The following is a 144,179-nucleotide window of genomic DNA, read 5'->3' on the forward strand; positions in this document are numbered from 1 at the left end:
ATTCCCTGTGAGACCAGTGTTAGTTTCCGATACACCACTGCAGGCTCAATGAATTCCTTGGACCTTCACATTGACGAAGAAACACAGAAATCGCATCGGAGTTAAATACAAAAGGCACAATGCCGTCTTAAGTACAAGAATAGAGCCTCTTCTTACAGTCGGTGTTTTGAGCATTCCCTGTGAGACCAGTTTTAGTTTCCGATACACCACTGCCGGTTCATTGTATTCCTTGGACCTTCACATTGACGATGAAACACAGAAATCGCATCGGAATTAAATACAAAAGGCGCAATGCTGCCTTATGTACAAGAATAGAGACTCCTCTTACAGTCGGTGTTTTGAGCATTCGCTGTGAGATCAGTATTAGTTTCTGATACACCACTGCAGGTTCAATGTATTCCTTGGACCGTCACATTGACGATGAAACACAGAAATCGCATCGGGATTAAATACAAAAGACGCAATGCCGCCTTAAGTATAAGAATAGAGACTCTTCTTACAGTCGGTGCTTTGAGCATTCCCTGTGAGACCAGTATTAGTTTCTGATATACCACTGCAGGTTCAATATATTCCTTGGACCTTCACATTGACGATGAAACACAGAAATCGCATCGGAATTAAATACAAAAGGCGCAATGCTGCCTTATGTACAAGAATAGAGACTCTTCTTACAGTCGGTGTTTTGAGCATTCGCTGTGAGATCAGTATTAGTTTCTGATACACCACTGCAGGTTCAATGTATTCCTTGGACCGTCACATTGACGATGAAACACAGAAATCGCATCGGAATTAAATACAAAAGGCACAATGCCGCCTTCGGTACAAGAATAGAAACTCTTCTTACAGTCGGTGTTTTGAGCATTCCCTGTGAGACCAGTGTTAGTTTCCGATACACCACTGCAGGTTCAATGTAGTCCTTGGACCTTCACATTGACGATGAAAAACAGAAATCGCATCGGAATTAAATACAAAAGACGCAATGCCGCCTTAAGTATAAGAATAGAGACCCTTCTTACAGTAGGTGCTTTGAGCATTCCCTGTGAGACCAGTATTAGTTTCTGATATACCACAGCAGGTTCAATATATTCCTTGGACCTTCACATTGACGATGAAACACAGAAATCGCATCGGAATTAAATACAAAATGCTCAATGCCGCCTTCAGTACAAGAATAGAGACTCTTTTTACAGTCGGTGCTTTGAGCATTCCGTGTGAGACCAGAATTATTTTCCGATACACCACTGCAGGTTCAAAGTATTCCTTGGACATACACATTGACGATGAAACACAGAAATCGCAACGGAATTAAATACAAAAGGCACAATGCCGTCTTAAGTACAGGAATAGAGACTCTTCTTACAGTCGGTGCTTTGAGCATTACCTGTGAGACCAGTATTAGTTTCCGATACACCACTGCAGGTTCAATGTATCCCTAGGACCTTCACATTGACGAAGAAACACAGAAATCGCATCGGAGTTAAATACAAAAGGCACAATGCCGTCTTAAGTACAAGAATACAGACTCTTCTTACAGTCGGTGTTTTGAGAATTTCCTGTGAGACCAGTGTTAGTTTCCGGTACACCACTGCAGGTTCAATGTATTCCTTGGACCTTCACATTAACGATGAAACACAGAAATCGCATCGGAATTAAATTCAAAAGGCACTATGCCATCTTAAGTACAAGAATAGAGACTCTACTTACAGTCGGTGCTTTGAGCATTCCCTGTGAGACCAGTATTAGTTTCCGTTACACCACTGAAGGTTCAATGTATTCCTTGGAGCTTGACATTGACGATGAAACGCAGAAATCGCATCGGAATTAAATACAAAAGGCACAATGCCGCCTTAAGTACAAGAACAGAGACTCTTCTTACAGTCGGTGCTTTGAGCATACCCTGTGAGACCAGTATTAGTTTCCGATACACCACTGCAGGTTCAATGTATTCCTTGGACCCTCACATTGACGATGAAACGCAGAAATCGCATGGGAATTAATTACAAAAGGCGCAATGCCGCCATAAGTACAAGAATAGAGACTCTTCTTACAGTCGGTGCTTTAAACATTCCCTGTGAGGCCAATATTAGTTTCTGATACACCACTGCATGTTCAATGTATTCCTTGGACCTTTACATTGACGATGAAACACAGAAATCGCATCGGAGTTAAATACAGAATGCACAATGCCGCCTTAAGTACAAGAATAGAGACTCTTCTTACTGTCGGTGCCTTAAGCATTCCCTATGAGACCAGTATTAGTTTCCGATACACCACTGCAGGTTCAATGTATTCCTTGGACCTTCACATTGACGATGAAACACAGAAATCGCATCGGAATTAAATACAAAAGGCCAATGCCGCCTTAAGTACAAGAATAGACACTCTTCTTACAGTCGGTGCTTTGAGCATTCCCTGTGAGACCAGTATTAGTTTCCGATACACCACTGCAGGTTCAATGTATTCCTTGGACCTTCATATTGACGATGAAACATAGAAATCGCATCGGAATTAAATTGAAAAGGCGCAATGCCGGCTTAATCACAAGAATAGAGACTCTTCTTACAGTCGGTGCTTTGAGCATTCCCTGTGAGACCAGTATTAGTTTCTGATACACCACTGCAGGCTCAATGTATTCCTTGAACCGTCACATTGGCGATGAAACACAGAAATCGCATCGGAATTAAATACAAAAGGCACAATGCCGCCTTAGGTACAAGAATAGAAACTCTTCTTACAGTCGGTGTTTTGAGCATTCCCTGTGAGACCAGTGTTAGTTTCCGATATACCACTGCAGGTTCAATATATTCCTTGGACCTTCACATTGACGATGAAACACAGAAATCGCATCGGAGTTAAATACAAAAGACGTAATGCCGCCTTAAGTACAAGAATACAGACTCTTCTTACAGTCGGTGCTTTGAGCATTCCCTGTGAGACCAGTATTAGTTTCTGATACACCACTGCAGGTTCAATATATTCCTTGGACCTTCACATAGACGATGAAACACAGAAATCGCATCGGAATTAAATACAAATGGCAAAATGCCGCCTTAAGTACAAGAATGCAGACTCTTCTTGCAGTCGGTGCCTTGCGCATTCCCAGTGAGACCAGTATTAGTTTCCGATACACCACTGCAGGTTTAAAGTATTCCTTGGACATACACATTGACGATGAAACACTGAAATTACATCGTAATTAAATACAAAAGACTCAATGCCGCCTTAAGTACAGGAAGAGTGGGAGTTCTTAGAGTCTGTGTTTTTATCCATTCCTGTGAGACCAGTATTAGTTTCCGCTACATCACTCCAGGTTCAATGTATTCCTTGGTCCTTCATATTAACGATTAAATACAGAAATCGAATCGGAATTAAATACAAAATGCACAATGCCGCCTTAAGTACAAGAATAAGGACTCTTCTTACAATCGGTGATTTGAGCATACCGTGTGAGACCAGTATTAGTTTCCGATACACCACTGCAGGTTCAATGTATTCCTTGGACAAACACATTGACGATGAAACACCGAAATTACATCGGAATTAAATACAAAAGGCACAATGCCGCCTTAAGTGCAAGAAGAGTGAGAGTTCTTAGAGTCTGTGATTTGATCCTTTCGTGTGAGACCAGTTTTAGTTTCCGATACACCACTGCAGGTGCAATGTATTCCTTGGACCTTCACATTGACGATGAAACACAGAAATCGCATCGCAATTAAACACAAAATGCTCAATGCCGCCTTCATTACAAGAATAGAGACTCTCCTTACAGTCGGTGCTTTGAGCATTCCGAGTGAGACCAGAATTATTTTCCGATACACCACTGCAGGTTCAAAGTATTACTTGGACATACACATTGACGATGAATTACAGAAATCGCATCGGAATTAAATACAAAAGGCACAATGCCGCCTTAGGTACAAGAATAGAAACTCTTCTTACAGTCGGTGTTTTGAGCATTCCCTGTGAGACCAGTGTTAGTTTCCGATACACCACTGCAGGTTCAATGTATTCCTTGGACCTTCACATTGATGATGAAACACAGAAATCGCATCGGAATTAAAAACAAAAGGCACAATTCCGCCTTAAGTACAAGAATAGAAACTCTTCTTACAGTCGGTGTTTTGAGCATTCCCTGTGAGACCAGTGTTAGTTTCCGCTACACCACTGCAGGCTCAATGAATTCCTTGGACCTTCACATTGACGAAGAAACACAGAAATCGCATCGGAGTTAAATACAAAAGGCACAATGCCGTCTTAAGTACAAGAATAGAGCCTCTTCTTACAGTCGGTGTTTTGAGCATTCCCTGTGAGACCAGTTTTAGTTTTCGATACACCACTGCCGGTTCATTGTATTCCTTGGACCTTCACATTGACGATGAAACACAGAAATCGCATCGGAATTAAATACAAAAGGCGCAATGCTGCCTTATGTACAAGAATAGAGACTCTTCTTACAGTCGGTGTTTTGAGCATTCGCTGTGAGATCAGTATTAGTTTCTGATACACCACTGCAGGTTCAATGTATTCCTTGGACCGTCACATTGACGATGAAACACAGAAATCGCATCGGGATTAAATACAAAAGACGCAATGCCGCCTTAAGTATAAGAATAGAGACTCTTCTTACAGTCGGTGCTTTGAGCATTCCCTGTGAGACCAGTATTAGTTTCTGATATACCACTGCAGGTTCAATATATTCCTTGGACCTTCACATTGACGATGAAACACAGAAATCGCGTCGGAATTAAATACAAAATGCTCAATGCCGCCTTCGGTACAAGAATAGAGACTCTTTTTACAGTCGGTGCTTTGAGCATTCCGTGTGAGACCAGAATTATTTTCCGATACACCACTGCAGGTTCAAAGTATTCCTTGGACATACACATTGACGATGAAACACAGAAATCGCATCGGAATTAAATACAAAAGGCGCAATGCCGTATTAAGTACAGGAATAGAGACTCTTCTTACAGTCCGCGCTTTGAGCAATACCTGTGAGACCAGTATTAGTTTCCGATACACCACTGCAGGTTCAATGTATCCCTAGGACCTGCACATTGACGAAGAAACACATAAATCGAATCGGAGTTAAATACAAAAGGCACAATGCCGTCTTAAGTACAAGAATACAGACTCTTCTTACAGTCGGTGTTTTGAGCATTTCCTGTGAGACCAGTGTTAGTTTCCGGTACACCACTGCAGGTTCAATGTATTCCTTGGACCTTCACATTAACGATGAAACACAGAAATCGCATCGGAATTAAATTCAAAAGGCACTATGAAATCTTAAGTACAAGAATAGAGACTCTACTTACAGTCGGGGCTTTGAGCATTCCCTGTGAGACCAGTATTAGTTTCCGATACACCACTGAAGGTTCAATGTATTCCTTGGAGCTTGACATTGACGATGAAACGCAGAAATCGCATCGGAATTAAATACAAAAGGCACAATGCCGCCTTAAGTACAAGAACAGAGACTCTTCTTACAGTCGGTGCTTTGAGCATTCCCTGTGAGACCAGTATTAGTATCCGATACACCACTGCAGGTTCAATGTATTCCTTGGACCTTCACATTGATGATGAAACACAGAAATCGCATCGGAATTAAATACAAAAGGCACAATGCCGCCTTAGGTACAAGAATAGAAACTCTTCTTACAGTCGGTGTTTTGAGCATTCCCTGTGAGACCAGTGTTAGTTTCCGATACACCACTGCAGGTTCAATGTATTCCTTGGACCTTCACATTGACGATGAAAAACAGAAATCGCATCGGAATTAAATACAAAAGACGCAATGCCGCCTTAAGTATAAGAATAGAGACCCTTCTTACAGTCGGTGCTTTGAGCATTCCCTGTGAGACCAGTATTAGTTTCTGATATACCACTGCAGGTTCAATATATTCCTTGGACCTTCACATTGACGATGAAACACAGAAATCGCATCGGAATTAAATACAAAATGCTCAATGCCGCCTTCAGTACAAGAATAGAGACACTTTTTACAGTCGGTGCTTTGAGCATTCCGTGTGAGACCAGAATTATTTTCCGATACACCACTGCAGGTTCAAAGTATTCCTTGGACATACACATTGACGATGAAACACAGAAATCGCAACGGAATTAAATACAAAAGGCACAATGCCGTCTTAAGTACAGGAATAGAGACTCTTCTTACAGTCGGTGCTTTGAGCATTACCTGTGAGACCAGTATTAGTTTCCGATACACCACTGCAGGTTCAATGTATCCCTAGGACCTTCACATTGACGAAGAAACACAGAAATCGCATCGGAGTTAAATACAAAAGGCACAATGCCGTCTTAAGTACAAGAATACAGACTCTTCTTACAGTCGGTGTTTTGAGAATTTCCTGTGAGACCAGTGGTAGTTTCCGGTACACCACTGCAGGTTCAATGTATTCCTTGGACCTTCACATTAACGATGAAACACAGAAATCGCATCGGAATTAAATTCAAAAGGCACTATGCCATCTTAAGTACAAGACTAGAGACTCTACTTACAGTCGGTGCTTTGAGCATTCCCTGTGAGGCCAGTATTAGTTTCCGTTACACCACTGAAGGTTCAATGTATTCCTTGGAGCTTGACATTGACGATGAAACGCAGAAATCGCATCGGAATTAAATACAAAAGGCACAATGCCGCCTTAAGTACAAGAACAGAGACTCTTCTTACAGTCGGTGCTTTGAGCATTCCCTGTGAGACCAGTATTAGTTTCCGATGCACCACTGCAGGTTCAATGTATTCCTTGGACCCTCACATTGACGATTAAAACGCAGAAATCGCATGGGAATTAATTACAAAAGGCGCAATGCCGCCATAAGTACAAGAATAGAGACTCTTCTTACAGTCGGTGCTTTAAACATTCCCTGTGAGGCCAATATTAGTTTCTGATACACCACTGCAGGTTCAATGTATTCCTTGGACCTTTACATTGACGATGAAACACAGAAATCGCATCGGAGTTAAATACAGAATGCACAATGCCGCCTTAAGTACAAGAATAGAGACTCTTCTTACTGTCGGTGCCTTAAGCATTCCCTATGAGACCAGTATTAGTTTCCGATACACCACTGCAGGTTCAATGTATTCCTTGGACCTTCACATTGACGATGAGACACAGAAATCGCATCGGAATTAAATACAAAAGGCCAATGCCGCCTTAAGTACAAGAATAGAGACTCTTCTTATAGTCGGTGCTTTGAGCATTCCCTGTGAGACCAGTATTAGTTTCCGATACACCACTGCAGGTTCAATGTATTCCATGGACCTTCATATTGACGATGAAACATAGAAATCGCATCGGAATTAAATTGAAAAGGCGCAATGCCGGCTTAAGCACAAGAATAGAGACTCTTCTTACAGTCGGTGCTTAGAGCATTCCCTGTGAGACCAATATTAGCTTCTGATACACCACTGCAGGTTCAATGTATTCCTTGGACCTTCACATTGACGATGAAACACAGAAATCGCATCGGAATTAAATACAAAAGGCACAATGCCGCCTTAAGTACAAGAATAGAAACTCTTCTTACAGTCGGTGTTTTGAGCATTCCCTGTGAGACCAGTTTTAGTTTCCGATACACCACTGCCGGTTCATTGTATTCCTTGGACCTTCACATTGACGATGAAACACAGAAATCGCATCGGAATTGAATACAAAAGGCGCAATGCTGCCTTATGTACAAAAATAGAGACTCTTCTTACAGTCGGTGCTTTGAGCATTCCCTGTGAGACCAGTATTAGTTTCTGATACACCACTGCAGGCTCAATGTATTCCTTGAACCGTCACATTGGCGATGAAACACAGAAATCGCATCGGAATTAAATACAAAAGGCCAAATGCCGCCTTAAGTACAAGAATGCAGACTCTTCTTGCAGTCGGTGCCTTGCGCATTCCCAGTGAGACCAGTATTAGTTTCCGATACACCACTGCAGGTTTATAGTATTCCTTGGACATACACATTGACGATGAAACACTGAAATTACATCGTAATTAAATACAAAAGACTCAATGCCGCCTTAAGTACAGGAAGAGTGAGAGTTCTTAGAGTCTGTGTTTTTATCCATTCCTGTGAGACCAGTATTAGTTTCCGCTACATCACTCCAGGTTCAATGTATTCCTTGGTCCTTCATATTAACGATTAAATACAGAAATCGAATCGGAATTAAATACAAAAGGCACAATGCCGCCTTAAGTACAAGAATAAGGACTCTTCTTACAATCGGTGATTTGAGCATACCGTGTGAGACCAGTATTAGTTTCCGATACACCACTGCAGGTTCAATGTATTCCTTGGACATACACATTGACGATGAAACACCGAAATTACATCGGAATTAAATACAAAAGGCACAATGCCGCCTTAAGTGCAAGAAGAGTGAGAGTTCTTATAGTCTGTGATTTGATCCTTTCGTGTGAGACCAGTTTTAGTTTCCGATACACCACTGCAGGTGCAATGTATTCCTTGGACCTTCACATTGACGATGAAACACAGAAATCGCATCGGAATTAAATACAAAAGGCGCAATGCTGCCTTATGTACAAGAATAGAGACTCTTCTTACAGTCGGTGTTTTGAGCATTCGCTGTGAGATCAGTATTAGTTTCTGATACACCACTGCAGGTTCAATGTATTCCTTGGACCGTCACATTGACGATGAAACACAGAAATCGCATCGGGATTAAATACAAAAGACGCAATGCCACCTTCGGTACAAGAATAGAGCCTCTTTTTACAGTCGGTGCTTTGAGCATTCCCTGTGAGACCATTATTATTTTCTGATATACCACTGCAGGTTCAATATATTCCTTGGACCTTCACATTGACGATGAAACACAGAAATCGCATCGAAATTAAAAACAAATGGCACAATGCCGTCTTAAGTACAGGAATAGAGACTCTTCTTACAGTCCGTGCTTTGAGCAATACCTGTGAGACCAGTATTAGTTTCCGATACACCACTGCAGGTTCAATGTATCCCTAGGACCTTCACATTGACGAAGAAACACATAAATCGCATCGGAGTTAAATACAAAAGGCACAATGCCGTCTTAAGTACAAGAATACAGACTCTTCTTACAGTCGGTGTTTTGAGCATTTCCTGTGAGACCAGTGTTAGTTTCCGGTACACCACTGCATGTTCAATGTATTCCTTGGACCTTCACATTAACGATGAAACACAGAAATCGCATCGGAATTAAATTCAAAATTCACTATGCCATCTTAAGTACAAGAATAGAGACTCTACTTACAGTCGGTGCTTTGAGCATTCCCTGAGAGACCAGTATTACTTTCCGACACACCACTGCAGGTTCAATGTATTCCTTGGACCTTCACATTGACGATGAAACACAGAAATCGCATCGAAATTAAAAACAAATGGCACAATGCCGCCTTAAGTACAAGAATAGTGACTCTTCTTACAGTCGGTGCCATGAGCATTCCCTGTGAGAGCAGTATTAGTTTCCGATACACCACTGCAGATTCAATGTATTCCTTGGACCTTCACATTGACGTTGAAACACAGAAATCGCATCGGAATTAAATACAAAAGGCGCAATGCCGCCTTAAGTACAAGAATAGAGACTCTTCTCACAGTCGGTGCTTTGAGCATTCCCTGTGAGACCAGTATTAGTTTCTGATACGAAACTGCAGATTCAATGTATTCCTTGGACCTTCACATTGACGTTGAAACACAGAAATCGCATGGGAATTAAATACAAAAGGCGCAAGGCCGCCTTAAGTACAAGAATAGAGACTCTTCTCACAGTCGGTGCTTTGAGAATTCCCTGTGAGACCAGTATTAGTTTCTGATACGAAACTGCAGGTTCAATGTATTCCTTGGACCTTCACATTGACGATGAAAAACAGAAATCGCATCGGAATTAATTACAAAAGGCAAATGCCGTCATAAGTACAAGAAGAGAGACTCTTCTTACAGTCGGTGCTTTGAGCATTCCCTGTGAGACCAGTATTAGTTTCCGATACACCACTGCAGGTTCATTGTATTCCTTGGACCATCACATTGACGATGAAACACAGAAATTGCATCGGAATTTAATACAAAAGGTGCAATGCCGCTTAAGTACAAGAATAGAGACTCTTCTTACAGTCGGTGCTTTCAGCATTCCCTGTGAGACCAGTATTAGTTTCCGATACACCTCAGCAGGTTCAATGTATTCCTAGGACATTCACATTGACGATGAAAGACAGAAATCGCATCGGAATTAAATACAAAAGGCACAATGTCGCCTTAAGTACAAGAAAAGAGACTCTTCTTACAGTCGGTGCTTTGAGCATTCCCTGTGAGACCAGTATTAGTTTCCGATACACCACTGCAGGTTCAATGTATTCCTTGGACCTTCACATTGACGATGAAACACAGAAATCGCATCGGAATTAAATACAACAGGCACAATGCCGCTTTAAGTACAAGAATAGAGACTCTTCTTACAGTCGGTGCTTTGAGCATTCCCTGTGAGACCAGAATTAGTTTCCGATACACCACTCCAGGTTCAATGTATTCCTTGGACCTTCACATTGACGATGAAACACAGAAATAGCATCGGAATGAAATACAAAAGGCAAACTGCCGTGTAAGTACAAGAATAGAGACTCTTCCTGCAGTCGGTGTTTTCAGCATTCCTTGTGAGACCAGTATTAGTTTCCGATACACCTCAGCAGGTTCAATGTATTCCTAGGAACTTCACATTGACGATGAAACACAGAAATCGCATCGGAATTAAAAACAAAAGGCACAATGTCGCCTTTAGTACAAGAATACAGACTCTTCTTACACTAGGTGCTTTGAGCATTCCCTGTCAGACCAGTATTAGTTTCCGATACACCTCAGCAGGTTCAATGTATTCCTAGGACCTTCACATTGACGATGAAACACAGAAATCGCATCGGAATGAAATACAAAAAGCAAACTGCCGCGTAAGTACAAGAATAGAGACTCTTTTTACAGTCGGTGCTTTCAGCATTCCCTGTGAGACCAGTATTAGTTTCCGTTACACCTCAGCAGGTTCAATGTATTCCTAGGACCTTCACATTGACGATGAAACACAGAAATCGCATCGGAATTAAATACAAAAGGCGCAATGCCGCCTTAACTACAAGAATAGAGACTCTTCTTACAGTCGGTGATTTCAGTATTCTGTGTGAGACCAGAATTATTTTCCGATACACCACTGCAGGTTCAAAGTATTATTTGGACATACACATTGACGATGAAACACAGAAATCGCATCGGAATTAAATACAAAAGGCACAATGCCGTCTTAAGTACAGGAATAGAGACTCTTCTTACAGTCGGTGCTTTGAGCATTACCTGTGAGACCAGTATTAGTTTCTGATACACCTCAGCAGGTTCAATGTATTCCTAGGACCTTCACAATGACGAAGAAACACAGAAATCGCATCGGAGTGAAATACAAAAGGCACAATGCCGTCTTAAGTACAAGAATAGAGACTCTTCTTACAGTCGGTGTTTTGAGCATTTCCTGTGAGACCAGTGTTAGTTTCCGATACACCACTGCAGGTTCAATGTATTCCTTGCACCTTCACATTGACGATGAAACACAGAAATCGCGTCGGAGGTAAATACAAAAGGCACAATGCCGCCTTAAGTACAAGAATAGAGACTCCTCTTACTGTCGGTGCTCTGAGCATTCCCTGTGAGACCAGTATTAGTTTCCGATACACCACTGCAGATTCAATGTATTCCTTGGACCTTCACATTGACGTTGAACACAGAAATCGCATCGGAATTAAATACAAAAGACGCAATGCCGCCTTAAGTACAAGAATAGAGACTCTTCTCACAGTCGGTGCTTTGAGCATTCCCTGTGAGACCAGTATTAGTTTCTGATTCAAAACTGCAAGTTCAATGTATTCCTTGGACCTTCACATTGACGATGAATCGCAGAAATCGCATCGGAATTAATTACAAAAGGCAAATGCCGTCATAAGTACAAGAATAGAGACTCTTCTTACAGTCGGTGTTTGAGCATTCCCTGTGAGACCAGTATTAGTTTCCGATACACCACTGCAGGTTCAGTGTATTCCTTGGACCATCACATTGACGATGAAACACAGAAATCGCATCGGAATTTAATACAAAAGGTGCAATGCCGCCTTAAGTACAAGAATAGAGACTCTTCTTACAGTCGGTGCTTTCAGCATTCCCTGTGAGACCAGTATTAGTTTCCGATACACCTCAGCAGGTTCATTGTATTCCTAGGACCTTCACATTGACGAAGAAACACAGAAATCGCATCGGAATGAAATACAAAAGGCAAACTGCCGCGTAAGTACAAGAATAGAGACCCTTCTTACAGTCGGTGCTTTCAGCATTCCCTGTAAGACCAGTATTAGTTTCCGATACACCACTGCAGGTTCAATGTATTCCTAGGACCTTCACATTGACGAAGAAACACAGAAATCGCATCGGAGTTAAATCCAAAAGGCACAATGCCGTCTTAAGTACAAGAATAGAGACTCTTCTTATAGTCGGTGCCATGAACATTCCCTGTGAGTCCAGTATTAGTTTCCGATACACCTCAGCAGGTTCAATGTATTCCTTGGACCTTCACATTGACGATGAAACACAGAAAACGCATCGGAACTAAATACAGAAGGCCCAATGCCGCCATAAGTACAAGAATCGAGACTCTTCTTACAGTCGGGGTTTTGAGCATTTCCTGTGAGACCAGTGTTAGTTTCCGATACACCACTGCAGGTTCAATGTATTCCTTGGACCTTCACATTGACGATGAAACACAGAAATCGAATCGGAATTAAATACAAAAGGCGCAATGCCGCCATAAGTACAAGAATAGAGACTCTTCTTACAGTCGGTGCTTTGAGCATTCCCTGTGAGACCAGTATTAGTTTCCGATACACCACTGCAGGTTCAATGTATTCCTTGGACCTTCATATTGACGATGAAACATAGAAATCGCATCGGAATTAAATTGAAAAGGCGCAATGCCGCCTTAAGCACAAGAATAGAGACTCTTCTTACAGTCGGTGCTTTGAGCATTCCCTGTGAGACCAGTATTACTTTCTGATACACCACTGCAGGTTCAATGTATTCCTTGGACCTTGACATTGACGATGAAACACAGAAATCGCATCGGAATTATGTACAAAAGGCACAATGCCGTCATCAGTACAAGAATAGAGACTCTTCTTACAGTCGGTGCTTTGAGCATTCCCTGTGAGACCAGTATTAGTTTCCGACACACCACTGCAGGTTCAATGTATTCCTTGGACATACACATTGACGATGAAACCCAGATATCGCATCGGAATTAAATACAAAAGGCGAACTGCCGCGTAAGTACAAGAATAGAGACTCATCTTACAGTCGGTGCTTACAGCATTCCCTGTGAGACCAGTATTAGTTTCCGATACACCACTCCAGGTTCAATGTATTCCTTGGACATACACATTGACGATGAAACACAGAAATCGCATCGGAATGAAATACAAAAGGCAAACTGCCGCGTAAGTACAAGAATAGAGACTCTTCTCACAGTCGGTGCTTTCAGCATTACCTGTGAGACCAGTATTAGTTTCCGATACACCTCAGCAGGTTCAATGTATTCCTAGGACCTTCACATTGACGATGAACCACAGAAATCGCATCGGAATTAAATACAAAAGGCACAATGACGGCTTAAGTACAAGAATAGAGACTCTTCTTACAGTCGGTGCTTTGAGCATTCCCTGTGAGACCAGTATTAGTTTCCGATACACCACTCCAGGTTCAATGTAATCCGTGGACATTCACATTGACGATGAAACACAGAAATCGCATCGGAATGAAATACAAAAGGCGAACTGCCGCGTAAGTACAAGAATAGAGACTCTTCTTACAGTCGGTGCTTTCAGTATTCCCTGTGAGACTAGTATTAGTTTCCGATACACCTCAGCAGGTTCAATGTAATCCTAGGACCTTCACATTGACGATGAAACACAGAATTCGCATCGGAATTAAATACAAAAGGCACAATGTCGCCCTAAGTACAAGAATAGAAACTCTTCTCACAGTCGGTGCTTTGAGCATTCCCTGTGAGACCAGAATTAGTTTCCGATACACCACTCCAGGTTCAATGTATTCCTTGGACCTTCACATTGACGATGAAACACTGAAATCGCATCGGAATGAAATACAAAAGGCAAACTGCCGCGTAAGAAAAGAATAGAGACTCTTCTTACAGTCGGTGCTTTCAGCATTCCCTGTGAGACCAGTATTAGTTTCCGATACACCTCAGCAGGTTCAATGTATTCCTAGGACCTTCACATTGACGATGAAACACAGAAATCGCATCGGAATTAAATACAAAAGTCACAATGTCGCCTTAAGTACAAGAATAGAGACTCTTCTTACAGTCGGTGCTTTGAGCATTCCCTGTGAGACCAGAATTAGTTTCCGATACACCACTGCAGGTTCAATGTATTCCTTGGACCTTCACATTGACGATGAAACACAGAAATCGCATCGGAATGAAATACAAAAGGCAAACTGCCGCGTAAGTACAAGAATAGAGACTCTTTTTACAGTCGGTTCTTTCAGCATTCACTGTGAGACCTGTATTAGTTTCCGATACATCTCAGCATGTTCAATGTATTCCTAGGACCTTCACATTGACGATGAAACACAGAAATCGCATCGGAATGAAATACAAAAGGCAAACTGCCGCGTAAGTACATGAATAGAGACTCTTCTTACAGTCGGTGCTTTCAGCATTCCCTTTGAGACCAGTATTAGAGTCCAATACACCTCGGCAGTTTCAATGTATTCCTAGGACCATCACATTGACGATGAAACACAGAAATCGAATCGGAATTAAATACAAAAGGCACAATGCCGTCTCAAGAAAAGAATAGAGACTCTTCTTACAGTCGGTGCTTTGAGCATTCCCTGTGAGACCAGAATGTGTTTCCGATACACCACTCCAGGTTCAATGTATTTCTTGGACATTCACATTGACGATGAAACACAGAATTCGCATCGGAATGAAATACAAAAGGCAAACTGCCGCGTAAGTACAAGAATAGAGACACTTCTTACAGTTGGTGCTTTCAGCATTCCCTGTGAGAGCAGTATTAGTTTCCGATACACCTCAGCAGGTTCAATGTATTCCTAGGTCCTTCAGATTGACGTTGAAACACAGAAATCGCATCGGAATTAAATACTAAAGGAACAATGTCGCCTTAAGTACAAGAATAGAGACTGCTCTTACAGTCGGTGCTTTGAGCATTCCCTGTGAGACCAGTATTAGTGTCCGATACACCACTGCAGGTTCAATGTAATCCTAGGACCTTCACATTGTCGATGAAACACAGAAATCGCACCGGAATTAAATACAAAAGGCACACTGTCGCCTTAAGTACAAGAATAGAGACTCTTCTTACAGTCGTTGCTTTGAGCATTCCCTGTGAGACCAGTATTAGTATCCGATACACCACTCCAGGTTCAATGTATTCCTTGGACATTCACATTGACGATGAAACACAGAAATCGCATCGGAATGAAATACAAAAGGCAATCTGCCGCGTAAGTACAAGAATAGAGACTCTTCTCGCAGTCGGTGCTTTCAGCATTTCCAGGGAGACCAGTATTAGTTTCCGATACACCTCAGCAGGTTCAATGTATTCCTGGGACCTTCACATTCACGAAGAAACACAGAAATGGCATCGGAATTAAATACAAAAGGCACAATGTCGCCTTAAGTACAAGAATAGAGACACTTCCTACACTCGGTGCTTTGAGCATTCCCTGTGAGACCAGTATTAAATTCCGATACACAACTGCAGGTTCAATGTATTCCTTGGACCTACACATTGACGATGAAACACGGAAATCGCATCGGAATGAAATACAAAAGGCAAACAGCCGCGTAAGTACAAGAATAGAGACTCTTCTTACAGTCGGTGCATTCAGCATTCCCTGTGAGACCAGTATTAGTTTCCGATACACCTCAGCAGGTTCAATGTAGTCCTAGGACCTTCACATTGACGATGAAACACAGAATTCGCTTTGGAATTAAATACAAAAGGCACAATGTCGCCTTAAGTACAAGAATACAGACTCTTCTTACAGTCGGGGCTTTGAGCATTCCCTGTGTGACCAGAATTAGTTTCCGATACACCACTCCAGGTTCAATGTATTCCTTGGACCTTCACATTGACGATGAAACACAGAAATCGCATCGGAATGAAATACAAAAGGCAAACTGCCACGTAAGTACAAGAATAGAGACTCTTCTTACAGTCGGTGCATTCAGCATTCCCTGTGAGACCAGTATTAGTTTCCGATACGCCTCAGCAGGTTCAATGTATTCCTAGGACCTTCACATTGACGATGAAACACAGAAATCGCACCGGAATTAAATACAAAAGGCGCAATGCTGCCTTAAGTACAAGAATAGAGACTCTTCTTACAGTCGGCGCTTTGAGCATTCCCTGTGAGACCAGAATTAGTTTCCGATACACCAGTCCAGGTTCAATGTATTCCTTGGACATTCACATTGACGATGAAACACAGAAATCGCGTCGGAATGAAATACAAAAGGCAAACCGACGCGTAAGTACAAGAATTGAGACTCTTCTTACAGTTGGTGCTTTCAGCACTCCCTGTGAGACCAGTATTAGTTTCCGATACACCTCAGCAGGTTCAATGTAGTCCTAGGACCTTCACATTGACGATGAAACACAGAAATCGCTTCGGAATTAAATACAAAAGGCACAATGTCGCCTTAAGTACAAGAATACAGACTCTTCTTACAGTCGGGGCTTTGAGCATTCCCTGTGTGACCAGAATTAGTTTCCGATACACCACTCCAGGTTCAATGTATTCCTTGGACCTTCACATTGACGATGAAACACAGAAATCGCATCGGAATGAAATACAAAAGGCAAACTGCCACGTAAGTACAAGAATAGAGACTCTTCTTACAGTCGGTGCTTTCAGCATTCCCTGTGAGACATGTATTAGTTTCCGATACATCTCAGCAGATTCAATGTATTCCTAGGACCTTCACATTGACGATGAAACACAGAAATCGCGTTGGAATTAAATACAAAAAGCGCAATGCCACCTTAAGTACAAGAATAGAGACTCTTCTTACAGTCGGTGCTTTCAGCATTCCCTTTGAGACCAGTATTAGTTTCCGATACACCACAGCAGTTTCAATGTATTCCTAGGACCTTCACATTGACGATGAAACACAGAAATCGCATCGGAATTAAATATAAAATGTACAATGCCGCCTTAAGTAAAAGAATACAGACTCTTCTTACAGTCGGTGCTTTGAGCATTCCAAGTGAGACCAGAATTAGTTTCCGATACACCACTCCAGGTTCAATGTATTCCTTGGACATTCACATTGACGATGAAACACAGAATTCGCATCGGAATGAAATACAAAAGGCAAACTGCCGCGTAAGTACAAGAATAGAGACTCTTCTTACAGTCGGTGCTTTCAGCATTCCCTGTGAGACCAGTATTAGTTTCCGATACACCTCAGCAGGTTCAATGTATTCCTAGGAACATCAGATTGACGTTGAAACACAGAAATCGCATCGGAATTAAATAAAAAAGGCACAATGTCGCCTTAAGTACAAGAATAGGGACTCTTCTTACAGACGGTGCTTTGAGCATTCCCTGTGAGACCAGTATTAGTTTCCGATACACCACTGCAGGTCCAATGTAATCCTAGGACCTCCACATTGACGATGAAACACAGAAATCTCATCGGAATTAAATACAAAAGGCACAATGTCGCCTTAACTACAAGAATAGAGTCTCTTCTTACAGTCGGTGCTTTGAGCATTCTCTGTGAGACCAGTATTAGTTTCCGATACACCACTCCAGGTTCAATGTATTCCTTGGACATTCACATTGACGATGAAACACAGAAATCGCATCGGAATGAAATACAAATGTCAAACTGCCGCGTTAGTACAAGAATAGAGACTCTTCTTACAGTCGGTGCTTTCAGCATTCCCTGTGAGACCAGTATTAGTTTCCGATACACCTCAGCGGGTTCAATGTATTCCTAGGACCTTCACATTGACGATGAAACACAGAAATCGCATCGGAATTAAATACAAAAGGCACAATGTCGCCTTAAGTACAAGAATAGTGACTCTTCTTACACTCGGTGCTTTGAGGATTCCCTGTGAGACTAGTATTAGTTTCCGATACACAACTGCAGGTTCAATGTATTCCTTGGACATTCACATTGACGATGAAACACAGAAATCGCATCGGAATGAAATACAAACGGCAAGCTGCCGCGTAAGTACAAGAATAGAGACTCTTCTTACAGTCGGTGCTTTGAGCATTCCCTGTGTGACCAGTATTAGTTTCCGATTCACCACTGCATGTTCAATGTATTCCTTCGACCTTCACATTGACGATGAAACACAGAAATCGCATTGGAATTAAATACAAAGGCACAATGCAGCATTAAGTACAAGAATAGAGACTCTTCTTACAGTCGGTGCTTTGAGCATTCCCTGTGAGACCAGTATTAGTTTCCGATACACCACTGCAGGTTCAATGTATTCCTTGCACCTTCACATTGACGATGAAACACAGAAATCGCATCGGAATTAAATACAAGAGGCGCAATGCCGCCTGAAGTACAAGAATAGAGACTCTTCTTACAGTCGGTGCTTTGAGCATTCCCTTTGAGACCAGTATTAGTTTCTGATACACCACTGCAATTTTTGAATGTATTCCTTGGACCTTCACATTGACGATGGAACTTAGAAATCGCATCGGAATTAATTACAAAAGGCACAATGCCGTCATAAGTACTAGAATAGAGACTCTTCTTACAGTCGGTGCTTTGAGCAATCCCTGTGAGACCAGTATTAGTTTCCGATACACCACTGCATGTTCAATGTATTCCTTGGACCTTCACATTGACGATGAAACACAGAAATCGCATCGGAATTAAATACAAAAGGCACAATGCAGCATTAAGTACAAGAATATAGATTCTTCTTACAGTCGGTGCTTTGAGCATTCCCTGTGAGACCAGTATTAGTTTCCGATACACCACTGCAGGTTCAATGTATTCCTTGGACCTTCACATTGACGTTGAAACACAGAAATCGCATCGGAATTAAATACAAATGGCGCATGGCCGCCTTAAGTACAAGAATAGAGACTTTTCTTACAATCGGGTCTTTGAGCATTCCCTGTGAGACCAGTAGTAGTTTCCGATATACCACTGCAGGTTCAATGTACTCCTTGCACCTTCACACTGACGATGAAACACAGAAATCGCATCGGAATTAAATACAAAAGGCTCAATGCCGTCTTAAGTACAATAATAGAGACTCTTCTTACAGTCGGTGCTATGAGCATTCCCTGTGAGACCAGTATTATTTTCCGATACACCACTGCAGGTTCAATGTATTCTTTGGACCTTCACATTGACCATGAAACACAGAAATCGCATCGGAATTAAATACAAAAGGCGCAATGCCGCCTTAAGTACAAGAATAGAGACTCCTCTTACAGTCGGTGCTTTCAGCATTCCCTGTGAGACCAGTATTAGTTTCCGATACACCTCAGCAGGTTCAATGTATTCCTAGGACTTACATATTGACGATGAAACACAGAAATCACATCGGAATTAAATAGAAAAGGCACAATGCCGTCTTAAGTACAAGAATAGAGACTCTTCTTACAGTCGGTGCTTTCAGCATTCCCTTTGAGACCAGTATTAGTTTCCGATACACCTCAGCAGTTTCAATGTATTCCTAGGACCTTCACATTGACGATGAAACACAGAAATCGCATCGGAATGAAATACAAAAGGCAAACTGCCGCGTAAGTACAAGAATAGAGACTCTTCTTACAGTCGGTGCTTTCAGCATTCCCTGTGAGACCAGTATTAGTTTCCGATACACCTCAGATTGTTCAATGTATTCCTAGGACCTTCACATTGACGAAGAAACACAGAAATCGCATCTGAAATAAATACAAAAGGCACAATGTCGCCTTAAGTACAAGAATAGAGACTCTTCTTACAGTCGGTGCTTTGAGCATTCCCTGTGAGACCAGTATTAGTTTCCGATACACCACTGCAGGTTCAATGTATTCCTTGGACCTTCACATTGACGTTGAAACACAGAAATCGCATCGGAATTAAATACAATTGGCGCAATGCCGCCTTAAGTACAAGAATAGAGACTCTTCTTACAGTCGGTGCTTTGGGCATTCCCTGTGAGACCAGTATTAGTTTCTGATACACCACTGCAGGTTCAATGCATTCCTTGGACCTTCACATTGACGATGAAACACAGAAATCGCATCGGAATTAATTACAAAAGGCACAATGCCGTCATAAATACAAGAATAGAGACTCTTCTTACAGTCGGTGCTTTGAGCATTCCCTGTGAGACCAGTATTAGTTTCCGATACACCACTGTAGGTTCAATGTATTCCTTGGACCTTCACATTGACGATGAAACACATAAATCGCATCGGAATTAAATACAAAAGGTGCAATGCCGCCTTAAGTACAAGAATAGAGACCCTTCTTACAGTCGGTGCTATGAGCATTCCCTGTGAGACCAGTATCAGTTTCCGATACACCACTGCAGGTTCAATGTATTCCTTGGACCTTCACATTGACGATGAAACACAGAAATCGCATCGGAATTAAATACAAAATGCGCAATGCCGCCTTTAGAATAAGAATAGAGACTCTTCTTACAGTCGGTGCTTTGATCATTCCCTTTGAGACCAGTATTAGTTTCTGATACACCACTGCAGGTTCAATGTATTCCTTGGCCCTTCACATTGACGATGAAACGTAGAAATCGCATCGGAATTAATTACAAAAGGCACAATGCCGTCATAAGTACTAGAATAGAGACTCTTCTTACAGTCGGTGCTTTGAGCATTCCCTGTGAGACCTGTATTAGTTTCCGATACACCACTGCAGGTTCAATGTATTCCTTGGACCTTCACATTGACGATGAAACACAGAAATCGCATCGGAATTAAATACAAAAGGTGCCATGCCGCCTTAAGTACAAGAATAGAGACTCATCTTACAGTCGGTGCTTTGAGCATTCCCTGTGAGACCAGTATTAGTTTCCGATATACCACTGCAGTTTCAATGTATTCCTTGCACCTTCACATAGACGATGAAACACAGAAATCGCATAGGAATTAAATACAAACGGCTCAATGCCGTCTTAAGTACAATAATAGAGACTCTTCTAACAGTCGGTGTTATGAGCATTCCCTGTGAGACCAGTATTAGTTTCCGATACTCCACTGCAGGTTCAATGTATTCTTTGGACCTTCACATTGACCATGAAACACAGAAATCGCATCGGAATTAAATACAAAAGGCGCAATGCCGAATTAAGTACAAGAATAGAGACTCTTCTTACAGTCGGAACTTTCAGCATTCCCTGTGAGACCAGTATTAGTTTCCGATACACCTCAGCAGGTTCAATGTATTCCTAGGACCTTCCCATTGACGATGAAACACAGAAATCAAATCGGAATTAAATAGAAAAGGCACAATGCCGTCTTACGTACAAGAATAGAGACTCTTCTTACAGTCGGTGCTTTCAGCATTCCCTGTGAGTCAGTATTAGTTTCCGATACACCTCAGCAGGTTCAATGTATTCCTAGGACCTGCACTTTGACGATGAAACACAGAAATCGCATCTGAAATAAATACAAAAGGCACAATGTCGCCTTAAGTACAAGAATAGAGACTCTTCTAACAGTCGGTGCTATGAGCATTCCCTGTGAGACCAGTATTAGTTTCCGATACACCACTGCAGGTTCAATGTATTTCTTGGACCTTCACATTGACGATGAAACACAGAAATCGCATCGGAATTAAATACAAATGGCACAATGCAGCATTAAGTACAAGAAAAGAGACTCTTCTTACAGTCGGTGCTTTGAGCATTCCCTGTGAGACCAGTATTAGTTTCCGATACACCACTGCAGGTTCAATGTACTCCTTGGACCTTCACATTGACGTTGAAACACAGAAATCGCATCGGAATTAAATACAAAAGGCGCAATGCCGCCTTAAGTACAAGAATAGAGACTCTTCTTACAGTCGGTGCTTTGGGCATTCCCTGTGAGACCAGTATTAGTTTACGATACACCTCAGCAGGTTCAATGTATCCCTAGGACCTTCACATTGACGATGAAACACAGAAATTGCATCTGAATTAAATACAAAAGGCACAATGTCGCCTTAAGTACAAGAATAGAGACTCTTCTTACAGTCGGTGCTTTGAGCATTCCCTGTGAGACCAGTATTAGTTTCCGATACACCACTCCAGGCTCAATGTATTCCTTGGACATTCACATTGACGTTGAATCACAGAAATCGCATCGGAATGAAATACAGAAGGCAAACTGCCGCGTAAGTACAAGAATAGAGACTCTTCTCGCAGTCGGTGCTTTCAGCATTCCCTGTGAGACCTGTATTAGTTTCCGATACACCACTGCAGGTTCAATGTATTCCTTGGACCTTCACATTGACGATGAAACACAGAAATCGCATCGGAATTAAATACAAAAGGTGCCATGCCGCCTTAAGTACAAGAATAGAGACTTATCTTACAGTCGGTGCTTTGAGCATTCCCTGTGAGACCAGTATTAGTTTCCGATATACCACTGCAGGTTCAATGTATTCCTTGCACCTTCACATTGACGATGAAACACAGAAATCGCATAGGAATTAAATACAAACGGCTCAATGCCGTCTTAAGTACAATAATAGAGACTCTTCTAACAGTCGATGCTATGAGCATTCCCTGTGAGACCAGTATTAGTTTCCGATACACCACTGCAGGTTCAATGTATTCTTTGGACCTTCACATTGACCATGAAACACAGAAATCGCATCGGAATTAAATACAAAAGGCGCAATGCCGAATTAAGTACAAGAATAGAGACTCTTCTTACAGTCGGAACTTTCAGCACTCCCTGTGAGACCAGTATCAGTTTCCGATACACCTCAGCAGGTTCAATGTATTCCTAGGACCTTCCCATTGACGATGAAACACAGAAATCAAATCGTAATTAAATAGAAAAGGCACAATGCCGTCTTACGTGCAAGAATAGAGACTCTTCTTACAGTCGGTGCTTTCAGCATTCCCTGTGAGTCAGTATTAGTTTCCGATACACCTCAGCAGGTTAAATGTATTCCTAGGACCTTCACTTTGACGATGAAACACAGAAATCGCATCTGAAATAAATACAAAAGGCACAATGTCGCCTTAAGTACAAGAATAGAGACTCTTCTAACAGTCGGTGCTATGAGCATTCCCTGTGAGACCAGTATTAGTTTCCGATACACCACTGCAGGTTCAATGTATTTCTTGGACCTTCACATTGACGATGAAACACAGAAATCGCATCGGAATTCAATACAAAAGGCACAATGCAGCATTAAGTACAAGAAAAGAGATTCTTCTTACAGTCGGTGCTTTGAGCATTCCCTGTGAGACCAGTATTAGTTTCCGATACACCACTGCAGGTTCAATGTACTCCTTGGACCTTCACATTGACGTTGAAACACAGAAATCGCATCGGAATTAAATACAAAAGGCGCAATGCCGCCTTAAGTACAAGAATAGAGACTCTTCTTACAGTCGGTGCTTTGGGCATTCCCTGTGAGACCAGTATTAGTTTACGATAGACCTCAGCAGGTTCAATGTATTCCTAGGACCTTCACATTGACGATGAAACACAGAAATTGCATCTGAATTAAATACAAAAGGCACAATGTCGCCTTAAGTACAAGAATAGAGACTCTTCTTACAGTCGGTGCTTTGAGCATTCCCTGTGAGACCAGTATTAGTTTCCGATACACCACTCCAGGCTCAATGCATTCCTTGGACATTCACATTGACGTTGAATCACAGAAATCGCATCGGAATGAAATACAGAAGGCAAACTGCCGCGTAAGTACAAGAATAGAGACTCTTCTCGCAGTCGGTGTTTTCAGCATTCCCTGTGAGACCAGTATTAGTTTCTGATACACCTCAGCAGATTCAATGTATTCTTGGGACCTTCACATTGACGAAGAAATACAGAAATGACATCGGAATTAAATACAAAAGGCACAATGTCGCCTTAAGTACAAGAATAGAGACTCTTCTTACACTCGGTGCTTTGAGCATTCCCTGTGAGACCAGTATTAGTTTCCCATACACAACTGCAGGTTCAATGTATTCCTTGGACCTTCACATTGACGATGAAACACAGAAATCGCATCGGAAATAAATACAAAAGGCGCAATGCCGCCTTAAGTGCAAGAATAAAGACTCTTCTTACAGTCGGTGCTTCGAGCATTCCCTGTGAGACCAGAATTAGTTTCCGATACACCACTCCAGGTTCAATGTATTCCTTGGACATTCACATTGACGACGAAACACAGAAATCGCATCGGAATGAAATACAAAAGGCAAACTGCCGCGTAAGTACAAGAATAGAGACTCTTCTTACAGTCGGTGCTTTCAGCATTCCTGTGAGACCAGTATTAGTTTCCAATACACCTCAGCAGGGTCAATGTATTCCTAGGACCTTCACATTGACGATGAAACACAGAAATCGCATCGGAATGAAATACAAAGGCACAACGCCGTCTTAAGTACAAGAATAGAGACTCTTCTAACAGTCGGTGCTATGAGCATTCCCTGTGAGACCAGTATTAGTTTCAGATACACCACTGCAGGTTCAATGTATTTCTTGGACCTTCACATTGACGACGAAACACAGAAATCGCATCGGAATTAAATACAAAAGGCACAATGCAGCATTAAGTACAAGAAAAGAGACTCTTCTTACAGTCGGTGCTTTGAGCATTCCCTGTGAGACCAGTATTAGTTTCCGATACACCACTGCAGGTTCAATGTACTCCTTGGACCTTCACATTGACGTTGAAACACAGAAATCGCATCGGAATTAAATACAAAAGGCGCAATGCCGCCTTAAGTACAAGAATAGAGACTCTTCTTACTGTCGGTGCTTTGGGCATTCCCTGTGAGACCAGTATTAGTTTACGATACACCTCAGCAGGTTCAATGTATCCCTAGGACCTTCACATTGACGATGAAACACAGAAATTGCATCTGAATTAAATACAAAAGGCACAATGTCGCCTTAAGTACAAGAATAGAGACTCTTCTTACAGTCGGTGCTTTGAGCATTCCCTGTGAGACCAGTATTAGTTTCCGATACACCACTCCAGGCTCAATGCATTCCTTGGACATTCACATTGACGTTGAATCACAGAAATCGCATCGGAATGAAATACAGAAGGCAAACTGCCGCGTAAGTACAACAATAGAGACTCTTCTCGCAGTCGGTGCTTTCAGCATTCCCTGTGAGACCAGTATTAGTTTCTGATACACCTCAGCAGATTCAATGTATTCTTGGGACCTTCACATTGACGAAGAAATACAGAAATGACATCGGAATTAAATACAAAAGGCACAATGTCGCCTTAAGTACAAGAATAGAGACTCTTCTTACACTCGGTGCTTTGAGCATTCCCTGTGAGACCAGTATTAGTTTCCCATACACAACTGCAGGTTCAATGTATTCCTTGGACCTTCACATTGACGATGAAACACAGAAATCGCATCGGAAATAAATACAAAAGGCGCAATGCCGCCTTAAGTGCAAGAATAGAGACTCTTCTTACAGTCGGTGCTTCGAGCATTCCCTGTGAGACCCGAATTAGTTTACGATACACCACTCCAGGTTCAATGTATTCCTTGGACATTCACATTGACGACGAAACACAGAAATCGCATCGGAATGAAATACAAAAGGCCAACTGCCGCGTAAGTACAAGAATAGAGACTCTTCTTACAGTCGGTGCTTTCAGCATTCCTGTGAGACCAGTATTAGTTTCCAATACACCTCAGCAGGGTCAATGTATTCCTAGGACCTTCACATTGACGATGAAACACAGAAATCGCATCGGAATGAAATAAAAAGGCACAACGCCGTCTGAAGTACAAGAATAGAGACTCTTCTTACAGTCGGTGCTTTCAGCATTCTCTGTGAGACCAGTATTAGTTTCCGATACACCACAGCAAGTTCAATGTAATCCTAGGACCTTCACATTGACGATGAAACACAGAAATCGCATCGGAATTAAATACAAAAGGTGCCATGCCGCCTTATGTACAAGAAAAGAGACTTTTCTTACAGTCGGTGTTTTGAGCATTCCCTGTGAGACCAGTATTAGTTTCCGATATACCACTGCAGGTTCAATGTATTCCTTGCACCTTCACATTGACGATGAAACACAGAAATCGCATCGGAATTAAATACAAAAGGCACAATGCCGTCTTAAGTACAAGAATAGAGACTCTTCCTACAGTCGGTGCTTTCAGCATTCCCTGTGAGACCAGTATTAGTTTCCGATACACCTCAGCAGGCTCAATGTATTCCTTGGACCTTCACATTGACGATGAAACACAGAAATGGCATCGGAATTAAATACAAAAGGCACAATGTCGCCTTAAGTACAAGAATAGAGACTCTTCTTACACTCGGTGATTTGAGCATTCCCTGTGAGACCAGTATTAGTTTCCCATACACAACTGCAGGTTCAATGTAATCCTTGGACCTTCACATTGACGATGAAACACAGAGATCGCATCGGAATGAAATACAAAATGCGCAATGCCGCCTTAAGTACAAGAATAGAGACTCTTCTTACAGTCGGTGCTTTGAGCATTCCCTGTGAGACCAGAATTAGTTTCCGATACACCTCAGCAGGTTCAATGTATTCCTTTGACCTTCACATTGACGATGAAACACAGAAGTCGCATCGGAATGAAATAAAAAAAGGCAAATTGCCGCGTAAGTACAAGATTAGAGACTCTTCTTACAGTCGGTACTTTCAGCATTCCCTGTGAGACCAGTATTAGTTGCCGATACACCTCAGCAGGTTCAATGTATTCCTAGGACCTTCACATTGACGATGAATCACAGAAATCGCATCGGAATTAAATACAAAATGCGCAATGCCGCCTTCAGTACAAGAATAGCGACTCTTCTTACAGTCGGTGCTTTGAGCATTCCCTGTGAGACCAGAATTAGTTTCCGAGACACCACTCCAGGTTCAATGTATTCCTTGGACCTTCACATTGACGATGAAACACAGAAATCGCATCGGAATGAAATACAAAAGGCAAACTGTCGCGTAAGTACAAGAATAGAGACTCTTCTCACAGTCGGTGCTTTCAGCATTCCCTGTGAGACCAGTAATAGTTTCCGATACACCTCAGCAGGTTCAATGTATTCCTGGGACCTTCACATTGACGAAGAAATACAGAAACGGCATCGGAATTAAATACAAAAGGCACAATGTCGCCTTAAGTACAAGAATAGAGACACTTCTTACACTCGGTGCTTTGAGCATTCCCTGTGAGACCAGTATTAGTTTCCCATACACAACTGCTGGTTCAATGTATTCCTTGGACCTTAACATTGACGATGAAACACAGAAATCGCATCGGAATGAAATACAAAATGCAAACTGCCGCGTAAGTACAAGAATAGAGACTCTTCTTACAGTCGGTGCTTTCAGCATTCCCTGTGAGACCGGTATTAGTTTCCGATACACCACTGCAGGTTCAATGTATTCCTTGGACCTTCACATTGACGATGAAACACAGATATCGCATCGGAATTATATACAAAAGGCACAGTGCTGCATTAAGTACAAGAATAGAGACTCTTCTCACAGTCGGTGCTTTGAGCATTCCCTGTGAGACCAGTATTAGTTTCCGATACACCACTGCAGGTTCAATGTACTCCTTAGACCTTCACATTGACGTTGAAACACAGAAATCGCATCGGAATTAAATACAAAATGCGCAATGCCGCCTTAAGTACAAGAATAGAGACTCTTCTTACAGTCGGTGCTTTGAGCATTCCCTGTGAGACCAGTATTAGTTTCCGATACACAACTGCGGGTTCAATGTATTCCTTGCACCTTCACATTGACGATGAAACACAGAAATCGCATCGGAATTAAATACAAAAGGCGCAATGCCGCCTTAAGTACAAGAATAGAGACTCTTCTTACAGTCGGTGCTTTGGGCATTCCCTGTGAGACCAGTATTAGTTTCCGATACACCTCAGCAGGTTCAATGTATTCCTAGGACCTTCACATTGACGATGAAACACAGAAATCGCATCTGAATTAAATACAAAAGGCACAATGTCGCCTTAAGTACAAGAATAGAGACTCTTCTTACAGTCAGTGCTTAGAGCATTCCCTGTGAGACAAGTATTGGTTTCCGATACACCACTCCAGGTTCAATGTATTCCTTGGACCTTCACATAGACGATGAAACACAGAAATCGCATCGCAATGAAATACAAAAGGCAAACTGCCGCGTAAGTACAAGAATAGGGACTCTTCTCGCAGTCGGTGCTTTCAGCATTCCCTGTGAGACCAGTATTAGTTTCCGATACACCTCAGCAGGTTCAATGTATTCCTGGGACCTTCACATTGACGAAGAAATACAGAAATGGCATCGGAATTAAATACAAAAGGCACAATGTCGCCTTAAGTACAAGAATAGAGACTCTTCTTACACTCGGTGCTTTGAGCATTCCCTGTGAGACCAGTATTAGTTTCCCATACACAACTGCAGGTTCAATGTATTCCTTGGACCTTCACATTGACGATGAAACACAGATATCGCATCGGAATTAAATACAAATGACGCAATGCCGCCTTAAGTACAAGAATAGAGACTCTTCTTACAGTCGGTGCTTTGAGGATTCCCTGTGAGACCAGGATTAGTTTCCGATACACCATTTCAGGTTCAATGTATTCCTTGGACATTCACATTGACGATGATACACAGATATCGCATCGGAATGAAATACAAAAGGCACAACGCCGTCTTAAGTACATGAATAGAGACTCTTATTACAGTCGGTGCTTTCAGCATTCTCTGTGAGACCAGTATTAGTTTCCGATACACCATTGCAGGCTCAATGTGTTCCTTGGACCTTCACATTGTCATTGAGGCACAGATATCGCATCGGAATTATATACAAAAGGCACAATGCAGCATTAAGTACATGAATAGAGACTCTTCTTACAGTCGGTGCTTTGAGCATTCCCTGTGACACCAGTATTAGTTTCCGATACACCACTGCAGGTTCAATGTACTCCTTGGACCTTCACATTGACGTTGAAACACAGAAATCGCATCGGAATTAAATACAAAAGGCGCAATGCCGCCTTAAGTACAAGAATAGAGACTCTTCTTACAGTCGGTGCTTTGGGCATTCCCTGTGAGACCAGTATTAGCTTCTGATACACCACTGCAGGTTCAATGTATTCCTTGGACCTTCACATTGACGATGAAACACAGAAATCGAATCGGAATTATATACAAAAGGCACAATGCGGCATTAAGTACAAGAATAGAGACTCTTCTTACAGTCGGTGCTTTGAGCATTCCCTGTGAGACCAGTATTAGTTTCCGATACACCACTGCAGGTTCAATGTATTCCTTGGACCTTCACACTGACGATGAAACCCAGAAATCGCATCGGAATTAAATACAAAAGGTGCAATGCCGCCTTAATTACAAGAATAGAGACTCTTCTTACAGTCGGTGCTTTGAGCATTCCCTGTGAGACCAGGATTAGTTTCCGATACACCACTGCAGGTTCAATGTATACCTTGCACCTTCACATTGACGATGAAACACATAAATCGCATCGGAAATAAATACAAAAGGCGCAATGCCGCCTTAAGTACAAGAAAAGAGACTCATCTTACAGTCGGTGCTTTGAGCATTCCCTTTGAGACCAGTATTAGTTTCTGATATACCACTGCAGGTTCAATGTATTCCTTGGACCTTCACATTGACGATGAAACATAGAAATCGCATCGGAATTAATTACAAAAGGCACAATGCCGTCATAAGTACAAGAATAGAGACTCTTCTTACAGTCGGTGCTTTGAGCATTCCCTGTGAGACCAGTATTAGTTTCCGATACACCACTGCAGGTTCAATGTATTCCTTGGACCTTCACATTGACGATGAAACACAGAAATCGCATCGGAATTAAATACAAATGATGCCATGCTGCCTTAAGTACAAGAATAGAGACTTTTCATACAGTCGGTGCTTTGAGCATTCCCTGTGAGACCAGTATTAGTTTCCGATATACCACTGCAGGTTCAATGTATACCTTGCACCTTCACATTGACGATGAAACATAGAAATCGCATTGGAATTAAATACAAAAGGCTCAAAGCCGTCTTAAGTACAATAATAGAGACTCTTCTTACAGTCGGTGCTATGAGCATTCCCTGTGAGACCAGTATTAGTTTCCGATACACCACTGCAGGTTCAATGTATTCGTTGGACCTTCACATTGACAATGAAACACAGAAATCGCATCGGAATTAAATACAAAAGGCACAATGCCGTCTTAAGTACAAGAATAGAGACTCTTCCTACAGTCGGTGCTTTCAGCATTCCCTGTGAGACCAGTATCAGTTTCCGATACACCTCAGCAGGTTCAATGTATTCCTTGGACCTTCACATTGACGATGAAACACAGAAATCGCAACGGAATGAAATACAAAAGGCAAACTGCCGCGTAAGTACAAGGTTAGAGACTCTTCTTACAGTCGGTGCTATCAGCATTCCCTGTGAGACCAGTATTAGTTTCCGATAAACCTCAGCAGGGTCAATGTATTCCTAGGACCTTCACATTGACGATGAAAAACAGAAATCGCATCGGAATTAAATACAAAATGCGCAATGCCGCCTTAAGTACAAGAATAGAGACTCTTCTTACAGTCGGTGCTTTGAGCATTCCATGTGAGACCAGAATTAGTTACCGATACACCACTCTAGGTTCAATGTATTCCTTGGACATTCACATTGACGATGAAACACAGAAATCGCATCGGAATGAAATACAAAAGGCAAACTGCCGCGTAAGTACAAGAATAGAGACTCTTCTTACAGTCGGTGCTTCCACCATTCCCTGTGAGACCAGTATTTGTTTCCGATACTCCTCAGCAGGTTCAATGTATTCCTAGGACCTTCATATTGACGATGAAACACAGAAATCGCATCGGAATTAAATACAAAAGGCTCAATGTTGCCTTAAGTACATGAATAAAGACTCTACTTACAGTCGGTGCTTTGAGCATTCCCTATGAGACCAATATTAGTTTCCGATACACCACTGCAGGTTCAATGTATTCCTAGGACCTTCACATTGACGATGAAACACAGAAATCGCATCGGAATTAAATACAAAATGTACAATGTCGCCTTAAGTACAAGAATAGAGACTCTTCTTAAAGTCGGTGCTTTGAGCATTCCCTGTGAGGCCAGTATTAGCTTCCGATACACCACTCTAGGTTCAATGTATTCCTTGGACATTCACATTTACCATGAAACACAGAAATCGCATCGGAATGAAATACAAAAGGCAAACTGCCGCGTAAGTACAAGAATAGAGACTCTTCTTACAGTCGGTGCTTTCACCATTCCCTGTGAGACCAGTATTAGTGTCCGAAACACCTCAGCAAGTTCAATGTATTCCTAGGACCTTCACATTGATGATGAAACACAGAAATCGGCTAGGAATTAAATACAAAGGGCACAATGTCGCCTTAAGTACAAGAATAGAAACTCTTCTTACAGTCGGTGCTTTGAGCATTCCCTATGAGACCAGTATTAGCTTCCGATACACCACTCCAGGTTCAATGTATTCCTTGGACATTCACATTGACGATGAAACACAGAAATCGCATCGGAATGAAATACAAAAGGTAAACTGCCGCATAAGTACAAGAATAGAGACACTTCTTACAGTCGGTGCCTTCAGCTTTCCCTGTGAGACCAGTATTAGTTTCCGATACACCTCAGCAGGTTCAATGTATTCCTAGGACCTTCACATTGACGATGAAACACAGAAATCGCGTCGGAATTAAATACAAAAAGCACAATGTCGCCATAAGTACAAGAATAGAGACTCTTCTTACTGTCGGTGCTTTGAGCATTCCCTGTGACACCAAAATTAGTTTCCGATACACCACTCCAGGTTCAATGTATTCCTTGGCCCTTCACATTGACAATGATACACAGAAATCTCATCGAAATGAAATACAAAAGGCAAACTGCCGCGTAAGTACAAGAATAGAGACTCTTCTTACAGTCGGTGATTTGAGCATTCCCTGTGAGACCAGTATTAGTTTCCGATACAACACTGCAGGTTCAATGTATTCCTTGCACCTTCACATTGACGATGAAACACAGAAATCGCATCGGAATTAAATACAAAAGGCGCAATGCCGCCTAAAGTACAAGAATAGAGACCATTCTTACAGTCGGTGCTTTCAGCATTCCCTGTGAGACCAGTATTAGTTTCCGATACACCTCAGCAGGTTCAATGTATTCCTAGGACCTTCACATTGATGATGAAACACAGAAATCGCATCGGAATTAAATACAAAGGGCACAATGTCGCCTTAAGTACAAGAATAGAGACTCTTCTTACAGTCGGTGCTTTGAGCATTCCCTATGAGACCAGTATTAGTTTCCGATACACCACTCCAGGTTCAATGTATTCCTTGGACATTCACATTGACGATGAAACACAGAAATCACATCGGAATGAACTACAAACGGCAAACTGCCGCGTAATTACAAGAATAGGGACTCTTCTTACAGTCGGTGCTTTCAGCTTTCCCTGTGAGACCAGTATTAGTTTCCGATACACCTCAGCAGGTTCAATGTATTCCTAGGACCTTCACATTGACGATAAAACACAGAAATCGCATCGGAATTAAATACAAAAAGCACAATGTCGCCTTAAGTACAAGAATAGAGACTCTTCTTACTGTCGGTGCTTTGAGCATTCCCTGTGAGACGAGAATTAGTTTCCGATACACCACTTCAGGTTCAATGTATTCCTTGGCCCTTCACATTGACGATGATACACAGAAATCGCATCGAAATGAAATACAAAAGGCAAACTGCCGCGTAAGTACAAGAATAGAGACTCTTCTTACAGTCGGTGCTTTCAGCATTCCCTGTGAGACCAGTATTTGTTTCCGATACAACTCATCAGGTTCAATGTATTCCTAGGACCTTCACATTGACGATGAAACACAGAAATCGCATCGGAATTTAATACAAAAGGCACAATGTCGCCTTAAGTACTTGAATAGAGACTGTTCTTACAGTCGGTGCTTTGAGCATTCCCTGTGAGACCAGTATTAGTTTCCGATACACCACTGTAGGTTCAATGTATTCCATGGACCTTCACATTGACGATGAAACACAGAAATCGCATCGGAATTAAATAGAAAATGCGCAATGCCGCATGAAGTACAAGAATAGAGACTCTTCTTACAGTCGGTGCTTTGAGCATTCCCTGTGAGACCAGAATTAGTTGCCGATACACCACTCCAGGTTCAATGTATTCCTTGGACATTCACATTGACGATGAAACACAGATATCGCATCGGAATGAAATACAAAAGGCAAACTGCCGTGTAAGTACAAGAATAGAGACTCTTCTTACAGTCGGTACTTTCAGCATTACCTGTGAGACCAGTATTAGCTTCCGATACACCTCTGCAGGTTCAATGTATTCCTAGGACATTCACATTGACGATGAAACACAGAAATCGCATCGGAATTTAATACAAATGGCACAATGTCGCCTTAAGTACAAGAACAGAGACTCTTCTTACAGTCGGTGCTTTCAGCATTCCCTGTGAGACCAGTATTAGTTTCCGATACACCACTACAGGTTCAATGTATTCCTTGGACCTTCACAGTGACGATGAAACACAGAAATCGCATCGGAATTAAATACAAAAAGCACAATGTCGCCATAAGTACAAGAATAGAGACTCTTCTTACTGTCGGTGCTTTGAGCATTCCCTGTGACACCAAAATTAGTTTCCGATACACCACTCCAGGTTCAATGTATTCCTTGGCCCTTCACATTGACAATGATACACAGAAATCTCATCGAAATGAAATACAAAAGGCAAACTGCCGCGTAAGTACAAGAATAGAAACTCTTCTTACAGTCGGTGATTTGAGCATTCCCTGTGAGACCAGTATTAGTTTCCGATACAACACTGCAGGTTCAATGTATTCCTTGCACCTTCACATTGACGATGAAACACAGAAATCGCATCGGAATTAAATACAAAAGGCGCAATGCCGCCTAAAGTACAAGAATAGAGACCATTCTTACAGTCGGTGCTTTCAGCATTCCCTGTGAGACCAGTATTAGTTTCCGATACACCTCAGCAGGTTCAATGTATTCCTAGGACCTTCACATTGATGATGAAACACAGAAATCGCATCGGAATTAAATACAAAGGGCACAATGTCGCCTTAAGTACAAGAATAGAGACTCTTCTTACAGTCGGTGCTTTGAGCATTCCCTATGAGACCAGTATTAGTTTCCGATACACCACTCCAGGTTCAATGTATTCCTTGGACATTCACATTGACGATGAAACACAGAAATCACATCGGAATGAACTACAAACGGCAAACTGCCGCGTAATTACAAGAATAGGGACTCTTCTTACAGTCGGTGCTTTCAGCTTTCCCTGTGAGACCAGTATTAGTTTCCGATACACCTCAGCAGGTTCAATGTATTCCTAGGACCTTCACATTGACGATAAAACACAGAAATCGCATCGGAATTAAATACAAAAAGCACAATGTCGCCTTAAGTACAAGAATAGAGACTCTTCTTACTGTCGGTGCTTTGAGCATTCCCTGTGAGACGAGAATTAGTTTCCGATACACCACTTCAGGTTCAATGTATTCCTTGGCCCTTCACATTGACGATGATACACAGAAATCGCATCGAAATGAAATACAAAAGGCAAACTGCCGCGTAAGTACAAGAATAGAGACTCTTCTTACAGTCGGTGCTTTCAGCATTCCCTGTGAGACCAGTATTAGTTTCCGATACAACTCATCAGGTTCAATGTATTCCTAGGACCTTCACATTGACGATGAAACACAGAAATCGCATCGGAATTTAATACAAAAGGCACAATGTCGCCTTAAGTACTTGAATAGAGACTGTTCTTACAGTCGGTGCTTTGAGCATTCCCTGTGAGACCAGTATTAGTTTCCGATACACCACTGTAGGTTCAATGTATTCCATGGACCTTCACATTGACGATGAAACACAGAAATCGCATCGGAATTAAATAGAAAATGCGCAATGCCGCATGAAGTACAAGAATAGAGACTCTTCTTACAGTCGGTGCTTTGAGCATTCCCTGTGAGACCAGAATTAGTTGCCGACACACCACTCCAGGTTCAATGTATTCCTTGGACATTCACATTGACGATGAAACACAGATATCGCATCGGAATGAAATACAAAAGGCAAACTGCCGTGTAAGTACAAGAATAGAGACTCTTCTTACAGTCGGTACTTTCAGCATTACCTGTGAGACCAGTATTAGCTTCCGATACACCTCTGCAGGTTCAATGTATTCCTAGGACCTTCACATTGACGATGAAACACAGAAATCGCATCGGAATTTAATACAAATGGCACAATGTCGCCTTAAGTACAAGAACAGAGACTCTTCTTACAGTCGGTGCTTTCAGCATTCCCTGTGAGACCAGTATTAGTTTCCGATACACCACTACAGGTTCAATGTATTCCTTGGACCTTCACAGTGACGATGAAACACAGAAATCGCATCGGAATTAAATACTAAGCACAATGCCGTCTTAAGTACAAGAATAGAGACTCTTCTTACAGTCGGTGCTTTCAGCATTCCCTGTGAGACCAGTATTAGTTTCCGATACACCTCAGCAGATTCAATGTATTCCTAGGACCTTCACATTGACGATGAAACACAGAAATCGCATCGGAAATAAATACAAAAGGCACAATGCCGCCTTAAGTACAAGAGTAGAGACTCTTCTTACAGTAGGTGCTTTGAGCATATCCTGTGAGACCAGTATTAGTTTCCGATACACAACTGCAGGCACAATGTATTCCTTGGACCTTCACATTGACGATGAAACACAGAAATCGCATCGGAATTAAATTCAAAAGGCACAATGGCGCCTTAAGTACAAGAATAGAGACCCTTCTTATAGTCGGTGCCTTGAGCATTCCCTGTGAGACCAGTATTAGTTTCCGATACACCACTGCAGGTTAAATGTATCCCTTGGACCTTCACATTGACGATGAAACACAGATATCGCATTGGAATTAAATTCAAAAGGCACAATGCCGCCTTAAGTACAAGAATAGAGACCATTCTTACAGTCGATGCTTTGTGCATTCCCTGTGAGACCAGTATTAGTTTCCGATACACCACTGCAGTTTCAATGTATTCCTTGGACCTTCACATTGACGATGAAACACAGAAATCGCATCGGAATTAAATACAAAAAGCACAATGTCGCCTTAAGTACAAGAATAGAGACTCTTCAAACTGTCGGTGCTTTGAGCATTCCCTGTGAGACCAGAATTAGTTTCCGATACACCACTCCAGGTTCAATGTATTCCTTGGCCCTTCACATTGACGATGATACACAGAAATCGCATCGAAATGAAATACAAAAGGCAAACTGCCGCGTAAGTACAAGAATAGAGACTCTTCTTACAGTTGGTGCTTTCAGCAATCCCTGTGAGACCAGTATTAGTTTCCGATACAGCTCAGCAGGTTCAATGTATTCCTAGGACCTTCCCATTGACGATTAAACACAGAAATCGCATCGGAATTAAATACAAAAGGCACAATGTCGCCTTAAGTACAAGAATAGAGACTCTTCTTACAGTCGGTGCTTTGAGCATTCCCTGTGAGACCAGTATTAGTTTCCGATACACCACTGCAGGTTCAATGTATTCCTTGGACCTTCACATTGAGGATGAAACACAGAAATCGCATCGGAATTAAATACAAAAAGCACAATGTCGCCTTAAGTACAAGAATAGAGACTCTTCAAACTGTCGGTGCTTTGAGCATTCCCTGTGAGACCAGTATTAGTTGCCGATACACCACTCCAGGTTCAATGTATTCCTTGGACATTCACATTGACGATGAAACACAGATATCGCATCGGAATGAAATACAAAAGGCAAACTGCCGTGTAAGTACAAGAATAGAGACTCTTCTTACAGTCGGTACTTTCAGCATTACCTGTGAGACCAGTATTAGCTTCCGATACACCTCTGCAGGTTCAATGTATTCCTAGGACCTTCACATTGACGTTGAAACACAGAAATCGCATCGGAATTTAATACAAATGGCACAATGTCGCCTTAAGTACAAGAACAGAGACTCTCCATACAGTCGGTGCTTTCAGCATTCCCTGTGAGACCAGTATTAGTTTCCGATACACCACTACAGGTTCAATGTATTCCTTGGACCTTCACAGTGACGATGAAACACAGAAATCGCATCGGAATTAAATACAAAAGCACAATGCCGTCTTAAGTACAAGAATAGAGACTCTTCTTACAGTCGGTGCTTTCAGCATTCCCTGTGAGACCAGTATTAGTTTCCGATACACCTCAGCAGATTCAATGTATTCCTAGGACCTTCACATTGACGATGAAACACAGAAATCGCATCGGAAATAAATACAAAAGGCACAATGCCGCCTTAAGTACAAGAGTAGAGACTCTTCTTACAGTAGGTGCTTTGAGCATATCCTGTGAGACCAGTATTAGTTTCCGATACACAACTGCAGGCACAATGTATTCCTTGGACCTTCACATTGACGATGAAACACAGAAATCGCATCGGAATTAAATTCAAAAGGCACAATGGCGCCTTAAGTACAAGAATAGAGACCCTTCTTACAGTCGGTACCTTGAGCATTCCCTGTGAGACCAGTATTAGTTTCCGATACACCACTGCAGGTTAAATGTATCCCTTGGACCTTCACATTGACGATGAAACACAGATATCGCATTGGAATTAAATTCAAAAGGCACAATGCCGCCTTAAGTACAAGAATAGAGACCATTCTTACAGTCGATGCTTTGTGCATTCCCTGTGAGACCAGTATTAGTTTCCGATACACCACTGCAGTTTCAATGTATTCCTTAGACCTTCACATTGACGATGAAACACAGAAATCGCATCGGAATTAAATACAAAAAGCACAATGTCGCCTTAAGTACAAGAATAGAGACTCTTCAAACTGTCGGTGCTTTGAGCATTCCCTGTGAGACCAGAACTAGTTTCCGATACACCACTCCAGGTTCAATGTATTCCTTGGCCCTTCACATTGACGATGATACACAGAAATCGCATCGAAATGAAATACAAAAGGCAAACTGCCGCGTAAGTACAAGAATAGAGACTCTTCTTACAGTTGGTGCTTTCAGCATTCCCTGTGAGACCAGTATTAGTTTCCGATACAACTCAGCAGGTTCAATGTATTCCTAGGACCTTCCCATTGACGATTAAACACAGAAATCGCATCGGAATTAAATACAAAAGGCACAATGTCGCCTTAAGTACAAGAATAGAGACTCTTCTTACAGTCGGTGCTTTGAGCATTCCCTGTGAGACCAGTATTAGTTTCCGATACACCACTGCAGGTTCAATGTATTCCTTGGACCTTCACATTGAGGATGAAACACAGAAATCGCATCGGAATTAAATACAAAAAGCACAATGTCGCCTTAAGTACAAGAGTAGAGACTCTTCAAACTGTCGGTGCTTTGAGCATTCCCTGTGAGACCAGAATTAGTTTCCGATACACCACTCCAGGTTCAATGTATTCCTTGGCCCTTCACATTGACGATGATACACAGAAATCGCATCGAAATGAAATACAAAAAGCAAACTGCCGCGTAAGTACAAGAATAGAGACTCTTCTTACAGTTGGTGCTTTCAGCATTCCCTGTGAGACCAGTATTAGTTACCGATACAACTCAGCAGGTTCAATGTATTCCTAGGACCTTCCCATTGACGATGAAACACAGAAATCGCATCGGAATTAAATACAAAAGGCACAATGTCGCCTTAAGTACAAGAATAGAGACTATTCTTACAGTCGATGCTTTGTGCATTCCCTGTGAGACCAGTATTAGTTTCCGATACACCTCAGCAGGTTCAATGTATTCCTAGGACCTTCACATTGATGATGAAACACAGAAATCGCATCGGAATTAAATACAAAGGGGACAATGTCGCCTTAAGTACAAGAATAGAGACTCTTCTTACAGTCGGTGCTTTGAGCATTCCCTATGAGACAAGTATTAGTTTCCGATACACCACTCCAGGTTCAATGTATTCCTTGGACATTCACATTGACGATGAAACACAGAAATCACATCGGAATGAACTACAAAAGGCAAACTGCCGCGTAATTACAAGAATAGAGACTCTTCTTACAGTCGGTGCTTTCAGCTTTCCCTGTGAGACCAGTATTAGTTTCCGATACACCTCAGCAGGTTCAATGTATTCCTAGGACCTTCACATTGACGATAAAACACAGAAATCGCATCGGAATTAAATACAAAAAGCACAATGTCGCCTTAAGTACAAGAATAGAGACTCTTCTTACCGTCGGTGCTTTGAGCATTCCCTGTGAGACGAGAATTAGTTTCCGATACACCACTTCAGGTTCAATGTATTCCTTGGCCCTTCACACTGACGATGATACACAGAAATCGCATCGAAATGAAATACAAAAGGCAAACTGCCGCGTAAGTACAAGAATAAAGACTCTTCTTACAGTCGGTGCTTTCAGCATTCCCTGTGAGACCAGTATTAGTTTCCGATAAAACTCATCAGGTTCAATGTCTTCCTAGGACCTTCACATTGACGATGAAACACAGAAATCGCATCGGAATTAAATACAAAAGGCACAATGTCGCCTTAAGTACAAGAATAGAGACTGTTCTTACAGTCGGTGCTTTGAGCATTCCCTGTGAGACCAGTATTAGTTTCCGATACACCACTGTAGGTTCAATGTATTCCTTGGACCTTCACATTGACGATGAAACACAGAAATCGCATCGGAATTAAATACAAAATGCGCAATGCCGCATTAAGTACAAGAATAGTGACTCTTCTCACAGTCGGTACTTTGAGCATTCCCTGTGAGACCAGAATTAGTTTCCGATACACCACTCCAGGTTCAATGTATTCCTTGGACATTCACATTGACGATGAAACACAGATATCGCATCGGAATGAAATACAAAAGGCAAACTGCCGCGTAAGTACAAGAATAGAGACTCTTCTTACAGTCGGTGCTTTCAGCATTACCTGTGAGACCAGTATTAGCATCCGATACACCTCTGCAGGTTCAATGTATTCCTAGGACCTTCACATTGACGATGAAACACAGAAATCGCATCGGAATTTAATACAAATGGCACAGTGTCGTATTAAGTACAAGAACAGAGACTCTTCTTACAGTCGGTGCTTTGAGCATTCCCTGTGAGACCAGTGTTTGTTTCCGATACACCACTGCAGGTTCAATGTATTCCTTGGACCTTCACAGTGACGATGAAACACAGAAATCGCATCGAAATTAAATACAAAAGCACAATGCCGTCTTAAGTACAAGAATAGAGACTCTTCTTACAGTCGGTGCTTTCAGTATTCCCTGTGAGACCAGTATTAGTTTCCGATACACCTCAGCAGATTCAATGTATTCCTAGGACCTTCACATTGACGATGAAACACAGAAATCGCATCGGAAATAAATACAAAAGGCACAATGCCGCCTTAAGTACAAGAATAGAGACTCTTCTTACCGTAGGTGCTTTGAGCATATCCTGTGAGACCAGTATTAGTTTCCGATACACCACTGCAGGCACAATGTATTCCTTGGACCTTCACACTGATGATGAAACACAGAAATTGCATCGGAATTAAATTCAAAAGGAACAATGGCGCCTTAAGTACAAGAATAGAGACCCTTCTTATAGTCGGTGCTATGAGCATTCCCTGTGAGACCAGTATTAGTTTCCGATACACCACTGCAGGTTAAATGTATCCCTTGGACCTTCACATTGACGATGAAACACAGATATCGCGTTGGAATTAAATTCAAAAGGCACAATGCCGCCTTAAGTACAAGAATAGAGACCATTCTTACAGTCGATGCTTTGTGCATTCCCTGTGAGACCAGTATTAGTTTCCGATACACCACTGCAGGTTCAATGTATTCCTTGGACCTTCACATTGACGATGAAACACAGAAATCGCATCGGAATTAAATACAAAAAGCACAATGTCGCCTTAAGTACAAGAATAGAGACTCTTCAAACTGTCGGTGCTTTGAGCATTCCCTGTGAGACCAGAATTAGTTTCCGATACACCACTCCAGGTTCAATGTATTCCTTGGCCCTTCACATTGACGATGATACACAGAAATCGCATCGAAATGAAATACAAAAGGCAAACTGCCGCGTAAGTACAAGAATAGAGACTCTTCTTACAGTTTTTGCTTTCAGCATTCCCTGTGAGACCAGTATTAGTTTCCGATACAACTCAGCAGGTTCAATGTATTCCTAGGACCTTCCCATTGACGATGAAACACAGAAATCGCATCGGAATTAAATACAAAAGGCAAAATGTCGCCTTAAGTACAAGAATAGAGACTCTTCTTACAGTCGGTGCTTTGAGCATTCCCTGTGAGACCAGTATTAGTTTCCGATACACCACTGCAGGTTCAATGTATTCCTTGGACCTTCACATTGAGGATGAAACACAGAAATCGCATCGGAATTAAATACAAAAAGCACAATGTCGCCTTAAGTACAAGAATAGAGACTCTTCAAACTGTCGGTGCTTTGAGCATTCCCTGTGAGACCAGAATTAGTTTCCGATACACCACTTCAGGTTCAATGTATTCCTTGGCCCTTCACATTGACGATGATACACAGAAATCGCATCGAAATGAAATACAAAAGGCAAACTGTTGCGTAAGTACAAGAATAGAGACTCTTCTTACAGTCGGTGCTTTCAGCATTCCCTGTGAGACCAGTATTAGTTTCCGATACAACTCATCAGGTTCAATGTATTCCTAGGACCTTCACATTGACGATGAAACACAGAAATCGCATCGGAATTAAATACAAAAGGCACAATGTCGCCTTAAGTACTTGAATAGAGACTGTTCTTACAGTCGGTGCTTTGAGCATTCCCTGTGAGACCAGTATTAGTTTCCGATACACCACTGTAGGTTCAATGTATTATTTGGACCTTCACATTGACGATGAAACACAGAAATCGCATCGGAATTAAATAGAAAATGCGCAATGCCGCATAAAGTACAAGAATAGAGACTCTTCTTACAGTCGGTGCTTTGAGCATTCCCTGTGAGACCAGAATTAGTTGCCGATACACCACTCCAGGTTAAATGTATTCCTTGGACATTCACATTGACGATGAAACACAGATATCGCATCGGAATGAAATACAAAAGGCAAACTGCCGTGTAAGTACAAGAATAGAGACCCTTCTTACAGTCGGTACTTTCAGCATTACCTGTGAGACCAGTATTAGCTTCCGATACACCTCTGCAGGTTCAATGTATTCCTAGGACCTTCACATTGACGATGAAACACAGAAATCGCATCGGAATTTAATACAAATGGCACAATGTCGCCTTAAGTACAAGAATAGAGACTCTTCTTACAGTCGGTGCTTTCAGCATTCCCTGTGAGACCAGTATTAGTTTCCGATACACCTCAGCAGATTCAATGTATTCCTAGGACCTTCACATTGACGATGAAACACAGAAATCGCATCGGAAATAAATACAAAAGGCACAATGCCGCCTTAAGTACAAGAGTAGAGACTCTTATTACAGTAGGTGCTTTGAGCATATCCTGTGAGACCAGTATTAGTTTCCGATACACAACTGCAGGCACAATGTATTCCTTGGACCTTCACATTGACGATGAAACACAGAAATCGCATCGGAATTAAATTCAAAAGGCACAATGGCGCCTTAAGTACAAGAATAGAGACCCTTCTTATAGTCGGTGCCTTGAGCATTCCCTGTGAGACCAGTATTAGTTTCCGATACACCACTGCAGGTTAAATGTATCCCTTGGACCTTCACATTGACGATGAAACACAGATATCGCATTGGAATTAAATTCAAAAGGCACAATGCCGCCTTAAGTACAAGAATAGAGACCATTCTTACAGTCGATGCTTTGTGCATTCCCTGTGAGACCAGTATTAGTTTCCGATACACCACTGCAGTTTCAATGTATTCCTTGGACCTTCACATTGACGATGAAACAAAGAAATCGCATCGGAATTAAATACAAAAAGCACAATGTCGCCTTAAGTACAAGAATAGAGACTCTTCAAACTGTCGGTGCTTTGAGCATTCCCTGTGAGACCAGAATTAGTTTCCGATACACCACTCCAGGTTCAATGTATTCCTTGGCCCTTCACATTGACGATGATACACAGAAATCGCATCGAAATGAAATACAAAAGGCAAACTGCCGCGTAAGTACAAGAATAGAGACTCTTCTTACAGTTGGTGCTTTCAGCGTTCCCTGTGAGACCAGTATTAGTTTCCGATACAACTCAGCAGGTTCAATGTATTCCTAGGACCTTCCCATTGACGATTAAACACAGAAATCGCATCGGAATTAAATACAAAAGGCACAATGTCGCCTTAAGTACAAGAATAGAGACTCTTCTTACAGTCGGTGCTATGAGCAATCCCTGTGAGACCACTATTAGTTTCCGACACACCACTGCAGGTTCAATGTATTCCTTGGACCTTCACATTGAGGATGAAACACAGAAATCGCATCGGAATTAAATACAAAAAGCACAATGTCGCCTTAAGTACAAGAATAGAGACTCTTCTTACTGTCGGTGCTTTGAGCATTCCCTGTGAGACCAGAATTAGTTTCCGATACACCACTCCAGGTTCAATGTATTCCTTGGCCCTTCACATTGACGATGATACACAGAAATCGCATCGAAATGAAATACAAAAGGCAAACTGCCGCGTATGTACAAGAATAGAGACTCTTCTTACAGTTGGTGCTTTCAGCATTCCCTGTGAGACCAGTATTAGTTTCCGATACAACTCAGCAGGTTCATTGTATTCCTAGGACCTTCACATTGACGATGAAACACAGAAATCGCATCGGAATTAAATACAAAAGGCACAATGTCGCCTTAAGTACAAGAATAGAGACACTTCTTACAGTCGGTGCTTTGAGCATTCCCTGTGAGACCAGTATTAGTTTCCGATACACCACTGCAGGTTCAATGTATCCCTTGGACCTTCACATTGACGATGAAACACAGATATCGCATTGGAATTAAATTCAAAAGGCACAATGCCGCCTTAAGTACAAGAATAGAGACTATTCTTACAGTCGATGCTTTGTGCATTCCCTGTGAGACCAGTATTAGTTTCCAATACACCACTGCAGGTTCAATGTATACCTTAGACCTTCACATTGACGATGAAACACAGAAATCGCATCGGAATTAAATACAAAAAGCACAATGTCGCCTTAAGTACAAGAGTAGAGACTCTTCAAACTGTCGGTGCTTTGAGCATTCCCTGTGAGACCAGAATTAGTTTCCGATACACCACTCCAGGTTCAATGTATTCCTTGGCCCTTCACATTGACGATGATACACAGAAATCGCATCGAAATGAAATACAAAAGGCAAACTGCCGCGTAAGTACAAGAATAGAGACTCTTCTTACAGTTGGTGCTTTCAGCATTCCCTGTGAGACCAGTATTAGTTTCCGATACAACTCAGCAGGTTCAATGTATTCCTAGGACCTTCCCATTGACGATGAAACACAGAAATCGCATCGGAATTAAATACAAAAGGCACAATGTCGCCTTAAGTACAAGAATAGAGACCATTCTTACAGTCAATGCTTTGTGCATTCCCTGTGAGACCAGTATTAGTTTCCGATACACCTCAGCAGGTTCAATGTATTCCTAGGACCTTCACATTGATGATGAAACACAGAAATCGCATCGGAATTAAATACAAAGGGCACAATGTCGCATTAAGTACAAGAATAGAGACTCTTCTTACAGTCGGTGCTTTGAGCATTCCCTATGAGACAAGTATTAGTTTCCGATACACCACTCCAGGTTCAATGTATTCCTTGGACATTCACATTGACGATGAAACACAGAAATCACATCGGAATGAACTACAAAAGGCAAACTGCCGCGTAATTACAAGAATAGAGACTCTTCTTACAGTCGGTGCTTTCAGCTTTCCCTGTGAGACCAGTATTAGTTTCCGATACACCTCAACAGGTTCAATGTATTCCTAGGACCTTCACATTGACGATAAAACACAGAAATCGCATCGGAATTAAATACAAAAAGCACAATGTCGCCTTAAGTACAAGAATAGAGACTCTTCTTACTGTCGGTGCTTTGAGCATTCCCTGTGAGACGAGATTTAGTTTCCGATACACCACTTCAGGTTCAATGTATGCCTTGGCCCTTCACATTGACGATGATACACAGAAATCGCATCGAAATGAAATACAAAAGGCAAACTGCCGCGTAAGTACAAGAATAAAGACTCTTCTCACAGTCGGTGCTTTCAGCATTCCCTGTGAGACCAGTATTAGTTTCCGATAAAACTCATCAGGTTCAATGTCTTCCTAGGACCTTCACATTGACGATGAAACACAGAAATCGCATCGGAATTAAATACAAAAGGCACAATGTCGCCTTAAGTACAAGAATAGAGACTGTTCTTACAGTCGGTGCTTTGAGCATTCCCTGTGAGACCAGTATTAGTTTCCGATACACCACTGTAGGTTCAATGTATTCCTTGGACCTTCACATTGACGATGAAACACAGAAATCGCATCGGAATTAAATACAAAATGCGCAATGCCGCATTAAGTACAAGAATAGTGACTCTTCTTACAGTCGGTGCTTTGAGCATTCCCTGTGAGACCAGAATTAGTTTCCGATACACCACTCCAGGTTCAATGTATTCCTTGGACATTCACATTGACGATGAAACACAGATATCGCATCGGAATGAAATACAAAAGGCAAACTGCCGCGTAAGTACAAGAATAGAGACTCTTCTTACAGTCGGTGCTTTCAGCATTACCTGTGAGACCAGTATTAGCATCCGATACACCTCTGCAGGTTCAATGTATTCCTAGGACCTTCACATTGACGATGAAACACAGAAATCGCATCGGAATTTAATACAAATGGCACAATGTCGCCTTAAGTACAAGAACAGAGACTCTTCTTACAGTCGGTGCTTTGAGCATTCCCTGTGAGACCAGTGTTTGTTTCCGATACACCACTGCAGGTTCAATGTATTCCTTGGACCTTCACAGTGACGATGAAACACAGAAATCGCATCGAAATTAAATACAAAAGCACAATGCCGTCTTAAGTACAAGAATAGAGACTCTTCTTACAGTCGGTGCTTTCAGTATTCCCTGTGAGACCAGTATTAGTTTCCGATACACCTCAGCAGATTCAATGTATTCCTATGACCTTCACATTGACGATGAAACACAGAAATCGCATCGGAAATAAATACAAAAGGCACAATGCCGCCTTAAGTACAAGAATAGAGACTCTTCTTACCGTAGGTGCTTTGAGCATATCCTGTGAGACCAGTATTAGTTTCCGATACACCACTGCAGGCACAATGTATTCCTCGGACCTTCACACTGATGATGAAACACAGAAATCGCATCGGAATTAAATTCAAAAGGAACAATGGCGCCTTAAGTACAAGAATAGAGACCCTTCTTATAGTCGGTGCTATGAGCATTCCCTGTGAGACCAGTATTAGTTTCCGATACACCACTGCAGGTTAAATGTATCCCTTGGACCTTCACATTGACGATGAAACACAGATATCGCATTGGAATTAAATTCAAAAGGCAAAATGCCGCCTTAAGTACAAGAATAGAGACCATTCTTACAGTCGATGCTTTGTGCATTCCCTGTGACCCCAGTATTAGTTTCCGATACACCACTGCAGGTTCAATGTATTCCTTGGACCTTCACATTGACGATGAAACACAGTTATCGCATCGGAATTAAATACAAAAAGCACAATGTCGCCTTAAGTACAAGAATAGAGACTCTTCAAACTGTCGGTGCTTTGAGCATTCCCTGTGAGACCAGAATTAGTTTCCGATACACCACTCCAGGTTCAATGTATTCCTTGGCCCTTCACATTGACGATGATACACAGAAATCGCATCGAAATGAAATACAAAAGGCAAACTGCCGCGTAAGTACAAGAATAGAGACTCTTCTTACAGTTTTTGCTTTCAGCATTCCCTGTGAGACCAGTATTAGTTTCCGATACAACTCAGCAGGTTCAATGTATTCCTAGGACCTTCCCATTGACGATGAAACACAGAAATCGCATCGGAATTAAATACAAAAGGCAAAATGTCGCCTTAAGTACAAGAATAGAGACTCTTCTTACAGTCGGTGCTTTGAGCATTCCCTGTGAGACCACTATTAGTTTCCGATACACCACTGCAGGTTCAATGTATTCCTTGGACCTTCACATTGAGGATGAAACACAGAAATCGCATCGGAATTAAATACAAAAAGCACAATGTCGTCTTAAGTACAAGAATAGAGACTCTTCAAACTGTCGGTGCTTTGAGCATTCCCTGTGAGACCAGAATTAGTTTCCGATACACCACTCCAGGTTCAATGTATTCCTTGGCCCTTCACATTGACGATGATACACAGAAATCGCATCGAAATGAAATACAAAAGGCAAACTGCCGCGTAAGTACAAGAATAGAGACTCTTCTTACAGTTGGTGCTTTCAGCATTCCCTGTGAGACCAGTATTAGTTTCCGATACAACTCAGCAGGTTCATTGTATTCCTAGGACCTTCACATTGACGATGAAACACAGAAATCGCATCGGAATTAAATACAAAAGGCACAATGTCGCCTTAAGTACAAGAATAGAGACTCTTCTTACAGTCGGTGCTTTGAGCATTCCCTGTGAGACCAGTATTAGTTTCCGATACACCACTGCAGGTTCAATGTATTCCTTGGACCTTCACATTGAGGATGAAACACAGAAATCGCATCGGAATTAAATACAAAAAGCACAATGTCGCCTTAAGTACAAGAATAGAGACTCTTCTTACTGTCGGTGCTTTAAGCATTCCCTGTGAGACCAGAATTAGTTTCCGATACACCACTCCAGGTTCAATGTATTCCTTGGCCCTTGACATTGACGATGATACACAGAAATCGCATCGAAATGAAATACAAAAGGCAAACTGCCGCGTAAGTACAAGAATAGAGACTCTTCTTACAGTTGGTGCTTTCAGCATTCCCTGTGAGACCAGTATTAGTTTCCGATACAACTCAGCAGGTTCATTGTATTCCTAGGACCTTCACATTGACGATGAAACACAGAAATCGCATCGGAATTAAATAAAAAAGGCACAATGTCGCCTTTAGTACAAGAATAGAGACTCTTCTTACAGTCGGTGCTTTGAGCATTCCCTGTTAGACCAGTATTAGTTTCCGATACACCACTGCAGGTTCAATGTATTCCTTTGACCTTCACATTGACGATGAAACACAGAAATCGCATCGGAATGAAATACAAAATTCAGACTGCCGCGTAAGTACAAGAATAGAGACTCTTCTTACAGTCGGTGCGTTCAGCATTCCCTGTGAGACCAGTATTAGTTTCCGATACACCGCAGCAGGTTCAATGTATTCCTAGGACCTTCACATTGACGATGAAACACAGAAATCGCATTGGAATTAAATACAAAAGGCGCAATGCCGCATTAAGTACAAGAATAGAGACTCTTCTTACAGTCGGTGTTTTGAGCATTCCCTGTGAGACCAGAATTAGTTTCCGATTCACCACTCCAGGTTCAAAGTATTCCTTGGACATTCACATTGACGATGAAACACAGATATCGCATCGGAATAAAATACAAAAGCAAACTGCCGCGTAAGTACAAGAATAGACACTCTTCTTACAGTAGGTGCTTTCAGTATTCCCTGTGAGACCAGTATTAGCTTCCGATACACCCCTGCAGGTTCAATGTATTCCTAGGACCTTCACATTGACGATGAAACACAGAAATCGCATCTGAATTAAATACAAAAGGCACCATGCCGTCTTAAGTACAAGAATAGAGACTCTTCTTACAGTCGGTGCTTTCAGCATTCCCTGTGAGACTAGTGTTAGTTTCCGATACACCACTGCAGGCACAATGTATTCCTTGGACCTTCACATTGACGATGAAACACAGAAATCGCATCGGAATTAAATTCAAAAGGCACAATGGCGCCTTAAGTACAAGAATAGAGACCCTTCTTATAGTCGGTGCTATGAGCATTCCCTGTGAGACCAGTAGTAGTTTCTGATACACCACTGCAGGTTCAATGTATTCCTTGGACCTTCACATTGACGATGAAACACAGAAATCGCATCGGAATTAAATACAAAAGGCTCAATGCCGTCTGAAGTACAAGTATAGAGACTCTTCTTACAGTCGGTGCTATGAGCATTCCCTGTGAGACCAGTATTAGTTTCCGATTCACCACTGCAGGTTCAATGTTTTCCTTGGACCTTCACATTGACGATGAAACACAGAAATCGCATGGGAATTAAATACAAAAGGCGCAATGCCACCTTAAGTACAAGAATAGAGACTCTTCTTAGGGTCGGTGGTTTGAGCATTCCCTGTGAGACCAGTATTAGTGTCCGATACACCACTGCAGGTTCAATGTATTCCTTGGACCTTCACATTGACGATGAAACACAGAAATCGCATCGGAATTAAATACAATAGGCACAAAGCCGTCTTAAGTACAAGAATAGAGACTCTTCCTACGGTCGGTGCTTTCAGCATGCCCTGTGAGACCAGTATTAGTTTCCGATACACCTCAGCAGGTACAATGTATTCCTAGGACCTTCACATTGACGATGAAACACAGAAATCGCATCGGAATTAAATACAAAAGGCACAATGTCGCCTTATGTACAAGGATAGAGACTCTTCTTACAGTCGGTGCTTTGAGCATTCCCTGTGAGACCAGTATTATTTTCCGATACACCACTGCAGGTTCAATGTATTCTTTGGACCTTCACATTGACGATGTAGCACAGAAATCGCATCGCAATTAAATACAAAAGGCAAACTGCCGCGTAAGTACAAGAGTAGAGACTCTTCTTACAGTCGGTGCTTTCAGCATTCCCTGTGAGACCAGTATTAGTTTCCGATACACCTCAGCATGTTCAATGTATTCCTAGGACATTCACATTGACGATAAAACACAGAAATCGCATCGGAATTAAATACAAAAGGCGCAATTCCGCCTTAAGTACGAGAATAGAGACTCTTCTTACAGTCGGTGCTTTGAGCATTCCCTGTCAGACCAAAATTAGTTTCCGATACAACACCCCAGGTTCAATGTATTCCTTAGACATTCACATTGACGATGAAACACAGAAATCGCATCGGAATGAAATACAAAAGGCAAACTGCCGCGTAAGTACAAGAATAGAGACTCTTCTTACAGTCGGTGCTTTCAGCAGTCCCTGTGAGACCAGTATTAAATTCCGATACTCCTCAGCAGGTTCAATGTATTTCTAGGACCTTCATATTGACGATGAAGCACAGAAATCGCATCGGAATTAAATAGAAAAGGCACAATGTCGCCTTAAGTACAAGAATAGAGACTCTTCTTACTGTCGGTGATTTGAGTATTCCCTGTGAGACCAGTATTAGTTTCCGATACAACACTGCAGGTTCAATGTATTCCTAGGACCTTCACATTGATGATGAAACACAGAAATCGCATCGGAATTAAATACAAAAGGCACAATGTCGCCTAAAGTACAAGAATAGAGACTCTTCTTACAGTCGGTGCTTTGAGCATTCCCTGTGAGACCAGTATTAGTTTCCGATACACCACTCCAGGTTCAATGTATTCCTTGGACATTCACATTGACGATGAAACACAGAAATCGCATCGGAATGAAATACAAAAGCCAATCTGCCGCGTAAGTACAAGAGTAGAGACTCTTCTTACAGTCGGTGTTTTCAGCATTCCCTGTGATACCAGTATTAATTTCCGATACACCTCAGCAGGTTCAATGTATTCCTAGGACCTTCACATTGACGATGAAACACAGATATCGCATCGCAATTAAATACATAGGGCACAATGTCACCTTAAGTACAAGAATAGAGACTCTTCTTACAGTCTGTGTTTTGAACATTCCCTGTGAGACCAGTATTAGATTCCGATACACCACTCCAGGTTCAATGTATTCCTTGGACATTCACATTGACGATGAAGCACAGAAATCGCATCGGAATGAAATACAAAAGGCAAACTGCCGCGTAAGTACAAGAATAGAGACTCTTCTTACAGTCGGTGCTTTCAGCTTTCCCTGTGAGACCAGTATTACTTTCCGATACACCTCAGCAGGTTCAATGTATTCGTACGACCTTCACATTGACGATGAAACACAGAAATCGCATCGGAATAAAGTACAAAAGGCACAATGTCGCCTTAAGTACAAGAATAGTGACTCTTCTTACAGTCGGTGCTTTGCGCATTCCTTGTGAGACCAGTAATAGTTTCCGATACACCACTGCAGTTTCAATGAAATCCTTGGACCTTGACAATGACGATGAAACACAGAAATCGCATCGGAATGAAATACAAAAGGCAAACTGCCGCATAAGTACAAGAATAGAGTCTCTTCTTACAGTCGGTGCTTTCAGCATTCCCTGTGAGACCAGTTTTAGTTTCCGATACACCTCAGCAGGTTCAATGTATTCCTAGGACATTCACATTGACGATGAAAGACAGAAATCGCATCGGAATTAAATACAAAAGGCGCAATGCCACCTTAACTACAAGAATAGAGACTCTTCTTACAGTCGGTGCTTTGAGCATTCCCTGTGAGACCAGAATTAGTTTCCGATACACCACTCCAGGTTCAATGTATTCCTTGGACATTCACATTGAAGATGAAACACAGATATCACATCGGAATGAAATACAAAAGGCAAACTGACGCGTAAGTACAAGAATAGAGACTCTTCTTACAGTCGGTGCTTTCAGCATTCCCAGTGAGACCAGTATTAGTTTCCGATACACCTCAGCAGGTTCAATGTATTCCTAGGACCTTCACATTGACGATGAAACACAGAAATCGCATCGGAATGAAATACAAAAGACACAATGTCACCATAAGTACAAGAATATAGACTCTTCTTACAGTCGGTGCTTTGAGCATTCCCTGTGAGACCAGAATTAGTTACCGATACGCCACTCCAGGTTCAATGTATTCCTTGGACATTCACATTGACAATGAAACACAGATATCGCATCGGAATGAAATATAAAAGGCAAACTGCCGCGTAAGTACAAGAATAGAGACTCTTCTTACAGTCGGTGCTTTCAGCATTCCCTGTGAGACCAGTATTAGCTTCCGATACACCTCTGCAGGTTAAATGAATTCCTAGCACCTTCACATTGACGATGAAACACAGAAATCGCATCGGAATTAAATACAAATGGCACAATGTCGCCTTAAGTACAAGAACAGAGACTCTTCTTTCAGTCGGTGCTTTGAGCATTCCCTGTGAGACCAGTATTAGTTTCCGATACACCACTGCAGGTTCAATGTATTCCTTGGACCTTCACATTGACGATGAAACACAGAAATCGCATCTGAATTAAATACAAAAGGCACAATGCCGTCTTAAGTACAAGAATAGGGACTCTTCTTACAGTCGGTGCTTTAAGCATTCCCTGTGAGACTAGTATTAGTTTCCGATACACCACTGCAGGCACAATGTATTCCTTGGACCTTCACATTGACGATGAAACACAGAAATCGCATCGGAATTAAATTCAAAAGGCACAATGGCGCCTTAAGTACAAGAATAGAGACCCTTCTTATAGTCGGTGCTATGAGCATTCCCTGTGAGACCAGTAGTAGTTTCTGATACACCACTGCAGGTTCAATGTATTCCTTGGACCTTCACATTGACGATGAAACACAGAAATCGCATCGGAATTAAATACAAAAGGCTCAATGCCGTCTGAAGTACAAGAATAGAGACTCTTCTTACAGTCGGTGCTATGAGCATTCCCTGTGAGACCAGTAATAGTTTCCGATTCACCACTGCAGGTTCAATGTTTTCCTTGGACCTTCACATTGACGATGAATCACAGAAATCGCATGGGAATTAAATACAAAAGGCGCAATGCCACCTTAAGTACAAGAATAGAGACTCTTCTTAGAGTCGGTGCTTTGAGCATTCCCTGTGAGACCAGTATTAGTGTCCGATACACCACTGCAGGTTCAATGTATTCCTTGGACCTTCACATTGACGATGAAACACAGAAATCGCATCGGAATTAAATACAATAGGCACAAAGCCGTCTTAAGTACAAGAATAGAGACTCTTCCCACAGTCGGTGCTTTCAGCATGCCCTGTGAGACCAGTATTAGTTTCCGATACACCTCAGCAGGTTCAATGTATTCCTAGGACCTTCACATTGACGATGAAACACAGAAATCGCATCGGAATTAAATACAAAAGGCACAATGTCGCCTTATGTACAAGGATAGAGACTCTTCTTACAGTCGGTGCTTTGAACATTCCCTGTGAGACCAGTATTATTTTCCGATACACCACTGCAGGTTCAATGTATTCTTTGGACCTTCACATTGACGATGTAGCACAGATATCGCATCGGAATTAAATACAAAAGGCAAACTGCCGCGTAAGTACAAGAGTAGAGACTCTTCTTACAGTCGGTGCTTTCAGCATTCCCTGTGAGACCAGTATTAGTTTCCGATACACCTCAGCATGTTCAATGTATTCCTAGGACATTCACATTGACGATGAAACACAGAAATCGCATCGGAATTAAATACAAAAGGCGCAATTCCGCCTTAAGTACAAGAATAGAGACTCTTCTTACAGTCGGTGCTTTGAGCATTCCCTGTCAGACCAAAATTAGTTTCCGATACAACACTCCAGGTTCAATGTATTCCTTAGACATTCACATTGACGATGAAACACAGAAATCGCATCGGAATGAAATACAAAAGGCAAACTGCCGTGTAAGTACAAGAATAGAGACTCTTCTTACAGTCGGTGCTTTCAGCAGTCCCTGTGAGACCAGTATTAAATTCCGATACTCCTCAGCAGGTTCAATGTATTTCTAGGACCTTCATATTGACGATGAAGCACAGAAATCGCATCGGAATTAAATACAAAAGGCACAATGTCGCCTTAAGTACAAGAATAGAGACTCTTCTTACTGTCGGTGATTTGAGTATTCCCTGTGAGACCAGTATTAGTTTCCGCTACAACACTGCAGGTTCAATGTATTCCTAGGACCTTCACATTGATGATGAAAAACAGAAATCGCATCGGAATTAAATACAAAAGGCACAATGTCGCCTAAGGTACAAGAATAGAGACTCTTCTTACAGTCGGTGCTTTGAGCATTCCCTGTGAGACCAGTATTAGATTCAGATACACCACTCCAGGTTAAATGTATTCCTTGGACATTCACATTGACGATGAAACACAGAAATCGCATCGGAATTAAATAGAAAAGGCTCAATGCCGTCTGAAGTACAAGAATAGAGACTCTTCTTACAGTCGGTGCTATGAGCATTCCCTGTGAGACCAGTATTAGTTTCCGATTCACCACTGTAGGTTCAATGTTTTCCTTGGACCTTCACATTGACGATGAATCACAGAAATCGCATGGGAATTAAATACAAAAGGCGCAATGCCACCTTAAGTACAAGAATAGAGACTCTTCTTAGAGTCGGTGCTTTGAGCATTCCCTGTGAGACCAGTATTAGTGTCCGATACACCACTGCAGGTTCAATGTATTCCTTGGACCTTCACATTGACGATGAAACACAGAAATCGCATCGGAATTAAATGCAATAGGCACAAAGCCCTCTTAAGTACAAGAATAGAGACTCTTCCCACAGTCGGTGCTTTCAGCATGCCCTGTGAGACCAGTATTAGTTTCCGATACACCTCAGCAGGTTCAATGTATTCCTAGGACCTTCACATTGACGATGAAACACAGAAATCGCATCGGAATTAAATACAAAAGGCACAATGTCGCCTTATGTACAAGGATAGAGACTCTTCTTACAGTCGGTGCTTTGAACATTCCCTGTGAGACCAGTATTATTTTCCGATACACCACTGCAGGTTGAATGTATTCTTTGAACCTTCACATTGACGATGTAGCACAGATATCGCATCGGAATTAAATACAAAAGGCAAACTGCCGCGTAAGTACAAGAGTAGAGACTCTTCTTACAGTCGGTGCTTTCAGCATTCCCTGTGAGACCAGTATTAGTTTCCGATACACCTCAGCATGTTCAATGTATTCCTAGGACATTCACATTGACGATGAAACACAGAAATCGCATCGGAATTAAATACAAAAGGCGCAATTCCGCCTTAAGTACAAGAATAGAGACTCTTCTTACAGTCGGTGCTTTGAGCATTCCCTGTCAGACCAAAATTAGTTTCCGATACAACACTCCAGGTTCAATGTATTCCTTAGACATTCACATTGACGATGAAACACAGAAATCGCATCGGAATGAAATACAAAAGGCAAACTGCCGTGTAAGTACAAGAATAGAGACTCTTCTTACAGTCGGTGCTTTCAGCAGTCCCTGTGAGACCAGTATTAAATTCCGATACTCCTCAGCAGGTTCAATGTATTTCTAGGACCTTCATATTGACGATGAAGCACAGAAATCGCATCGGAATTAAATACAAAAGGCACAATGTCGCCTTAAGTACAAGAATAGAGACTCTTATTACTGTCGGTGATTTGAGTATTCCCTGTGAGACCAGTATTAGTTTCCGCTACAACACTGCAGGTTCAATGTATTCCTAGGACCTTCACATTGATGATGAAAAACAGAAATCGCATCGGAATTAAATACAAAAGGCACAATGTCGCCTAAAGTACAAGAATAGAGACTCTTCTTACAGTCGGTGCTTTGAGCATTCCCTGTGAGACCAGTATTAGTTTCCGATAAACCACTCCAGGTTCAATGTATTCCTTGGACATTCACATTGACGATGAAACACAGAAATCGCATCGGAATGAAATACAAAAGCCAATCTGCCACGTAAGTACAAGAGTAGAGACTCTTCCTACAGTCGGTGCTTTCAGCATTCCCTGTGATACCAGTATTAATTTCCGTTACACCTCAGCAGGTTCAATGTATTCCTAGGACCTTCACATTGACGATGAAACACAGATATCGCATCGGAATTAAATACAAAGGGCACAATGTCGCCTTAAGTACAAGAATAGAGACTCTTCGAACAGTCTGTGTTTTGAGCATTCCCTGTGAGACCAGTATTAGATTCAGATACACCACTCCAGGTTAAATGTATTCCTTGGACATTCACATTGACGATGAAACACAGAAATCGCATCGGAATTAAATACAAAAGGCTCAATGCCGTCTGAAGTACAAGAATAGAGACTCTTCTTATAGTCGGTGCTATGAGCATTCCCTGTGAGACCAGTATTAGTTTCCGATTCACCACTGCAGGTTCAATGTTTTCCTTGGACCTTCACATTGACGATGAAACACAGAAATCGCATGGGAATTAAATACAAAAGGCGCAATGCCACCTTAAGTACAAGAATAGAGACTCTTCTTAGAGTCGGTGCTTTGAGCATTCCCTGTGAGACCAGTATTAGTGTCCGATACACCACTGCAGGTTCAATGTATTCCTTGGACCTTCACATTGACGATGAAACACAGAAATCGCATCGGAATTAAATACAATAGGCACAAAGCCGTCTTAAGTACAAGAATAGAGACTCTTCCTACAGTCGGTGCTTTCAGCATGCCCTACGAGACCAGTATTAGTTTCCGATACACCTCAGCAGGTTCAATGTATTCCTAGGACCTTCACATTGACGATGAAACACAGAAATCGCATCGGAATTAAATACAAAAGGCACAATGTCGCCTTATGTACAAGGATAGAGACTCTTCTTACAGTCGGTGCTTTGAACATTCCCTGTGAGACCAGTATTATTTTCCGATACACCACTGCAGGTTCAATGTATTCTTTGGACCTTCACATTGACGATGTAGCACAGAAATCGCATCGGAATTAAATACAAAAGGCAAACTGCCGCGTAAGTACAAGAGTAGAGACTCTTCTTACAGTCGGTGCTTTCAGCATTCCCTGTGAGACCAGTATTAGTTTCCGATACACCTCAGCATGTTCAATGTATTCCTAGGACATTCACATTGACGATGAAACACAGAAATCGCATCGGAATTAAATACAAAAGGCGCAATTCCGCCTTAAGTACAAGAATAGAGACTCTTCTTACTGTCGGTGCTTTGACCATTCCCTGTCAGACCAAAATTAGTTTCCGATACAACACTCCAGGTTCAATGTATTCCCTAGACATTCACATTGACGATGAAACACAGAAATCGCATCGGAATGAAATACAAATGGCAAACTGCCGCGTAAGTACAAGAATAGAGACTCTTCTTACAGTCGGTGCTTTCAGCAGTCCCTGTGAGACCAGTATTAAATTCCGATACTCCTCAGCAGGTTCAATGTATTCCTAGGACCTTCACATTGACGATGAAACACAGATATCGAATCGGAATTAAATACAGAGGGCACAATGTCGCCTTAAGTACAAGAATAGAGACTCTTCTTACAGTCTGTGTTTTGAGCATTCCCTGTGAGACCAGTATTAGATTCCGATACACCACTCCAGGTTAAATGAATTCCTTGGACATTCACATTGACGATGAAACACAGAAATCGCATCGGAATGAAATACAAAAGGCAAACTGCCGCATAAGTACAAGAATAGAGACTCTTCTTACAGTCGGTGCTTTCAGCTTTCCCTGTGAGACCAGTATTACTTTCCGATACACCTCAGCAGGTTCAATGTATTCGTACGACCTTCACATTGACGATGAAACACAGAAATCGCATCGGAATTAAATACAAAAGGCACAATGTCGCCTTAAGTACAAGAATAGTGACCCTTCTTACAGTCGGTGCTTTGCGCATTCCCTGTGAGACCAGTAATAGTTTCCGATACACCACTGCAGTTTCAATGAAATCCTTGGACCTTGACAATGACGATGAAACACAGAAATCGCATCGGAATTAAATACAAAAGGCAAACTGCCGCATAAGTACAAGAATAGAGACTCTTCTTACAGTCGGTGCTTTCAGCATTCCCTGTGAGACCAGTATTAGTTTCCGATACACCTCAGCAGGTTCAATGTATTCCTAGGACCTTCACATTGACGATGAAACACAGAAATCGCATCGGAATTAAATACAAAAGACACAATGTCGCCTTAAGTACAAGAATAGTGACCCTTCTTACAGTCGGTGCTTTGCGCATTCCCTGTGAGACCAGTAATAGTTTCCGATACACCACTGCAGATTCAATGAAATCCTTGGACCTTGACAATGACGATGAAACACAGAAATCGCATCGGAATGAAATACAAAAGGCAAACTGCCGCATAAGTACAAGAATAGAGACTCTTCTTACAGTCGGTGCTTTCAGCATTCCCTGTGAGACCAGTATTAGTTTCCGATACACCTCAGCAGGTTCAATGTATTCCTAGGACATTCACATTGACGATGAAAGACAGAAATCGCATCGGAATTAAATACAAAAGGCGCAATGCCAACTTAACTACAAGAATAGAGACTCTTCTTACAGTCGGTGCTTTGAGCATTCCCTGTGAGACCAGAATTAGTTTCCGATACACCACTCCAGGTTCAATGTATTCCTTGGACATTCACATTGACGATGAAACACAGATATCACATCGGAATGAAATACAAAAGGCAAACTGACACGTAAGTACAAGAATAGAGACTCTTCTTACAGTCGGTGCTTTCAGCATTCCCAGTGAGACCAGTATTAGTTTCCGATACACCTCAGCAGGTTCAATGTATTCCTAGGACCTTCACATTGACGATGAAACACAGAAATCGCATCGGAATGAAATACAAAAGACACAATGTCACCTTAAGTACAAGAATAGAGACTCTTCTTACAGTCGGTGCTTTGAGCATTCCCTGTGAGACCAGTATTAGTTTCCGATACACCACTTCAGGTTCAATGTATTCCTTGGACCTTCACATTGACGATGAAACACAGAAATCGCTTCGGAATGAAATACAATAGGCAAACTGCCGCGTAAGTACAAGAAAAGAGACTCTTCTTACAGTCGGTGCTTTCAGCATTTCCTGTGAGACCAGTATTAGTTTCTGATACACCTCAGCAGGTTCAATGTATTCCTAGGACCTTCACATTGACGATGAAACACAGAAATCGCATCGGAATTAAATACAAAAGGCGCAATGCCACCTTAAGTACAAGAATAGAGATTCCTTACAGTCGGTGCTTTGAGCATTCCCTGTGAGACCAAAATTATTTTCCGATACACCACTCCAGGTTCAATGTATTCCTTAGACATTCACATTGACGATGAAACACAGAAATCGCATCGGAATGAAATACAAAAGGCAAACTGCCGCGTAAGTACAAGAATAGAGACTCTTCTTACAGTCGGTGCTTTCAGCAGTCCCTGTGAGACCAGTATTAGTTTCCGATACTCCCCAGCAGGTTCAATGTATTCCTAGGACCTTCATATTGACGATGAAACACAGAAATCGCATCGGAATTAAATACAAAAGGCACAATGTCGCCTTAAGTACAAGAATAGAGACTGTTCTTACTGTCGGTGATTTGAGCATTTCCTGTGAGACCAGTAATAGTTTCCGATACAACACTGCAGGTTCAATGTATTCCTAGGACCTTCACATTGACGATGAAACACAGAAATCGCACCGGAATTAAATACAAAAGGCACAATGACGCCTTAAGTTCAAGAACAGAGACTCATCTTACAGCTGGTGCTTTGAGCATTCCCTGTGAGACCAGTATTAGTTTCCGATACACCGCCCCAGGTTCAATGTATTCCTTGGAGCTTCACGTTGACGATGAAACACTGAAATTATATCGGAATTAAATACAAAGGGAATAATGCCGCCTTAAGTGCAAGAAGAGTGAGACTTCTTAGAGTCTGTGCTTTGATCCTTCCCTGTGAGACCAGTATTAGTTTCCGATACATCACTGCAGGTTCAATGTGTTCCTTGACCCTTCACATTGACAACGAAACACAGAAATCGCATCGGAATTAAATACAAAGGGCACAATGTCGCCTTAAGTACAAGAATAGAGACTCTTCTTACAGTCTGTGTTTTGAGCATTCCCTATGAGACCAGTATTAGTTTCCGATACACCACTCCAGGTTCAATGTATTCCTTGGACATTCACATTGACGATGAAACAGGGAAATCGCATCGGAATGAAATACAAAAGGCAAACAGCCGCGTAAGTACAAGAATAGAGACTCTTCTACAGTCGGTGCTTTCAGCTATCCCTGTGAGGCCAGTATTAGTTTCCGATACACCTCAGCAGGTTCAATGTATTCCTAGGTCCTTCACATTGACGATGAAACACAAAAATCGCATCGGAATTAAATACAAAAAGCACAATGTCGAATTAAGTACAAGAATAGAGACTCTTCTTACAGTCGGTGCTTTGGGCAGTCCCTGTGAGACCAGTATTAGTTTCCGATACACCACTGCAGGTTCAATGTAATCCTTGGACCTTCACATTGACGATGAAACACAGAAATCGCATCGGAATTAAATACAAAAGGCAAACTGCCGCATAAGTACAAGAATCGAGACTCTTCCTACAGTCGGTGCTTTCAGCATTCCCTGTGAGACCAGTATTAGTTTCCGATTCACCTCAGCAAGTTCAGTGTATTCCTAGGACCTTCACAATGACGATGAAACACAGAAATCGCATCGGAATTAAATACAAAAGGCACAATGTCGCCTTAACTACAAGAATAAAGACTCTTCTTACAGTCGGTGCTTTGAGCATTCCCTGTGAGACCAGAATTAGTTTCCGATACACCACTCCAGGTTCAATGTATTCCTTGGACATTCACATTGACGATGAAACACAGAAATCGCATCCGAATGAAATACAAAAGGCAAACTGCCGCGTAAGTACAAGAACAGAGACTCTTCTTACAGTCGGTGCTTTCAGCATTCCCTGTGAGACCAGTATTAGTTTCTGATACACCTCAGCAGGGTCAATGTATTCCTAGGACCTTCACATTGACGATGAAACACAGAAATCGCATCGGAATTAAATACAAAAGGCGCAATGCCGCCTTAAGTACAAGAATAGAGACTCCTTACAGTCGGTGCTTTGAGAATTCCCTGTGAGACCAAAATTAGTTTCCGATACACCACTCCAGGTTCAATCTATTCCTTAGTCATCCACATTGACGATGAAACACAGAAATCGCATCGGAATGAAATACAAAAGGCAAACTGCCGCATAAGTACAAGAATAGAGACTCTTCATACAGTCGGTGCTTTCAGCAGTCCCTGTGAGACCAGTATTAGTTATCGATACTCCTCAGCAGGTTCAATGTTATCCTAGGACCTTCATATTGACAATGAAACACAGAAATCGCATCGGAATTAAATACAAAAAGCACAATGTCGCCTTAAGTACAAAAATAGAGACTCTTCCTACAGTCGGTGATTTGAGCATTCCCTGTGAGACCAGTATTAGTGTCCGATACAACACTGCAGGTTCAATGTATTCCTAGAACCTTCACATTGACGATGAAACACAGAAATCGCATCGGAATTAAATACAAAAGGCACAATGTCGCTTTAAGTTCAAGAATAGAGACTCTTCTTACAGTCGGTGTTTTGAGCACTCCCTGTGAGACCAGTATTAGTTTCCGATACACCACTCCAGGTTCAATGTATTCCTTGGACCTTCACATTGACGATGAAACACTGAAATTACATCGGAATTAAATACAAAAGGAACAATGCCGCCTTAAGTGCAAGAAGAGTGAGACTTCTTAGAGTCTGTGCTTTGATTCTTTCCTGTGAGACCAGTATTAGTTTCCGATACATCACTGCAGGTTCAATGTGTTCCTTGGACCTTCACATTGACAATGAAACACAGAAATCGCATCGGAATTAAATACAAAGGGCACAATGTCGCCTTAAGTACAAGAATAGAGACTCTTCTTACAGTCTGTGCTTTGAGCATTCCCGGTGAGACCAGTATTAATTTCCGATACACCACTCCAGGTTCAATGTATTCCTTGGACATTCACATTGACGATGAAACACAGAAATCGCATCGGAATGAAATACAAAAGGCAAACAGCCTCGTAAGTACAAGAATAGAGACTCTTCTTACAGTCGGTGCTTTCAGCTTTCCCTGTGAGACCAGTATTAGTTTCCGATACACCTCAGCAGGCTCAATGTATTCCTAGGACCTTCACATTGACGATGAAACACAGAAATCGCATCGGAATTAAATACAAAAAGCACAATGTCGCCTTAAGTACAAGAATAGAAACTCTTCTTACAGTCGGTGCTTTGAGCATTCCCTGTGAGACCAGAATTAGTTTCCGAAACACCACTCCAGGTTCAATGTATTCCTTGTACCTTCACATTGACGATGAAACACAGAAATCGCATCGGAATGAAATACAAAGGGCAAACTGCCGCGTAAGTACAAGAATAGAGACTCTTCTTACAGTCGGTGCTTTCAGCATTCCCTGTGAGACCAGTATTAGTTTCCGATACACCTCAGCAGGTTCAATGTATTCGTAGGACCTTCACGTTGACGATGAAACACAGAAATCGCATCGGAATTAAATACAAAAGGCACAATGTCGCCTTAAGTACAAAAATAGTGACTCTTCTTACAGTCGGTGCTTTGGGCATTCCCTGTGAGACCAGTATTAGTTTCCGATACACCACTGCAGGTTCAATGTAATCCTTGGACCTTCACATTGACGATGATACACAGAAATCGCATCGGAATGAAATACAAAAGGCAAAATGCCGCGTAAGTACAAGAATAGAGACTCTTCTTACAGTCGGTGCTTTCGGCATTCCCTGTGAGACCAGTATTAGCTTCCGATACACCTCAGCAGTTTCAATGTCTTCCTAAGACCTTCACAATGACGATGAAACACAGAAATCGCATCGGAATTAATTACAAAAGGCACAATTTCGCCTTAAGTACAAGAATAAAGACTCTTCTTACAGTCGGTGCTTTCGGCATTCCCTGTGAGACCAGTATTAGCTTCCGATACACCTCAGCAGGTTCAATGTATTCCTAAGACCTTCACAATGACGATGAAACACAGATATCGCATCGGAATGAAATACAAAAGGCAAAATGCCGCGTAAGTACAAGAATAGAGACTCTTCTTACAGTCGGTGCTTTCGGCATTCCCTGTGAGACCAGTATTAGCTTCCGATACACCTCAGCAGGTTCAATGTATTCCTAAGACCTTCACATTGACGATGAAACACAGAAATCGCATCGGAATGAAATACAAAAGGCAAACTGCCGCATAAGTACAAGAATAGAGACTCTTCATACAGTCGGTGCTTTCAGCAGTCCCTGTGAGACCAGTATTAGTTTTCGATACTCCTCAGCAGGTTCAATGTTATCCTAGGACCTTCATATTGACGATGAAACACAGAAATCGCATCGGAATTAAATACAAAAAGCACAATGTCGCCTTAAGTACAAAAATAGAGACTCTTCCTACAGTCGGTGATTTGAGCATTCCCTGTGAGACCAGTATTAGTTTCCGATACAACACTGCACGTTCAATGTATTCCTAGAACCTTCACATTGACGATGAAACACAGAAATCGCATCGGAATTAAATACAAAAGGCACAATGTCGCTTTAAGTTCATGAATAGAGACTCTTCTTACAGTCGGTGTTTTGAGCACTCCCTGTGAGACCAGTATTAGTTTCCGATACACCACTCCAGGTTCAATGTATTCCTTGGACCTTCACATTGACGATGAAACACTGAAATTACATCGGAATTAAATACAAAAGGAACAATGCCGCCTTAAGTGCAAGAAGAGTGAGACTTCTTAGAGTCTGTGCTTTGATTCTTTCCTGTGAGACCAGTATTAGTTTCCGATACATCACTGCAGGTTCAATGTGTTCCTTGGACCTTCACATTGACAATGAAACACAGAAATCGCATCGGAATTAAATACAAAGGGCACAATCTCGCCTTAAGTACAAGAATAGAGACTCTTCTTACAGTCTGTGCTTTGAGCATTCCCGGTGAGACCAGTATTAATTTCCGATACACCACTCCAGGTTCAATGTATTCCTTGGACATTCACATTGACGATGAAACACAGAAATCGCATCGGAATGAAATACAAAAGGCAAACAGCCTCGTAAGTACAAGAATAGAGACTCTTCTTACAGTCGGTGCTTTCAGCTTTCCCTGTGAGACCAGTATTAGTTTCCGATACACCTCAGCAGGCTCAATGTATTCCTAGGACCTTCACATTGACGATGAAACACAGAAATCGCATCGGAATTAAATACAAAAAGCACAATGTCGCCTTAAGTACAAGAATAGAAACTCTTCTTACAGTCGGTGCTTTGAGCATTCCCTGTGAGACCAGAATTAGTTTCCGAAACACCACTCCAGGTTCAATGTATTCCTTGTACCTTCACATTGACGATGAAACACAGAAATCGCATCGGAATGAAATACAAAGGGCAAACTGCCGCGTAAGTGCAAGAATAGAGACTCTTCTTACAGTCGGTGCTTTCAGCATTCCCTGTGAGACCAGTATTAGTTTCCGATACACCTCAGCAGGTTCAATGTATTCGTAGGACCTTCACGTTGACGATGAAACACAGAAATCGCATCGGAATTAAATACAAAAGGCACAATGTCGCCTTAAGTACAAAAATAGTGACTCTTCTTACAGTCGGTGCTTTGGGCATTCCCTGTGAGACCAGTATTAGTTTCCGATACACCACTGCAGGTTCAATGTAATCCTTGGACCTTCACATTGACGATGGAACACAGAAATCGCATCGGAATGAAATACAAAAGGCAAAATGCCGCGTAAGTACAAGAATAGCGACTCTTCTTACAGTCGGTGCTTTCGGCATTCCCTGTGAGACCAGTATTAGCTTCCGATACACCTCAGCAGGTTCAATGTCTTCCTAAGACCTTCACAAAGACGATGAAACACAGAAATCGCATCGGAATTAAATACAAAAGGCACAATTTCGCCTTAAGTAGAAGAATAAAGACTCTTCTTACAGTCGGTGCTTTGAGAATTCCCTGTGAGACCAAAATTAGTTTCCGATACACCACTCCAGGTTCAATCTATTCCTTAGACATTCACATTGACGGTGAAACACAGAAATCGCATCGGAATGAAATACAAAAGGCAAACTGCCGCGTAAGTACAAGAATAGAGACTCTTCTTACAGTCGGTGCTTTCAGCAGTCCCTGTGAGACCAGTATTAATTTCCGATACCCCTCAGCAGGTTCAATGTTATCCTAGGACCTTCATATTGCCGATGAAACACAGAAATCGCATCGGAATTAAATACAAAAAGCACAATGTCGCCTTAAGTACAAAAATAGAGACTCTTCTTACAGTCGGTGATTTGAGCATTCCCTGTGAGACCAGTATTAGTTTCCGATACAACACTGCAGGTTCAATGTCTTCCTAGAACCTTCACATTGACGATGAAACACAGAAATCGCATCGGAATTAAATATAAAAGGCACAATGTCGCTTTAAGTTCAAGAATAGGACTCTTCTTACAGTCGGTGCTTTGAGCACTCCCTGTGAGACCAGTATTAGTTTCCGATACACCACTCCAGGTTCAATGTATTCCTTGGACCTTCACATTGACGATGAAACACTGAAATTACATCGGAATTAAATACAAAAGGAACAATGCCGCCTTAAGTGCAGGAAGGGTGAGACCTCTTAGAGTCTGTGCTTTTATTCTTTCCTGTGAGACCAGTATTAGTTTCCGATACATCACTGCAGGTTCAATGTGTTCCTTGGACCTTAATATTGACAATGAAACACAGAAATCGCATCGGAATTAAATACAAAGGGCACAATGTCGCCTTAAGTACAAGAATAGAGACTCTTCTTACAGTCTGTGCTTTGAGCATTCCCGGTGAGACCAGTATTAATTTCCGATACACCACTCCAGGTTCAATGTATTCCTTGGACATTCACATTGACGATGAAACACAGAAATCACATCGGAATGAAATACAAATTGCAAACAGCCGCGTAAGTACCAGAATAGAGACTCTTCTTACAGTCGGTGCTTTCAGCTTTCCCTGTGAGACCAGTATTAGTTTCCGATACACCTCAGCAAGTTCAATGTATTCCTAGGACCTTCACATTGACGATGAAACACAGAAATCGCATCGGAATTAAATACAAAAAGCACAATGTCGCCTTAAGTACAAGAATAGAAACTCTTCTTACAGTCGGTGCTCTGAGCATTCCCTGTGAGACCAGAATTAGTTTCCGATACACCACTCCAGGTTCAATGTATTCCTTGTACTTTCACATTGACGATGAAACACAGAAATCGCATCGGTATGAAATAAAAAGGGCAAACTGCGGCGTAAGTACAAGAATAGAGACTCTTCTTACAGTCGGTGTTTTCAGCATTCCCTGTGAGACCAGTATTAGTTTCCGATACACCTCAGCAAGTTCAGTGTATTCCTAGGACCTTCACATTGACGATGAAACACAGAAATCGCATCGGAATTAAATACAAAAGGCGCAATGCCGCCTTAACTACAAGAATAGAGACTCTTCTTACAGTCGGTGCTTTGAGCATTCCCTGTGAGACCAGAATTAGTTTCCGATACTCCACTCCAGGTTCAATGTATTCCTTGGACATTCACATTGACGACGAAACACAGATATCGCATCGGAATGAAATACAAAAGGCAAAATGCCGCGTAAGTACAAGAATAGAGACTCTTCTTACAGTCGGTGCTTTCGGCATTCCCTGTGAGACCAGTATTAGCTTCCGATACACCTCAGCAGGTTCAATGTATTCCTAAGACCTTCACAATGACGATGAAACACAGAAATCGCATCGGAATTAAATACAAAAGGCACAATTTCGCCTTAAGTACAAGAATAAAGACTCTTCTTACAGTCGGTGCTTTGAGCATTCCCTGTGAGACCAGTATTAGTTTCCGATACACCACTGCAGGTTCAATATATTCCTTGGACCTTCACATTGACGATGAAACACAGAAATCGCATCCGAATGAAATACAAAAGGCAAACTGCCGCGTAAGTACAAGAACAGAGACTCTTCTTACAGTCGGTGCTTTCAGCATTCCCTGTGAGACCAGTATTAGTTTCTGATACACCTCAGCAGGGTCAATGTATTCCTAGGACCTTCACATTGACGATGAAACACAGAAATCGCATCGTAATTAAATACAAAAGGCGCAATGCCGCCTTAAGTACAAGAATAGAGACTCCTTACAGTCGGTGCTTTGAGAATTCCCTGTGAGACCAAAATTAGTTTCCGATACACCACTCCAGGTTCAATCTATTCCTTAGACATTCACATTGACGATGAAACACAGAAATCGCATCGGAATGAAATACAAAAGGCAAACTGCCGCGTAAGTACAAGAACAGAGACTCTTCATACAGTCGGTGCTTTCAGCAGTCCCTGTGAGACCAGTATTAGTTTCCGATACTCCTCAGCAGGTTCAATGTTATCCTAGGACCTTCATATTGACGATGAAACACTGAAATCGCATCGGAATTAAATATAAAAAGGACAATGTCGCCTTAAGTACAAAAATAGAGACTCTTCCTACAGTCGGTGATTTGAGCATTCCCTGTGAGACCAGTATTAGTTTCCGATACAACACTGCAGGTTCAATGTATTCCTAGAACCTTCACATTGACGATGAAACACAGAAATCGCATCGGAATTAAATACAAAAGGCACAATGTCGCTTTAAGTTCAAGAATAGAGACTCTTCTTACAGTCGGTGTTTTGAGCACTCCCTGTGAGACCAGTATTAGTTTCCGATACACCACTCCAGGTTCAATGTATTGCTTGGACCTTCACATTGACGATGAAACACTGAAATTACATCGGAATTAAATACAAAAGGAACAATGCCGCCTTAAGTGCAAGAAGAGTGAGACTTCTTAGAGTCTGTGCTTTGATTCTTTCCTGTGAGACCAGTATTAGTTTCCGATACATCACTGCAGGTTCAATGTGTTCCTTGGACCTTCACATTGACAATGAAACACAGAAATCTCATTGGAATTAAATACAAAGGGCACAATGTCGCCTTAAGTACAAGAATAGAGACTCTTCTTACAGTCTGTGCTTTGAGCATTCCCGGTGAGACCAGTATAAATTTCCGATACACCACTCCAGGTTCAATGTATTCCTTGGACATTCACATTGACGATGAAACACAGAAATCGCATCGGAATGAAATACAAAAGGCAAACAGCCTCGTAAGTACAAGAGTAGAGACTCTTCATACAGTCGGTGCTTTCAGCTTTCCCTGTGAGACCAGTATTAGTTTCCCATACACCTCAGCAGGCTCAATGTATTCCTAGGACCTTCACATTGACGATGAAACACAGAAATCGCATCGGAATTAAATACAAAAAGCACAATGTCGCCTTAAGTACAAGAATAGAAACTCTTCTTACAGTCGGTGCTTTGAGCATTCCCTGTGAGACCAGAATTAGTTTCCGAAACACCACTCCAGGTTCAATGCATTCCTTGTACCTTCACATTGACGATGAAACACAGAAATCGCATCGGAATGAAATACAAAGGGCAAACTGCCGCATAAGTACAAGAATAGAGACTCTTCTTACAGTCGGTGCTTTCAGCATTCCCTGTGAGACCAGTATTAGTTTCCGATACACCTCTCCAGGTTCAATGTATTCCTAGGACCTTCACATTGACGATGAAACACAGAAATAGCATCGGAATTAAATACAAAAGGCGCAATGCCGCCTTAACTACAAGAATAGAGACTCTTCTTACAGTCGGTGATTTGAGCATTCCCTGTGAGACCAGAATTAGTTTCCGATACACCACTCTAGGTTCAATGTATTCTTTGGACATTCACATTGACGATGAAACACAGATATCGCATCGGCATGAAATACAAAAGGCAAAATGTCGCGTATGTACAAGAATAGAGACTCTTCTTACAGTCGGTGCTTTCAGCATCCCCTGTGAGACCAGCATTAGTTTCCGATACACCTCAGCAGGTTCAATGCATTCGTAGGACCTTCACGTTGACGATGAAACACAGAAATCGCATCGGAATTAAATACAAAAGGCACAATGTCGCCTTAAGTACAAAAATAGTGACTCTTCTTACAGTCGGTGCTTTGGGCATTCCCTGTGAGACCAGTATTAGTTTCCGATACACCACTGCAGGTTCAATGTAATCCTTGGACCTTCACATTGACGATGAAACACAGAAATCGCATCGGAATGAAACACAAAAGTCAAACTGCCGCATAAGTACAAGAATAGAGACTCTTCTTACAGTCGGTACTTTCAGCATTCCCTGTGACACCAGTATTAGCTTTCGATACACCTCAGCAGGTTCCATGTATTCCTAGGACCTTCACATTGACGATGAAACACAGAAATCGCCTCGGAATTAAATACAAAAGGCACAATGTCGCCTTAAGTACAAGAATAGAGACTCTTCTTACAGTCGATGCTTTGAGCATTCCCTGAGAGACCAGTATTAGTTTCCGATACACCACTGCAGGTTCAATGTATTCCTTGGACCTTCACATTGACGATGAAACACAGAAATCGCATCGGAATTAAATACAAAAGCACAATGCCGTCTTAAATACAAGAATAGAGACTCTTCTTACAGTCGGTGCTTTCAGCATTCCATGTGAGACCAGTATTAGTTTCCGATACACCTATGCAGGTTCAATGTATTCCTAGGACCTTCACATTGACGATGAAACACAGAAATCGCTTCGGAATTAAATATAAATGGCACAATGCCGCCTTAAGTACAAGAATAGAGACTCTTCTTACAGTCGGTGCTTTGAGCATTCCCTGTGAGACCAGTATTATTTTCCGATACACCTCTGCAGGCACAATGTATTCCTTGGACCTTCACATTGACGATTAAACACAGAAATCGCATCGGAATTAAATTCAAAAGGCACAATGCCGCCTTAAGTACAAGAATAGAGACCCTTCTTACAGTCGGTGCTATGAGCATTCCCTCTGAGACCAGTATTAGTTTCCGATACACCACTGCAGGTTCAATGTATTCCTTGGACCTTCACATCGACGATGAAACACAGAGATCGCATCGGAATTAAATGCAAAAGCTCAATGCCGTCTTAAATTCAAGAATAGAGACTCTTCTTACAGTCGGTGCTTTCAGCATTCCATGTGAGAGCAGTATTAGTTTCCGATCCACCTCTGCAGGTACAATGTATTCCTTGGACCTTCACATTGACAATGAAACAAAGAAATCGCATCGGAATTAAATACAAATGCACAATGCCGCCTTATGTACAAGAATAGAGACTCTTCTAACGGTCGGTGCTTTGAGCATTCCCTGTGAGGCCAGTATTAGTTTCCGATACACCACTGCAGGTACAATATATTCCTTGGACCTTCACATTGACGATGAAACACAGAAATCGCATCGGAATGAAATACAAAAGGCAAGCTGCCGCGTAATTACAAGAATAGAGACTTGTCTTACAGTCAGTGTTTTGAGCATTCCCTGTGAGACCAGTATTAGCTCCCGATACACCCTTGCAGGTTCAATGTATTCCTTGGACCTTCACATTGACGATGAAACACAGAAATGGAATCGGAATTAAATACATAAGCACAATGCCGCCTTGAGTACAAGAATAGAGACTCTTCTTACGGTCGGTGCTTTGACCATTCCCTGTGAGACCAGTATTAGTTTCCGATACACCACTGCAGGTTCAATGTATTCCTCGGACCTTCACATTGACGATGAAACACAGAAATTACATTGGAATTAAATACAAAAGGCACAATGCCGCCTTAAGTACAAGAATAGAGACTCTTCTTACAGTCGGTGCTTTGAGCATTTCCTGTGAGACCAAAATTAAATTCCGATACACCTCAGCAGGTTCAATGTATTCCTTGGACGTACACATTGACGATGAAACACTGAAATTACATCGGAATTAAATATAAAAGACTCAATGCCGCCTTAAGTACAAGAAGAGTGAGACTTCTTAAAGTCTGTGTTTTTATCCTTTCCTGTGAGACCAGTATTAGTTTCCGATACACCTCTGCAAGTTCAATGTATTCCTTGGTCCTTCACATTGACGATGAAATACAGAAATTGCATCGGAATTAAATACAAAAGGCACAATGCCGCCTTATGTACAAGAATATAGACTCTTCTGACAGTCGGTGCTTTGAGCATTCCCTGTGAGACCAGTATTAGTTCCGATACACCACTGCAGGTTCAATGTATTCCTTGGATCTTCACATTGACGATGAAACACAAAAATTGCATCGGAATTAAATACAAAAGGCACAATGTCGCCTCAAGTACAAGAATAGTGACTCTTCGTACAGTCGGTGCCTTGAGCATTCCCTGTGAGACCAGTATTAGTTTCCGATACACCACTGCTGGTTCAAAGTATTGACTGGACATACACATTGACGATGAAACACTGAATTTACATCGGAATTAAATACAAAAGGCACAATGCCGCCTTATGTACAAGAATATAGACTCTTCTTACAGTCGGTGCTTTGAGCATTCCCTGTGAGACCAGTATTAGTTCCGATACACCACTGCAGGTTCAATGTATTCCTTGGATCTTCACATTGACGATGAAACACAGAAATTGCATCGGAATTAAATACAAAAGGCACAATGCCGCCTTATGTACAGAATATAGACTCTTCTTACAGTCGGTGCTTTGAGCATTCCCTGTGAGACCAGTATTAGTTCCGATACACCACTGCAGGTTCAATGTAGTCCTTGGATCTTCACATTGACGATGAAACACAGAAATTGCATCGGAATTAAATACAAAACGCACAATGTCGCCTCAAGTACAAGAATAGTGACTCTTCGTACAGTCGGTGCCTTGAGCATTCCCTGTGAGACCAGTATTAGTTTCCGATACACCCCTGCAGGTTCAATGTATTGACTGGACATACACATTGACGATGAAACACTGAAATTACATCGGAATTAAATATAAAAGACTCAATGAAGCCTTAAGTACAAGAAGAGTGAGACTTCTTAAAGTCTGTGTTTTTATCCTTTCCTGTGAGACCAGTATTAGTTTCCTATACACCTCTGCAAGTTCAATGTATTCCTTGATCCTTCACATTGACGATGAAATACAGAAATTACAATGGAATTAAATACAAAAGGCACAATGCCGCCTTAAGTACAAGAATAGAGACTCTTCTTACAGTCGGTGCTTTGGGCATTTCCTGTGACACCAGTATTAGTTTCCAATACACCACTGCAGGTTCAATGTATTCCTTGGACCTACACATTGCCGATGAAAAACAGAAATTATATCGGAATTACATACAAAAGTCACAATGCCGCCTTAAGTACAAGAATAGAGACTCTTCTTACAGTCGGTGCTTTGAGCATTCCCTGTGAGACCAAAATTAGTTTCCGATACACCACTGCAGGTTCAATGTATTCCTTGGACCATCACATTGACGATGAAACACAGAAATAGCATCGGAATTAAATACAAAAGGCACAATGTCGCCTTAAGTACAAGAATAGAGACTCTTCTTACGGTCGGTGTTTTGAGCATTCCCTGTGAGACCAGTATTAATTCCAATACACCACTGCAGGTTCAATGTATTCCTCGGACATACACATTGACGATGAAACACTGAAATTGCATCGGATTTAAATACAAAAGACTCAATGCCGCCTTAAGTACAAGAGGAGTGAGACTTCTTAGAGTCTGTGTTTTTATCCTTTCCTATGAGACCAGTATTAGTTTCCGATACACCACCGCAAGTTCAATGTATTCCTTGGTCCTTCAGATTGACGATGAAATACAGAAATCGAATCGGAATTAAATACAAAAGGCACAATGCCGCCTTAGGTACAAGAATATAGACTCTTCTTACAGTCGGTGCATTGAGCAATCCCTGTGGGACCAGTATTAGTTTCTGATACACCACTGCAGGTTAAATGTATACCTTGGATCTTCACATTGACGATGAAAAAGAGAAATCGCATCGGAATTAAATACAAAAGGCACAATGCCGCCTCAAGTACAACAATAGTGACTCTTCGTACAGTCGGTGCTTTGAGCATTCCCTGTGAGACCAGTATTAGTTTCCGATACACCACTGCAGGTTCAATGAATTGACTGGACATACACATTTACTATGAAACACTGAAATTACATCGGAATTAAATACAAAAGGCACAATGCCGCCTTAAGTACAAGAATAGAGACTCTTCTTACAGTTGGTGCTTTGAGCATTGCATGTGAGACCAGTATTAGTTTCCAATACACCACTGCAGGTTCAATGTATTCCTTGGACATACACATTGCCGATGAAAAACAGAAATTTAATGGGAATTAAATACAAAAGGCACAATGCCGCCTTAAGTGCAAGAATAGAGACCCTTCTTACAGTCGGTGCTCTGAGCATTCCCTGTGAGACCAGTATTAGTTTCTGATAGACCACTGCAGGTTCAATGTATTCCTAGGACCTTCACATTGACGAAGAAACACAGAAATCGCATCGGAATTAAATACAAAAGGCAAAATGCCGCCTTAAGTACAAGAATACAGACTCTTCTTACAGTCGGGGTTTTGCGCATTCCCTGTGTGACCAGTATTAGTTTCCGATACACCACTGCAGGTTTCATGTATTCCTTGGACCTTCACATTGACGATGAAACAAAGATATCGCATCGGAATTAAATACAAAAGACACAAAGCCGCCTTAAGTTCAAGATTAGAAACTTTTCTTACAGTCGGTGCTTTGAGCATTCCCTGTGAGACCAGTATTAGTTTCCGATACACCACTGCAGGTTCAGTGTATTCCTTGGACCTTCACATTGACGATGAAACACAGAAACCGCATCGGAATTAAATACAAATGGCACAATGCCACCATAAGTACAAGAATAGATACTCTTCCTTCAGTCGGTGCTTTGAGCATTCCCTGTGAGACCAGTGTTAGTTTCCGATACACCACTGCAGGTTCAATGTATTCCTTGGACATACACATTGACGACGAAACACTGGAATTACATCGGTATTAAATACAAAAGTCTCAATGCCGCCTTAAGTACAAGAAGAGTGAGACTTCTTAGAGTCTGTGTTTTTATCCTTTCCTGTGAGACCAGTATTAGTTTCCGATACACCTCTGCAAGTTCAAGGTATTCCTTGGTCCTTCTCATTGACGATGAAATACAGAAATTGCATCGGAATTAAATACAAAAGGCACAATGTTGACTCAAGTACAAGAATAGTGACTCTTCGTACAGTCGGTGCCTTGAGCATTCCCTGTGAGACCAGTATTAGTTTCCGATACACCACTGCTGGTTCAATGTATTGACTGGACATACACACTGACGATGAAACACTGAATTTACATCGGAATTAAATACAAAAGGCACAATGCCGCCATAAGTACAAGAATAGAGACTCTTCTTACAGTCGGTGATTTGAGCATTCCCTGTGAGACCAGTATTAGTTTCCAATACACCACTGCAGGTTCAATGTATTCCTTGGACATACACATTGCCGATGAAAAACAGAAATTATATCGGAATTAAATACAAGAGGCTCAATGCCGCCTTAAGTGCAAGAATAGAGACTCTTCTTACAGTCGGTGCTTTGAACTTTCCCTGTGAGACCAGTATTAGTTTCCGATAGACCACTGCAGGTTCAATGTGTTCCTATGACCTTCACATTGACGAAGAAACACAGAAATCGCATCGGAATTAAATACAAAAGGCAAAATGCCGCCTTAAAAACAAGAATACAGACTCTTTATACAGTCGGTGCCTTGCGCATTCCCTGTGAGACCAGTATTAGTTTCCGATACACCACTGCAGGTTTAATGTATTCCTTGGACCTTCACATTGACGATGAAACACAGAAATCGCATCGGAATTAAATACAAAAGGCACAAAGCAGCATCAAGTACAAGATTAGAAACTTTTCTTACAGTCGGAGCTTTGAGCATTAACTGTGTGACCAGTATTAGTTTCCGATACACCACTGCAGTTTCAGTGTATTCCTTGGACCTTCACATTGACGATGAAACACAGAAATCGCATCGGAATTAAGTACAAAATGCTCAATGCCGCCTTTAGTACAAGAATAGAGACTCTTCTTACAGTCGGTGCTTTCAGCATTCCGTGTGAGACCAGAATTAGTTTCCGATACACCACTGCAGGTGCAATGTATTCCTTGGACCTTCACATTGACGATGAGACGTAGAAATCGCATCGGAATTAAATACATAATGCTCAAAGCCGCCTTCAGTACAAGAATAGAGACTCTTCTTACAAATGGTGCTTTGAGCATTCCATGTGAGACCAGTATTAGTTTCCGATACACCACTGCAGGTTCAATGTATTCCTTGGATCTTCACAATGACGATGAAACACAGAAATTGCATCGGAAATAAATACAAAAGGCACAATGTCGCCTCAAGTACAAGAATAGTGTCTCTTCGTACAGTCGGTGCCTTGAGCATTCCCTGTGAGACCAGTATTAGTTTCCGATACACCACTGCAGGTTCAATGTATTGACTGGACATACACATTGACGATGAAACACTGAATTTACATCGGAATTTAATACAAAAGGCACAATGCCGCCTTAAGTACAAGATTAGAGACTCTCCTTACAGTCGGTGCTTTGAGCATTCCCTGTGAGACCAGTATTAGTTTGCAATACACCACTGCAGGTTCATTGTATTCCTTGGACATACACATTGCCGATGAAGAACAGAAATTATATCGGAATTAAATACAAGAGGCACAATGCCGCCTTAAGTGCAAGAATAGAGACTCTTCTTACAGTCGGTGCTTTGAGCATTCCCTGTGAGACCAGTATTAGTTTCCGATAGAATACTGCAGGTTCAATGTATTCCTAGGACCTTCACATTGACGAAGAAACATAGAAATCGCATCGGAATTAAATACAAAGGACTCAATGCCACCATAAGTACAAGAAGAATGAGACTTCTTAGAGTCTGTGCTTTTATCCTTTCCTGGGAGACCAGTATTAGTTTCCGATACACCACTGCAGGTTCAATGTATTCCTTGGCCCTTCATATTGACGATGAAATACAGAAATCGAATCGGTATTAAATACAAAAGCACAATGCTGCCTTAAGTACAAGAATAGAGACTCTTCTAACAGTCGGTGCTTTGAGCATTCCTTGTGAGACCAGTATTAGTTTCCGATACACCACTGCAGGTTCAACGTATTCCTTGGACATACACATTGACGATGGAACACTGAAATTACATCGGAATTAAATACAAAAGGCACAATGCCGCCTTGAGTGCAAGAATAGAGACTCTTCTTACAGTCGGTGCTTTGAGCATTCCCTGTGAGACCAGAATTAGTTTCCGATACATCACTCCAGGTTCAATGTATTCCTTGGAAATTCACATTGACGATGAAATACAGAAATTGCAAAGGTATTAAATACAAAAGGCACAATGCCGCCTTAGGTACAAGAATATAGACTCTTCTTACAGACGGTGCTTTGAGCATTCCCTGTGAGACCAGTATTAGTTCCGATACACCACTGCAGGTTCAATGTATTCCTTGGATCTTCACATTGACGATGAAACACAGAAATTGCATCGGAATTAAATACAAAAAGCACAATGTTGACTCAAGTACAAGAATAGTGACTCTTCGTACAGTCGGTGCCTTGAGCATTCCCTGTGAGACCAGTATTAGTCTCCGATACACCACTGCTGGTTCAATGTATTGACTGGACACACACATTGACGATGAAACACTGAATTTACATCGGAATTAAATACAAAAGGCACAATGCCGCCATAAGTACAAGCATAGAGACTCTTCTTACAGTCGGTGCTTTGAGCATTCCCTGTGAGACCAGTATTAGTTTCCAATACACCACTGCAGGTATAATGTATTCCTTGGACATACACATCGCCGATGAAAAACAGATATTATATCGGAATTAAATACAAGAGGCACAATGCCGCCTTAAGTGCAAGAATAGAGACTCTTCTTGATGTCGGTGCTTTGAGCATTCCCTGTGAGACCAGTATTAGTTTCCGATAGACCACTGCAGGTTCAATGTATTCCTATGACCTTCACATTGACGAAGAAGCATAGAAATCGCATCGGAATTAAATACAAAAGGCACAATGCCGCCTTGAAAACAAGAATACAGACTCTTCTTACTGTCGGTGCCTTGCGCATTCCCTGTGAGACCAGTATTAGTTTCCGATACACCACTGCAGGTTTAATGTATCCCTTGGACCTTCACATTGACGATGAAACACAGAAATCGCATCGAAATTAAATACAAAAGGCACAAAGCCGCCTCAAGTACAAGATTAGAAACTTTTCTTACAGTCGGTGCTTTGTGCATTAATTGTGTGACCAGTATTAGTTTCAGATAGACCACTGCAGTTTCAGTGTATTCCTTGGACCTTCACATTGACGATGAAACACAGAAATCGCATCGGAATTAAATACAAAAGGCACAATGCCACCATAAGTACAAGAATAGAGACACTTCTTACAGTCGATGCTTTGACATTCCCTGTGAGGCCAGTATTAGTTTAATATACACCACTGCAGGTGCTATGTATTCCTTGGACCTTCACATTGACGATGAAACACAGAAATCGCATCGGAATTAAATACAAAAGGAACAAAGCCGACTCAAGTACAAGATTAGAAACTTTTCTTACAGTCGGTGCTTTGAGCATTCCCTGTGTGACCAGTATTAGTTTCCGATACACCACTGCAGGTTCAGTGTATTCTTTGGTCCTTCACATTAACGGTGAAACACAGAAATCGCATCGCAATTAAATACAAAAGGCACAATGCCACCATAAGTACAATAACAGAGACACTTCTTACAGTCGGTGCTTTGAGCATTCCCGGTGAGACCAGTATTAGTTTCCGATACACCATTGCATGTGCAATGTATTCCTTGGACCTTCACATTGACGATGAAACACAGAAATCGCATCGGAATTAAATACAAAATGCTCAATGCCGCTTTCAGTACAAGAATAGAGACTCTTCTTACAGTCGGTGCTTTCAGCATTCCGTGTGAGACCAGAATTAGTTTCCGATACACCACTGCAGGTGCTATGTATCCCTTGGACCTTCACATTGACGATGAAACATAGAAATCGCATCCGAATTAAATACATAATGCTAAATGCCGCCTTCAGTACAAGAATAGAGACTCTTCTTACAATCGGTGCTTTGAGCAGTCCTTGTGAAACCAGTATTAGTTTCCGATACACCACTGCAGGTTCAATGTATTCCTTCGACCTTCACATTGACGATGAAACACAGAAATCGCATCTGAATTAAATACAAAATGCACAATGCCGCCTTAAGTAAAAGTATAGAAACTCTTCTTACAGTCGGTGCTTTGAGCATTATCTGTGAGACCAGTATTAGGTTCCGATACAGCACTGCAGGTTCAATGTATTCCTAGGACCTTCACGTTGACAATGAAACACAGAAATCGCATCGAACTTACAAAATGCACAATGCCACCATAAGTACAAGAATAGGGACTGTTCTTACAGTCCGTGCTTTGAGCATTCCCTGTGAGACCAGTATTAGTTTCCGATACACCACTGCAGGTTCAATGTGTTCCTTGGACATACACATTGACGATGAAACACTGAAATTACATCGGAATTAAAGACAAAAGACTCAATGCCGCCTTAAGTACAAGAAGAATGAGACTTCTTAGAGTCTGTGCTTTTATCTTTTCCTGCGAGACCAGTATTAGTTTCCGATACACCACTGCAGGTTCAGTGTATTCCTTGGCCCTTCATATTGACGATGAAATACAGAAATCGAATCGGAATTAAATACAAAAGGCACAATGCCGCCTTAAGTACAAGAATAGATACTCTTCTTACAGTCGGTGCTTTGAGCATTCCCTGTGAGACCAGTATTAGTTTCCGATACGCCACTGCAGGTTCAGTGTATTCCTTGGACATACACATTGACGATGGAACACTGAAATTACATCGGAATTAAATACAAAAGGCACAATGCCGCCTTGAGTGCAAGAATAGAGATTCTTCTTACAGTCGGTGCTTTGAGCTTTCCCTGTGAGACCAGAATTAGTTTCCGATACACCACTTTAGGTTCAATGTATTCCTTGGAAATTCACATTGACGATGAAAAACAGAAATCGCATCGGAATGAAATACAAAAGGCAAACTGCCGCGTAAGTACAGGAATAGAGACTCTTTTTAGAGTAGGTGCTTTGAGCATTCCCTGTGAGACCAGTATTAGTTTCCGATACACAACTGCAGGTTCAATGTATTCCTTGGACCTTCACATTGACGATGAAGCACAGAAATCGCATCGGGATTAAATACAAAAGGCACAATGCCGCCTTAAGTACAAGAATAGAGACTCTTCTTACAGTCGGTGCTTTAAGCATTTTCTGTGAGACCAGTATTAGTTTCCGATAGACCACTGCAGGTTCAATGTATTCCTATGACCTTCACATTGACGAAGAAACACAGAAATCGCATCGGAATTAAATACAAAACGAACAATTCCGCCATAAGTGCAAGAAGAGTGAGACTTCTTAGAGTCTGTGTTTAATCCTTTCCTGTGTGACCAGTATTAGTTTCCGATACACCACTGCAGGTTCAATGTATTCCTTGGACCTTCACATTGACGATGAAACACAGAAATCGCATCGTAATTAAATACATAATGCTCAATGCCACTTTCAGTACAAGAATAGAGACTCTTCTTACAGTCGGAGCTTTCAGCATTCCGTGTGAGACCAGAATTAGTTTCCGATACACCACTGCAGGTGCTATGTATTCCTTGGACCTTCACATTGACGATGAAACATAGAAATCGCATCGGAATTAAATACATAATGCTAAATGCCGCCTTCAGTACAATAATAGAGACTCTTCTTACAATCGGTGCTTTGAGCATTCCCTGTGAGACCAGTATTAGTTTCCTATACACCACTGCAGGTTCAATGTATTCCTTCGACCTTCACATTGACGATGAAACACAGAAATCGCATGTGAATTAAATACAAAAGGCACAATGCCTCCTTAAGTACAAGTATAGAAACTCTTCTTACAGTCGGTGCTTTGAGCATTCCCTGTGGGACCAGTATTAGTTCCCGAAACACCACTATAGGTTCAATGTATTCCTTGTACCTTCACATTGACGAAAAAAACATAGAAATCGCATCGGAATTAAATAGAAAAGGCAAAATGCCGCCTTAAGTACAACAATACAGACTCTTCTTACAGTCGGAGCTTTGCGCATTGACTGTGAGACCAGTATTAGTTTCCGATACACCACTGCAGGTTCAATGTATTTCTTGGACATTCAGATTGACGATGAAAAACAGAAATCGCATTAGAATTAAATACAAAAGGCACAAAGCCGCCCTAAGTACAATATTAGAAACTTTTTATACAGTGGGTGCTTTGAGCATTCCCTGTGAGACCAGTATTAGTTCCGATACACCACTGCAGGTTCAGTGTATTCCTCGGACCTTCACATTGACGATGAAACACAGAAATCGCATCGAAATTAAATATAAAATGCACAATGCCACCATAAGTACAAGAATAGGGACTGTTCTTACAGTCGGTGCTTTGAGCATTCCCTGTGAGACCAGTATTAGTTTCCGATACACCACTGCAGGTTCAATCTGTTCCTTGGACATACACATTGACGATGAAACACTGATATTACATCGGAATTAAATACAAAAGACTCAATGCCGCCTTAAGTACAAGAAGAATGAGACTTCTTAGAGTCTGTGCTTTTATCCTTTCCTGGGAGACGAGTATTAGTTTCCGATACACCACTGCAGGTTCAATGTATTCCTTGGCCCTTCATATTGACGATGAAATACAGAATTCGAATCGGAATTAAATACAAAAGGCATAATGCCGCCTTAAGTACAAGAATAGAGACTCTTCTTACAGTCGGTGCTTTGAGCATACCATGTGAGACCAGTATTAGTTTCCGATACACCATTGCAGGTTCAATGTATTCCTTGGATCTTCACATTGACTATGAAACACAGAAATCGCATCGGAATTAAATACATAAGGCACAATGCCGACTTAAGTACAAGAATAGAGACTCTTCTTACAGTCGGTGCTTTGAGCATTCCCTGTGAGACCAGTATTAGATTCCGATACACCACTGCAGGTTCAATGTATTCCGTGGACATACACATTGACGATGAAACACAGAAATCGCATCGAAATTGAATACAAAATGCACAATGCCACCATAAGTACAAGAATAGGGACTGTTCTTACAATCCTTGCTTTGAGCATTCCCTGTGGGACCAGTATTAGTTTCCGATACACCACTGCAGGTTCAATGTGTTCCTTGGACATACACATTGACGATGGGACACTGAATTTACATCGAAATTAAATACAAAAGGCACAATACCGCCATAAGGGCAAGAAGAGTGTCACTTCTTGGAGTCTGTGAATTGATCCTTTCCTGTGAAACCTGTATTAGTTTCCGATACACCACTGCAGGTTCAATGTGTTCCTAGGACCTTCACATTGACGATGATACACAGAAATCGCATCGGAACTAAATACAATATGCTCAATGCCGCCTTCAGTACAAGAATAGGGTCTCTTCTTACAGTCGGTGCTTTGAGCATTCCGTGTGAGACCAGAATTAGTTTCCGATACAACACTGCAGGTTCAATGTATTCCTTGGACATACACATTGACGATGAAACACAGAAATCGCAACGGAATAAATACAAAAGGCACAATGCCGCCTTAAGTACAGAAATAGAGACTGTTCTTACAGTCGGTGCTTTGAGCATTCCCTGTGAGACCAGTATTAGTTTCCGATACACCACTGCAGGTTCAATGTATTCCTTGGACATACACATTGACGATGAAACACTGAAATTACATCGGAATTAAATACAAAAGACTCAATGCCGCCTTAAGTACAAGAAGAATGAGACTTCTTAGAGTCTGTGATTTTATCCTTTCCTGTGAGACCAGTATTAGTTTCCGATACACCACTGCAAGTTCAATGTATTCCTTGGCCCTTCATATTGACAATGAAATACAGAAATCGAATCGGAATTAAATACAAAAGGCACAATGCTGCCTTAAGTACAAGAATATAGACTCTTCTTACAGTCGGTGTTTTGAGCATTGCCTGTGAGACCAGTATTAGTTTCCCATACACCACAGCAGGTTCAATGTATTCCTTGGACATACACATTGACGATGAAACACCGAAATTACACCGGAATTAAATATAAAAGGCACAATGCCGCCTTAAGTGCAAGAAGAGTGAGACTTCTTAGAGTATGTGCTTTGATCCTTTCCTGTGAGACCAGTATTAGTTTCCGATACAGCACTGCAGGTTCAATGTATTCCTCGGACTTACACATTGACGATGAAACACTGAAATCGCATCGGAATTAAATACAAAATTCACAATGCCGCCTTAAGTGCAAGAAGAGTGACACTTCTTGGAGTCTGTGCCTTGATCCTTTCCTGTGAGACCATAATTAGTTTCCGATACACCACTGCAGGTTCAATGTATTCCTAGGACCATCACATTGACGATGAAACTCAGAAATCGCATCGGAATAAAATACAAAAGGCACTATGCCGCCTTAAGTACAAGAATAGAGGCTCTTCTTACAGTCGGTGCTTTGAGCATTCCCTGTGAGACCAGTATTAGTTTCCGATATACCGCTCCTGGTTCAATGTATTCCTTGGACCTTGACATTGACGAAGAAACACAGATATCGCATCCGAATTAAATACAAAAGGCACAATGACGCCTTAAGAACAAGAATATTGATTCAGCTTACAGTCGGTGCTTTGAGCTTTCCCTTTGAGACCAGTATTAGTTTCCGATACACCACTGCAGGTTCAATGTATTCCTTGGACCTTCACATTGACGATGAAACACAGAAATCGCATCGGAATTAAATACAAAATGCACAAAGCCGCGTTAAGTACAACATTGGAAACTTTTCTTACATTGGGTGCTTTGAGCAATCCCTGTGAGACCAGTATTAGTTTCCGATACACCACTGCAGGTTCAGTGTATTCCGCGGACATTCACATTGACGATTATTCACAGAAATCGCATCGGACTTAAATACAAATGGCACAATGCCACCATAACTACAAGAATAGAGACTGTTCTTACAGTCGGTGCTTTGAGCATTCCCTGTCAGACCAGTATTAGTTTCCGATACACCACTGCAGGTTCAATGTATTCCTTGGACGTACACATTGACGATGAAACACTGAAATTACATCAGAATTAAATACAAAAGACTCAATGCCACCTTAAGTACAAGAAGAATGAGACTTCCTAGAGTCTGTGTTTTTATCCTTTCCTGTGAGACCAGTATTAGTTTCCCATACACCACTGCCGGTTCAATGTATTCCTTGGCCCTTCATATTGACGATGAAATACAGAAATCGAATCGTAATTAAATACATAAGGCACAATGCCGCCTTAAGTACAAGTATATAGACTCTTCTCACTTTCGGTGATTTGAGCATTCCCTGTGAGACCAATATTAGTTTCCGATACACCACAGCAGGTTCAATGTATTTCTTGGACATACACATTGACGATGAAACACCGAAATTACATCGGAATTAAATACAAAAGGCACAGTGCCGACTTAAGTACAAGAATAGAGACTCTTCATACAGTCGGTGATTTGAGAATTCCGTGTGAGACCAGAATTAGTTTCCGATACACCACTGCAGGTTAAATGTATTCCTTGGACATACACATTGACGATGAAACACAGAAATCGCATCGGAATTAAATACAAAAGGCACAATGCCGCCTTAAGTACAGGAATAGAGACTCTTGTTACAGTCGGTGCTTTGCGCATTCCCTGTGAGACCAGTATTAGTATCCGATACACCACTGCAGGTTCAATGTATTCCTTGGACCTTCACATTGGCGACGACACACAGAAATCGCGTCGGAATTAAATAGAAAAGGCATCAAGCCGCCTTAAGTATAAGATTAGAAAATTTTCTCACAGTGGGTGCTTTGAGCATTCCCTGTGAGACCAGTATTAGTTTCCGATACACCATAGTAGGTTCAGTGTATTCTCAGGACCTTCTCATTGACGATGAATCACAGAGATCGAATCGGAATTAAATACAAAAGACTCAATGCCGCCTTAAGTACAAGAAGAATGAGACTTCTCAGAGTCTTTGCTATTATCCTTTCCTGTGAGACCAGTATTAGTTTCCGATACAGCACTGCAGGTTCAATGTATTCCTCGGACTTACACATTGATGATGAAACACTGAAATCGCATCGGAATTAAATACAAAAGTAACAATGCCGCCTTAAGTGCAAGAAGAGTGACACTTCTTGGAGTCTGTGCCTCGATCCTTTCCTGTGAGACCATAATTAGTTTCCGATACACCACTGCAGGTTCAATGTATTCCTAGGACCATCACATTGACGAAGAAACACAGAAATCGCATCGGAATAAAATACAAAAGGCACTATGACGCCTTAAGTACAAGAATAGAGGCTCTTCTTGCAGTCGGTGCTTTGAGCATTCCCTGTGAGACCAGTATTAAATTCCGATACACCACTGCAGGTTCAGTGTATTCTTTGGACATACACATTGGCAATGAAACACTGAAATTACATCGGAATTAAATACAAAACGAACAATTCCGCCATAAGTGCAAGATGAGTGGGACTTCTTAGTGTCCGTGCTTTGATTCTTTCCTGTGAGACCAGTATTAGTTTCCGATACACCACTGCAGGTTCAATGTATTCCTTGGTCCTTCACATTGACGATGAAACACAGAAATCGCATCGGAATTAAATACAAAAGGCACAATGCCGCCTTATGTACAAGAATAGAGACTCTTCTTACAGTCGGTGCTTTGCGCATTCCATGTGAGACCAGTATTAGTTTCTGATACACCACTGCAGGTTCAATGTATTCCTTGGACCTTCACATTGACGATGAAACACAGAAATCGCATCGTAATTAAATACAAAAGGCACAAAACCGCCTTAAGTACATGATTAGAAACTCTTCTTACAGTGGGCGCTTTGAGCATTCCCTGTGAGACCAGTATTAGTTTCCGATACACCACTGCAGGTTCAATGTATTCCTTGGACATACACATTGACGATGAAACTCTGAAATTACATCGGAATTAAATACAAAAGACTCAGTGCCGCCTTAAGTACAAGAAGAATGAGACTTCTTAGAGTCTGTGCTTTATCCTTTCCTGTGAGACCAGTATTAGTTTCCGATACAGCACTGCAGGTTCAATGTATTCCTCGGACTTACACATTGACGATGAAACACTGAAATCGCATCGGAATTAAATACAAAAGGCACAATGCCGCCATAAGTGCAAGAAGAGTGACACTTCTTGGAGTCTGTGCCTTGATCCTTTCCTGTGAGACCATAATGAGTTTCCGAACCACCACTGCTGGTTCAATGTATTCCTAGGACCTTCACATTGACGATGAAACACAGAAATCGCATCGGAATAAAATACAAAAGGCACTATGCCGCCTTAAGTACAAGAATAGAGGCTCTTCTTACAGTCGGTGCTTTGAGCATTCCCTGTGAGACCAGTATTAGTTTCCGATACACCACTCCTGGTTCAATGTATTCCTTGGACCTTGACATTGACGATGAAACACAGAAATCGCATCCGAATTAAATACAAAAGGCACAATGACGCCTTAAGAACAAGAATATTGATTCAGCTTACAGTCGGTGCTTTGAGCTTTCCCTGTGACACCAGTATTAGTTTCCGTTACACAACTGCTGGTTCAATGTATTCCTTGAACCTTCACATTGACGATGAAACACAGAAATCGCATCGGAATTAAATACAAAATGCACAAAGCCGTGTTAAGTACAACATTAGAAACTTTTCTTACATTGGGTGCTTTGAGCAATCCCTGTGAGACCAGTATTAGTTTCCGATACACCACTGCTGGTTCAGTGTATTCCGCAGACCTTCACATTGACGATGAAACACAGAAATCGCATCGGAATTAAATACAAAAGGCACAATGCCGCCATAACTACAAGAATAGAGACTGTTCTACAGTCGGTGCTTTGAGCATTCCCTGTCAGACCAGTGTTAGTTTGCGATACACCACTGCAGGTTCAATGTATTCCTTGGACATACACATTGACGATAAAACACTGAAATTACATCGGAATTAAATACAAAAGACTCAATGCCGCCTTAAGTACAAGAAGAATGAGACTTCTTAGAGTCTGTGTTTTTATCCTTTCCTGTGAGACCAGTAATAGTTTCCGATACACCACTGCAGGTTCAATGTATTCCTTGGACCTTCACATTGACAATGAAGCACAGAAATCGAATCGGAATTAAATACATAAGGCATAATGCCGCCTTAAGTACAAGAATATAGACTCATCTTACTGTCGGTGATTTGAGCATTCCCTGTGAGACCAGTATTAGTTTCTGATACACCACTGCAGGTTCAATGTATTCCTTGGATCTTCACATTGACGATGAAACAGGGAAATCGCATCGGAATTAAATACAAAAGGTACAATGCCGCCACAAGTACAAGAATAGTGACTCTTCGTACAGTCGGTGCTTTGAGCAGTCCCTGTGAGGCCAGTATTATTTTCCGATACACCACTCCAGGTTCAATGTATTAACTGGACATACACATTGACGATGAAACACTGAAATCGCATCGGAATTAAATACAAAATGCACAATGCCCCTTAAGTACAAGAATAGAGGCTCTTCTTACAGTCGGTGCTTTTGAGCATACACTGTGAGACCAGAATTAGTTTCCGATACACCACTGCAGGTTAAATGTATTCCTTGCTCCATCTCATTGATGATGAAACACAGAAATCGCATCGGAATAAAATACAAAAGGCACATTGCCGACTTAAGTACAATAATATAGACTCTTCTAACAGTCGGTGCTTTGAGCATTCCCTGTGAGAGCAGTATTAGTTTCCGATACACCACTGCAGGTTCAATGTATTCCTTGGACGTACACATTGACGATGGAACACTGAAATTACATCGGAATTAAATACAAAAGGCACAATGCCGCCATAAGTGCAAGAAGAGTGGGACTTCTTAGAGTCGGTGCTTTGATCCTTTCCTGTGAGACCAGTATTAGTTTCCGATACAGCATTGCAGGTTCAATGTATTCCTCGGACTTACACCTTGACGATGAAACACTGAAATCGCATCGGAATTAAATACAAAAGGCACAATGACGCCTTAAGAACAAGAATAGAGATTCTGCTTACAGTCGGTGCTTTGAGCATTCCCTGTGAGACCAATATTTGTTTCCGATACACCACAGAAGGTTCAATGTATTCCTTGGACATACACATTGACGATGAAACACCGAAATTATATCGGAATTAAATATAAAAGGCACAATGCCGCCTTAAGTGCCAGAAGAGTGAGACTTCTTAGAGTCTGTGCTTTGATCCTTTCCTGTGAGACCAGTATTAGTTTCCGATTCTCCAGTGCAGGTTCAATGTATTCCTCGGACTTACACATTGACGATGAAACACTGAAATAGCATCGGAATTAAATACAAAAGGCACAGTGCCGCCTTAAGTACAAGAATAGAGACTCTTCTTGCAGTCGGTGATTTGAGAATTCCGTGTGAGACCAGAATTAGTTTCCGATACACCACGGCAGGTTCAATGTATTCCTTGGACATACACATTGACGATGAAACACAGAAATCGCATCGGAATTAAATACAAAAAGGCACAATGCCGCCTTAAGTACAGGAATAGAGACTCTTCTTACAGTCGGTGCATTGAGCATTTCCTGAGAGACCAGTATTAGTTTCCGATACACCACTGCAGGTTCAGTATATTCTTTGGACATACACATTAACAATGAAACACTGAAATTACATCGGAATTAAATACAATACGAACAATTCCGCCGTAAGAGCAAGAAGGGTGAGACTTCTTAGAGTCTGTGCTTTGATCCTTTCCTGTGAGACCATTATTAGTTTCCGATACACCACTGCAGGTTCAATGTATTCCTAGGACCTTCACATTGACGAAGAAACATAGAAATCGCATCGGAATTAAATAGAAAAGGCAAAATGCCGCCTTAAGTACAACAATACAGACTCTTCTTACAGTCGGTGCTTTGCGCATTCCCTGTGAGACCAGTATTAGTATCCGATACACCACTGCAGGTTCAATGTATTCTTTGGACCTTCACATTGGCGGCGAAACACGGAAATCGCATCGGAATTAAATACAAAAGGCATAAAGCCGCCTTAAGTACAAGATTAGAAACTTTTCTCACAATGGGTGCTTTGAGCATTCCCTGTGAGACCAGTATTAGTTTCCGATACACCATTGTAGGTTCAGTGTATTACCCGGACCTTCACATTGACGATGAAACACAGAAATCGCATCGGAATAAAATACAAAAGGCACTATGCCGCCTTAAGTACAAGAATAGAGGCTCTTCTTACAGTCGGTGCTTTGAGCATTCCCTGTGAGACCAGTATTAGTTTCCGATACACCACTCCTGGTTCAATGTATTCCTTGGACCTTGACATTGACGATGAAACACAGAAATCGCATCCGAATTAAATACAAAAGGCACAATGACGCCTTAAGAACAAGAATATTGATTCAGCTTACAGTCGGTGCTTTGAGCTTTCCCTGTGACACCAGTATTAGTTTCCGTTACACAACTGCTGGTTCAATGTATTCCTTGAACCTTCACATTGACGATGAAACACAGAAATCGCATCGGAATTAAATACAAAATGCACAAAGCCGTGTTAAGTACAACATTAGAAACTTTTCTTACATTGGGTGCTTTGAGCAATCCCTGTGAGACCAGTATTAGTTTCCGATACACCACTGCTGGTTCAGTGTATTCCGCAGACCTTCACATTGACGATGAAACACAGAAATCGCATCGGAATTAAATACAAAAGGCACAATGCCGCCATAACTACAAGAATAGAGACTGTTCTACAGTCGGTGCTTTGAGCATTCCCTGTCAGACCAGTGTTAGTTTGCGATACACCACTGCAGGTTCAATGTATTCCTTGGACATACACATTGACGATAAAACACTGAAATTACATCGGAATTAAATACAAAAGACTCAATGCCGCCTTAAGTACAAGAAGAATGAGACTTCTTAGAGTCTGTGTTTTTATCCTTTCCTGTGAGACCAGTAATAGTTTCCGATACACCACTGCAGGTTCAATGTATTCCTTGGACCTTCACATTGACAATGAAGCACAGAAATCGAATCGGAATTAAATACATAAGGCATAATGCCGCCTTAAGTACAAGAATATAGACTCATCTTACTGTCGGTGATTTGAGCATTCCCTGTGAGACCAGTATTAGTTTCTGATACACCACTGCAGGTTCAATGTATTCCTTGGATCTTCACATTGACGATGAAACAGGGAAATCGCATCGGAATTAAATACAAAAGGTACAATGCCGCCACAAGTACAAGAATAGTGACTCTTCGTACAGTCGGTGCTTTGAGCAGTCCCTGTGAGGCCAGTATTATTTTCCGATACACCACTCCAGGTTCAATGTATTAACTGGACATACACATTGACGATGAAACACTGAAATCGCATCGGAATTAAATACAAAATGCACAATGCCCCTTAAGTACAAGAATAGAGGCTCTTCTTACAGTCGGTGCTTTTGAGCATACACTGTGAGACCAGAATTAGTTTCCGATACACCACTGCAGGTTAAATGTATTCCTTGCTCCATCTCATTGATGATGAAACACAGGAATCGCATCGGAATAAAATACAAAAGGCACATTGCCGACTTAAGTACAATAATATAGACTCTTCTAACAGTCGGTGCTTTGAGCATTCCCTGTGAGAGCAGTATTAGTTTCCGATACACCACTGCAGGTTCAATGTATTCCTTGGACGTACACATTGACGATGGAACACTGAAATTACATCGGAATTAAATACAAAAGGCACAATGCCGCCATAAGTGCAAGAAGAGTGGGACTTCTTAGAGTCTGTGCTTTGATCCTTTCCTGTGAGACCAGTATTAGTTTCCGATACAGCATTGCAGGTTCAATGTATTCCTCGGACTTACACCTTGACGATGAAACACTGAAATCGCATCGGAATTAAATACAAAAGGCACAATGACGCCTTAAGAACAAGAATAGAGATTCTGCTTACAGTCGGTGCTTTGAGCATTCCCTGTGAGACCAATATTTGTTTCCGATACACCACAGAAGGTTCAATGTATTCCTTGGACATACACATTGACGATGAAACACCGAAATTATATCGGAATTAAATATAAAAGGCACAATGCCGCCTTAAGTGCCAGAAGAGTGAGACTTCTTAGAGTCTGTGCTTTGATCCTTTCCTGTGAGACCAGTATTAGTTTCCGATTCTCCAGTGCAGGTTCAATGTATTCCTCGGACTTACACATTGACGATGAAACACTGAAATAGCATCGGAATTAAATACAAAAGGCACAGTGCCGCCTTAAGTACAAGAATAGAGACTCTTCTTGCAGTCGGTGATTTGAGAATTCCGTGTGAGACCAGAATTAGTTTCCGATACACCACGGCAGGTTCAATGTATTCCTTGGACATACACATTGACGATGAAACACAGAAATCGCATCGGAATTAAATACAAAAAGGCACAATGCCGCCTTAAGTACAGGAATAGAGACTCTTCTTACAGTCGGTGCATTGAGCATTTCCTGAGAGACCAGTATTAGTTTCCGATACACCACTGCAGGTTCAGTATATTCTTTGGACATACACATTAACAATGAAACACTGAAATTACATCGGAATTAAATACAATACGAACAATTCCGCCGTAAGAGCAAGAAGGGTGAGACTTCTTAGAGTCTGTGCTTTGATCCTTTCCTGTGAGACCATTATTAGTTTCCGATACACCACTGCAGGTTCAATGTATTCCTAGGACCTTCACATTGACGAAGAAACATAGAAATCGCATCGGAATTAAATAGAAAAGGCAAAATGCCGCCTTAAGTACAACAATACAGACTCTTCTTACAGTCGGTGCTTTGCGCATTCCCTGTGAGACCAGTATTAGTATCCGATACACCACTGCAGGTTCAATGTATTCTTTGGACCTTCACATTGGCGGCGAAACACGGAAATCGCATCGGAATTAAATACAAAAGGCATAAAGCCGCCTTAAGTACAAGATTAGAAACTTTTCTCACAATGGGTGCTTTGAGCATTCCCTGTGAGACCAGTATTAGTTTCCGATACACCATTGTAGGTTCAGTGTATTACCCGGACCTTCACATTGACGATGAAACACAGAAATCGAATCGGAATTAAATACAAAAGACTTAATGCCGCCTTAAGTACAAGAAGAATGAGACTTCTTAGAGTCTGTGCTTTTATCCATTCCTATGAGACCAGTATTACTTTCCGATACACCACCGCAGGTTCAATGTATTCCTTGGGCCTTCATATTGACGATGAAATACAGAAATTGAATCGGAATTAAATATAAAAGGCACAATGCCGCCTTAAGTACTAGAATATAGACTCTTCTAACAGTCAGTGATTTGAGCATTCCCTGTGAGACCAGTATTAGTTTCTGATACACCACTGCATGCTCAATGTATTCCTTGGATCTTCACATTGACGATGAAACAGGGAAATCGCATCGGAATTAAATACAAAAGGCACAAAGCCACCATAAGTACAAGAATAGAGACTGTTCTTACAGTCGGTGCTTTGAGCATTCCCTGTGAGACCAGTTTTAGTTTCCGACACCACACTGCAGGTTCAATGTATTCCTTGGACATACACATTGACGATGAAACACTGAAATTACATCGGAATTAAATACAAAAGACTCAATGCCGCCTTAAGTACAAGAAGAATGAGACTTCTTAGAGTCTTTGCTTTTATCCTTTCCTGTGAGACCAGTATTAGTTTCCGATACAGCACTGCAGGTTCAATGTATTCCTCGGACTTACACATTGACGATGAAACACTGCAATCGCATCGGAATTAAATACAAAAGGCACAATGCCGCCTTAAGTGCAAGAAGAGTGACACTTCTTGGAGTCTGTGCCTCGATCCTTTCCTGTGAGACCATAATTAGTTTCCGATACACCACTGCAGGTTCAATGTATTCCTAGGACCATCACATTGACGAAGAAACACAGAAATCGCATCGGAATAAAATACAAAAGGCACTATGCCGCCTTAAGTACAAGAATAGAGGCTCTTCTTACAGTCGGTGCTTTGAGCATTCCTTGTGAGACCAGTATTAGATTCCGATACACCACTGCAGGTTCAGTGTATTCTTTGGACATACACATTGGCAATGAAACACTGAAATTACATCGGAATTAAATACAAAACGAACAATTCCGCCATAAGTGCAAGATGAGTGAGACTCCTTAGAGTTCGTGCTTTGAATCTTTCCTGTGAGACCAGTATTAGTTTCCGATACACCACTGCAGGTTCAATGTATTCTTTGGTCCTTCACATTGACGATGAAACACAGAAATCGCATCGGAATTAAATACAAATGGCACAATGCCGCCTTATGTACAAGAATAGAGACTCTTCTTACAGTCGGTGCTTTGCGCATTCCATGTGAGACCAGTATCAGTTTCTGATACACCACTGCAGGTTCAATGTATTCCTTGGACCTTCACATTGACGATGAAACACAGAAATCGCATCGTAATTAAATACAAAAGGCACAAAACCGCCTTAAGTACATGATTAGAAACTTTCCTTACAGTGGGCGCTTTGAGCATTCCCTGTGAGACCAGTATTAGTTTCCGATACACCATTGCAGGTTCAGTGTATTCCTCGGACCTTCACATTGACGATGAAACACAGAAATCGCATCGGAATTAAATACAAAAGGCACAATGCCACCATAAGTACAAGAATAGAGACTGTTCTTACAATCGGTGCTTTGAGCATTCCCTGTGAGACCAGTATTAGTTTCCGATGCACCACTGCAGGTTCAATGTATTCCTTGGACATACACATTGACGATGAAACTCTGAAATTACATCGGAATTAAATACAAAAGACTCAGTGCCGCCTTAAGTACAAGAAGAATGAGACTTCTTAGAGTCTGTGCTTTTATCCTTTCCTGTGAGACCAGTATTAGTTTCCGATACACCACTGCAGCTTCAATGTATTCCTTGGCCCTTCATATTGACGATGAAATACAGAAATCGAATCGGAATTAAATACGAAAGGCACAATGCCGCCATTAGTACAAGAATATAGACTCCTCTTACAGTCGGTGATTTGAGCATTCCCTGTGAGACCAGTATTAGTTTCTGATACACCACTGCAGGATCAATGTATTCCTTGGATCTTTACATTGACGATGAAACAGGGAGATCGCATCGAAATGAAATACAAAAGGCACAATGCCGCCACAAGTACAAGAATAGTGACTCTTCGTACAGTCGGTGCTTTGAGCATTCCCTGTGAGACCAGTATTAATTTCCGATACACCACTGCAGGTTCAATGTATTCCTTGGACTTACACATTGGCGATGGAACACTGAAATTACATCGGAATTAAATTAAATAGGCACAATGCCGCCTTAAGTGCAAGAAGAGTGAGACTTCTTAGAGTCTGTGCTTTGATCCTTTCCTGTGAGACCAGTATTAGTTTCCGATACAGCACTGCAGGTTCAATGTATTCCTCGGACTTACACATTGACGATGAAACACTGAAATCGCATCGGAATTAAATACAAAAGGCACAAAGCCGCCATAAGTGCAAGAAGAGTGACACTTCTTATAGTCTGTGCCTTTATCCTTTCCTGTGAGACCATAATTAGTTTCCGATACACCACTGCAGGTTCAATGTATTCCTAGGACCTTCACATTGACGATGAACCACAGAAATCGCATCGGAATAAAATACAAAAGGCACTATGCCGCCTTAAGTACAAGAATAGAGGCTCTTCTTACAGTCGGTGCTTTGAGCATTCTGTGAGACCAGTATTAGTTTCCGATACACCACTCCTGGTTCAATGTATTCCTTGGACCTTGACATTGACGATGAAACACAGAAATCGCATCCGAATTAAATACAAAAGGCACAATGACGCCTTAAGAACAAGGATATTGATTCAGCTTACAGTCGGTGCTTTGAGCTTTCCCTGTGAGACCAGTATTAGTTTCCGATACACAACTGCTGGTTCAATGTATTCCTTGACCCTTCACATTGATGATGAAACACAGAAATCGCATCGGAATTAAATACATAATGCACAAAGCCGCGTTAAGTACAACATTAGAAACTTTTCTTACATTGGGTGCTTTGAGCAATCCCTGTGAGACCAGTATTAGTTTCCGATACACCACTGCTAGTTCAGTGTATTCCGCGGACCTTCACATTGACGATGAAACACAGAAATCGCATCGGAATTAAATACAAAAGGCACAATGCCGCCATAACTACAAGAATAAAGACTGTTCTTACAGTCGGTGCTTTGAGCATTCCCTGTCAGACCAGTATTAGTTTCCGATACACCACTGCAGGTTCAATGTATTCCTTGGACATACACATTGACGATGAAACACTGAAATTACATCGGAATTAAATACAAAAGACTCAGTGCCGCCTTAAGTACAAGAAGAATGAGACTTCTTTGAGTCTGTGTTTTTATCCTTTCCTGTGAGACCAGTAATAGTTTCCGATACACCACTGCACGTTCAATGTATTCCTTGGACCTTCACATTGACAATGAAGCACAGAAATCGAATCGGAATTAAATACATAAGGCACAATGCCGCCTTAAGTACAACAATATAGACTCTTCTTACTGTCGGTGATTTGAGCATTCCCTGTGAGACCAGTATTAGTTTCTGATACACCACTGCAGGTTCAATGTATTCCTTGGATCTTCACATTGACGTTGAAACAGGGAAATCGCATCGGAATTAAATACAAAAGGTACAATGCCGCCACAAGTACAAGAATAGTGACTCTTCGTACAGTCGGTGCTTTGAGCATTCCCTGTGAGGCCAGTATTATTTTCCGATACACCACTCCAGGTTCAATGTATTAACTGGACATACACATTGACGATGAAACACTGAAATCGCATCGGAATTAAATACAAAATGCACAATGCCGCCTTAAGTACAAGAATAGAGACTCTTCTTACAGTCGGTGCTTTTGAGCATACACTGTGAGACCAGTATTAGTTTCCGATACACCACTGCATTTTCAATGTATTCCTTGGACCATCTCATTGATGATGAAACACAGAAATCGCATCGGAATAAAATACAAAAGGCACAATGCCGACTTAAGTACAAGAATATAGACTCTTCTAACAGTCGGTGCTTTGAGCATTCCCTGTGAGAGCAGTATTAGTTTCCGATACACCACTGCAGGTTCAATGTATTCCTTGGACGTACACATTGACTATGGAACACTGAAATTACATCGGAATTAAATACAAAAGGCACAATGCCGCCATAAGTGCAAGAAGAGTGGGACTTCTTAGAGTCTGTGCTTTGATCCTTTCCTGTGAGACCAGTATTAGTTTCCGATACAGCATTGCAGGTTCAATGTATTCCTCGGACTTACACACTGACGATAAAACACTGAAATCGCATCGGAATTAAATACAAAAGGCACAATGACGCCTTAAGAACAAGAATGGAGATTCTGCTTACAGTCGGTGCATTGAGCATTCCCTGTGAGACCAATATTAGTTTCCGATACACCACAGAAGGTTCAATGTATTCCTTATACATACACATTGACGATGAAACACCGAAATTACATCGGAATTAAATATAAAAGGCACAATGCCGCCTTAAGTGCCAGAAGAGTGAGACTTCTTAGAGTCTGTGCTTTGATCCTTTCCTGTGAGACCAGTATTAGTTTCCGATTCACCACTGCATGTTCAATGTATTCCTTGGATCTTCACATTGACGATGAAACAGGGAAATCGTATCGGAATTAAATACAAAAGGCACAATGCCGCCACAAGTACAAGAATTGTGACTCTTCGTACAGTCGGTGCTTTGAGCATTCCCTGTGAGACCAGTATTAGTTTCCGATACACCACTGCAGGTTCAATGTATTAACTGGACATACACATTGACGATGAAACACTGAAATCGCATCGGAATTAAATACAAAATGCACAATGAAGCCTTAAGTACAAGAATAGAGACTCTTCTTACAGTCGGTGCTTTGAGCCTACCCTGTGAGACTAGTATTAGTTTCCGATACACCACTGCAGGTTCAATGTATTCCTTGGACCATCACATTGACGATGATACACAGAAATCGCAACGGAATTAAATACATAAGGCACAATGCCGAATTAAGTACAAGAGTAGAGACTCTTCTTACAGTCGGTGCTTTGAGCATTCCCTGTCTGTCCAGTATTAGTCTCCGATACACCACTGCAGGTTCAATGTATTCCTTGGACATACACATTGTCGAAGGAACACTGAAATTACATCGGAATTAAATACAAAAGGCACAATCCCGCCCTAAGTGCAAGAAGAGTGAGACTTCTTAGAGTCTGTGCTTTGATCCATTCCTGTGAGACCAGTATTAGTTTCCGATACAGCACTGCAGGTTTAATGTATTCCTCGGACTTACACATTGACGATGAAACACTGTAATCGCATCGCAATTAAATACAAAAGGCACAATGCCGCCTTAAGTGCAAGAAGAGTGACACTTCTTGGGGTCTGTGCCTTGATCCTTTCCTGTGAGACCATAATTAGTTTCCGATACACCACTGCAGGTTCAATGTATTCCTTGGACCTTCACATGGACGATGAAACACAGAAATCGCATCGGAATAAAATACAAAAGGCACTATGCCGCCTTAAGTACAAGAATAGAGGCTCTCCTTACAGTCGGTGCTTTGAGCATTCCCTGTGAGACCAGTATTAGTTGCTGATACACCACTCCTGGTTCAATGTATTTCTTGGACCTTGACATTAACGATGAAACACAGAAATCGCATACGAATTAAATACAAAACGCACAATGACGCCTTAAGTACAAGAATATTGATTCTGCTTACAGTCGGTGCTTTGGGCTTTCCCTGTGAGACCAGTGTTAGTTTCCGATACACCACTGCAGGTTCAATGTATTCCTTGGACCTTCATATTGACGATGAAACACAGAAATCGCATCGGAATTAAATATAAAATGCACAAAGCCGCCTTAAGTACAACACTAGAAACTTTTCTTACATTGGGTGCTTTGAGCATTCCCTGTGAGACCAGTATTAGTTTCCGATACACCACTGCAGGTTCAGTGTATTCCTCGGACCTTCACATTGACGATGAAACACAGAAATCGCATCGGAATTAAATACAAAAGGCACAATGCCACCATAACTACAAGAATAGAGACTGTTCTTACAGTCGGTGCTTTGAGCATTCCCTGTGAGACCAGTATTAGTTTCCGATACACCACTGCAGGTTCAGTGTATTCTTTGGTCATACACATTGACAATGAAACACTGAAATTACATTGGAATTAAATACAAATGGAACAATTCCGTCTTAAGTGCAAAGAGAGTGAAACTTCTTAATATCTGTGCCATGATCCTTTCCTGTGAGGCCAGTATTAGTTTCCGATACACCACTTCAAAATCAATGTATTCCTTGGACCTTCAAATTGACGATGAAGCACCGAAATCGCATCGGAATAAAATACAAAAGACACAATGCAGCCTTAACTGCAAGAAAACAGGCTCTTCTTACAGTCGGTGCTTCGAGCATTCCCTGTGAGACCAGTATTGGTTTCCGATACACCACTGCAGGTTCAATGTATTCCTTGGACATACACATTGACGATGAAGCACAGAAATCGCATCGGAATTAAATACAAATGGTACAATGCCGCCTTAAGTTCAAGTATAGAGACACTTCTTACAGTCTGTGCTTTGAGCATTCCCTGTGAGACCTGTATTAGTTTCCGACACACCACTCCAGGTTCAATGTATTCCATGGACATACGCATTGACGATGAAACACTGAAATTACATCGGAATTAAATACAAAAGGAACAATGCCGCCTTAAGTGCAAGGTATGTGAGACTTCTTAGAGTCTGTGCTTTGATCCTTTCCTGTGAGACCGGTATTAGTTTCCGATACATCACTGCAGGTTCAGTGTGTTCCTTGGACCTTCACATTGACGATGAAACAAGGAAATAGCATTGGAATTAAATACAAAAGGCACAATGCCGCCCTAAGTACAAGAATTGAGACTCTTCTTACAGTCGGTGTTTTGAGCATTCCCTGTGAGACCAGTATTAGTTTCCGATACACCACTGCAGGTTCAATGTATTCCTTGGACATACACGTTGACGATGAAACACTGAAATTACATCGCAATTAAATATAAAAGACACAATGCCGCTTTAAGTGCAAGAGTAGAGACTCTTCTTACAGTCGGTGCTTTGAGCATTCCCTGTGAGACCAGTATTAGTTTCCGATACACCACAGCAGATTCATTGTATTCCTTGGACATACACATTGATGATGAAACACCTATATTACATCGGAAATAAATACAAAAGGCACAATGCCTCCTTAAATGCAAGAAGAGTGAGACTTCTTAGAGTCTGTGCATTAATCCTTTCCTGTGAGACCAGTATTAGTTTCCGATACACCACAGCAGATTCATTGTATTCCTTGGACATACACATTGACGATCAAACACCGAAATTACATCGGAATTAAAAACAAAAGGTACAATGCCTCCTTAAATGCAAGAAGAGTGAGACTTCTTAGAGTCTGTGCTTTGATCCTTTCCTGTGAGACCAGTATTAGTTTCCTATACACCACTGCAGGTTCAATGTATTCCTTGGACATACACATTGACGATGAAACACTGAAATTGCATCGTAATTAAAGACAAAGGTACAATGCCGCCTTAAGTACAAGAATAGAGACTCTTCTTACAGTCGGTGCTTTGAGCATTCCCTGTCTGTCCAGTATTAGTCTCCGATACACCACTGCAGGTTCAATGTATTCCTTGGACATACACATTGTCGATGGAACACTGAAATTACATCATAATTAAATACAAAAGGCACAATGCCGCCCTAAGTGCAAGAAGAGTGAGACTTCTTAGAGTCTGTGCTTTGATCCATTCCTGTGAGACCAGTATTAGTTTCCGATACAGCACTGCAGGTTCAATGTATTCCTCGGACTTACACATTGACGATGAAACACTGTAATCGCATCGCAATTAAATACAAAAGGCACAATGCCGCCTTAAGTGCAAGAAGAGTGACACTTCTTGGGGTCTGTGCTTTGATCCTTTCCTGTGAGACCATAATTAGTTTCCGATACACCACTGCAGGTTCAATGTATTCCTTGGACCTTCACATGGACGATGAAACACAGAAATCGCATCGGAATAAAATACAAAAGGCACTATGCCGCCTTAAGTACAAGAATAGAGGCTCTCCTTACAGTCGGTGCTTTGAGCATTCCCTGTGAGACCAGTATTAGTTGCTGATACACCACTCCTGGTTCAATGTATTTCTTGGACCTTGACATTAACGATGAAACACAGAAATCGCATACGAATGAAATACAAAACGCACAATGACGCCTTAAGTACAAGAATATTGATTCTGCTTACAGTCGGTGCTTTGGGCTTTCCCTGTGAGACCAGTGTTAGTTTCCGATACCCCACTGCAGGTTCAATGTATTCCTTGGACCTTCATATTGACGATGAAACACAGAAATCGCATCGGAATTAAATATAAAATGCACAAAGCCGCCTTAAGTACAACACTAGAAACTTTTCTTACATTGGGTGCTTTGAGCATTCCCTGTGAGACCAGTATTAGTTTCCGATACACCACTGCAGGTTCAGTGTATTCCTCGGACCTTCACATTGACGATGCAACACAGAAATCGCATCGGAATTAAATACAAAAGGCACAATGCCACCATAACTACAAGAATAGAGACTGTTCTTACAGTCGGTGCTTTGAGCATTCCCTGTGAGACCAGTATTAGTTTCCGATACACCACTGCCGGTTCAGTGTATTCTTTGGTCATACACATTGACAATGAAACACTGAAATTACATTTGAATTAAATACAAATGGAACAATTCCGTCTTAAGTGCAAAAAGAGTGAAACTTCTTAATATCTGTGCCATGATCCTTTCCTGTGAGGCCAGTATTAGTTTCCGATACACCACTTCAAAATCAATGTATTCCTTGGACCTTCAAATTGACGATGAAGCACCGAAATCGCATCGGAATAAAATACAAAAGACACAATGCAGCCTTAACTACAAGAATACAGGCTCTTCTTACAGTCGGTGCTTCGAGCATTCCCTGTGAGACCAGTATTGGTTTCCGATACACCACTGCAGGTTCAATGTATTCCTTGGACATACACATTGACGATGAAACACAGAAATCGCATCGGAATTAAATACAAATGGTACAATGCCGCCTTAAGTTCAAGTATAGAGACACTTCTTACAGTCTGTGCTTTGAGCATTCCCTGTGAGACCTGTATTAGTTTCCGACACACCACTCCAGGTTCAATGTATTCCTTGGACATACGCATTGACGATGAAACACTGAAATTACATCGGAATTAAATACAAAAGGTACAATGCCGCCTTAAGTGCAAGGTATGTGAGACTTCTTAGAGTCTGTGCTTTGATCCTTTCCTGTGAGACCGGTATTAGTTTCCGATACATCACTGCAGGTTCAGTGTGTTCCTTGGACCTTCACATTGACGATGAAACAAGGAAATAGCATTGGAATTAAATACAAAAGGCACAATGCCGCCCTAAGTACAAGAATAGAGACTCTTCTTACAGTCGGTGTTTTGAGCATTCCCTGTGAGACCAGTGTTAGTTTCCGATACACCACTGCAGGTTCAATGTATTCCTTGGACATACACGTTGACGATGAAACACTGAAATTACATCGCAATTAATAATAAAAGACACAATGCCGCTTTAAGTGCAAGAGTAGAGACTCTTCTTACAGTCGGTGCTTTGAGCATTCCCTGTGAGACCAGTATTAGTTTCCGATACACCACAGCAGATTCATTGTATTCCTTGGACATACACATTGATGATGAAACACCTAAATTACATCGGAATTAAATACAAAAGTCACAATGCCTCCTTAAATGCAAGAAGAGTGAGACTTCTTAGAGTCTGTGCTTTAATCCTTTCCTGTGAGACCAGTATTAGTTTCCGATACACCACAGCAGATTCATTGTATTCCTTGGACATACACATTGACGATCAAACACCGAAATTACATCGGAATTAAATACAAAAGGCACAATGCCTCCTTAAATGCAACAAGAGTGAGACTTCTTAGAGTCTGTGCTTTGATCCTTTCCTGTGAGACCAGTATTAGTTTCCTATACACCACTGCAGGTTCAATGTATTCCTTGGACATACACATTGACGATGAAACACTGAAATTGCATCGTAATTAAAGACAAAGGTACAATGCCGCCTTAAGTACAAGAATAGAGACTCTTCTTACAGTCGGTGCTTTGAGCATTCCCTGTGAGACCAGTATTAGTTTCCGACACACCACTCCAGGTTCAATGTATTCCTTGGACATACACATTGACGATGAAACACTGAAATTACATCGAAATTAAATACAAAAGGAACAATGCCACCTTAAGTGCAAGCTATGTGAGACTTCTTAGAGTCTGTGTTTTGATCCTTTCCTGTGAGACCGGTATTAGTTTCCGAAACATCACTGCAGGTTCAATGTGTTCCTTGGACCTTCACATTGACGATGATACACAGAAATCGCATTGGAATTAAATACAAAAGGCACAATGCCGCCCTAAGTACAAGAATAGAGACTCTTCTTACGGTCCGTGTTTTGAGCATTCCCTGTGAGACCAGTATTAATTTCCGATACACCACTGCAGGTTCAATGTATTCCTTGGACCTTCACTTTGACGATGAAACACAGAATTCGCATCGGAATTAAATACAAAAGGCACAATGCCGCCTTAAGTACAAGAATAGAGACTCTTCTTAAAGTCGGTGCTTTGAGCATTCCGTGTGACACCAGTATTAATTTCCGATGTACCACTGCAGGTTCAATGTATTTCTTGGACATACACATTGACGATGAAACACAGAAATCGCATCGGAATTAAATACAAAAGGCACAATGCCGCCTTAAGTACAAGAATAGAGACTCTTCTTACAGTTGGAGCTCTGAGCATTCCCTGTGAGATCAGTATTAGTTTCCGATACCACTGCAGGTTCAATGTATTCCTTGGACATACATATTGACAATGAAACACTGCAATTAAATCCGCCTTAAGTGCAAGAAGAGTGAAATTTCTTAAAATCTGTGCTTTGATACTTTCCTGTGAGAGCAGTATTAGTTTCCGATACACCACTACAGGGTCAATGTATTCCTTGGACATACACATTGACGATGAATCACCGAAATCGCATCGGAATTAAATGCAAAAGGCACAATGCCGCCTTAAGTACAAGAATAGAGACTCTTCTTACAGTCGGTGCTTTGAGCGTTCCCTGTGAGACCAGTATTAGTTTCCGATACACCACTGCAGGTACAGTGTATTCCTTGGACATACACATTAACGATGAAACACTGAAATCGCATCGGAAATAAATACAAAAGGCACAAGCCGCCATAAGTGCAAGAAGAGTGACACTTCTTGGAGTCTGTGCTTTGATCCTTTCCTGTGAGACCAGTATTAGTTTCCGATACACCACTGCAGGTTCAATGTATTTCTTGGACATACACATTGACGATGAAACACAGAAATCGCATCGGAATTAAGTCAAAAGGCACAATGCCTCCTTAAGAACAAGAATAGAGACTCTTCTTAAGGTCGGTGCTTTGAGCATTCCGTGTGAGACCGCTATTAGTTTCCGATACACCACTGCAGGTTCAATGTATTCCTTGGACATACACATTGACGATGAAACACCGAAATCGCATCGGAATAAAATACAAAAGACACAATGCAGCCTTAAGTACAAGAATACAGGCTCTTCTTACAGTCTGTGCTTTGAGCATTCCCTGTGAGACCAGTATTGGTTTCCGACACACCACTGCAGGTTCAATGTATTCCTTGGACATACACAATTCGATGAAACACAGAAATCGCATCGGAATTAAATACAAAAGGTACAATGCCGCCTTAAGTACAAGTATAGAGACTCTTCTTACAGTCGGTGCTTTGAGCATTCCCTGTGAGACCAGTATTAGTTTCCGACACACCACTCCAGGTTCAATGTATTCCTTGGACATACACATTGACGATGAAACACTGAAATTACATCGAAATTAAATACAAAAGGAACAATGCCGCCTTAAGTGCAAGCTATGTGAGACTACTTAGAGTCTGTGTTTTGATCCTTTCCTGTGAGACCGGTATTAGTTTCCGAAACATAACTGCAGGTTCAATGTGTTTCTTGGACCTTCACATAGACGATGAAACACAGAAATCGCATTGGAATTAAATACAAAAGGCACAACGCCGCCCTAAGTTCAAGAATAGAGACTCTTCTTACAGTCGGTGTTTTGAGCATTCCCTGTGAGACCAGTATTAGTTTCCAATACACCACTGCAGGTTCAATTTATTCCTTGGACACACACGTTGACGATGAAACACTGAAATTACATCGGAATTAAATATAAAAGGCACAATGCCGCTTTAAGTGCAAGAGTAGAGACTCTTCTTACAGTCGGTGCTTTGAGCATTCCCTGTGAGACCAGTATTAGTTTCCGATACACCACAGCATATTCATTGTATTCCTTGGACATACACATTGACGATGAAACACAGAAATAGCATCGGAATTAAATACAAATGGCACAATGGCGCCCTAAGTGCAAGAAGAGTGAGTCTTCTAAGAGTCTGTTCTTTGTTCCTTTCCCGCGAGTCCAGTATTAGATTCCGATACACCACTTCAGGTACAATGTATACCTTGGACCTTCACATTGACGATGAAGCACAGATATCGCATCGGAATTAAATACAAAAGTTACAATGCCGCCTTAAGTACAAGAATATAGACTCTTCTTACAGTCGGTGCTTTGAGCATTCCCTGTGAGACCAGTATTAGTACCCGATACACCACTGCAGGTTCAATGTATTCCTTGGAAATTCACATTGACGATGAGACACAGAAATCGGATCGGAATTAAATACATAAGGCACAATGCCGCCTTAAGCACAAGAATAGCGACTCTTCTTACAGTGGGTGCTTTGAGCATTCTCTGTGAGAGCAGTATTAGTTTCCGATACACCACAGCAGGTTCAATGTATTACTTTAACATACACATTGACGATCAAACACCGAAATTACATCGGAATTAAATACAAAAGGCACAAAGCCGCATCAAGTGCAAGAAGCGTGAGACTTCTCAGAGTCTGTGCTTTGGTGCTTTCCTGTAAGAACAGTATTAGTTTCCGATGCTCCACAGCAGGTTCAATGTAATCCTTGGACATACACATTGACGATGAAACACAGAAATCGCATCGGAATTAAATACAAAAGGCACAATGCCGCCATAAGTACAAGAATAGAGACTCTTCTTAAAGTCGGTGTTCTGAGCATTCCGTGTGACACCAGTATTAATTGCCGATATACCACTGCAGGTTCAATGTATTTCTTGGACATACACACTGACGATGAAACACAGAAATCGCATCGGAATTAAATACAAAAGGCACAATGCCGCCTTAAGTACAAGAATAGAGACTCTTCTTACAGTTGGAGCTTTGAGCAATCCTGTGAGATCAGTATTAGTTTCCGATACCAATGCAGGTTCAATGTATTCCTTGGACATACACATTGACAATGAAACACTGAAATTAAATCCGCCTTAAGTGCAAGAAGAGTGAAACTTCTTAAAATCTGTGTTTTGATACTTCCCTGTGAGAGCAGTATTAGTTTCCAATACACCACTACAGGGTCAATGTATTCCTTGGACCTTTACATTGACGATGAATCACCGAAATCGCATCGGAATAAAATACAAAAGACACAATGCAGCCTTAAGTACAAGAATACAGGCTCTTCTTACAGTCTGTGCTTTGAGCATTCCCTGTGAGACCAGTTCTGGTTTCCGATACACCACTGCAGGTTCAATGTATTCCTTTGACATACACATTGACGATGAAACACAGAAATCGCATCGGAATTAGATACAAAAGGTACAATGCCGCCTTAAGTACAAGTATAGAGACTCTTCTTACAGTCGGTGCTTTGAGCTTTTCCCTGTGAGACCAGTATTAGTTTCCGACACACCACTCCAGGTTCAATGTATTCCTTGGACATACACATTGACGATGAAACACTGAAATTACATCGAAATTAAATACAAAAGGAACAATGCTGCCTTAAGTGCAAGCTATGTGAGACTTCTTAGAGTCTGTGCTTTGATCCTTTCCTGTGAGACCATTATTAGTTTCCGATACACCACTGCAGGTTCAATGTATTCCTTGGACATACACATTGACGATCAAACACCGAAATTACATCGGAATTAAATACAAAAGGCACAAAGCCGCATCAAGTGCAAGAAGCGTGAGACTTCTCAGAGTCTGTGCTTTGGTGCTTTCCTGTAAGAACAGTATTAGTTTCCGATGCTCCACAGCAGGTTCAATGTAATCCTTGGACATACACATTGACGATGAAACACAGAAATCGCATCGGAATTAAATACAAAAGGCACAATGCCGCCATAAGTACAAGAATAGAGACTCTTCTTAAAGTCGGTGTTCTGAGCATTCCGTGTGACACCAGTATTAATTGCCGATATACCACTGCAGGTTCAATGTATTCCTTGGAAGTTCACATTGACGATGAGACACAGAAATCGGATCGGAATTAAATACATAAGGCACAATGCCGCCTTAAGCACATGAATAGATACTCTTCTTACAGTCGGTGTTTTGAGCATTCTCTGTGAGAGCAGTATTAGTTTCCGATACACCTCAGCAGGTTCAATGTATTACTTGGACATACACATTGACGATCGAACACCGAAATTACATCGGAATTAAATACAAAAGGCACAATGCCGGCTTAAGTACAAGAATAGAGACTCTTCTTACAGTTGGAGCTTTGAGCATTTTCTGTGAGATCAGTATTAGTTTCCGATACCACTGCAGGTTCAATGTATTCCTTGGACATACACATTGACAATGAAACAATGAAATTAAATCCGCCTTAAGTGCAAGAAGAGTGAAACTTCTTAAAATCTGTGCTTTGATACTTTCCTGTGAGAGCAGTATTAGTTTCCGATACAACACTACAGGGTCAATGTATTCCTTGGACCTTTACATTGACGATGAATCACCGAAATCGCATCGGAATTAAATGCAAAAGGCACAATGCCGCCTTAAGTACAAGAATAGAGACTCTTCTTACAGTCGGTGCTTTGAGCATTCCCTGTGAGACCAGAATTAGTTTCCGATACACCACTGCAGGTACAGTGTATTCCTTGGACATACACATTGACGATGAAACACTGAAATCGCATCGGAATTAAATAAAAAAGGCACAAGCCGCCATAAGTGCAAGAAGAGTGACACTTCTTGGAGTCTGTGCTTTGATCCTTTCCTGTGAGACCAGTATTAGTTTCCGATACACCACTGCAGGTTCAATGTATTTCTTGGACATACACAATGACGATGAAACACAGAAATCGCATCGGAATGAAGTACAAAAGGCACAATGCCTCCTTAAGTACAAGAATAGAGACTCTTCTTAAGGTCGGTGCTTTGAGCATTCCGTGTGAGACCACTATTAGTTTCCGATACACCACTGCAGGTTCAATGTATTCCTTGGACATACACAATGACAATGAAACACTGAAATTACATCAGAATTAAATACAAATGGAACAATTCCGCCTTAAGTGCAAAAAGAGTGAAACTTCTTAATATCTGTGCTTTGATCCTTTCCTGTGAGGCCAGTATTAGTTTCCGATACACCACTACAAAGTCAATGTATTCCTTGGACCATCAAATTGACGATGAAACACCGAAATCGCATCGGAATAAAATACAAAAGACACAATGTAGCCTTAAGTACAAGAATACAGGCTCTTCTTACAGTCTGTGCTTTGAGCATTCCCTGTGAGACCAGTATTGGTTTCCGATACACCACTGCAGGTTCATTGTATTCCTTGGACATACACATTGACGATGAAACACAGAAATCGCATCGGAATTAAATACAAAAGGTACAATGCCGCCTTAAGTACAAGTATAGAGACTCTTCTTACAGTCGGTGTTTTGAGCGTTCCCTGTGAGACCAGTATTAGTTTCCAATACACCACTGCAGGTTCAATGTATTCCTTGGACATACACGTTGACGATGAAACACTGAAATTACATCGGAATTAAATATAAAAGGCACAATGCCGCTTTAAGTGCAAGAGTAGAGACTCTTCTTACAGTCGGTGCTTTGAGCATTCCCTGTGAGATCAGTATTAGTTTCCGATACACCACAGCAGATTCATTGTATTCCTTGGACATACACATTGACGATGAAACACCGAAATTACACCGGAATTAAATACAAAAGCCACAATGCCTCCTTAAATGCAAGAAGAGTGAGACTTCTTAGAGTCTGTGCTTTGATCCTTACCTGTGAGACCAGTATTAGTTTCCGATACACCACTGCAGGTTCAATGTATTCCTTGGACATACACATTGACGATGAAACACAGAAATAGCATCGGAATTAAATACAAAAGGCACAATGGCGCCCTAAGTGCAAGAAGAGTGAGTCTTCTTAGAGTCTGTTCTTTGATCCTTTCCTGCGAAACCAGTATTAGATTCCGATACACCACTTCAGGTACAATGTATACCTTGGACCTTCACATTGACGATGAAGCACAGAAATCGCATCGGAATTAAATACAAAAGTTACAATGCCGCCTTAAGTACAAGAATATAGACTCTTCTTACAGTCGGTGCTTTGAGCATTTCCTGTGAGACCAGTATTAGTTCCCGATACACCACTGCAGGTTCAATGTATTCCTTGGAAATTCACATTGACGATGAGACACAGAAATCGGATCGGAATTAAATACATAAGGCACAATGCCGCCTTAAGCACAAGAATAGAGACTCTTCTTACAGTCGGTGCTTTGAGCATTCTCTGTGAGAGCAGTATTAGTTTCCGATACACCACAGCAGGTTCAATGTATTACTTGGACATACACATTGACGATCAAACACCGAAATTACATCGGAATTAAATACAAAAGGCACAAAGCCGCATCAAGTACAAGAAGCGTGAGACTTCTTAGAGTCTGTGCTTTGGTCCTTTCCTGTAAGAACAGTATTATTTTCCGATACTCCACAGCAGGTTCAATGTATTCCTTGGACATACACATTGACGATGAAACACAGAAATCGCATCGGAATTAAGTACAAAAGGCACAATGCCTCCTTAAGTACAAGAATAGAGACTCTTCTTAAGGTCGGTGCTTTGAGCATTCCGTGTGAGACCACTATTAGTTTCCGATACACCACTGCAGGTTCAATGTATTCCTTGGACATACACAATGACAATGAAACACTGAAATTACATCTGAATTAAATACAAATGGAGAGTGAAACTTCTTAAAATCTGTGCTTTGATCCTTTCCTGTGAGACCAGTATTAAGTTTTCGATACACCACTTCAGGTTCAGTGTATTCCTTGGACCTTCATATTGACGATGAAACACAGAAAGCGCATCGGAATAAAATTCAAAAGGCACTATGCCGCCTTAAGTACAAGAGTAGAGACTCTTCTTAAGGTCGGTGCTTTGAGCATTCCGTGTGAGACCACTATTAGTTTCCGATACTCCACTGCAGGTTCAATGTATTCCTTGGACATACACAATGACAATGAAACACTGAAATTACATCAGAATTAAATATAAATGGAGAGTGAAACTTCTTAAAATCTGTGCTTTGATCCTTTCCTGTGAGACCAGTAATAGTTTCCGTTACACCACTGCAGGTTCAATGTATACCTTGGACATACACATTGACGATGAAACACAGAAATAGCATCGGAATTAATTACAAAAGTCACAATGGCGCCCTAAGTGCAAGAAGAGTGAGACTTCTTAGAGTCTGTTCTTTGATCCTTTCCTGAGAGACCAGTATTAGATTTCGATACACCACTTCAGGTTCAATGTATTCCTTGGACCTTCACATTGACGATGAAGCACAGAAATCGCATCGGAATTAAATACAAAAGTTACAATGCCGCCTTAAGTACAAGAATAGAGGCTCTTCTTACAGTCGGTGCTTTGAGCATTCCCTGTGAGAGCAGTATTAGTTTCCGATACACCACTGCAAGTTCAATGTATTCCTTGGAAATTCACATTGACGATGAGACACAGAAATCGGATCGGAATTAAATACATAAGGCACAATGCCGCCTTAAGCACAAGAGTAGAGACTCTTCTTACAGTCGGTGCTTTGAGCATTCCCTGTGAGACCAGTATTAGTTTCCCATACACCACTGCAGGTTCAATGTATTCATTGGACATACACATTGACGATGAAACACAGAAATCGCATCGGAATTAAATACAAAAGGGACAATGCCGCCATAAGTACAAGAATAGAGACTTTTCTTAAGGTTGGTGCTTTGAGCACTCCGTGTGAGACCAGTATTAGTTTCCGATACACCACTGCAGGTTCAATGTATTCATTGGACATACACATTGACGATGAAACACTGAAATTACATCGTAATTAAATACAAAGTGTACAATGCCGTCTTAAGTGCAAGAACAGTGAGACTTCTTAGAGTCTGTGCTTTTATCCTTTCCTGCGCGACCAGTATCAGTTTCCGATACGCCACTGCAGGTTCAATGTATTCCTTGGACCTTCACAATGACGATGAAACACAGAAATCACATCGGAATTAAATACAAATGGCACAATGCCGCCTTATGTACAACAATAAAGACTCATCTTGAAGTCGGTGCTTTGAGCATTCCCTGTGAGACCAGTATTAGTTTCCGCTACACCACTGCCGCTTCAATGTATTCTTTGGAGCTTCACATTGACGATGTAACACAGAAATCGCATCCGAAATCAATAAAAAAGGCACAATGCCGCCTTAAGTACAAGAATAGAGACTCTTCTTACAGTCGGTATATTGATCATTCCCTTTGAGACCAGTATTAGTTTCCGATACACCATAGCAGGTTCAGTGTATTCCTTGGACCTTCACATAGACGATGAAGCACAGAAATCGCATCGGAATTAAATACAAACGGCACAATGCCGCCTTAAGTACAGGAATAGAGACTCTTCTTACAGTCGGTGCTTTGAGCATTCCCTGTGAGACCAGTGTTAGCTTGCGATACACCACTGGAGGTTCAATGTATTACTTGGACATACACATTGACGATGAAACACTGACATTACATCGGGATTAAATACAAAACGCACAAGGCCGCCTTAAGTGCAAGAAGAGTGAGACTTCTTAGAGTCTGTGCTCTGATCCGTTTCTGTGAGACCAGTACCAGCTTCCGATACGCAATTGCAGGTTCAATGTATTCTTTGGACGTACACATTGACGATGAGACACACAAATCGCATCGGAATGAAATACAAAAGGCACAATGCCGCCTTAAGTACAAGAATAGTGACTCTTCTTAGAGTCGGTGTTTGAGCATTCCCTGCGAGACCAGTATTAGTTTCCGATACACCACAGAAGGGTCAATGTATTTCTTGGACCTTCACATTGACGATGAAACACAGAAACGCATCGGTATTAAATACAAAAGGCAAAATGCCGCCTTAAGTACAAGAATAGAGACTCTTCTTACAGTCGGTGCTTTGAGCATTCCCTGTGAGACCACTATTAGTTTCCGATACACCACTGCAGGTTCAATGTATTCCTTAAACATACACAATGACAATGAAACACTGAAATTACATCAGAATTAAATACAAATGGAACAATTCCGCCTTAAGTGCTAGAAGAGTGAAACTTCTTAAAATCTGTGCTTTGTTCCTTTCCTGTGAGACCAGTATTAGTTTCCGATACACCACTCCAGGTTCAATGTATTCCTTGGACATTCACATTGACGATGAAACACTGAAATTACATCGGAATTAAATACAAAAGGGACAATGCAGCTTTAAGTGCAAGCTATGTGAGACTTCTTAGAGTCTGTTCTTTGATCCTTTCCTGCGAGACCAGTATTAGATTCCGGTACACCACTTCAGGTTCAATGTATTCCTTGGACATTCAGATTGACGATGAAGCACAGAAATCGCATCGGAATTAAATACAAAAGTTACAATGCCGCCTTAAGTACAAGAATAGAGACTCTTCTTACAGTCGGTGCTTTGAGCAGTCCTGTGAGACCAGTATTAGTTTCCGTTACACCACAGCAGGTTCAATGTATTCCTTGGACATACACATTGACGATCAAACACCGAAATTACATCGGAATTAAATACAAAAGGCACAAATCCGCATCAAGTGCAAGAAGCGTGAGACTTCTTAGAGTCTGTGCTTTGATCCTTTCCTGTAAGAACAGTATTAGTTTCCGATACTCCACAGCAGGTTCAATGTATTCCTTGGACATACACATTGACGATGAAACACAGAAATCGCATCGGAATTAAATACAAAAGGCACAATGCCGCCTTAAGTACAAGAATAGAGACTCTTCTTACAGTCGGTTCTTTGAGCATTCCCTTTGAGTCCAGTATTAGTTTCCGATACACCATAGCAGGTTCAATGTATTCCTTGGACCTTCACATTGACGATGAAACACAGAAATCGCATCGGAATGAAATACAAAAGGCACATTGCCGCCTTAAGTACAAGAATAGAGACTCATCTTACAGTCGGTGTTTGGGCATTCCCTGCGAGACCATTATTAGTTTCCGATACGCCACTGCTGGTTCAATGTATTCGTTGGACCTTCACATTGACGATGAAACACAGAAATCGCATCGGAATTAAATACAAACTGCACAATGCCGCCTTAAGTACAGGAATAGGGACTCTTCTTGCAGTCGGTGCTTTGAGCATTCCCCGTGAGACCAGTATTAGCTTGCGATACACCACTGGAGGTTCAATGTATTCCTTGGACATACAAAATGACAATGAAACACTGAAATTACATCAGAATTAAATACAAATGGAAAAATTCCGCCTTGAGTGCTAGAAGAGTGAAACTTCTTAAAATCTGTGCCTTGATCCTTTCCTGTGAGACCAGTATTAGCTTCCGATACACCACTCCAGGTTCAATGTATTCCTTTTACATACACATTGACGATGAAACACTGAAATTACATCGGAATTAAATACAAAACGGACAATGCCGCCTTAAGTGCAAGCTATGTGAGACTTCTTAGAGTCTGTGCTTTGATCCTTTCCTGTGAGACCGGTATTAGTTTCCGATACATCACTGCAGGTTCAATGTGTTCCTTGGACCGTCCCATTGACGATGAAACACAGAAATCGCATTGGAATTAAATACAACATTCAATGTGCCGCCCTAAATACAAGAATTGAGACTCTTCCTACAGTCGGTGTTTTGAGCATTCCCTGTGAGACCAGTATTAGTTTCCGATACACCACTGCAGGTTCAATGTATTCCTTGGACATACACGTTGACGATGAAACACTGAAATTACATCGGAATTAAATATAAAAGGCACAATGCCGCCTTAAGTGCAAGAGTAGAGACTCTTCTAAAAGTCGGTGCTTTGAGCATTCCCTGTGAGACCATTATTAGTTTCCGATACACCACAGCAGGGTCATTGTATTCCTTGGACATACACATTGACGATGAAACACCGAAATTACATCGGAATTAAATACAAAAGGCACAATGACTCCTTAAATGCAAGACGAGTGAGACTTCTTATAGTCTGTGCTTTGATCTATTCCTGTGAGACCAGTATTAGTTTGCGATACACCACTGCAGGTTCAATGTATTCCTTGGACATACACATTGACGATGAAACACAGAATTACCATCGGAATGAAATACAAAAGGAACAATGGCGCCCTAAGTGCAAGAAGAGTGAGTCTTCTTAGAGTCTGTTCTTTGATCCTTTCCTGCGAGACCAGTATTAGATTCCGGTACACCACTTCAGGTTCAATGTATTCCTTCGACCTTCAGATTGACGATGAAGCACAGAAATCGCATCGGAATTAAATACAAAAGTTACAATGCCGCCTTAAGTACAAGAATAGAGCCTCTTCTTACAGTCGGTGCTTTGAGCATTCCCTGTGAGACCAGTATTAGTGTCCGATACACCACTGCAGGTTCAATGTATTCCTTGGAAATTCACATTGTCGATGAGACACAGAAATCGGATCGGAATTAAATACATAAGGCACAATGCCGCCTTAAGCACAAGAATAGAGACTCTTCTTACAGTCGGTGCTTTGAGCATTCCCTGTGAGACCAGTATTAGTTTCCGATACACCACAGCAGGTTCAAAGTATTCCTTGGACATACACATTGACGATCAAACACCGAAATTACATCGGAATTAAATACAAAAGGCACAAAGTCGCATCAAGTGCAAGAAGCGTGAGACTTCTTAGAGTCTGTGCTTTGATCCTTTCCTGTAAGAACAGTATTAGTTTCCGATACTCTACAGCAGTTTCAATGTATTCCTTGGACATACACATTGACGATGAAACACTGAAATCGCATCGGAATTAAATACAAAAGGCACAATGCCGCCTTAAGTACAAGAATAGTTACTCTTCTTGAAGTCGGTGCTTTGAGCATTCCGTGTGAGACCAGTATTAGATTCCGACACACCACTGCACGTTCAATGTATTCCTTGGACATACACATTGACGATGAAACACAGAATTACCATCGGAATTAAATACAAAAGGAACAATGGCGCCCTAAGTGCAAGAAGAGTGAGTCTTCTTAGAGTCTGTTCATTGATCCTTTCCTGCGAGACCAGTATTAGATTCCGGTACACCACTTCAGGTTCAATGTATTCCTTCGACCTTCAGATTGACGATGAAGCACAGAAATCGTATCGGAATTAAATACAAAAGTTACAATGCCGCCTTAAGTACAAGAATAGAGCCTCTTCTTACAGTCGGTGCTTTGAGCATTCCCTGTGAGACCAGTATTAGTGTCCGATACACCACTGCAGGTTCAATGTATTCCTTGGAAATTCACATTGTCGATGAGACACAGAAATCGGATCGGAATTAAATACATAAGGCACAATGCCGCCTTAAGCACAAGAATAGAGACTCTTCTTACAGTCGGTGCTTTGAGCATTCCCTGTGAGACCAGTATTAGTTTCCGATACACCACAGCAGGTTCAAAATATTCCTTGGACATACACATTGACGATCAAACACCGAAATTACATCGGAATTAAATACAAAAGGCACAAAGTCGCATCAAGTGCAAGAAGCGTGAGACTTCTTAGAGTCTGTGCTTTGATCCTTTCCTGTAAGAACAGTATCAGTTTCCGATACTCCACAGCAGTTTCAATGTATTCCTTGGACATACACATTGACGATGAAACACTGAAATCGCATCGGAATTAAATACAAAAGGCACAATGCCGCCTTAAGTACAAGAATAGTTACTCTTCTTGAAGTCGGTGCTTTGAGCATTCCGTGTGAGACCAGTATTAGATTCCGATACACCACTGCACGTTCAATGTATTCCTTGGACATACACATTGACGATGAAACACAGAATTACCATCGGAATTAAATACAAAAGGAACAATGGCGCCCTAAGTGCAAGAAGAGTGAGTCTTCTTAGAGTCTGTTCTTTGATCCTTTCCTGCGAGACCAGTATTAGATTCCGGTACACCACTTCAGGTTCAATGTATTCCTTCGACCTTCAGATTGACGATGAAGCACAGAAATCGCATCGGAATTATATACAAAAGTTACAATGCCGCCTTAAGTACAAGAATAGAGCCTCTTCTTACAGTCGGTGCTTTGAGCATTCCCTGTGAGACCAGTATTAGTGTCCGATACACCACTGCAGGTTCAATGTATTCCTTGGAAATTCACATTGTCGATGAGACACAGAAATCGGATCGGAATTAAATACATAAGGCACAATGCCGCCTTAAGCACAAGAATAGAGACTCTTCTTACAGTCGGTGCTTTGAGCATTCCCTGTGAGACCAGTATTAGTTTCCGATACACCACAGCAGGTTCAAAGTATTCCTTGGACATACACATTGACGATCAAACACCGAAATTACATCGGAATTAAATACAAAAGGCACAAAGTCGCATCAAGTGCAAGAAGCGTGAGACTTCTTAGAGTCTGTGCTTTGATCCTTTCCTGTAAGAACAGTATTAGTTTCCGATACTCCACAGCAGTTTCAATGTATTCCTTGGACATACACATTGACGATGAAACACTGAAATCGCATCGGAATTAAATACAAAAGGCACAATGCCGCCTTAAGTACAAGAATAGTTACTCTACTTGAAGTCGGTGCTTTGAGCATTCCGTGTGAGACCAGTATTAGATTCCGATACACCACTGCACGTTCAATGTATTCCTTGGACATACACATTGACGATGAAACACTGAAATTACATCGTAATTAAATACAAAAGGTATAATGCAGTCTTAAGTGCAAGAAGAGTGAGACTTCTTAGAGTCTGTGCTTTTATCCTTTCCTGCGCGACCAGTATCAGTTTCCGATACGCCACTGCAGGTTCAATGTATTCCTTGGACCTTCACATTGACGATGAAACACAGAAATCGCATCCGAATTCAATACAAAAGGCACAATGCCGCCTTAAGTACAAGAAAAGAGACTCTTCTTACAGTCGGTTCTTTGAGCATTCCCTATGACACCTGTATTAGTTTCCGATACACCATAGCAGGTTCAATGTATGCCTTGGACATTCTCATTGACGATGAAACACAGAAATCGCATCGGAATTAAACACAAAAGGCACAATGCCCCCTTAAGTACAGGAATAGGGACTCTTCTTGCAGTCGGTGCTTTGAGCATTGCCCGTGAGACCAGTATTAGCTTGCGATACACCACTGGATGTTCAATGTAATCCTTGGACATACACATTGACGATGAAACACTGAAATTACATCGGAATTAAATACAAAACGCACAAGGCCGCCTTAAGTGCAAAAAGAGTGAGACTTCTTAGAGTCTGTGCTTTGATCCTTTCCTGTGAGACCAGTACTAGTTTCCGATACACCACTGCAGATTCAATGTATTCCTTGGACCTTCACATTGACGATGAAACACAGAAATCACATCGGAATTAAATACAAAAATCACAATTAAGCATTAAGTACAAGAATAGAGACTCTTCTTGAAGTCGGTGCTTTGCGCATTCCGTGTGAGATCAGTATTAGTTTCCGATATACCACTGCCAGATCAATGTATTCCTTGAACATACACATTGACGATGAAACACTGAAACTACATGGGAATTAAATACAAAAAGAACAATTCCGCCGTAAGTGCAAGAAGAGTGAAACTTCTTAAAATCTGTGCTTTGATCCTTTCCTTTGAGACCAGTATTAGTTTCCGATACACCACTACAGGTTCAATGTGTTCTTTGGACCTTCACATTGACGATGTAACACAGAAATCACATCGGAATTAATTACAAGAGGCAGAATGCTGCCTTAAGTACAAGAATAGAGACTCTTCTTACAGTCGGTTCTTTGAGCATTCCCTATGAGGCCAGTATTAGTTTCCGATACACCATGGCAGATTCAGTGTATTCCTTGGACCTTCACAATGACGATGAAACACAGAAATCGCATCGGAATTAAATACAAACGGCACAATGCCGCCTTAAGTACAAGAATAGAGACTCTTCTTACAGTCGGTGTTTTGAGCATTCCCCGTGAGACCAGTATTAGCTTGCGATACACCACTGCAGGTTCAATGTATTCCTTAGACATACACATTGACGATGAAACACTGAAATTACATCGGATTTAAATACAAAACGCACAATGCCGCCTTAAGTGCAAGAAGAGTGAGACTTCTTAGAATCTTTGCTTTGATCCATTCCTGTGTGACCAGTATTAGCTTCCAATACGCCACTGCAGGTTCAATGTATTCCTTGGACATACACATTGACGATGAAACACATAAATCGCATCGGAATGAAATACAAAAGGCACAATGCCGCCTTAAGTACAAGAATAGAGACTCTTCTTACAGTCGGGGCTTTAAGCATTCCGTTTGAGACCAGTATTAGTATCGATATACCACTGCCAGTTCAATGTATTCCTTGAACATACACATTGACGATGAAACACTGAATTTACATGGGAATTAAATACAATAGGCACAATGCTGCCTTAAGTGCAAGAATAGAGGCTCCTCTTACAGTCGGTGCTTTGAGCATTCTCTGTGAGACCAGTATTTGTTTCCGATACACTACTGCACGTTCAATGTTTTCCTTGGACCTTCACGTTGACGATGATACACAGAAATCGCATCGGAATAAAATACAAAAGGGTGAATGCAGCCTTATGTACAAGAATACAGACTCTTCTTACAGTCGGTGATTTGAGCATTCCCTGTGAGACCAGTATTAGAGTCCGATACACCACTGCAGGTTCAATGTATTCCTTGGACATACACATTGACGATGAAACACTGAAATTACATCGGATTTAAATACAAAAGGCACAATGCCGCCTTAAGTGCAAGAGTAGAGACTCTTCTTACAGTCGGTGCTTTGAGCATACCCTACGGGACCACTATTAGTTTCCGATACACCACTGCAGGTTCAATGTGTTCCTTGGACATACACATTGACGATGAAACACAGAAATTACATCAAAAATAAATACAAAATGTACAATGTTGCCTTAAGTGCAAGAGTAGAGACTCTTCTTACAGTCGGTGCTTTGAGCATTCCCTGTGACACCAGCATTAGTTTCCGATACACTACTGCAGGTTCAATGTATTCCTTGGACCTTCACATTGACGATGAAATACAGAGATCGCATCGGAATTAAACACAAAATTCACAATGCCGCCTTAAGTGTGAGAATAGAGACTCTTCTTACAGTCGGTGCTTAGATCATTCCCTGTGAGACCATTATTAGTTTCCGATACACCACTGCAGGTTCCGTGTATTCCTTGGTTCATCACATTGACGATGAAACACAGAAATGGCATCGGAATTAAATAAAAAATGTACAATGCCGCCTTAACTACAATAATAGAGACTCTTCTTACAGTAGGTGCTTTGAGCATTCCCTGAGAGACCAGTATTAATTTCCGATACACCACTGCAGGTTTAATGTATTCCTTGGACATACACATTGACGATATAACACAGAAATTACATCGTAATTAAATACAAAAGGTACAATGCCGCCTTAAGTGCAAGAAGAGTGAGACTTCTTAGAGTCTGTGCTTTGATCCTTTCCTGTGAGACCAGTATTAGTTTCCGATACAGCACTGCAGGTTCAATGTATTCCACGGACTTTCAAATTGACGATGAAAAACTGAAATCGCATCGGAATTAAATACAAAAGGCACAATGTCGCCTTAAGTGCAAGAAGAGTGACACTTCTTGGAGTCTGTGCTTTGATCCTTTCCTGTGAGACCAGTATTAGTTTCCGATACACCACTGCAGGTTCAATGTATTCCTTGGACCTTCACATTGACGATGAAACACAGAAATCGCATCGAAATAAAATACAAAAGGCACTATGCCGCCTTAAGTACAAGAATAGAGACTCTGCTTACAGTCGGTGCTATGAGCATTCCCTGTGAGACCAGTATTAGTTTCCGATACACCAGAGCAGGTTCATTGTATTATTTGGACATACACATTGACGATGAAACACCGAAATTACAATTGAATTAAATAAAAAGGCACAATGCCTCCTTAAATGCTAGAAGAGTGAGACATCTTAGAGTCTGTGCTCTGATCCTTTCCTGTGAGACCAGTATTAGTTTCCGATACACCACTGCAGGTTCAATGTATTCCTTGGACATACACATTGACGATGAAACACAGTAATAGAATCGGAATTAAATACAAAAGGCAAAATGCCGCCTTAAGTACAAGATTAGAGACTCTTCTTGAAGTCGGTGCTTTGAGCATTCCGTGTGAGACCAGTATAAGTTTCCCATACACCACTGCAGGTTCAATGTATTCCTTGGACATACACATTGACGATGAAACACAGAAATCGCATTGGAATAAAATACAAATGGCACTATGCCGCCTTAAGTACAAGAATAGAGACTCTGCTTACAGTCGGTGCTTTGAGCATTCCCTGTGAGACCAGTATTAGTTTCTGACACACCACTCCAGGTTCAATGTATTCCTTGGACATACACATTGACGATGAAACACTGAAATTACATCGGAATTAAATACAAAAGGAACAATGCCGCCTTAAGTGCAAGAAGAGTGAGACTTCTTAGAGTCTGTGCTTTGATCCTTTCCTGTGAGACCAGTATTAGTTTCCGATACAGCACTGCAGGTTCAATGTATTCCACGGACTTTCAAATTGACGATGAAAAACTGAAATCGCATCGGAATTAGATACAAAAGGCACAATGGCGCCCTAAGTAGAAGAATAGAGACTCTTCTTACAGTCGGAGTTTTCAGCATTCCCTGTGAGACCAGTATTAGTTTCCGATACACCACTGCAGGTTCAATGTATTCTTTGGACATACACGTTGACGATGAAACACTGAAATTACGTCGGAATTAAATACAAAAGGCACAATGCCGCCTTAAGTGCAAGAGTAGAGACTCTTCTTACAGTCGGTGTTTGAGCATTCCCTGCAGGACCAGTATTAGTTTCCGATACACCACTTCACGTTCAATGTATTCCTTGGACACACTCATTGACGATGAAACACTGAAATTACATAGTAATTAAATACAAAAGGTACATAGCCGCCTTAAGTGCAAGAAGAGTGAGACTTCTTAGAGTCTGTGATTTTGTCCTTTCCTGTGAGACCAGTATTAGCTTCCGATACATCACTGCAGGTTCAATGTGTTCCTTGGACCTTCACATTGACAATGAAACACAGAAATCGCATTGGAATTAAATACACAAGCCACAATGCCGCCCTAAGTAGAAGAATAGAGACTCTTCTTACAGTCGGTGTTTTGAGCATTCCCTGTGAGATCAGTATTAGTTTCCGATACACCACTGCAGGTTCAATGTATTCTTTGGACCTTCACATTGACGATGTAAGACAGAAATCTCATCGCAATTAAATACAAAAGGTACAATGCCGCCTTAAGTGCAAGAAGAGTGAGACTTCTTAGAGTCTGTGCTCTGATCCTTTCCTGTGAGACCAGTATTAGTTTCCGATACACCACTGCAGGTTCAATGTATTCCTTGGACATACACATTGACGATGAAACACAGTAATAGAATCGGAATTAAATACAAAAGGCACAATGCCGCCTTAAGTACAAGATTAGAGACTCTTCTTGAAGTCGGTGCTTTGAGCATTCCGTGTGAGACCAGTATAAGTTTCCCATACACCACTGCAGGTTCAATGTATTCTTTGGACATACACATTGACGATGAAGCACAGAAATCGTATCGGAATTAAATACAAAAGGCACAATGCCGCCTTAAGTACAAGAATAGAGACTCTTCTTACAGTCGGTGCTTTTAGCACTCCCTGTGAGATCAGTGTTAGTTTCCGATACCACTGCAGGTTCAATGTATTCCTTGGACATACACGTTGACGATGAAACACTGAAATTACATCGGAATTAAGTACAAAAGGCACAACGCCGCCCTAAGTGCAAGAAGAGTGAGTCTTCTTAGAGTCTGTGCTTTGATCCTATCCTGTGAGACCAGTTTCAGTTTCCGATACACCACTGCAGATTCAATGTATTCCTTGGACATACACATTGACGATGAACAACAGAAATTACATCGTAAATAAATACAATAGGTACAATGCCGCCTTCAGTGCAAGAAGAGTGAGTCTCCTTAGAGTCTGTGCTTTTATCCTTTCCTGTGCGACCAGTATTAGTTGCCGATACGCCACTGCAGGTTCAATGTATTCCTTGGACCTGCACATTGTCGATGAAACACAGAAATCGCATCGGAATTAAATACAAATGGCACAATGCCGCCTTAAGTACAAGAATAGAGACTTTTCTTACAGTCGGTGCTTTGAGCATTCCCTGTGACACCTGTATTAGTTTCCGACACACCACTCCAGGTTCAATGTATTCCTTGGACATACACATTGACGATGAAACACTGAAATTACATCGGAATTAAATACAAAAGGAACAATGCCGCCTTAAGTGCAAGAAGAGTGAGACTTCTTAGAGTCTGTGCATTGATCCTTTCCTGTGAGACCAGTATTAGCTTCCGATACATCACTGCAGGTTCAATGTGTTCCTTGGACCTTCACATTGACAATGAAACACAGAAATCGCATTGGAATTAAATACACAAGCCACAATGCCGCCCTAAGTAGAAGAATAGAGACTCTTCTTACAGTCGGTGTTTTGAGCATTCCCTGTGAGATCAGTATTAGTTTCCGATACACCACTGCAGGTTCAATGTATTCTTTGGACCTTCACATTGACGATGTAAGACAGAAATCTCATCGCAATTAAATACAAAAGGCACAATGCCGCCTTAAGTACAAGAATAGAGACTCTTCTAACAGTCGGTTCTTTGAGCATTCCCCGTGAGACCAGTATTAGCTTGCGATACACCACTGCCGGTTCAATGTATTCCTTGGACATACACATTGACGATGAAACACTGAAATTACATCGGAATTACATACAAAACACACAATGCCGCCTTAAGTGCAAGAAGAGTGAGACTTCTTAGAGTCTGTGCTTTGATCCATTCCTGTGAGACCAGTATTAGCTTCCGATACGCCACTGCAGGTTCAATGCATTTCTTTGACATACACATTGACGATGAAACACTGACATCGCATCGGAATTAAATACAAAGGGCACAATGCCGCCTTAAGTACAAGATTAGAGACTCTTCTTACAGTCGGTGTTTGAGCATTCCCTGTGAGGCAAGTATTAGTTTCCGATACACCACAGCAGGATCAATGTTTTCCTTGGACCTTCACATTGACGATGAAACACAGAAACGCAACGGTATTAAATACAAAAGGCACAATGCCGCCTTAAGTGCAAGAATAAAGTCACTTCTTACAGTCGGTGGTTTGAGCATTCCCTGTGAGACCAGTATTAGTTTCCGATACACCACTGCAGGTTCAATGTACTCCTTCGACATACACATTGACGATGAAACACCGAAATTACACCGGAATTTTATACAAAAGGCACAATGCCGCCTTAAGTGCAAGAAGATTGAGACTTCTTAGAGTCTGTGCTTTGATCCTTTCCTGTCAGACCAGTATTAGCTTCCGATACACCACTGCAGGTTTAATGTATTAGTTGGACCTTCCCATTGACGATGAAACACAGAAATCACATCTGAATTAAATACAAAAGGCACAATGCCGCCTTAAGTACAAGAATAGAGACTCTTCTTACAGTCGGTGCATTGAGCATTCCCTTTGAGACCAGTATTAGTTTCCGATACACCACTGCAGGTTCAATGTATTCCTTGGACATACACATTGACGATGAAACACAGATATCGCATCGGAATTAAATACAAAAATCACAATGACTTCTTACGTACAAGAATAGAGACTCTTCATACGGTCGGTGCTTTGAGCATTCATTGTGAGACCAGTATTAGTTTCCGATACACCTCTGCAGGTTCAATGAATTCCTTGGACCTTCACATTGACGATGAAACACAGAAATCGCATCGGAATTAAATACAAAAGGCACAATGCCCCCTTAAGTACAAGAATAGAGACTCTTCTTAAAGTCGGTGCTTAGGCATTTCGTGTGAGACCAGTATTAATTTCCGATACACCACTGCAGGTTTAATGTATTCCTTGGACATACACATTGACGATGAAGCACAGAAATCGCATCGGAATTAAATACAAAAGGCACAATGCCGCCTTAAGTACAAGAATAGAGACTCTTCTTACAGTCGGTGCTTTGAGCACTCCCTGTGAGATCAGTGTTAGTTTCCGATACCACTGCAGGTTAAATGTATTCCTTGGACATACACATTGACGATGAAACAATGAAATTAATTCCGCCCTAAGTGCAAGAAGAGTGAAACTTCTTAAAATCTGTGCTTTGATCCTTTCCTGTGAGACCAGTATTAGTTTCCGATACACCACTGCAGGTACAATGTATTCCTTGGACATACACGTTGACGATGAAACACTGAAATTACATCGGAATTAAATACAAAAGGCACAATGCCGCCCTAAGTGCAAGAAGAGTGAGTCTTCTTAGATTCTGTGCTTTGATCCTTTCCTGTGAGACCAGTTTTAGTTTCCGATACACCACTGCAGATTCAATGTATTCCTTGGACATACGCATTGACGATGAAACACAGAAATTACATCGTAAATAAATACAAAAGGTACAATGCCGCCTTAAGTGCAAGAAGAGTGAGTCTTCTTAGGATTTGTGCTTTTATCCTTTCCTGTGCGACCAGTATTAGTTGTCGATACGCCACTGCAGGTTCAATGTATTCCCTGGACCTTCACATTGTCGATGAAACACAGAAGTCGCATCGGAATTAAATACAAAAGGCACATTGCCACCTTAAGTACAAGAATAGAGACTCTTCTTACAGTCGGTGCTTTGAGCATTCCCTGTGAGACCACTATTAGCTTGTGATACACCACTGCAGGTTCAATGTGTTACTTGGACCTTCATAATGATGATGAAACACAGAAAACGCATCGGAATTAAATGCAAAAGGCACAATGCCACCATAAGTACAAGAATAGTGACTCATCTTACAGTCGGTGCTTTGAGGATTACCTGCAAGACGAGTATTAGTTTCCGATACACCACTGCAGGTTCAATGTATACCTTAGACACACACATTGACGAAGAAACACTGAAATTAAATCGGAATTAGATACAAAAGGCTAAATGCTGCCTTAAGTGCAAGAAGAGGGAGACGTCTTAAAGTCTGTGATTTGATCATTTGCTGTGAGACCAGTATGTTTCCGATACACCACTGCAGGTTCAATGTATTCTTTGGACCATCACATTGACAATGAAACACAGAAATCGCATCGGAATTAAATACAAAAGGCACAATGCCGCCTTAAGTACAAGAATAGAGACTCTTCTTACAGTCGGTGCTTTGGACATTCTCCGTGAGACCAGTATTCGATTCCGATACACCGCTGCAGGTTCAATGTATTCCTTGGACCATCACATTGACGATGAAACACAGAAATCGCATTGGAATTAAATACAAAAATCACAATGCCGACTTAAGTACAAGAATAGAGACTCTTCTTACAGTCGGTTCTTTCAGCATTCCCTGTGAGACCAGTATTAGTTTCCGATACACCACTGCAGGTTCAATGTATTCCATGGAAATTCACATTGGCGATGAGACACAGATATCGGAACGGAATTAAATACAAAAGGCACAATGCCGCCTTAAGCACAAGAATAGAGACTCTTCTTACAGTCGGTGCTTTGAGCATTCCCTGTGAGACCAGTATTAGTTTCCGATACACCACAGCAGGTTCAAGGTATTCCGCGGACATACACATTGACGATGAATCACTGAAATTACATCGGAATTAAATACAAAAGTCACAAAGCGGCCTTAAGTGCAAGAAGAGTGAGACTTCTTAGAGTCTGTGCTTTGATCCCTTCCTGTGAGAACAGTATTAGTTTCCGATACACCACTGCAGGTTCAACGTATTTCTTGGACATACACATTGACGATGAAACACCGAAATCGCAACGGTTTAAAATACAAAAGACACACTGCAGCCTTAAGTACAAGAATGCAGACTCATCTTACAGGCTGTGCTTTGAGCATTCCCTATGAGACCAGTATTAGTTTCCGATACACCGCTGCAGGTTCAATGTATTCCTTGGGCATATACATTGACGATGAAACACAGAAATCGCATCGGAATTAAATACAAAAAGCACAATGTCGCCTTAAGTACAAGAGTAGAGACTCTTCTTACAGTCGGTGTTTTGAGCATTCCCTGTGAGACCAGTATTAGTTTCCGATACACCACTGCAGGTTCGATGTATTCCTTGGACATACACATTGACGATGAAACACTGAAATTACATCGTAATTAAATACAAAAGATACAATGCCGCTTTAAGTGCAAGAAGAGTGAGACTTCTTAGAGTCTGTCTTTTATCCATTCCTGTGCGACCAGTATCAGTTTCCGATACGCCACTGCACGGTTCAATGTGTTCCTTCGACCTTCACATAGACGATGAAACACAGGAATCGCATCGGAATTAAATACAAATGGCACAATGCCGCCTTAAGTACAAGAATGGAGACTCTTGTTACAGTCGGTGCTTTGAGCATTCCCTGTGAGACCAGTATTAGTTTCCGATACACCATTGCCGGTTCAATGAAATCTTTGGACCTTCACATTGACGATGTAACACAGAATTCGCATCGGAATTAAATACAAAAGGCACAATGTCACCTTAAGTACAAGAATAGAGACTCTTCTTACAGTCGGTTCTTTGAGCATTCCCTTTGAGACCAGTATTACTTACCGATACACCATAGCAGGTTCAGTGTATTCCTTGGACCTTCACATTGACGATGAAACACAGAAATCGCATCGGAATTAAATACAAACGTTACAATGCCGCCTTAAGTACAAGAATAGAGACTCTTCTTACTGTCGGTGCTTTGAGCATTCGCCGTGAGACCAGTATTAGCTTGCGATACACCACTGCAGGTCCAATGTATTCCTTGGACATATACATTGACGATGAAACACTGAAATTACATAGGAATTAAATACAAAAGGCACAATGCCGCCTTAAGTACAAGAAAAGTGAGACTTCTTTGAGTCTGTGCTTTGATCCTTTCCTGTGAGACCAGTATTAGTTTCCGATTCACCACTGCAGGTTCAATGTATTCCTTGGACATACACCTTGACGATGAAACACAGAAATCGAATCGGAATTAAATACAAAAGGCACAATGCCCCCTTAAGTACAAGAATAGAGACTCCTCTTACAGTATTACAGCCGGTGTTTTGAGCATTCCCTGTGAGACCATGAAATTAGTACAAGTATGGAGACTCTTCTTACAGTCGGTGCTTTGAGCATTCCCTGTGAGACCGGTATTAGTTTCCGACACACCACTCCAGGTTCAATGTATTCCTTGGACATACACATTGACGATGAAACACTGAAATTAAATCGGAATGAAATACAAAAGGGACATTGCCGCCTTAAGTGCAAGATGTGTGAGACTTCTTAGAGTCCGTGCTTTGATCCTTTCCTGTGAGACCAGTATTAGTTTCCGATACATCACTGCAGGTTCAATGTGTTCCTTGGACCTTCACATTGACGATGAAACACAGTAACGCATCGGTATTAAATACAAAAGGCACAATGCCGCCTTAAGTGCAAGAAAAAAGTCTCTTCTTACAGTCGGTGCTTTGAGCATTTCCTGTGAGATTAGTATCAGATTCCGTTACCCCACTGCAGCTTCAATGTATTCCTTAGACATACACCTTGACGATGAAACACTGAAATTACATCGGAATGAAATACAAAAGGCACAATGCCGCCATAAGTGCATGAATAAAGACTCTTCTTACAGTCGGTGCTTTGAGCATTCCCTGTGAGGCCAGTATTAGTTTCCGATACACCACAGCAGGGACAATGTATTCCTTGGAACTTCCAATTGACGATGAAACACAGAAATCGCATCGAAATTAAATACAAAAGGCACAATGCCGCCTTAAGTACATGAATTGAGACTCTTCCTTCAGTCGGTACTTTGAGCATTCCCTTTGAGACCAGTATTAGTTTCCGATACACCATAGCAGGTTCAGTGTATTCCTTGGACCTTCACATTGACGATAAAACACAGAAATCGCATCGGAATTAAATACAAAAGGCACAATGCCGCCTCAAGTACAAGAATAGAGACTCTTCTTACAGTCGGTGCTTTGAGCATTCCCTTTGAGACCAGTATTAGTTTCCGATACACCACTGCAGGTTCAATGTATTCCTTGGACATACACATTGACGATGAAACACAGATATCGCATCGGAATTAAATACAAAAATCACAATGCCGCCTTACGTACAAGAATAGAGACTCTTCTTATAGTCGGTGCTTTGAGCATTCCCTGTCAGACCAGTATTAGTTTCCGATACACCACTGCAGGTTCAATGTATTCCTTAGACATACACATTGACCATGAATCACTGAAATTACATCGGAATTAAATACAAAAGGCACAATGCCGCCATAAGTGCAAGAATAGAGACTCTTCTTACAGTCGGTGCTTTGAGCATTCCACTGCAGGTTCAATGTATTCCTTGGACATACACATTGACGATGAAACACAGAAATCGCATCGGAATTAAATCCAAAAGGCACAATGCCGCCTTAAGTGCAAGAATAGAGACTCTTCTTACAGTCGGTGTTTTGAGCATTCCCTGTGACACCAGTATTAGTTTCCGATACACCACTGCAGGTTCAATGTATTCCTTGGACATACACCTTGATGATGAAACACAGAAATCGCATCGGACTTAAATACAAAAGGCACAGTGCCGACTTAAGTACAAGAATAGAGACTTTTCTTACAGTCTTACAGTCGGTGTTTTGAGCATTCTCTGTGAGACCAGTATTAGTTTCCGACAAACAACTCCAGGTTCAATGTATTCCTTGGACATACACATTGACGATGAAACACTGAAATTACATCGGAATTGAATACAAAAGGCACAATGCCGCCGTAAGTACAATAATAGACTCTTCATACGGTCGGTGCTTTGAGCATTCATTGTGAGACCAGTATTAGTTTCCGATACACCACTGCAGGTTCAATGTATTCCTTAGACCTTCACATTGACGATGAAACACAGAAATCGCATCGGAATTAAATACAAAAGGCACAATGCCCCCTTAAGTACAAGAATAGAGACTCTTCTTAAAGTCGGTGCTTTGAGCTCTCCCTGTGAGATCAGTGTTAGTTTCCGATGTCACTGCAGGTTCAATGTATTCCTTGGACATACACATTGACAATGAAACACTGAAATTAATTCCGCCCTAAGTGCAAGAAGTGTGAAACTTCTTAAAATCTGTGCTTTGATCCTTTCCTGTGAGACCAGTATTAGTTTCCGATACACCACTGCAGGTACAATGTATTCCTTGGACATACACGTTGACGATGAAACACTGAAATTACATCGGAATTAAATACAAAAGGCACAATGCCGCCCTAAGTGCAAGAAGAGTGAGTCTTCTTAGAGTCTGTGCTTTCATCCTTTCCTGTGCGACCAGTATTAGTTGCCGATACGCCACTGCAGGTTCAATGTATTCCTTGGACATTCACATTGTCGATGAAACATAGAAATCGCATCGGAATTAAATACAAATGGCACAATACCGCCTTAAGTACAAGAATAGAGACTTTTCTTACAGTCGTTGCTTTGAGCATTCCCTGTGACACCAGTATTAGTTTCCGATATACCACTGCAGGTTCAATGTATTCCTTGGACCTTCACATTGACGATGAAACACAGAAATCGCATCGGAATTAAACACAAAAAGCACAATGCCGCCTTAAGTACATAAATAGAGACTCTTCTTACAGTCGTTGTTAGAGCATTCCCTGTGAGACCATTATTAGTTTCCGATACACCACTGCAGTTTCCGTGTATTCCTTGGACCATCACATTGACGATGAAACACAGAAATGGCAACCGAATTAAATACAAAATGTACAATGCCTCCATAACTACAAGAATAGAGACTCTTCTTACAGTCGGTGGTTTGAGCATTCCCTGAGATACCAGTATTAGTTTCCGATACACCATTGCAGGTTCAATGTATTCCTTGGACCTTCACGTTGACGATGAAACACAGAATCGCATTGGAATTAAATACAAAAGGCACAATGCTGCCGTAAGTACAAGAATAGAGACTCTTCTTACAGTCGGTGCTTTGAGTATTCCCTGTGAGACCAGTATTAGCTTGTGATACACCACTGCAGGTTCAATCTGTTCCTTGGACCTTCATATTGACGATGAAACACAGAAATCGCATCGGAATTAAATACAAAAGGCACAATGCCACCATAAGTACAAGAATAGAGACTCTTAGTACAGTCGGTGCTTTGAGCATTTCCTGCAAGACGAGTATTAGTTTCCGTTACACCACTGCAGGTTCAATGTATACCTTAGACACACACATTGACGGAGAAACACTGAAATTAAATCGGAATTAGATACAAAAGGCACAATGCCGCCTTAAGTGCAAGAAGAGTGACATTTCTTACAGTCGGATCTTTGAGCATTCCCTGTGAGACCAGTATTAGTTTCCGATGCACCACTGCAGGTACAATGTATTCCATGGAAATTCACATTGACGATGAGACGAAGAAATCAGATCGGAATTAAATACAAAAGGCACAATGCCGCCTTAACCACAAGAATAGAGATTCTTCTTACAGTCGGTGCTTTGATCATTCCCTGTGAGACCAGTATTAGTTTCCGATACACCACAGCAGGTTCAAGGTATTCCTTGGACATACACATTGACGATCAAACACTGAATTTACATCGGAATTAATTACAAAAGGCACAAAGCCGCCTTAAGTGCAAGAAGAGTGAGACTTCTTAGAGACTGTGCTTTGATCCGTTCCTGTGAGAACAGTATTAGTTTCCGATACACCACTGCAGGTTCAATGTATTCCTTGGACATACACATTGACGATGAAACACAGAAATCGCATCGGAACTAAATACAAAAGGCACAATGCCACCTTAAGTACAAGAATAGAACCTCTTCCAGAAGTCGGTGCTTTGAGCATTCCGTGTGAAACCAGTATTAGTTTCCCATACACCACTGCAGGTTCAATGTATTACTTGGACATACACATTGACGATGAAACACAGAAATCGCAATGGAATTAAATAGAAAAGGCACAATGCCGCCGTAAGTACAAGAATAGAGACTCCTCTTAATGTCGGTGCTTTGAGCATTCCATGTGAGACCAGTATTAGTTTCCGATACACCACTGCAGGTTCAATGTATTCCTTGGACATACACAATGACAATGAAACACTGAAATTACATCGGAATTAAATACAAAAGGAACAATTCCGCCTTAAGTGCAAGAAGAGTGAAACTTCTTAAAATCTGGGCTTTGATCCTTTCCTGTAAGACCAGTATTAGTTTCCGATACACCACTACAGGTTCAATGTATTCCTTGGACCTTCACATTGACGATGAAACACCGAAATCGCATCGGAATAAAATACAAAAGAAACAATGCAGCCTTAAGGACAAGAATGCAGACTCATCTTACAGGCTGTGCTTTGAGCATTCCCTGTGAGACCAGTATTAGTTTCCGATACACCACTGCAGATTCAGTGTATTCCTTGGACATACACATTGACGATGAAACACAGAAATCGCATCGGAATTAAATACAAAAGGCACAATGCTGCCTTAAGTAGAAGAATAGAGACTCTTCTTACAGTCGGTGTTTTGAGCATTCCCTGTGAGACCAGTATCAGTTTCCGATACACCACTGCAGGTTCGATGTATTCCTTGGACATACACATTGACGATGAAACACTGAAAATACATCGTAATTAAATACAAAAGGTACAATGCTGCCTTAAGTGCAAGAAGAGTGAGACTTCTTAGAGTCTGTGCTTTTATCCATTCCTGTGCGACCAGTATCAGTTTCCGATACGCCACTGCAGGTTCAATGTATTCCATGGACCTTCACATAGACGATGAAACACCCGAATCGCATCGGAATTAAATACAAAAGGCACAATGGCGCCTTAAGTACAAGAATAGAGACTCTTCTTACAGTCGGTGCATTGAGCATTCCCTGTGAGACCAGTATTAGTTTCCGATACACCATTGCCGGTTCAATGAATTCTTTGGACCTTCACATTGACGATGTAACACAGATTTCGCATCGGAATTAAATACAAAATGCACAATGCCACCTTAAGTACAAGAATAGAGACTCTTCTTACAGTCGGTTTTTTGAGCATTCCCTTTGAGACCAGTATTAGTTTCCGATACACCATAGCAGGTTCAGTGAATTCCTTGGACCTTCACATTGACGATGAAACACAGAAATCGCATCGGAATTAAACACAAACGGCACAATGCCGCCTTAAGTACAAGAATAGAGACTCTTCTTACAGTCTTACAGTCGGTGTTTTGAGCATTCCCTGTGAGACCATGAAATTAGTACAAGTATGGAGACTCTTCTTACAGTCGGTGCTTTGAGCATTCCCTGTGAGGCCAGTATTTGTTTCCAACACACCACTCCAGATTCCATGTATTCCTTGCACATACACATTGACGATGAAACATTGAAATTAAACCGTAAATAAATACAAAAGGCACAATGCCGCCTTAAGTACGAGAAAAGTGAGTCATCTTTGAGTCTGTGCTTTGATCCTTTCCTGTGAGACCAGTATTAGTTTCCGATACATCACTGCAGGTTCAATGTGTTCCTTAGACCTTCACATTGACGATGAAACATAGAAGTCACATGGGAATTAAATACAAAAGGCACAATGCCGCCTTAAGTACAAGAATAGAGACTCTTCTTACAGTCGGTGCTTTGAGCATTCCCTGTGAGACCAGTATTAGTTTCCGATATACCACTGCAGGTTCAATGTATTACTTGGACATACGCATTGACGATGAAACACAGAAATCGCATCGGAATTAAATACAAAAGGCACAATGCCGCCTTACGTACAAGAACAGGGACTCTGCTTACAGTAGGTGCTTTGAGCATTCCCTGTGAGACCAGTATTAGTTTCCGATACACCACTGCAAATTCAATGTATTCCTTAGACATACACCTTGACGATGAAACACTGAAATTACATCGGAATGAAATACAAAAGGCACAATGCCGCCATAAGTACATGTATAGAGACTCTTCTTACAGTCGGTGCTTTGAGCATTCCCTGTGAGGCCGCTATAAGTTTCCGATACACCACTGCAGGTACGATGTATTCCTTGGACCTTCAAATTGACGATGAAACACAGAAATCGCATCGGAATTAAATACAAATTGCACAATGCCGCCTTAAGTACATGAATAGAGACTCTTCTTACAGTCGGTGCTTTGAGCATTCCCTCTGAGGCCAGTATTGTTTTCCGATACACCACTGCAGGTTCAATGTATTCCTTGGACATACACATTGACAATGAAACACAGAAATCGCATCGGAATTAATCACAAAAGGCACAGTGCCGCCATAAGTGCCAGAATAGAGACCCTTCTTACAGTCTGTCCTTTGAGCATTTCCTGTGAGACCAGTATTAGTTTCCGATACACCACAGCAGGTACAATGTATTCCTTGGAACTTCCAATTGACGATGAAACACAGAAATCGCATAGGAATTAAATACAAAATTCACAATGCCGCCTTAAGTACATGAATTGAGACTCTTCCTACCGTCGATGCTTTGATCATTCCCTGTGAGACCAGTATTAGTTTCCGATTCACCACTGCAGGTTCAATGGATTCCTTGGACATACACATTTACGATGAAACACAGAAGTCGCCTCGGAATTAATACAAAAGGAACAATGCCGCCTTACATACAAGAATAGAGCCTCTTCTTACACTCGGTGCTTTGAGCATTCGCTGTGAGACCAGTATTAGTTTCCGATACACCACTCCAGGTTCAATGTAATCCTTGGACATACTCATTGACGATGAAACACTGATAATACATCGGTATTAAATACAAAAGGGACAATGCCGCCTTAACTGCAAGATGAGTGAGACTTCTTAGAGTCTGTGCTTTGATCCTTTCGTGTGAGACCTGTATTAGTTTCCGAAATACCACTGCAGGTTCATTGTATTCCTTGGACCTTCGCATTGACGAAGAAACACAGAAATCGCAGTGGAACTAAATTCGAAAGGCACAATGCCACCTTACGTACTAGAATAGAGACCCTTCTTACAGTCGGTGCTTTGAGCATTCCCTGCGAGACCAGTACTAGTTTCCGATACACAACTGCAGGTACAATGTATTCCTTGGACATTCACATTGCCGATGGAACACAGAAATGGCATCGGAATTAAATACAAATAGCACAATGCCGCCTTAAGTACAAGAATAGAGAGTCTTCTTAGTCGGTACTTTGAGCATTCCCTGTGAGAACAGTATTAGTTTCCTTTACACCACTGCAGGGCCTATGTATTCCATGGACCTTCACATTGAAGATGAAACACAGAAATCGCATCGGCATTAAATACAAATGGCACAATGCCGCCTCAAGTACAAGAATAGAGACTGTTCTTACAGTCGGTGCATTGAGCATTCCCTGTGAGACCAGTATTAGTTTCCGATACACCATTGCCGGTTCAATGAATTCTTTGGACCTTCACATTGACGATGTAACACAGAATTCGCATCGGAATTAAATACAAAATGCACAATGCCACCTTAAGTACAAGAATAGAGACTCTTCTTACAGTCGGTTCTTTGAGCATTCCCTTTGAGACCAGTATTAGTTTCCGATTCACCATAGCAGGTTCAGTGAATTCCTTGGACCTTCGCAATGACGATGAAACACAGAAATCGCATCGGAATTAAATACAAACGGCACAATGCCGCCTTAAGTACAAGAATAGAGGCTCTTCTTACAGTCGGTGCTTCGAGCATTCCCCGTGAGACCAGTATTAGCTAGCGATACACCACTGCAGGTCCAATGTATTCCATGGACATACACATTAACGATGAAACACTGAAATTACATCGGAATTAAATACAAAACGCACAATGCCGCCATAAGTGCAAGAAGAGTGGGACTTCTTCGAGTCTGTGCTTTGATGCATTCCTGTGAGACCAGTATTAGCTTCCGATACGCCACTGCAGGTTCAAAGTATTCCTTGGACATACACATTGACGATGAAACACAGAAATCGCATCGAAATTAAATAGAAAAGGCACAATGCCGCCTTAAGTACAAGAATAAAGACTCCTCTTAAAGTCGGTGCTTTGAGCATTCCGTGTGAGACCAGTATTAGTTTCCGATACACCACTGCAGGTTCAATGTATTCCTTGGACATACACAATGACAATGAAACACTGAAATTACATCGGAATTAAATACAAAAGGAACAATTCCGCCTTAAGTGCAAGAAGAGTGAAACTTCTTAAAATCTGTGCTTTGATCCTTTCCTGTGAGACCAGTATTAGTTTCCGATACACCACTACAGGTTCAATGTATTCCTTGGACCTTCACATTGACGATGAAACACCGAAACCGCATCGGAATAAAATACAAAAGAAACAATGCAGCCTTAAGGACAAGAATGCAGACTCATATTACAGGCTGTGCTTTGAGCATTCCCTGTGAGACCAGTATTAGTTTCCGATACACCACTGCAGGTTCAATGTATTCCTTGGACATACACAATGACAATGAAACACTGAAATTACATCGAAATTAAATACAAAAGGAACAATTCCGCCTTAAGTGCAAGAAGAGTGAAACTTCTTAAAATCTGTGCTTTGAGCATTCCCTTTGAGACCAGTATTAGTTTCCGATACACCATAGCAGGTTCAGTGAATTCCTTGGACCTTCACATTGACTATGAAACACAGAAATCGCATCGGAATTAAATACAAACGGCACAATGCCGCCTTAAGTACAAGAATAGAGTCTCTTCTTACAGTCGGTGCTTTGAGCATTCCCCGTGAGACCAGTATTAGCTTGCGATACACCACTGCAGGTCCAATGTATTCCGTGGACATACACATTGACGATGAAACACTGAAATTACATCGGAATGAAATCCAAAACGCACAATGCCGCCTTAAGTGCAAGAAGAGTGGGACTTCTTAGAGTCTGTGCTTTGATCCATTCCTGTGAGACGAGTATTAGCTTCCGGTACGCCACTGCAGGTTCAATGTATTCCTTGGACATACACATTGACGATGAAACACAGAAATCGTATCGGAATTAAATACAAAAGGCACAATGCCGCCTTATGTACAGGAATAGAGACTCTTCTTACAGTCGTTGTTTGAGCATTCCCTGTGAGACCAGTATTAGTTTCCGATACACCACAGCAAGTTCAATGTATTCCTTGGACCTTCACATTGACGATGAAACACCGAAATCGCATCGGAATTAAATACAAAAGGCGCAATGCCGCCTTAAGTACAAGAATAGAGACTCTTCTTACAGTCGGTGTTTGAGCAATCCCTGTGAGACCAGTATTAGTTTCCGATACACCACTGCAGGTCCAATGTATTCCTTAGACATACACATTGGCGATGAAGCCCTGAAATTACAGCGGAATTAAATACAAAAGGCACAATGCCGCCTTAAGTACAAGTAAAGTGAGACTTCTTTGAGTCTGTGCTTTGATCCTTTCCTGTGAGACCAGTATTAGTTTCCGATTCACCACTGCAGGTTCAATGTATTCCTTGGACATACACCTTGACGATGAAACACAGAAATCGCATCGGAATTAAATACAAAAGGCACAATGCCCCCTTAAGTACAAGAATAGAGACTCTTCTTACAGTCTTACAGTCGGTGTTTCGAGCATTCCCTGTGAGACCATGAAATTAGTACAACTATGGAGACTCTTCTTACAGTCGGTGCTTTGAACATTCCCTGTGAGACCAGTATTAGTTCCCGACACACCACTCCAGGTTCAATGTATTCCTTGGACTTACACATTGACGATGAAACACTGAAATTAAATCGGAATGAAATACAAAAGGGACAATGCCGCCTTGAGTGCAAGATGTGTGAGACTTCTTAGAGTCCATGCTATGATCCTTTATTGTGAGACCAGTATTAGTTTCCGATACATCACTGCAGCTTCAATGTGTTCCTTGGACCTTCACATTGACGATGAGACATAGAAGTCACATGGGAATTAAATACAAAAGGCACAATGCCGCTTTAAGTACAAGAATAGAGACTATTCTTACAGTCGGTGATTTGAGCATTCCCTGTGAGACCAGTATTAGTTTCCGATATACCACTGCAGGTTCAATGTATTCCTTGGACATACGCATTGACGATGAAACACAGAAATCGCATCGGAATTAAATACAAAAGGCACAATGCCGCCTTACGTACAAGAATAGAGACTCTTCTTACAGTCGGTGCTTTGAGCATTCCCTGTGAGACCAGTATTAGTTTCCGATACACCACTGCAGGTTCAATGTATTCCTTAGACATACACCTTGACGATGAAACACTGAAATTAGATCGGAATCATATACAAAAGGCACAATGCCGCCATAAGTGCATGAATAGCGACTCTTCTTACAGTCGGTGCTTTGAGCATTACCTGTGAGGCCAGTATTATTTTCCGATACACCACTGCAGGTACAATATATTCCTTGGACCTTCAAATTGACGATGAATCACAGAAATCGCATCGAAATTACATACAAAAGGTACAATGCCGCCTTAAATACATGAATTGAGACTCTTCCTACCGTCGATGCTTTGATCATTTCCTGTGAGACCAGTATTAGTTTCCGATACACCACTGCAGGTTCAATGGATTCCATGGACATACACATTTACGATGAAACACAGAAATCGCCTCGGAATTAATACAAAAGGCACAATGCCGCCTTACATACAAGAATAGAGCCTCTTCTTACACTCGGTGCTTTGAGCATTCGCTGTGAGACCAGTATTAGTTTCCGATACACCACTCCAGGTTCAATGTATTCCTTGGACATACTCATTGACGATGAAACACTGATATTTCATCGGTATTAAATACAAAAGGAACAATGCCGCCTTAACTGCAAGATGAGTGAGACATCTTAGAGTCAGTGCTTTGATCCTTTCCTGTGAGACCTGTATTAGTTTCCGATACACCACTGCAGGTTCATTGTATTCCTTGGACCTTCGCATTGACGAAGAAACACAGAAATAGCAGTGGAACTAAATTCAAAAGGCACAATGTCGCCTTACGTACAAGAATAGAGACTCCTCTTACAGTCGGTGCTTTGAGCATTCCCTGTGAGACCAGTATTAGTTTCTGATGCACCACTGCAGGTTCAATGTATTCCTTAGACATACACATTGACGATGAAACCCTGAAATTACGTCGGAATTAAATACAAAAGGCCCAATGCCGCCTTAAGTACAAGTAAAGTGAGACTTCTTTGAGTCTGTCCTTTGATCCTTTCCTGTGGGACCAGTATTAGTTTCCGATTCACCACTGCAGGTTCAATGTATTCCTTGGACATACACCTTGACGATGAAACACAGAAATCGCATCGGAATTAAATACAAAAGGCACAATGCCCCCTTAAGTACAAGAATAGAGACTCTTCTTACAGTCTTACAGTCGGTGTTTTGAGCATTCCCTGTGAGACCATGAAATTAGTACAAGTATGGAGACTCTACTGACAGTCGGTGCTTTGAGCATTCCCTGTGAGACCAGTATTAGCTTCCGACACACCACCCCAGGTTCAATGTATTCCTTGGACATACACATTGACGATGAAACACTGAAATTAAATCGGAATGAAATACAAAAGGGACAATGCCGCCTTGAGTGCAAGATGTGTGAGACTTCTTAGAGTCCGTGCTTTGATCCTTTTCTGTGAGACCAGTATTAGTTTCCGATACATCACTGCAGGTTCAATGTGTTCCTTGGTCCTTCACATTGACGATGAAACATAGAAGTCACATGGGAATTAAATACAAAAGGCACAATGCCGCCTTAAGTACTACAATAGAGAATCTTCTTACAGTCGGTGCTTTGAGCATTCCCTGTGAGACCAGTATTAGTTTCCGATATACCACTGCAGCTTCAATGTATTCCTTCGACATACGCATTGCCGATAAAACACAGAAATCGCATCGGAATTAAATGCAAAAGAAAAAATGCCGCCTTACGTACAAGAATAGAGACTCTTCTTACAGTCGGTGCTTTGAGCATTCCCTGTGAGGCCAGTATTAGTTTCCGATACACCACTACAGGCACTATGTATTCCTTGGACCTTCAAATTGACGATGAAACACAGAAATCGCATCGGAATTAAATACAAAATGCACAATGCCGCCTTAAGTACAAGAATAGAGACTCTTCTAACAGTCGGTGCTTTGAGCATTCCCTTTGAGACCAGTATTGTTTTCCGATACACCACTGCAGGTTCAATGTATTCCTTGGACATACACACTGACAATGAAACACAGAAATCGCAGCGGAATTAAACACAAAAGGCACAATGCCGCCATAAGTGCCAGAATAGAGACCCTTCTTACAGTCGGTGCTTTGAGCATTCCCTGTGAGACCAGTATGAGTTTGCGATACACCACAGCAGGTACAATGTATCTCTTGGAATCTCCAATTGACGATGAAACACAGAAATCGTATCGGAATTAAATACAATAGGCACAATGCCGCCTTACGTACAAGAATAGAGACTCTTCTAACAGTCGGTGTTTTGAGCATTCCCTGTGAGAAAAGTATTAGTTTCCGATACACCACTCCAGGTTCAATGTATTCCTTGGACATACTCATTGACGATGAAACACTTAAATTACATCGGAATTAAATACAAAAGGAACAATGCCGCCTTAACGGCAAGATGAGTGAGACTTCTTAGAGTCTGTGCTTTGATCCCTTCCTGTGAGACCAGTTTTAGTTTCCGATACACCACTGCAGGTTCAATGTATTACTTGGACCTTCGCATTGACGATGAAACACAGATATCGAATCGGAACTAAATACAAATGGCACAATGCCGCAATAAGTACAAGAATAGAGATTCTTCTTACAGTCGGTGGTTTGAACATTCCCTGTGAGACCAATTTTAGTTTCCGCTATACCACTGCAGGTTCAATATATTCCTTAGACATATACATTGACGATGAAACACTAAAATTACATCGGAATTAAATACAAATGGCACAATGCCGCCATAAGTGCAAGAATGGAGACTCCTCTTACAGTCGGTGCTTTGAGCATTCCCTATGAGACCAGTATTAGTTTCCGATACACCACTGCAGGTTCAATGTATTCCTTTGACCTTCGCATTGACGGTGAAACACAGATATCGCATCGGAATTAAATACAAAAGGCACAATGCCGCCTGAAGTACAAGAATAGAGACTCTTCTTACAGTCGGTGCTTTGAGCATTCCCTGTGAAACCAGTATTAGTTTCCGATACACCACTGCAGGTTCAATGTATTCCTTGGACATACGCATTGACGATGAAACACAGAAATCGCATCGGAATTAAACACAAAAGGCACAAGGCCGCCTTACGTACAGGAATAGAGACTTTTCTTACAGTCGGTTCTTTGAGCATTCCCTGTGAGACCAGTATTAGTTTCCCATACACCACTGCAGCTTCAATGTATTCCTTAGACATACACATTGACGATGAAACACTGAAATCACATCGGTATTAAATACAAAAGGAACAATGCCGCCTTAACTGCTAGATGAGTGAGACTTCTTAGAGTCTGTGCTTTGATCCTTTCCTGTGAGACCAGTATTAGTTTCCGATACACCACAGCGGGTACAATGTATTCCTTGGAACTTCACATTGACGATGAAACACAGAAATCGCATCGGAATTAAATACAAAATGCACAATGCCGCCTTAAGTACAAGAATTGAGACTCTTCCTACAGTCGATGCTTTGAGCATTCCCTGTGAGACCAGTTGTAGCTTCCGATACACCACTGCAGGTTCAATGTATTCCTTGGTCATACGCATTGACGATGAAACACAGAAATCACCTCGGAATTAATACAAAAGGCACAATGCCGCCTTACGTACAAGAATAGAGACTCTTCTTACAGTCGGTGCTTTGAGCATTCCCTGTGAGACCAGTACTAGTTTCCGATACACAACTGCAGGTACAATGTATTCCTTGGACCTTCACATTGACGATGGAACACAGAAATGGAATCGGAATTAAATACAAATGGCACAATGCCGCCTTAAGTACAAGAATAGAGAGTCTTCTTACAGTCGGTACTTTGAGCATTCCCTGTGAGACCAGTATTAGTTTCCCATACACCACAGCAGGGTTTATGTATTCCTTGGACCTGCGCATTGACGATGAAACACAGAAATCGCATCGGAACTAAATACAAAATGCACAATGCTGCAAAAAGTACAAGAATAGAGACTCTGCTTACAGTCGGTGCTTTGAGCATTCCCTGTGAGACCAGTATTAGTTTCCGATACACCACTGCAGGTTCAATGAATTCCTTAGACATACACATTGACGATGAAACACTGAAATTACATCGGAATTAAATACAAAAGGCACAATGCCGCCATAAGTGCAAGAACAGAGACTCCTCTTACAGTCGGTGCTTTGAGCTTTCCCTGTGAGACCAGTATTGGTTTCCGATACACCACTCCAAGTTCAATGTATTCCTTGGACATACTCATTGACGATGAAACACTGAAATTACATCGGAATTAAATACAAAAGGATCAATGCCGCCTTAACGGCAAGATGAGTAAGACTTCTTAGGGTCTGTGCTTTGATCCTTTCCTGTGAGACCAGTATTATTTTCCGATACACCACTGCAGGTACAATGTATTCCTTGGACATACACGTTGACGATGAAACACTGAAATTACATCGGAATTAAATACAAAAGGCACAATGCCGCCCTAAGTGCAAGAAGAGTGAGTCTTCTTAGAGTCTGTGCTTTGATCCTTTCCTGTGAGATCAGTTTTAGTTTCCGATACACCACTGCAGATTCAATGTATTCCTTGGACATACACATTGACGATGAAACACAGAAATTACATCGTAAATAAATACAAAAGGTACAATGCCGCCTTAAGAGCAAGAAGAGTAAGTCTTCTTAGAGTCTGTGCTTTCATCCTTTCCTGTGCGACCAGTATTAGTTGCCGATACGCCACTGCAGGTTCAATGTATTCCTTGGACATTCACATTGTCGATGAAACATAGAAATCGCATCGGAATTAAATACAAATGGCACAATACCGCCTTAAGTACAAGAATAGAGACTTTTCTTACAGTCGTTGCTTTGAGCATTCCCTGTGACACCAGTATTAGTTTCCGATATACCACTGCAGGTTCAATGTATTCCTTGGACCTTCACATTGACGATGAAACACAGAAATCGCATCGGAATTAAACAAAAAAAGCACAATGCCGCCTTAAGTACCAAAATAGAGACTCTTCTTACAGTCGTTGTTAGAGCATTCCCTGTGAGACCATTATTAGTTTCCGATACACCACTGCAGTTTCCGTGTATTCCTTGGACCATCACATTGACGATGAAACACAGAAATGGCAACCGAATTAAATACAAAATGTACAATGCCTCCATAACTACAAGAATAGAGACTCTTCTTCCAGTCGGTGGTTTGAGCATTCCCTGAGATACCAGTATTAGTTTCCGATACACCATTGCAGGTTCAATGTATTCCTTGGACCTTCACGTTGACGATGAAACACAGAATCGCATTGGAATTAAATACAAAAGGCACAATGCCGCCGTAAGTACAAGAATAGAGACTCTTCTTACAGTCGGTGCTTTGAGTATTCCCTGTGAGACCAGTATTAGCTTGTGATACACCACTGCAGGTTCAATCTGTTCCTTGGACCTTCATATTGACGATGAAACACAGAAATCGCATCGGAATTAAATACAAAAGGCACAATGCCACCATAAGTACAAGAATAGAGACTCTTAGTACAGTCGGTGCTTTGAGCATTTCCTGCAAGACGAGTATTAGTTTCCGTTACACCACTGTAGATTCCATGTATACCTTAGACACACACATTGACGGAGAAACACTGAAATTAAATCGGAATTAGATACAAAAGGCACAATGCCGCCTTAAGTGCAAGAAGAGTGACATTTCTTACAGTCGGATCTTTGAGCATTCCCTGTGAGACCAGTATTAGTTTCCGATACACCACTGCAGGTACAATGTATTCCATGGAAATTCACATTGACGATGAGACGAAGAAATCAGATCGGAATTAAATACAAAAGGCACAATGCCGCCTTAACCACAAGAATAGAGATTCTTCTTACAGTCGGTGCTTTGATCATTCCCTGTGAGACCAGTATTAGTTTCCGATACACCACAGCAGGTTCAAGGTATTCCTTGGACATACACATTGACGATCAAACACTGAAATTACATCGGAATTAATTACAAAAGGCACAAAGCCGCCTTAAGTGCAAGAAGAGTGAGACTTCTTAGAGACTGTGCTTTGATCCGTTCCTGTGAGAACAGTATTAGTTTCCGATACACCACTGCAGGTTCAATGTATTCCTTGGACATACACATTGACGATGAAACACAGAAATCGCATCGGAACTAAATACAAAATGCACAATGCTGCAAAAAGTACAAGAATAGAGACTCTGCTTACAGTCGGTGCTTTGAGCATTCCCTGTGAGACCAGTATTAGTTTCCGATACACCACTGCAGGTTCAATGAATTCCTTAGACATACACATTGACGATGAAACACTGAAATTACATCGGAATTAAATACAAAAGGCACAATGCCGCCATAAGTGCAAGAACAGAGACTCCTCTTACAGTCGGTGCTTTGAGCTTTCCCTGTGAAACCAGTATTGGTTTCCGATACACCACTCCAAGTTCAATGTATTCCTTGGACATACTCATTGACGATGAAACACTGAAATTACATCGGAATTAAATACAAAAGGATCAATGCCGCCTTAACGGCAAGATGAGTAAGACTTCTTAGGGTCTGTGCTTTGATCCTTTCCTGTGAGACCAGTATTATTTTCCGATACACCACTGCAGGTACAATGTATTCCTTGGACATACACGTTGACGATGAAACACTGAAATTACATCGGAATTAAATACAAAAGGCACAATGCCGCCCTAAGTGCAAGAAGAGTGAGTCTTCTTAGAGTCTGTGCTTTGATCATTTCCTGTGAGATCAGTTTTAGTTTCCGATACACCACTGCAGATTCAATGTATTCCTTGGACATACACATTGACGATGAAACACAGAAATTACATCGTAAATAAATACAAAAGGTACAATGCCGCCTTAAGAGCAAGAAGAGTAAGTCTTCTTAGAGTCTGTGCTTTCATCCTTTCCTGTGCGACCAGTATTAGTTGCCGATACGCCACTGCAGGTTCAATGTATTCCTTGGACATTCACATTGTCGATGAAACATAGAAATCGCATCGGAATTAAATACAAATGGCACAATACCGCCTTAAGTACAAGAATAGAGACTTTTCTTACAGTCGTTGCTTTGAGCATTCCCTGTGACACCAGTATTAGTTTCCGATATACCACTGCAGGTTCAATGTATTCCTTGGACCTTCACATTGACGATGAAACACAGAAATCGCATCGGAATTAAACACAAAAAGCACAATGCCGCCTTAAGTACAAAAATAGAGACTCTTCTTACAGTCGTTGTTAGAGCATTCCCTGTGAGACCATTATTAGTTTCCGATACACCACTGCAGTTTCCGTGTATTCCTTGGACCATCACATTGACGATGAAACACAGAAATGGCAACCGAATTAAATACAAAATGTACAATGCCTCCATAACTACAAGAATAGAGAC

This window comes from Schistocerca americana, chromosome 5 (genome assembly GCF_021461395.2).
Source record: "Schistocerca americana isolate TAMUIC-IGC-003095 chromosome 5, iqSchAmer2.1, whole genome shotgun sequence".
NCBI lineage: Eukaryota > Metazoa > Arthropoda > Insecta > Orthoptera > Acrididae > Schistocerca > Schistocerca americana.